Source organism: Chenopodium quinoa, unplaced genomic scaffold, assembly GCF_001683475.1.
Source record: "Chenopodium quinoa cultivar QQ74 unplaced genomic scaffold, ASM168347v1, whole genome shotgun sequence".
Lineage (NCBI taxonomy): Eukaryota > Viridiplantae > Streptophyta > Magnoliopsida > Caryophyllales > Amaranthaceae > Chenopodium > Chenopodium quinoa.
In genome coordinates this window covers 2,000,877-2,103,111 of record NW_018744041.1, presented here as the reverse complement: position 1 = coordinate 2,103,111, position 102,235 = coordinate 2,000,877, and the positions used below count along the sequence as shown (strand labels likewise).

The 102,235-nt window shown below is 33.8% G+C and overlaps 8 protein-coding genes across 12 annotated transcripts in view; 2 read left to right on the top strand and 6 right to left on the bottom strand.

The window, feature by feature from the left end:
- LOC110690527 (agamous-like MADS-box protein AGL9 homolog) overlaps positions 1–68 on the bottom strand; it is an 11,488-nt gene extending 11,420 nt beyond the window's left edge. Inside the window, exon 1 of the mRNA XM_021867385.1 lies at positions 1–68. This exon is cut by the window's left edge and continues 373 nt beyond it. The gene's annotated coding sequence lies outside the window, so the exon portion shown is untranslated.
- Positions 69–13,443: 13,375 nt separating this feature from the next.
- Positions 13,444–17,559, bottom strand: LOC110690526 (squamosa promoter-binding-like protein 13A). Of its 3 annotated transcripts, none has more exons than XM_021867383.1 (4): positions 17,090–17,559; positions 15,197–15,662; positions 14,435–14,571; positions 13,444–14,158 (listed from the first exon to the last, which is right to left on the bottom strand). In XM_021867383.1, the coding sequence occupies exons 2-4, from the start codon at positions 15,613–15,615 to the stop codon at positions 13,533–13,535; spliced, it is 1,182 nt and encodes a 393-aa protein (XP_021723075.1). In that variant the 5' UTR covers positions 15,616–15,662; positions 17,090–17,559; the 3' UTR covers positions 13,444–13,532. The 3 variants fall into 3 exon arrangements, with proteins under 3 accessions (XP_021723075.1, XP_021723074.1, XP_021723076.1); XM_021867382.1 differs by lacking the exon at positions 17,090–17,559 and adding an exon at positions 16,746–17,077; XM_021867384.1 differs by lacking the exon at positions 17,090–17,559 and adding an exon at positions 16,505–16,729.
- Positions 17,560–34,084: 16,525 nt separating this feature from the next.
- LOC110690525 (probable DNA primase large subunit) lies at positions 34,085–43,895 on the bottom strand. 3 transcript variants are annotated; one of them, XM_021867380.1, is made up of 21 exons: positions 43,275–43,895; positions 43,083–43,144; positions 42,829–42,932; positions 42,579–42,660; positions 42,425–42,484; positions 42,248–42,305; positions 42,029–42,048; positions 41,653–41,736; positions 41,492–41,556; positions 40,502–40,550; positions 40,382–40,429; positions 40,213–40,302; positions 40,018–40,077; positions 39,651–39,710; positions 39,444–39,518; positions 39,275–39,360; positions 38,796–38,889; positions 38,595–38,702; positions 37,648–37,724; positions 34,827–34,915; positions 34,085–34,557 (listed from the first exon to the last, which is right to left on the bottom strand). In XM_021867380.1, exons 1-19 carry the CDS (start codon positions 43,411–43,413, stop codon positions 37,707–37,709), a joined length of 1,362 nt encoding a protein of 453 aa, XP_021723072.1. In that variant the 5' UTR covers positions 43,414–43,895; the 3' UTR covers positions 34,085–34,557; positions 34,827–34,915; positions 37,648–37,706. The 3 variants fall into 3 exon arrangements, with proteins under 3 accessions (XP_021723072.1, XP_021723073.1, XP_021723070.1); XM_021867381.1 differs by lacking the exon at positions 34,085–34,557 and having other exon boundaries at positions 34,576–34,898; XM_021867378.1 differs by lacking the exon at positions 34,085–34,557 and having other exon boundaries at positions 34,577–34,915.
- Positions 43,896–48,443: 4,548 nt separating this feature from the next.
- Positions 48,444–62,976, bottom strand: LOC110690524. The gene is made up of 14 exons (XM_021867377.1): positions 62,455–62,976; positions 58,391–58,464; positions 58,045–58,122; positions 56,631–56,706; positions 54,502–54,566; positions 53,195–53,296; positions 52,205–52,294; positions 51,081–51,155; positions 50,933–50,965; positions 50,756–50,833; positions 50,346–50,405; positions 49,671–49,733; positions 49,015–49,059; positions 48,444–48,936 (listed from the first exon to the last, which is right to left on the bottom strand). Exons 1-14 carry the CDS (start codon positions 62,486–62,488, stop codon positions 48,751–48,753), a joined length of 1,059 nt encoding a protein of 352 aa, XP_021723069.1. The 5' UTR covers positions 62,489–62,976; the 3' UTR covers positions 48,444–48,750.
- Positions 62,977–65,685: 2,709 nt separating this feature from the next.
- On the bottom strand, positions 65,686–67,675 carry LOC110690523 (probable WRKY transcription factor 12). Its single transcript, XM_021867376.1, has 2 exons — positions 67,146–67,675; positions 65,686–66,103 (listed from the first exon to the last, which is right to left on the bottom strand). The coding sequence occupies exons 1-2, from the start codon at positions 67,673–67,675 to the stop codon at positions 65,926–65,928; spliced, it is 708 nt and encodes a 235-aa protein (XP_021723068.1). The 3' UTR covers positions 65,686–65,925.
- A 4,973-nt stretch (positions 67,676–72,648) lies between these two features.
- On the top strand, positions 72,649–74,260 carry LOC110690581 (protein MAINTENANCE OF MERISTEMS-like). Its single transcript, XM_021867442.1, has 2 exons — positions 72,649–73,572; positions 74,078–74,260. Exons 1-2 carry the CDS (start codon positions 72,649–72,651, stop codon positions 74,258–74,260), a joined length of 1,107 nt encoding a protein of 368 aa, XP_021723134.1.
- Positions 74,261–85,115: 10,855 nt separating this feature from the next.
- On the top strand, positions 85,116–93,413 carry LOC110690522 (sphingosine-1-phosphate lyase-like). Its single transcript, XM_021867375.1, has 15 exons — positions 85,116–85,523; positions 85,626–85,671; positions 88,753–88,904; positions 89,095–89,154; positions 90,000–90,224; positions 90,337–90,478; positions 90,650–90,700; positions 90,784–90,875; positions 91,278–91,404; positions 91,776–91,791; positions 91,896–92,003; positions 92,102–92,156; positions 92,242–92,388; positions 92,658–92,736; positions 92,818–93,413. Exons 1-15 carry the CDS (start codon positions 85,330–85,332, stop codon positions 92,938–92,940), a joined length of 1,617 nt encoding a protein of 538 aa, XP_021723067.1. The 5' UTR covers positions 85,116–85,329; the 3' UTR covers positions 92,941–93,413.
- A 3,757-nt stretch (positions 93,414–97,170) lies between these two features.
- Positions 97,171–100,945, bottom strand: LOC110690521 (protein LAZY 1-like). The gene is made up of 5 exons (XM_021867374.1): positions 100,360–100,945; positions 100,207–100,273; positions 98,959–99,731; positions 97,859–98,144; positions 97,171–97,476 (listed from the first exon to the last, which is right to left on the bottom strand). Exons 1-5 carry the CDS (start codon positions 100,363–100,365, stop codon positions 97,457–97,459), a joined length of 1,152 nt encoding a protein of 383 aa, XP_021723066.1. The 5' UTR covers positions 100,366–100,945; the 3' UTR covers positions 97,171–97,456.
- Between the last annotated feature and the right edge of the window lie 1,290 nt (positions 100,946–102,235).

The window sequence follows — 102,235 nt, the reverse complement described above, 5'->3', positions numbered from 1 at the left end:
TTTTAGGTAAATAAAAGGGAAAAGAAAAAATGAAATAATTGTGGGCCAATGATACCATGTACTAGTTGAGATTTTTTTGATGGAACTTGTCCTAGATTCCTAGCTACTTAAGATTATTGGAGGTATAAATTAAATTGGGGTGAAATTACTTTGGATGTAAAAAGTTATACAGGGTATTTTTTTGAAGGGTGGTTATAAATCTTAAAATGTTTCGTTTTAGTGTTTACGGGTACTTGCAATAACACAAAAAATTTTACACACTTTTTTGGTCATATATTTTAAAGAGAATATTTGTGCGAGTTTGTGAAGCGCTCTTTACACTTAACCTATATGAATAGAACTTACTCAATAAAAAATTTAATTGGACCTAATTAATCCTGATTTCATCTTATCTTTACTCCCGATTGGACATGGTTAACCATGAATAGACCTGATTTACCTTGAAACTTATTAGTTATTATGGAGTATGTTTTTCAAAGTGAATAAAATTCACAAGCACTAAAGGCAAAAATAGCCTTTTTAACTCAATTTTTTTTATTTGAGCAATTTTTAACCCACTTCTAAAGTATTGTTTCCAAACATCATGTACATATTATCTCCATACACATCTAATAATTTACACCAATTCAATCACGCAGCTCTCATGTTCTATCCACTTTTTTTTCTTTCTTTTTTTTTTCCTTAAACCTACCTCTACCTTTTTATTCTATTTTTCTTACTCGCATTTTCATACTTACCTAAAAACAAATATGCTCGGTAAAAACTTTTCCCATATTGCTCTACTAAAATATCATATACAAATTAAACATTATATTTGTATAACATTTATAGATACATCTTAGGGTCTGTTAGCATTTACTGAACTGAGCTGAATTGAACTAAACTGAGTTGAATTGAACTGAACTGAACTGAACTGATTGGAGTTGAACTGAACTGATTGGAGCTGAATTGAATATTTTATCAGACAGGGAAATCAGGAGCTGAACTGAACTGAATTGAACTGATTGGAGCTGAACTGAAATTAAGTAAATGTGAAAAAACCCTTAATATTAATAGTCTAATATAGTAATATGTGTGATGACAAGTGTGAAAGTCATATGTGTTAGTTGCAACTAAAAGCCAAAGGAGGTATATATATGATATCTACAAAAGGTAAGACTTTCAACTAAAATTGAAATTTTACTAGGTTTTTTTTTTTAATTTTATTTTATTTAAAATAAATAAAGAGATGTTATCTAAGAGAACTTACACAAAAACTTATCTAAGAGAATTAGGCAAGTAATTCATCACTTTTTATAGAAAGAAGTATAAATTAACAAATTAATCAATTAGTTTAAAGCTCTCTAATTTAAAAGATGTTGGAAGTATTAATTATGAAGTCCTTTATTATCATATTATTGGCTAAGGGAAGGACAAGAGTAGATGTCTTGATATGTACTCAATTGATTCAGTAAGAGTGAGAATTTTCAAAGATGAACATATTTCATATTCTTGTGTTTATTTTTACGCAAAATGGAAATAACTTATATTATATTGGACGGGAGTTAATCCCCAAATAATAAATTCTTGTGTTTAGGTTATAAGGAAAAATTGCCTCTCCATACCATTACATCTTGTTTTTTTTTTTTTTTTTTTTTTTTTTTAAGCAAATAAGTCACTTAATTTAAATCTCACTACTATTGTTTTGTAAGCCTTTATTTTGAATCAACATACATACACATAAAATGACTATTGTACTGAACTTTAATTGCTATTAAGTACTTCAAGTTATATATATTGTACACCTTAATTGGCCGCTTTAGAATTCTAAATAATTAATGATGTTATTTTGATCAAATCATATACCCGTATTACTGTCACATCAAAATTACATAGGTACGTACATCTCAACTGTAACTCTAATAATGTATGATTGTAAGAGCCATTAAATAGATTCAACAATCTTTTATACTGTACTCAATTATACATGCAGCTCATTATTGCATACCCATTTCATTTTGAAATCTTATTATACCTTATTTGGCATTACAATATGAATAAATGATAACAGTAGAGTAACAGTTGGACTCGTAAAAATACCTATTTTACAGCAATTTTCTTAATCAATTTATTGTGTGTACTGAAGTTGATTGATTGGACGTTGGTGGTTCGAGGAGAGAGAAAATGTGTTTAAAAAAAACCTTAAAATAACCGAGGGATTTTGGACACGTGTCGACATTTAAAGGGTTCAAGTCACTGGAAAAAGCCACTGCAAATTTTGCGGGTCGGGTAATCATGTGACCTAACCTTAAACAACTAACATGAAAATCAATCTCGTACATCATATTTTTACTTTAATATAATATTATCAAATTATTATTTATAATTTTTTTGACGAATATACCCCTATTTTCAGTGAAAGATGCATAAAATCTATATGGTTTTATGATGTAGGAAAGCATAAGCAAAAGGGGCTTTAAAGTTATTAGATTATCACGTCACTATATATATATGTACCATAACAATTAACCATAGGGCAATTTGTTGAACTTACACTTTCAATCAACATACGTAGTATAACAATTTGACTATATATATGTACCCACGTTTATGGATTGTCTTAGATAGACATGAAGTACTATGTATCGACTATCTATTGTGACGTTGTGAGTCGTCCCACATCAAAGAAGATAGGAGAATTACGGTTGATGAATACGGAGTAATTTTTGTAGGCCAAAAATCCTATTTTCTCTGTTCTTTTTTACTTGACTTGTTTCTTTTATCACGTTTGTAATTGCAAAACTTTAACGATCAATAACTTTAATTCTTCATAAGTAAAAATATAAAAGTTATATATTATGATAATACTTATTATAAGACAAATTTAAAATGATCATGAATGTGTTTTCATTACATATTATTCATGAAAGACGGTCAAAGGAGGAGTACGGCGGTGAATAATATAAAAGTCAAAGTGAGTCAAGTAAAAAAGAACGGAGGAAGTATATGAGTTTGTTGGTTGACCATATCTCCTCCATCCTTACTAAGATTTGGCAATTTCTATCGTGTGTAGTCAATTAACACTACGTCATACTCAACCTATCGATCTATATTCTATACCTTCCCTGACCTTCTCTTTGATTTAATTTAAAGATGAACTACGAAAATCAAAATTTGAGCTCATCTTAAGGTCTACTCATCAACTATTATGTACACCATTAACGAATAACTCATTCGTTCGTAATTCTCTTCTTTCTTCACAACTCGAGTTCTAATTTTGAATTATTGCTAAGATACGAGTATACTCCGTTTTTATATGCACGTCTTCCAATAATTTCGATACTATCAATCATCAAAATGGTGAAAAATGCTACATCATCCATCTAATGGATCGAGATAAATAACGTTTTTTCCAAGTATGAGTATGACAGGAAAATTTTCATAGATTTGCTCTTTAGTACTAGCTACCTTGTTCTTAGTGTGAAGATATATATACTTGAAACATTTGTCACCAAACTTTGGCACTTAAATTCGATAGTGAAGTACTCAAATGACATCATTTTGCAATTTTACATGTATTACTACGTACTTGTTAGCTCACTATTTCTTTATATGCTCCAAGATTTCAATTAGGACATAATCTTATTGCATGCTACTATTCTATGCTACTCCGTATATGTAGCACATAAATTGATAGGACAAATTTTGCCATTTTTTTGGGAAAAACAAGGGTACTTTTTATGTTGTAATAAGTTTCATAATACTCACTCCGTTTTTAAATACTTGCTTCACTTTCCCTTTTCGGCCGTTTTTAAATACTTGCTCCATTTCCTTATTTAAAAAGTTTTTACAATATTTAACTAATTTCTTTCACCTAGTGGACCCACCACATATTTTCTCTCCCCCAATCCTCTCCACTACTTTTGCCTTTTACATTTTTTTTTTTCTTCCACTTGCCCCACTATCTCCATATATTATTATTTTCTTCAATTTCTCCTAAAACTCCGCGCATGGAGAAATGAAGCAAGTATTTAAAAACGGAGGGAGTACTTGTATATGATATTCTCTCGGTTTTTTTTTTTTACTTGCAACCGTTTGAGTTTTACACTATTTATATATCTCATTTTGGCTAGCTTTAATAATTTATAGGTTAGAAAAATATAGTCATGTGAGATTTTATTAGATTCATATTGATATACGTACACGTTCTCAAAATCAATAATTATTTTATTTTATTTTATTTTATTTATGATTTTTACACACTGGTAATTGAAGAAATTAATGATTAAAATAGTGCATTGACAAGTGGAAAAAGAAAAGTGTTGCAAGTATTAAAAAAAATAAAGAAGCATCTACAGCTAGTTATTGGGTGATTGAGGCAATTAATCAAAGGCATGTAATTTTCACAAGCAAGAGCTTTAATGGATCATTATTAGCACATAGGTACTTATGAAGCAGGTACATGATCACCTCTTTGTATGATACTATAGGACCGTATGTAGGATTTCTAGTATTCAATCCAATCCATCTCATTTTACTTGACTCAATCAATCACGACGTTTATTTTAAATTGGTTTCAACAAAGAGGGAGGTGTATCGATCATTCGATCGTACGTCTATACACATGTTATGGAGTTCATGTTAATCATGTGATGACACCAATGAGACTAGTGAGGGAAGTACCACAAATAAATAAAAAGGAGTAAGGAATAAGCTTGTAATTACCTATACGTTACATACCTTTAAACTTTATTCCGAGTAACAAAAAATAGTGTTGTAATTTAAAAATAATACTTGAGTATAGTGTTAATCAAGGTACTGTTGATTTTTTTTTTCTTGAGATTAGGGTAATTAATGGTCGGTCTACTTCATATCAAATATCATCCAAGCTCAATGACAGTTCACTACTACTTGGATAATTATTCATCAACAAGCAATGACAAGAAAGTAGGAACTAGGAACTTCATAAGAGTGTGAAAGAGAGCGACAAGGATTGACGACTCAATTAATCCTATCTTTTTGTCTTCTCTCTCTACTTCATCATCTTGACAATGACAGGCAATGAGGTGTGATTGAGGTCTACTAGCACACAAAGTGCATATATATATATGGTAGAGCAGGCAAGGGCCGGTCTGGGCCAGCACATCATAGCCCGGTACAACATGAGTGACGTGATAAGCCGATATTCACAGGTTATAGGTTGTGGGTCATGTATGAACAACATTTTTTACACATATATAATATTGATCGATGAGCAAAATATAAAATTTATATTTAGTAATTAATAAGATCGATCGAGTGTCCGTTGGCATAACATGATGCATATATAGGTCGAATTTAACTATTTCAATTTTTGTCTAGAAATCAGATTAATCAAATTAGCTTAAGATAAAGTATATAACTACAAATTTTGAATCCTCTTTTTGTTATATATACAAGTACTTGGAGAAAGTTAATACAACCAAGAAAGTCACCAACCAGGGCAGTGGTACCGTACTATGTAATCGGACCACATCAAAGTATTTATATCTTTCATTAAGTCTGAAATAAACTTCACTTAAAATGTATGTGACCACCAACAAATTAGCTTCACAAATGATCCATCATAAAATATAGGTCCCCTCATTTCATCACTAGTCTATTATTGCAAAGTACCCTTTCACACACTTGCATTCTTTTTTGGCCTAACATACTGAAAACAACTCTTCACATAATTATATTCTCTTCATCAGCATTAGGAATTTCCCTCGTAAAATTAATTTCTTAATACTTCATACTATTTCTTTATTGTTTTACCTTGAAAAATATAAGTATCTCTAATAGTATGGGTCAGTTTCGCACAAAAATGGCCCGATTCGTTAGGCAAGAGCCATTCATGAACATCATTTTTAAATTTAATATTTTACGACATAATTGATACGTAATGATATGTGCTTATCGAAGTCCATCCAACTATGCATGAGATTCGTTTATGAATAATCAACATAACTACTTTTTACTCGTTCTAGGCACAACCCCCTGTTACAACACCTGAGGGTTGCACGGTCCGATCCATGCCCATCTCTAGCAGGCCCGCTAATCGGCTTTTAATATATTTGCTTGTGTTAGTTATATGATAGCAAGCATGTACTGCATAACATTGAATCTCAGCCCTATTATTTGAAAGTAGTAAAGAAGAAATTTAGTAAGACTCCAAGTAAAGAAACAAGAGATACTTGATTGCATGTGGGCCCTTTATCACATGTTCTTGTTCAACAATTAATCAATAGAACTATCTCTAGGAGGCTTCAATCTTATTTACTCCAACTTCCTCTCTCCCTTTTGTTTTCTCTTTTGCAGTTTTGTGTACTTTAATTTATGTATGATTGAATTGCATGATGAAAAGTAAAGAACCGAAAATGTACGGAATAAAGATAATAATTGTGAAAATAAAAGCCCTAAAATTCTAACGACTAATGTTAATATAGTGTATATTGCTTAGATCGTGTTGATAAGAAAGAAAAAAAAAACCAATCAAATACTCATACAAAATTATATATTGTTGCATTGCATATTTGCATGCAATAGTAAATGATAGATTTATCCGACAAATTCACAACATGCGTTCCTCTTTGTCATGCTTACATGTAAAGGACCAACTTCACAAAAAACTTATAGTAAATGAATAGATGAAGCGGCCTAAAATTGATTTATATACTCTATCAGTAAATTAAAGATATTACTAAATTTGATCAAAATACTTTTAAGCATTTATAAGGTTGCTACATTTTCATGAATTATGTATATCTACAGTGAACCGTACGTAATCTTTTTATGCAATGTATTATGTGCAGCAACTTAAATAATGATATCATGAGACATTTCTTTTTTTTTTTATATGATGGTAAAGCTAGGTTATCTTGATGAGAAATTGGACTATTCTTCAATTCCCACGTACTCTCCAAAACTTTTAATCTAATAAGATCGACTAGATATTCCCTAAATTAGATTAGCCATGAGCCCATAACAACGTATGACTAAGGGCCTGTCCTGATACGATTATTTTCAGTTCAGTTCAGCTCAAACAATTAAGTTCAGTTCTGCTCAAACAAGTTCAGTTCTGCCTAATAAGTTCAGTTCAGCTCAGTTCAATCAATCAGATTAGGCCTTCATACTCGTCGTATTGATTTGAAAGTGAGGAATAGCTCAAGTACTTAAAGCTTCCCTTCTGATTTCAAGAGTTCTTCAGATCGATTCTCATCATCCGCCCTTCTGATTCTCTAAACACCAAAAAAAAGGTAGTTCTTCGTAGTTGTATCGATTTGGCTGCACTCGTCACACAAATCACTTAAACATCAAGGTTCCTTAATTAACTAATGAGGAAGCTATGACATCAAAGTGCATTTGGACTAAAATAGACCATGGACTTGTTGTAATTCAATAATTAGGCAATTTGCTAAACCTCAAAACTTATGCTTCTTGGCCTAATATGTTTTATGCCGAAAATTTTGACCAAATCAACAAATTGTTTCCTTTTTAAGATTTTATTTATTCAATTTGTATGCTTATAAAACCTACAATATCAAATATTATTGAGCAATCAACATCAAATATTTAGCTTCTTTTGATAAGTATATTGTACAAATTTTACCTACATAATTGAACAAATAATTCGGGCTTTTAAAGGCCAAACAAAACACATCAACATGCATGAACATGCATGAAGAATGACTTGATCTGATTTTATCAAAATTAAATAAACGTGGAGTTAATTGAGATGTCAGTGTCGTTCATGTGCCATTTTATGCTCTAATTTTTTGGGAATTGTTAGCAAGGCCTTTTTTTTCTTTTCTTTTTTTTTTATAATTTTTTTATTTTCATGAATCAGTTAAAAGATAATTTTGAATAAAGATATACTTCCTCCAAACTATTTTTATTGGACGAAACACTAATTACATAGTTTCGTCGATGTATAGCCCATAGTTTCAAACTTATTTTTTTAGTTATTAATAAGTCAAATTTTGTCTTTGAGGAAGTATTAATTTAATTAAATTACAAAAGAAAGATTAATAATTTGAAAATGTAATGAAGATTTAAACAAAATATTTCACAATCATATTTTCCATAAAAAGAAAGATATAATACTCCATATGTGAATAATGTCAAAATTAAAGGGTTTATTCAGTGTAATTTACTCTCTCCGTGTCTAAATTACATTCCTATTTTTAGCATTTATTCCTTTAATTTAATTTAATTTAATTTTAATAGATTTAATTTTACAATAGTCCCTTTAAGGTCATAATGAAGATTCCATTACTCTGGCGCTTTGGTTCTAAGGGATTAGCATGTCTAGATGGCTTGGATTAACTTGTGTTATTTTCCGGACTAATAGGGTTTTTCTCTTGACTAATAAAAACAAATTTTCTTTGAAGTATATAATTTTTACAAAAAGATTACAATACTCAACATAACTATCCCACTTACCTATTATTTTATTTAAATTAATTAAATTGTCTAAATTATATATCGGTTAAAGTATAATATTTATTAAAATATGAAGGGAGTAACACAAAACATTACTGTCTCATATTTTTGGAAACGTGTGTGAACGGACTCATACAGATGAGGATTACCTCTGCGCCACCTTTTAAATGCTTCAGTCCAAAGCCCAATTAGCAAATATTTTGGGCCCAAGCCAACTATGAAAGTGATGAATACACCCGAAGCAAATGTTGGGCCTCTTAATTATGAATTGATGTATTATCGTTTTATATTTGAATTGATACAAAATTTACATAAGGATCCTAGGTTCAACTTCCTATTATAGGTATGTTTGATGAGCCTCTTAATTATGAATTGATGTATGTATGATGCGAGTTCACCTTTGGGGGTCAATGTATGGTGGTGTTGGTGATGATGTCGGTGTCAAATAGGGCCGTAGGGGTATAGCGGATAGGATATGGACATGGCGGTGTTAGACTGTGCTAGACATATGAGATATCGGAAAATATATGTGTAATATATTTTCCGTAGATATCATTAAGAGAATAATATTTTTTTTTCGATATCTCATATGTCTAACATACTATTAGTGATGATGGAAGGTGGGTGTCAGATATGGACATGGTGGTGTTTTTTTTTTTTATCTACACACTTTAACTTATTCCGTTCTCTTAAGTTTTGGAATTTTTATACATAAAATTATATAAAATTGATACTCTAAAAGTATATATGGGGAAGATTTTTGACAAGATTCAATATTGTGTTTTATATTTGTAGTAGTGAGAATTTATGATTGTTCCATGATTTTTTAGTAGTGAGAGTTTATGATTGATTGATTGTCCCATACTACTTCCATGCTAATTGTAATAGTAAAAACATTAATTTTTTATTTTATTTTATTTTATTTTTGAAACAAGTGAAAACAATTTAGGAGCAGTCAAAAAAGAATACTATGTTTTGTAAGACTTAAAAGTTTAAACTCAAACTAGTGTGTAACCCGGTTTTTACTCAGGTGTCACACTGTTACTTTGGTTTTATTTATTTATTTATTTATTTTATCTATCTATCTTAAAAAACTTAAAAGACTTGTTAATCTTTTTACAAAAAGACTTGCGTGGACCTGGTCCACAATAATGTTATTGTGGACCCGAGGTTTATACACACTCAACTGACATTATATTGAACATAGTAACCTTTAATTTTTACATAGTAACCCTATTTTTAACATAGTAACCTTTTATTAAAACTAGTATAACGTTTAATATTATTGTGAATTTAAAGTATAACGTAATGACCCTAATTTTAACATAGTGACTTTTATTATTCATATTAACCGGTATATAAAATATTTTATTAAAAATATTAACCTTTTATAGCCTATATATTACCAAAATGACTTTTATGTCAACATAGAGACCTTTTTTCTATTATAGTGACTCTTTTTTTAACTAATAAAACAACCATAATTTTCTGATGTTAGTGGTCCACAATGAATTAGTGTGAACCAGTTCCATTTAAGAATTTGTAATCTTTTTATTTGTCAATAAATCATAAAAAATACCATGACAACAATAAATTACTTTGATATATTCTAATATATACAATTTATTTAAAGATAAGATGGTAATAACTAACAAATATTGTCTTAATGTACTGTACTCCGTATTAAACTACTTTGCAATTAATAGTTAGATTTTTTTTTTATAAAAAAAAAAACTTAAAACGAAAAAAAAAAGTTTAGGTGGAAAAAAAATGAATGAAAAGCTAACACGTGTACAATTTGAAAAAAAGGAATGATGTTAGCGGTTGTTATTTTAGTACTCCCTCCGTTTTTAAATACTTGCTACATTTCTCCATGCGCGGAGTTTTAGGAGAAATTGGAGAAAGTTATAAAATATGGAGGTAGTGGGGTAGTTGAGAAAATAAAAAAAAATTATAAAAAGCAAAATTAGTGGAAGAATAGGAGGAGAGAGAGTATTATGCTGGGTCTACTAAGGTCATGTTCTTTTCACCTTAAAAAAATAATATTAAATAAAAATAATTTCAGTTAAGTAAAAATAATTTAAGTTCAGTAAAATTAATTTCAGTTAAGTAAAAATAATTTAAGTTCAGTAAAAAAAGTTCAGTTCAGTAAATTTCAGTTTTCTTAAAGAAGAATTATAATAGAAAATCTATAAAAATAATTTAAGTTCAGTAAAAATAATTTAAGTTCAGTAAAATTAAGTTCAGTTCAGTAAAAATAAGTTCAGTTCAGTAAAAATAATTTCAGTTCAGCAAAATTAAGGTGAATCAAACAGGGCCTAAGTGTGAGAAATGAATTAAATATTGTAAAAGTTTTTTATAAAAGAAAATGAAACAAGTATTTAAAAACGGCCGAAAAAGAAAAGTGGAGTAAGTATTTAAAAATGGAGGGAGTAATATTTATAGAAGTAAAGATGAGACATGTAGTTCCCTTCATCTCATGGCGCCAATAGCTAATATGTTAATCTTGTTTAAAAACAAATTTGAAGCGACAATTGTGACCTATAAAGTATTTATAATTATTCCAAACCGAAAAATAAATAAAATAAATGGTATCAATATAAAGCACCCAAAAAAGAAAGTTGACTGGTTTTTGAAGAAGCCAATTTCTTTGAGTAAACACGAACATGTCCTCGTCCTTGTAACCTCCTTTTGTTTTTAAAATCCTCCTCGAACCTCGATCACTCTAAAGATTGCTATTTGTACCATACACTCAGTTTAATATTAGTTGTAGAATGTAGATATTTAACGACCATGTGACTTTTTTCCATTGTTTTGTTTATCTATATTTTGTCTACATCAATAATACCACCTCTCATTCTTATTACTCGTAACAAAGTAATATTTTATGTCTAACAAATAATACTCATTTGTTGCAAGTAATAGGAACCGGAGGTAGTATAAATATACGGACTACGAAGTATTTGTGAGTACTATTTTTATATGGAGATTTTAACTTCTGAAAAATTATTGGATTAATCTTAATATGAGTAATGTTATTTTAACATTATGTTTTTATTTTATTTTAATAACTTTTATGAGTAGAAAATAAAATTTTGATCATTGTCAAACTTGCAACATTTGTGTGAAAATAAAATTTTAATTATAGTCAAACTTGTAACATTTGATTGTGTGAAAGTTATAATAAGTAAGAAAATGCTTCACTTTAATTTGTACTTAACTAACAAATAACTCGGATGATGCTGCCAGAAGTCTTGCATGCACGTTAATCAATAAACACAAAACATAATTAAGAATACCATTTTTTTAAAAAAAAAAAAAAACACAGTGAAGTTCAAGATATTTAATTATGCAGATATCATTAGTTATAAAATATCTACGGAATACTCCATATTTGTTTACTATAGTATATAAACAATAATATGTCACCAGCTTACCACTCACCACATCTTATATGAAAGACATTATTTTGAGAGACTCGAAACCTTTTACAATTTGGGGTATTATGTTTAGCAAAAGTACGAGTCCACTAATAAAGTAATTGTACAAAATTTTACCCAGAATGGTATATTCACATGTCTATTAATTGGCCATCACTACTTCCAAATTACAATTTTACTGATAATATTATTCACTCTATTACTTTTTGTGTACGTACAAGTTTTATTGTTTTTTACTATTCATATTAGCAATAGTTTGATAAAGGATTTAAATATTTTAAGGTATGTTGATTAGCAAGAATTAGTTCAATTAATTACATAGTATTAAAAAAAAAAAAATTATCATCCTGAAGAAAATATTATGATCAATAAAATTAAATTTCGTTTCAATTAGTAGAAAATCAATATTGATAAGTAAAAACCAATTCAATTCCAGGTTTTAAGTTCATGACTTTAAGTCTTTAATATCGAATAAATGTTGAACTAGTTGTTATTACTCTTATGCTAGTTGTCAATTATCAAAGTAATTAAAAAAAATCACTGAAAGCTACTCCTCTCATTTCAGAATGATGTTTATGTTTATGTAAACCATGTAAATTTTGCAAATATCTTTAATCCCACACTAGCAAAAAATATATAGATATTAATGACGTACTTACCAAGATGAGTCAAATTAGACTTCGTAGTATTTGTTCTCATAGATTGAGAGAATTTAGAAGATTCTCTCTTATTTTTAAATTAAAAGTCAAACGATTTCAAGTAGGAATATTATTGTAGAAGGAAGAGGGTAATAATTTAAACTGAACTTCAAATACTAGCATTTGCAAAACTTTAACATAGACTAAATCTAGTGATCGATACTATTATACCAAACTCCGTATTTCATACTCCGTACAATCTTAGGGATCTAAAGACACCTGCCTGGCTAACTATCCTCTCAAATTAACCACCATTCTGGCATTCTTAACCTTTTAACATTGAAATAAACTGTACATCTGAATACATTCTTCAGCAATTACTAACAGTAAAATAGTGAGTATTGTTTTTTTATTTTTTTTTATTTTTTTTTTTTTACAATCAAGAAAACATTGAGTATTGTATTGAAAACTCTAATTTTCATATAATACAAGCTGAAACAGTTCTTTTTTTTTTTTAAAAAAAAAAAAAAGAAAAAAAATTAATGAGAAAACAAACCTGTAGTTTAGATTTTAGACATGTAGCACCTTGTATTTCTCGTCTATGTAACATATTCCTAGAGAAGTTGCATAAATAATACAAGTACATAATCCCAGTAAAAATAATATCTTTAGAAAGAGTGATTTTTGAGAAATTACCCTTGAGAACTGTAAACAGAAACGGCCAAATTAAAGAGCTACAGTATGCAGACAACTGAGGTTCAACAAAGTAAGGGAAGTTTGGAATTATTGTAGGTTAAAAATGCAAAGTGAGACATCTCTTTTGGGACTGTAGTATCCCAGAACACACAAATTGTCAAGCATTTAAGAGGCAACCAAATTCAAGGAAAAGCCAACAAATTTAAGACTTGGAAATAAAGATAAAGTTAACGTACAACAAAGTATTTTTTTTATTAAGGATTAATTAGGATTAGGAAAGAGATTAGACAAGCGAACAAATGGCAACAGCAACTAATTACTCCCAAGAGAAGGAAAGTGTTTGATGACCTCCACTAGTAGAAGATGCACCAGTATCATTCTGGAAAACATCCTGGCAGAGGCTGTTACTGCTCCGTAAGTCCGAGAACAGTCCAGAACCTGTAGGATGTCCTTCCATACCATGGCCTTGGGAGGAGCCTGAGTACTGAGAAGGAACGCTGTTGAAGTGCAGGCTTGAAAGCATTGGCCGAGTAGGGTTTATAGGGCTCGGATGATGGAAGGTACGACCCAAACCCATCTCGGGAGTCTCAGCATTTGATGACAGAAGAGAGAGAGCACGATCCGAGTCAATCACTTGGTTCAGGCTATTGCAGAAAAGTATTTTCTGGTTGTTAGTGTTGTGGTTGTTGTTGCTGCTGCTTCCGCCACCATTATTGGGATCGTGATGAACTGTTTGACCAGCTGAAGAAACTCCAGTAAGTGGGGATTCAGGAACTTGTAAGAATGGGAACTGTCTGCCTCTGTAGGCCGGAGAGTATGAACTAGGTGTCGCGCTGTTGTAGAGTGTTGGGCTGCTCTCAGATTTAACAGTAGACCAAGCAGTTGACATTACTGATGTAGCTGGAATTATTGGTTGGTTGCTGAATGCCAAAAATCTACTACCTAAGAAAAAAAGCCGCCATTTTCAGTATCATCAAAAGGTTCACCAAATTAACCACTTTTTTTTTCCAAAATTCAAATGCTTTCCAGCTTACAAAGGTTTCAGTTCAACAATCAAGGGAAGTTGAGGGTCAGGTAAAGACAATTCTGCTTGTGCTTGCTTCTCTAGCTATAAATGGGAGCACAAAATCTATCTCATAACTAAAAGAAAATGCAATACATTCTCATAGATTTTAAGGATAATCATGTCATGCATATGTTTTGAAGGATAATCCAAACCTTGGCTAGCAGAAAAGAAATTTCCATGATTCACAGGTAGGGGTTCAGGCTGAGGCTTCCTTCTACGACGATTATGTCCTTCAAGACGTTTCCTACAACTCCGCTTCCCCTCATCGAATTCCCCTAGTGAGTGAAACCTACAAATACAAATCAAAGATGTTGAAGGAAATGGCCAGAGTAGTCACTATTAGGACTAATTTAGGTGTGTAAATAAAGTATGCACTATTGGGGTAAAAAATCACACCCAAAATACCTTAATTAACTTAAACTTTCTTTGCATCGTAATTGACCAGAATTTAAGACAAACTCTTCCATCTATAGTCATTCATGGTATCAGTCCACAGTTCAACTGTTCAAGTAAGTACTAACAATACAGTTAACACTACCTAATGCTGCTATTCCATAAGGAGTAGCACTATAAAAATCCAAACCATTTATATATTAATCTATATTAGTACAAATATTATTGGCCAACAAGGGTATACTAGTAGTATCAGTAGTCACTTACAACAACAAATCGAATCTGAAGCTACTGAGAAAAACTCGAACAAATTAAACAAATTTGATCCGGTATATAATTTGAAGTGATAGACTTTGGATATACTTAGGCATATAACCCATTATAGACCCAAAACCAAACCTGAAAACTCTTTTACCCGAATTGCCAGTTCTTACCTAAATGAGCTTGAAAGCAACATAAGCACATAATCAGAATTCAAAAAAGTACAATTTTCAAAGAAATTCCATAAGTTGATAAATTACCTGCTACATTGCTGACAAAAGCGTTGTTCATTACCCCCAATTGTAACTCTTGGGGTCTTGGAGTGCATCTCACAAACTTTATGGCGTCGGTGGTAGTCCCTGCATTTACTAAGGTCGGCCTTGCATCCGTCCACTAAGCACGAAACCACTTGGGTACTGGTACCTGGTGTTCGGGGCCTTTTTGATGATCCAGCTGTTGGTGAAAATGGGTCCATAATAGAATGTGAATGACCCTTGAAGTTGTTCACTAATCCTTTTCCAATGTCACCTAACCTACCAAGTTTCAAATCCACAAGCCTCTCTCCTATTGCCTTCTCTGTATCAAAGCTAGAGGACCCAAAAATGGCTGAAATAGTAGCAATTCCTCCCTTCTTCAACTCAGCCAAGTCACAGTAATTTTTTGTAAGTTTATAGCCCATATAATAGCCTTCTCCCTCCCAAATTTTGTCCACCCTACTTTTTCTTCCTGTAATTAAAATGTAACACCAATAAATTAATATGATATGAGGAAAAATAACCTTATACTTAGCAGAAATTCTTCAACATTGTTCTGTCTCAAAAAAGCCGATACAAGAATAGTTCACAGACATATATTGGTAGTCTTTACTAATCCAAGATTCTTAGACTAGATTTGGTGAATACCTAATCTTTGTAATGATTAGGATATATAGGCTCCACTGAGGTAGTACCAACATAAAAAACAACAAAGATAAGTAAAAGTCAGTCATTTTCAAAATTGATTAATTAATCTTAAGAAACCAATTAAGATTAAGACAAAGTGAGGGAGAGACAGAAAGAGGCCCAAAAAGCCCTCCTCCAGTCATAAGTGAAGTGCAAGTAATATTATAAACGTGGTCATTTAGTTGAACATAGAAGTAAATCTATAAATACATAAAATCAAGTTACTTAATTCTACCAGTACACATGATCTTTTCACCCAAGATATCAAACCACATGAAATTTGTAAGAACTACAACTAATTAACCAGAAAGCAATTTATGCTGGATACTGGACAGCTAAGAATGGGTATGGCTTCAATAGGCAATATTGGAGAGTGACTTCTATGATTGCTATTAACTTAATTCCAAATTCCAGTCATATTTCTGAATCCCCAAAAACCCAATTACAAAAAAAATACTGTACAAAAAGGTTTTTTTGGAGAGAAAATGGAATCAAAATAGGCAAATTTCAGGAGAGACATAAAAAAGAAGAATAACAGCAGGTATCAGAGTAGTAAGCATACTAATTTAAGGATATAAAAGAGAAGAAGATTGAAGAAAAAGCTGTTAAATTTACAAAAATAGATACCTGAGAAATAAAAAAAAACTTCTCAGAAACCAAGCAGATTGTATAACAAACTTCTAGACTACTGTCAACATTGGGGCAGAAATAATCCAAGAAAGTTGGAAGGATAGAGAAGGCCCAAACAATTGGAAATAAAAAGAGGAAAGCAGGGGATGTAATGTAAAACTAGTATAACAGCTAATAATGCCTATTTTATTTTATAATTTTTCAAAAACCAAAAAAGAAAAAAAAAAAAAAAACTCACAAAAAAGAGTTGCAGAACAAGGACACTGATCTGGGCTTCCCAACCATTCATTCTCTGACAGTGATTCCATTACAAACCAATAATATGACAACAGTGTGGATCAGGAAGAGAGAGACAGAGATAGAGAAGAAAGCAAAGCAAGAGCTGTGCTTAATAGTATAGCCTTTCTTTTTTAGCAGGACAAGAGAAAAGAAAAGCTAAGCCTATATTTAACGTAGAAGCAGAAAAATTATTGAGACTACTACACTTACTAATTAGAGAGAGAAAAGAGTTTAAAGTAAGCAAGTAAGAGAGAGAAAATAGTTGAAGTTAAGGAAGGCAAAAAAGAAAAGAGTTAGGCTTACTTTGTTCAGAGTATACAAGTAGAAAGTTGAAACAAAATTAAAAGGAAAATATGAGTAGAAAGTAGAGAGTGATGTGTAAAATAATGTTCACAAATATGGGAGTTAGGACTTCCTATTTAAGGGTTTGTAGCCTTGCAGTAAGTAGAAAAATGTAAGTTAGTAAAATAATGAATAAATGGGATTTTGAAAGGAAAAAAAATAATATTTTAAAAAATTATTAAAAAAATGAGTGGAGGGGAGAGGGACAGGGTGTTGTTGCTTTCAACTTTTTTGAGTGAAAAAAATTGAAAAGTACAAAGAAAGGGAAGGAAAGAAAAGGGGGGTATGGGTATTGAGTACTTTCTTGTGTTTAGTGTGTCTCACATTGGATGATGTCTCACTCTTTGGGTTTTTTTTTCTTCTTTCATCTTTCCCTACATCTTGTTTTAGTTTTATTTAGATGTCCAACTTATTAATAATAATAATAAATAATTATACTTCTACTATGGAAATTGGAAGGTTTGCAAGAATACAAAACCCCCTTTAGAGTTTAGAATCAGAGCTCATCTCCAATGGGGTATGCATTGTGACTAAACTATGTGTTCGTACAAGAGGAAATCAGTGACTTGGCTTCCTAAAATGTTTCTAATGGTTTGTCACAAAAATCTTTACTTCCCTTTCAATTCAAAATACAAGTACTTCTCTTTTGTCTTTAGCCTTTCCAATAAATTAAGCTTTTAACTCCATTTATTAGAGCTAGGTTGACAATGAACACTGATGATTATCACCAAAATAAATGGTCAACTAATACTTGTAATTTTCACAAACATCCAATATCTAATTATCTATCTAAAATTGATTTACGTAAAACATTATTGATGATAGACTAACTACATCATATTATCATGCACCCAAACATATGCGTTTAAAACTTTTAGTCTATACTTATTAAATTATACTTTTTCTGATCCCCTAATATTACAACATTTTCCTAGTAATATATGTTTTCATTCTTTTTTTTTCCTCCTCATCACATGGGTCTCTATCTATATTCCTCTCTACTTCTTTCCTCTTTTTAAAATCCGTGTCCAATCCATATCTTACAATATTAAGGAATGGAGTAATACATACGTGTAAGATTTGAAGCACCCATAAAACACTTGGTTTTAGAGGGCACTTGTATAAGACACTTCATCTACACATATTTAAGGACATATAATGTATAAATTTAAGAGAGCATAACGCACCAGCATAATTCAGGGCCTCATGAACACATGTATAGAAACATAGGAAGTATGTGCATATTTAAGAATTATTAATCTATTATACAATGTACCCATTTAAGAGAGTAATAAATTTGAATGCCATCATATATCAAGTGGAAGAGAGTGGTAGGCTCCCACACTTTCTTCTTTCATTCACATAGTTATGGACAACACAACAACACTATATTGTGCACAACAAAGGATCCTTTCCTTTCTCCTCATCAATCATTAATGACTTTAAATAGGGGAGATAAAACTGAATTTTAAGGGTATCTTCATTTCTCAATCAACCGTGTGAAGCTCCAAAGTCTCTTATGATTACTACAAATTTTGTTTTCTCCATCAATCCATCATCCACGCGAGAAATATGATATCATAAAGCTTACATATTTTTAACAGAATATTACTCAAAGCAAGAAAAAGACAGGCAACTAACCATTGACATTAAAAATAAAATAAAATAAGGGACCACTTATATTAAACATTCCAAAGAACTAGTTTAGTGAGGGAAACAACCTTCATTGTGTTGCATGATTATAGAGAATTTGTGATACAACGTACGTACGTGTAAAAGTAAAACAAAATGCATTAATTAACTCATAAAATGATGATTTAGATTTTGGTCATCTAGCATGACACTATGCCATTCATTTGGAATTGGTACTGAATACACTCAATACAGTAGTTAACAATTTGTCAAGCAATTCTCAAAGTAGTGTGTCAATTTGGTATGGCTACCCGAGTGAAACGAGAAATAGGGTAAATTATGATACCACTATCATAATCAATCCAATAAATTAGGCTTTGTTTGGTTCAATATTAGTAAAGGAAAGAAGGAGAAAGGAAGGGAAGGGAAAAGAAAGGAAGAGAAGCTAGGGAAAAGGAAAAAACTAGATCATCTAATGTTTGGTCTTTAGTAAAGGAAGGTTAAAGAGGGAAGTCTATTGTTTGGTATGACATTAGTAAAGGAAAGAAAAGGAAAAGGAAAAGGAAAAGGAAAATTAATTTTAAACTTGATAGATTTAATTTCTTTCTTTCCTCTCAAATTTCTCCAATTTTAAGAGGAAAGGAAAGGGAAGATTTTGTGGAGGGAGCTTTCCTTCCATTTCCTATCAAAATCCATCTAATTTTTAGAACAAAATTAAACATAGGAAGACATATTTTTCCTTTCCTTTCTTTTTCTCTCATTTACTCCCAACCAAAAAGGGCCTTAAAATTTAAACCTCTACAACTTATTTGCTTAGAAATATAAGAGAAGAGTGACATGGAGATAAGAGAAGGGATTTGAGAATCCCTTTGTTTGTTTATAGGGATAGGAATAATAAGGGAAATGAGGATATGAATAAAAACTAAGTTAACAATTCCTCCAAAATAAAAGAAAATTCATGTATCTCAACTTGAGATACATTGGCACTATGGTCTTTTTGCAAGTTCATAGTAGGGCTAATGTTGTAATTTTGTCTAAAAAAACCTTTATTTTCAAACAAAATCAGAAGTTTTCAATGTAGAAGATAAGAAACTTCAATGGGTAAATAAAACATGGCAACAGTTTTAATAGAGAAAGACACCACTCTTTCTTTAGGGGTTAAGCATATCCTTCTATTCTCCCTTTTCTATTGAAAGCATGAAGAAGATGGAGAATGGTCAATGGAGATGGAGGAAAGCATGAAGAAGATAGAGAGGATGGAGAAGATGAGCATGAAGAAGAAGAAAAGGACAATAAAAAAGTACAAAAAAATATTAAAAAATTCATACTTTTCTTTTTATTTACAGTAGTGTCATTTTGAGATACAAAAAACGTATCTCTATTTGAAAATGTATCTCTATTTGAGAAGTAGGGCTCCCTCCCAAAATAATACCTAAGGGTGGGTGTATGAGATGAGGATAATAATGCAAGAGTAAAACACATTTTGATCCTTAATGAATGAAAATGAGCAAAGAGGAAAAGTATACATAAAGGCAATTAGGTAATTTTCTTACTCATTCCTATCAAAGCATGTATTCACACCGGCTTAAATAATATTCAGTAAAAATCAATAATTTCAAAATATTTTTTTTAACCAACTTCGAAGAAGAAATATATAACAGAGAGTAGTAAAATTAATTTTAATTAAGTAAAAATAGTTTAAGTTCAACAATAATAATTTCAGTTTAATAATTTAATAAATATAATTTCGCTTCAACAAAAATAAGGTAAAGTGAACAAGGCTTAATTCTCCACAAATATAATGGTGGAGGCAAATGTTGAACATCAAGTTTTACTTCAAAAAACATGAAAAATACCTTCTAATGAACATAAACTCCAATGAAAATTGGAGGTATAACTAAGATATCTCATGTTCATTGGACTTATTAATCTTCATATTTTCTTAAAGTTAGACTTAGAGCATGTCCTGATTGCCTGAACTGAATTGAACTTATTGGAGTTGAACTGAATATTTTATGAGAGAAAAAATTAAGAACTAAATTGAACTTATTAAAACTAAACTGAAAATAAACTAAAGAGAACATGCCTTTAATGTTCAACATATGCACGACAAGCATTGTACTTATGCCTCTACCATTCAATTTTTACTAGTTATTTATCTATATCAAACAAGGGTTAACATCATTTTAAATTCTTATCCTATCTAATTATCCAACTTAGGGCCTGTTCTCATTAACTGAACTCAGCTGAACTGAATTGAAATGAATATTTTATAAGAGAAGGAATTTAGGAGCTGAACTGAACAGAAATGAAATGAATATTTTATAAGAGAAGGAATTTAGGAACTGAACTGAATTGAATTGAATTGAATTTCAACGTATGAGAACAGGCCCTTAGAGTCATTCCTAATGCTTAAGGGCCTACTAGGGTATAGAGCATCACCATTCTTTAAATGAATAATTTATCCAACTTATCGCCATTCTTCACTTCTATTTAGAGAATTCTCTCCAAGTTTAGCTTATAAATTAATTCTACATCTCACAACAAGATTGGTAGTAAAATTTACATAAAAGAAAAGACAAGAAATCAAGCAAGTTATTCCCAGTTCACTCTCATCTATCTATTCCTGGGTCCCTCAACCAATGAATTCCAGTTGCTTAGATCAAATAAATTGAATTCCTAAGGAGAAATAGCACTAAAAATAAATGTCTTTTGTTGTATAAATGAATTACTGATGTTTTTCATCAGCAAATAAATGAAATGAGAGATGCATTAGAAATGGGGCCCTCTTAGAAATGAAGGAAGCTTGTTTCCCTGTGGGTCGCATTGTGCTTGCCTTTTCTCGCCAACTGTATACATCCTAAGAGGGCAGGGGTTCTTAACTACTGAGGTTATAATTAAAGCGTCATTGGCAGCTCTTGCTGTCCACCATTTATATTAGGAGTCCCACCTTATTATATCAACACTAGCTGTTCAATCATTCAAACTGTAAAACAATACTTAAAAAAAAAAAAAGGAGTAAATTACTTCTTTGTTGTTCATAATTAACCTTGACCTTAATTGTTTGGGATAGTTACTAGTTGGTGGTTACATTATCCTTTGTATCAAACTATCAATTACACCCTCGGCCCCAATTTATTTGTTCTGATATTCTATTTAAGGTATTCCTATTTACTTGTCTCGTCTCTATTAATATATATTTTTTCCCTTTTTAAATTTTTTTTGAATGGCGTGTCAATTATTGTCTTCTATTTTTTTCAATTGTACAAAATCTTATAGTACAAATAGTATAGAAAAAGTATAATAGAACGAAAAAGCATTTATAAGCCAAATACAATTACTTGTCAACAAAGGTTAAGAGGGTACTAACTATTACGGAGTATTACCAAGTATATAGAGGAAAAATGTGTTTCTCGTTTTATTACTAAACTCCTAATTTTGCCACTCTTGTAAGTAGAGGAAATCAGGAAAATATGCTCACGTTGGGGGAATTGGGTCAGGAGAGGGTGTCAAATCAGTTTTTTGAAAGTAAATATCAATTTCTATTTGATTGGGTCTAATTTGTTCGATAATATTCAACCTAAACAACCCATAATCTACCCAAAAGTTGTGACATTAGTTGGTACAAACATGTTGTACCTAAAACGGAAATAACTTACCGAATGATAATAGGAAAGATTAATATAAATGACTTCAACTTTCACGTATTACCTTCGTTTTTAAATACTTGCTCCACTTTTTTTTTCCGACCGTTTTTAAATACCTGTTTCATTTTCTTATTTGGAAATCTTTTATAATACTACATTCGTTTCATATTATTTGCAACGACATAAAGTAGAAAAAAAAATGTTTAATCGTTGCAAATAATATGAAATGAAGGTAGTATTTAATTCAATTTTCTCACTTAGTGAACCCAACATAAATCATATTTTATAAATTTCATACTCTCTTCTCCGGATATTGATTTTGGCACACTCTTAACCCTTGTGTGAGAAGAGCATAGAAAATTGTACTCTCACATAGAAGTGTGCCAAAATCATTTTCCCTCTCCTCCTATTCTCTCAACTACTTTAGCTTTTTACAATTTTTTTATTCTTCCCCCTATCCCACTACTTCCATATTTTATTACATTCTTCAAATTTTCCTAAAACTCCATGCATAGAAAAATGAAGCAGATATTTAAAAACGAATGGAGTATTTAAAAATTCTAAAATGGCTAAGGAGTGAGGGGATGGTTGGTCCCTCCATCCCCCCATGTGATGGGGGTTCGACTCCTCACAGCCCCACTCCTGAGATAGGATGGGGCCCCTCCCCGTAGTTTACCGGTCAAAAAAAAAAATTCGAAAATGGCTAGAGAATTAACTAGTTTTGGATTTTATTTTTTTTAGAAAATAATACAAACTTGAAGGCGTTTTTGCCTTAATTGTAACATTTAAAGTAATAATCGGAGATCATAAAGTATTATACTTGCGCCATGTCAGGATACAAAAAAAATATTACATACCTAAATAATACAGAGTAGTATTTAAAAAATTCATATACACTCGAGTAACCGACTATATACTACCTCCGTTAATTTTTATGTGCAACTTTGGAATATTTTACATCTCACAAATAATACCCCAAAGTTGCACATAAAAATTAACAGAGGTAGTATATAAGATGTTGCAATAGAATAGTAAACTCTTTTTAATAGAATAGGGTATATTTCTCTCAAAGATTCAAATAATTATGAATGTAAATTGTAAAAACTATAGTAAATAAGGGCATGTTCTGTTCAGATTCAATCAGTTCAATTTTCAATTTTTCTTCTTTTATACACAATTTATTTTAATTTAGTCAGTTGTTTTCTGTAAATCAGAACAAGCCCTAACTATTGTTTTTTGAATAAAAATTTAAAATTACTTGAATATTCGAATAGCAAAGTACGTTTTAATTTGCACACCTACTCTTTTGCACACCTACTAACAAGTACTCCGTAGCAACTACTCTAATAGTACTGTATTTCAAGAGTAGTACTCTATGCGTTTTTAAATACTTCTATTTCTTCATGCGATGAGTTTTAGGAGAAATTGGAGAAAATAATAAAATATGAAGATAATGAGGTTGGTGGAAAAATAAAAAATTGTAGAAAGCAAAAGTAGTGGAGAGACTTGGAGGAGAAATGATATATGTTGGGTTCACTAGATGAGAGAAATTACTTAAATATTATAAAAACTTTCTAAATAAGGAAATATAACAAGTATTTAAAAACGATTACAAATAAAAAGTGAAACAAGTATTAAAAAACGGATGGAGTAAAAACTACATTGTTCCTAACTTCATGAGTCTCATTAATCCCATGCCTGGCTTATAGTAGAGAATTAACATTGAATTGACAGGTGCACTTAAGTACCCTTCCATGTTTGGCAACCGAGATCAATAATTGTTTAGTTGAAGTGTCCATATGTTGAGAAGGAAACAATTTAAACAAAATTGAATGTTGAAGGTTGAAAATCTAAGAATAACTTCCAATCAAAAAAATAGAGTTTCAAAATTTGTCATTGCATTTTACATAAATTTTTTACACAAGCAATAACCAAGGTTTAAAGTGATAACTAGTGTGTGACCCATGTTTTGCCCCGAGCGATACTTTGAATAATTTCATTTTTACATTAGAAATTTTAAAAGACTTATTAATTTATTTAACATGGGTAAATTAGAATACAATGACAATGATAATTTATTTTGGATTTTTTTGGTTTTTATTCTACATTTATATAAATTCGGATTAATAAAGCATGAATTGATTCTAGCTAAGATGGTAATGCATTTGGTTTCCATTCAACGAGGTTTGAGGTTCAAATCTCCACAATTTTATGAACGCCTTTTAATATATTCAGAGTTATTAATTATTATTATTTTAATACCAGTATTTAATTATTATAATTTTTACTTATCGATATTAAAGATATTAAAATTTTGCATCAGTATATGTAAATAGGAGAAATGTTTTTTCACTTAAAAAAAATTATAATGTACCTTAAATTGTTATCAAGGCCCAAAAATCTTCGACATTTATGTAGACTTTTTCAACGTTTCTGCATTTCATGACATAATACGTGATTAAGTAGATTTAAAATATGCATAATCCTCAAAATCCTTCATCATGCACTACCATTACTCTCAGTAGCAGAATGAAAATTAAACACTCTAGATCATCTACACGGTTGCTTCCATTAAAAGCTTTCAATACTATTCATGGAGTTTGTGAAGTCTTTTTCCATGTTAGATAATGAAAAATGTCTTAAACGAGTAATGTTTATCTTAAGAACAAATGAATATGAACAACCCAACAAATTATTACTTCGTATAAATCACACACGTAAGTAACCCAAATCACATAAAAGCCAATTCCATAACACATACCACCTTCGGTTCATATTATTTGCAACAATTTAACATTTTCAACTCAAATTTTATGTCAATTCGTTGTAAATAATATAAAACGGAGATAGTATATATTTTTACTGAACTATATATACAATACAACATACTATATTGCATAGAATAACTGACGAATTTTATTGACGAATACTTGTCAGATTTTTTATATCTCACAATTACTACGTTGAAGAAGAAAAAAATCTCTCAAATATCTCTATATGTAAGTGTTCTACATTAGTTGAATAAAAGAGAATTAATCACTTTATAAGACTAAAGGGCTAGTCTTTCTATTGTCATATGGTTTTTGGGATGCAATCTCATTTGGTCTCGTAAAATGAACTCTCTATCTTGATTTGCGGATGCGGCCTAGACTTGTACTCATATTTAACATGATATTAAAGCTAAATCCACGATATGAGGACCCTAAAATTAAAAGGGACCTTGCATCTAAGGGGGTGTTTGAACAAAACGTAAAATTTCTTTGAAGATCGATGAGGATCGCTACTTAGTATTTTGAAATGGAATTTGCAACTCATAATATTAAATGGGTCCCAACACCATTGTATTTCTGGCTGGCCTTACCTCACTCAAAAGTGTGAGCTCAATGAATTGAAATAATTGAATGCCCTGTCTTTTCAATTGTTACTATCTTCACGCTTTTATGTTTCCTCGTTATCAACTTATCATCTTTAGGCCACTCATCATTCAAATCCTCACAATTTGCCTTGCCCAATGACTGGCTGCATGAATTGGGATCTAAAGAGTAGCAATTTTATTGTGCTTTAATCGTAAAAAACCTAGAAATTCTCTATGTTGTTCGGCTTGTTCTCGTGGATTTTCGTAGACCATTCGTTTGTTGTTGATAAGTATATTAGGTGACTCGTACTTCGTAGCTTTGTCCGCCCGATCGGGCGGACATTGCCCGGTCTGACCGGGCGGAAGAAGAAGAGGTGCCTGGCAAATTCGTTGAAGAAGCTGCTCTCGCGCCCGACCGGGCGAGCCTTCGCCCGACCGGGCGAGCCTTCGCCCGATCGGGCAGACCTTGCCCGGTCTGACCGGGCGGTGGGGGTTGGATACGTTGAAGCATTCGTATGGAGTTTTCTTCTCGCGCCCGATCGGGCAGACCTTGCCCGGTCTGACCGGGCGGAGAAGGAAAAATACGGAACGCGGATTTTGCGGTTTTAGGTTATCTTATTTTATTATCTTTTTGCCCAAGTATCTTTTAATTAGGGATTAATATAAAACCTCCCTAATATCAGTATTAGGGTTAAGAGAGACAGAGTGAAAGCCGTTCTTGAGAAATACAAGAATCATCTTTGTAATCTTTGCAGTTTATAGTGAAATCATTCGATCTCGGTGCCCGTGGACGTAGCTATCACATCGATAGTGAACCACGTAAATTCTTGGTGTTGTTCTTATTGTTTGCATTGAATTTCTTTATTGTTTTCTTGTTTGTTTACGACCTTTGCTTCCGCTGTCGCACAACAATTGGTATCAGAGCTCAGGTTCAATCCTTGGAGAGTTTCTTGAAGATAACAATGGCAGGAGATTCAACAATAAGAATTGAGAAGTTTACCGGGAAAAATAGTTTCGGGCTATGGCAAATTAAGATGAAGGCTCTGTTAAAACAACAGCAGATATGGCGTCCGTTGGCTCCAAAGAGTACTACTTCGGAGTCAGGAGACGGACCGACTGACTCGCAGTTAGAAGTTATGGAAGAGAAGGCACACTCTACCATATTACTTAGTCTTGATGATCAAATCATCACGGAGGTTGCTGATCAGGAAACGGCGGCTGGATTGTGGCTGAAGCTGGAGTCATTGTATATGACTAAGTCGTTGACCAACAAATTATTACTGAAACAGCGGTTGTTTAGCCTCCGGATGCAGTCAGGTACTTCCTTACGGGAACATCTAGAAAAACTTAACTCTATTTTGCTTGATTTACGTAATTTAGATGTTAAAATTGATGATGAGGATGCTGCGTTGATTTTACTTGTATCTCTACCGTCTAGCTTTGAGAATTTTGTAGAGTCTTTTGTTGTTGGTAAGGATTCTATAACCTTAGAAGAAGTGAAGGCAGCACTTCATACTAGGGAACTCAGAATGAAAGCTACGAGTGATAATGGGGATAATGGTAGTGGGTTATTTGTTAAGTCCGGAAAGTCTAAAAAGAATAAGGGGTTTAACAAGGGGAACAATGCTGGGTCGGGTGCTGGAAACGGCAAGGATGGATCTAGTAAAACTACTACTAAAACATGTTATTACTGTAAAGAACCGGGTCACTTTAGGAATAATTGTCCGGTGAGGAAAAACAAGTCCCAGGCTGCTGTAGTTGAAGAGAAACCGAATGAGAGCTATAATTCAGAGGAAGATTTAGCATTAGTCAGTTCTGCTAGGTCTGATGATTTATCTGATAACTGGGTTCTAGATTCGGGGTGTTCGTTCCATATGTGTCCACGTCGAGATTGGTTTGATACATATGAACCTCGCAATGGGGGTATGGTTATAGTCGGTAACAATGCTCCATGTAAGGTCACAGGTATTGGTTCCATGAGGTTGAGGACTGTTGATGGGCGGAGGTTAACTTTGACTAATGTACGGCATGTTCCTGCTTTAGGAAAGAATCTGATTTCATTGGGTACCCTGGATGAATTGGGGTACAATGGTGTGTTTTCAGATGGGGAGTTGTGTATTTTCAGAGGTTCTGAGTTGGTACTTAAGGGTATCAAAAGGAACACCCTCTATGTTTTTGAGGGTGTTACACTGCCTAGTTCTGCGGTTTGCGCATCTGTATCTCACCAGGAGATGACTAAGATTTGGCACATGAGGCTTGGTCATATGGGGGAGAAGGGGATGCAGCTATTGTCCAAGAGGGGTCTTCTATCCGGGGTCAAGGTTGCCAACCTTGAATTTTGTGAGCATTGTGTGTTTGGTAAGAAACACAGGTCAAAGTTCAGCAAGGGTGCTCACATTACTGATGCAGTGCTCGATTACATCCATTCAGATTGCTGGGGTCCATCTAGAGTTGAAGGTATGGGAGGTTACCACTATTTTGTGTCATTTGTTGATGACAAGTCCCGATACACATGGCTTAGGTTGCTTAAGTCAAAGGATGAGGCCTTCAAAGTTTTCAAGCAATGGAAAGCTTTGGTGGAAAATCGACAAGGAAGGAAGATCAAGAAGCTACGAACGGACAATGGGCTAGAGTTTTGCAAAGACGAGTTTAATCAGTTCTGTGCAGATGAGGGTATAGGTCGGCATCATACTGTCAGGAAGACACCACAGCAGAACGGTGTAGCAGAACGGGTTAATCAGACACTGCTAGAGAGAGTCCGATGCATGCTCTCTAATGCAGGGCTTGGGAGGAGGTACTGGAGTGAAGCTGTGTTAACAGCTTGTTATGTCATTAATAGGGGTCCTCATTCTGGAATTGATTCCAAGATTCCGTTTGAGATCTGGAGTGGTAAGTTGCCTAATTTTTCGAATTTGAAGATTTTTGGTTGTGTTGCTTATTATCATGTTATTGAGGGTAAGCTGGATCCACGAGCCAAGAAGGGGTGTTTTGTTGGGTACGGGGATGGTGTGAAGGGGTTTAGAATTTTTTCACCTTCGGAGGGTCGGGTCATTCTTAGTAGGGATGTTACTTTCGATGAAAACACCATGTATTCAATTAAAAATGCAGAGATTTCAGATTTGAGAAGGGAAGGAGACAATTTATTACAGACAGATGGGGTACTTGAGGTACATCAGTCTACCATTGCTGATTTACCTCGGGTACAATATATTGATGATGATGCTGATGTTCCAGTGCCGGGTACTCCTGAACCTGAGATTACTCCTACTCATTCTAACTCTGGGGATGAGGTGGAGCAATCTAATCAGGGGTCATCTAGTCAACCTGACACCATTCTTGAGATGCCTAAACGAGTTATCAAGAAGCCTGTTAGATTGATTGAAGAGATGGAGGGAAGAAATTGCTGTGTTGATGCGATGACAGGTTATGCATTGAGTGTAGCTGATGATGTAGAGTCATTTGAACCTGCCACATATAAACAAGCAATTAGTTGTAGTGAGTCTGCGCAATGGCTTGCCGCAATGGGTGAAGAGATGCAGTCCCTTTACAAGAACAGAGTGTGGGAACTGGTAAAGGTACCGGAAGGGAGGAAGCTTGTGGGTTGTAAATGGATTTACAAGAAGAAAGAAGGGTTGTCGGAAACTGAGCAAATACGTTTTAAGGCTAGGCTAGTTGCTAAGGGGTTCAGTCAGGTAGAAGGGGTTGACTTTGTTGAGATATTCTCACCTGTGGTTCGACATACTTCTATCCGTGTGTTATTGTCAATTGTAGCACATTTTGATCTTGAGCTGGAGCAGTTGGATGTTAAAACGGCCTTCCTTCATGGCGATTTGGAGGAGGAGATTCTGATGAAGCAGCCCGAAGGATTCGAAGCTCCTGGAAAGGAACACTATGCCTGCAGATTGCTAAAGTCATTGTATGGACTTAAGCAATCCCCCCGACAGTGGTACAAAAGGTTTGATTCTTTTATGGTTTCACAAGGTTTTGACAGGAATTCATATGATTGCTGTGTGTATCATAGTAAGCTGGATAATGGTTCCATGATTTATCTTTTGTTATATGTTGATGACATGTTGGTTGCCACAAAGAATAAATCTGATATTGCTAGATTAAAGGAGATGTTTAACTCGGAGTTTGACATGAAAGACTTGGGTGCAGCTAGGAAGATTTTGGGTATGGAGATCTACAGGGATCGGGCTAGAGGTAAGCTTTTCTTGACTCAGAAAAGCTACATTGAAAAGATTCTGTCTCGTTTTGGGATGGAAAAATCGAAGCCTATAAGTACGCCAACTACTGTTAGTTGTAAGTTGTCTTTGTCTATGTCACCTCAATCAGAGGAGGAGTTGTCTTATATGTCTAGAGTTCCATATGCAAACGCGGTTGGTTGTTTGATGTATGCTATGGTCTGTACTAGGCCGGATATTGCGCATGCTGTTAGTGTTGTAAGCAGGTTTATGGCTCGACCTGGGAGGGAACACTGGCAAGGGGTGAAAAGGATTTTTCGCTACCTGAGAGGGACAGCTGATATTGGTCTTGTGTACGGGAATGGTAAGGAATGCTTGGTCACTGGGTACAGTGATTCTGATTATGCAGCTGATGTGGATACCAGGAGGTCTGTGACTGGTTATGTGTTCACTTTGGGTGGTTCTGTGGTTAGTTGGAAGTCTACATTGCAGTCATCAGTTACGTTGTCAACTACTGAAGCTGAGTATATGGCTCTAACTTCTGCAGCTAAGGAGTCTATTTGGCTCAAAGGCCTAGTAGGTGAACTGGGTATTGCACAGGATTTTGCTACAGTGTATTGTGATAGTCTAAGTGCGATTTGCTTAGCTAAAGATCAAGTACACCATGATCGGACGAAGCACATTGATGTCAGGTATCATTTCTTGCGTACTGACAAGAGGATTAAGGTGAAGAAGATTGGGACTGCTGACAACCCGGCTGATTTCTTCACTAAGCCTGTTCCGTTTAGCAAGTTTAAACATTGCTTAGACTTGCTAAATATTGATTACTACGTGATGTAGTAGGCCCTGAGGGGCGAAGTTGGGGAGCTCCTGGTGTAGGTGTGTTGGCCTTAAGGTGGAGCTTGCCCGGGGCTTGTGATGCAGGTGGAGCATTATGAGTTGTTATACTTGGAGACGAGTATGTGATGGGTCTTGGTTGAAGACTTATCGGGATGTATGGCTTATGCATGAGTCTTGCATCGGGTTTGGCTTGAGATGTTTTTTCACTATGTCTTGATGGGGTCGTTTGCTGACTACGAGTTCTCGTCAAGGTGGAGATTGTTGATAAGTATATTAGGTGACTCGTACTTCGTAGCTTTGTCCGCCCGATCGGGCGGACATTGCCCGGTCTGACCGGGCGGAAGAAGAAGAGGTGCCTGGCAAATTCGTTGAAGAAGCTGCTCTCGCGCCCGACCGGGCGAGCCTTCGCCCGACCGGGCGAGCCTTCGCCCGACCGGGCGAGCCTTCGCCCGATCGGGCAGACCTTGCCCGGTCTGACCGGGCGGTGGGGGTTGGATACGTTGAAGCATTCGTATGGAGTTTTCTTCTCGCGCCCGATCGGGCAGACCTTGCCCGGTCTGACCGGGCGGAGAAGGAAAAATACGGAACGCGGATTTTGCGGTTTTAGGTTATCTTATTTTATTATCTTTTTGCCCAAGTATCTTTTAATTAGGGATTAATATAAAACCTCCCTAATATCAGTATTAGGGTTAAGAGAGACAGAGTGAAAGCCGTTCTTGAGAAATACAAGAATCATCTTTGTAATCTTTGCAGTTTATAGTGAAATCATTCGATCTCGGTGCCCGTGGACGTAGCTATCACATCGATAGTGAACCACGTAAATTCTTGGTGTTGTTCTTATTGTTTGCATTGAATTTCTTTATTGTTTTCTTGTTTGTTTACGACCTTTGCTTCCGCTGTCGCACAACATTTGTCATCGATTGTCATACAAATCAAAACCAAACATGATTGAAAAACAACGAAAACTACTTGCGTTGCATCACTGTCATTCTCGTAAGTTTGGAACAAGCTCCAAGTATGACCCAAAAAATAATCACATAATAAACTTATGCTTTTGGAAGGATGTCTTCGTAAACACTTTATATCATTAAAAAACAAATATTATATATTTGTATATACAGTATATGATAAAAACAATCATACGAAGTACTATACACATTTTTTTTTTTTGAAAGAAATTACTATATAAATGTTTTTACCAAAGTAATTTTCTCCGAACTGTTGGATTAAAAAGATTTCTAATAAAACCAATAAAATACCTCAAAATACATATTTATATTGGTACTCCGTATATTTAATTAAAAAAAAGGATAAATAAATGGGATACATTTTTGAAGAAGAAAAAAAACATTATTATACACAAAGTATTAATATTTAAACTGCTTAAAAAAAAAAAAAAAAAAAACAAGAGAGCACATGTTTTAGATCATCCACCTAAAGCAGTAAAGCCATAGCCATCTTCTAAACCAACCACACATTATTTAGGCACATTATGGAGACCAAATACCTAAATTAGTAAGCCTTGATAAGATTAGGACGGTTGGACTTTGAATGAAAATCCATTTTCTTAAACTTGTCGGATTTTATCACCTCATTATTTAGGCGCGATGGTGAAAACTACCAAGAGTCAAGCATCTTGTCAACATCCTTATAATGGTACATACATTGTATGAATCAATACTTTTATGCTTTCACACCAACCCACAAACCCCTCTTCTTTTCCCCTCACATTGAACCCAAAGCAAAACGGCAAATAAACCAGCCAAACAAGGAAAACTTGGACGGTCAAATATCAACGCATATTCATTTATTCAAATTTTCTTTATGTAACTATACAAGATAAAAGTTGTTTTAACGTAAAGAAAGTAAGAAACTATTAAGGACTAAGAGCCTAAGACTAAGTATCTCAAATGAATGGAAGAGAATAAACAAGTTATAATGTTGTATATTTATTTATGAAAACCATTATACTCTGTAATAGGCTAATAGCCAACTTTTTTAAGATGTCACTCACTTATACAGTTGTTTGTATATTTATTAAACTATTATGCTCATTTTAATTTGCACCAAAAATATTATGCTCATTTTAATAGCCAACTTTTATACAGTCTTGTTAGAGTACTCTATTTACTTTCATTTCTTTATTTTGAAGAAAGAAATTTCTGATTGTCACATAAAAATTTAGTGTCCCGCGTTGAGAATTAATTTAATGACTAGTTTATTTATAAAGGTAATGCTAGGTTACAAATATAAATATTAAATATACTTATGTATAGCATTTTCCCATTTATGACCTAATGAGTAGAATATGGGTCTATTATCTAATGTTGAAATTCAGTTCAGTTCAGTTCAGCTCCTAATTTCCTTCTCTTATAAAATATTCATTTCAATTCAATTCGGTTTTAATGGTGTTAAGGGTAGTTTATGAACTCACATTTGAAGAGAAGATACAAATTTAAATTTAGTTTAAGTCCACAAAGAACAAACGGTGAAGACATGATTTATTCCATGATCACGGATTTTTTTTTTTTTTTAATTTCTTTTTACAAGAATCTTGATTAAACTCCAAATCCTTGTGATTTTTTTAATCCAATATTTGCGGGCCAGTCACTCAAGAGTAGAGAGAAGGGTAGAAAATCCCTACCTCAAAACACCCTCACTTTTTAGAATTCAAACTTTGAGATCTAAGGTAAGAAACTTACCAAATAAGCCACATTTTATAAGTATTCATGATCATGGATATAGCTTCAATACTTAAACTAAATAATCTATCTTCACATTTTACATTTAATTTCAATGTGACATTTTCCAAATACTCTCTCCATCTCTAATAAAAGTATCATTTGTCTTTAGCACACAATATTAAAAAGCGATTATGAAAAGAAAAATATGGAATTTGAAAGATAGAAGGGTAATTATATTTGAAATAAGTAGTATACTTTTTATAGAGAAAATATAAGTCTCCATGATTTGTAGCAAAATTGTAAATAAATCAACTTTTTAGATTGACGAATATGCCATGCTGACTACAAATACTAAATACTTTCCCCGTTTCAAATTCGATAACACATTTTAACTTTTGATACTATTCATCAACTTTGCTTTGACTAAAAAAAATAAAATAAAATAAAAACAAATAAAAAAAATCATATGAGATCTTATTAGATTCATTTTAATTTGTAGTTAATTAAAATTCAATTTTAAGTTTTTTTTTTTTTTTTTTTTACAATAATATATTTAAAAATATATTCAATTGAACTTTTGCATTACTTATACTAACACTAACAAATAAGAATAAACCACCTCTAGTAAAATTTCCAGTTATTCCTGCTGTCCTGCCCTTGTTCAGCTCAGAACTATACTACGGAGTACTAATAAATGTATAGTGTGTTCAATTCACAGTTGAAAGTCACAAAATGCATTCAGCTCAGAATTTTACTTCTGAAGCCGTCCTTTAAATTTCATAAGAGGCAACTTTATATTAAATAATTACCAAACTTTTTGCCCGCATGCAATTCATGGTTAAAAAAATGAAACTGAGAAGGCCATATCACATAATGTATTCCACATTAAGTCTCAAAATAAAGGTTCGCAGAGTAATACGAAATACTGAGCTGCAGCAGCTTAAATGCAGAAGCATACAGAAAAGGAATTACTTGTATATAAAAACAGCATTAGTTAGACAGAAGCGAATCAACAACTTACATGTTGACGAAGGGACAATGCAGCACAGTTTGCATCCTTCCGTAGTGGTGTTTGTAGGGCATGGAACTAATTATATAAAAATGAAAAAACAAAGACAAAAATATTCCTACAGTCTTAGGGGAACTTTCAAAATTCACATAAAACAAATGGAAAAGATGATTATGGACATTAAAGTTAGTATATAATTATAACTGATACTAATATTTTACATCCTAAAGGCACTGATTAAGTGCCGTCATTCTCATTGCCTTTTGCATATTATAATCCTTCGACAAACTTCATAAAGTACATAACTCAGCGAAGGCATTTCCCTTGCTTTGCACACGTAAACTTACCAATAAAACAAGACAGAAGATGTCGTCAGGACCACGTAGAAAAGCATGATTCCAGCATACCAATATGCTCACCTGAAAAGGCGATTTAACTGTTCAAAGTTATGAAAACAATAATTAGTATAAAGCTTAATCTATAAAACTAGTACTTTCAATTCAACTATATCATCCACGATTTTATCCATACATTCTTTCAATAAACTAGTACTTTCAACAGCTCAAAGTTATTAAAGCAGTAATTAGAATAAAGCTTAATCTGTAAAACTAGTACTTTCAGTGCAACTATATCATCCACGATTTTATCCATACATTCTTTCTAACCCCCCACCCCACACACACCCCTTTATTCCAACTCAAGTTTTAATATTCGAAAGGCATCAGGGTTTTATAACAATCAGTTCTACAATTTCAGAGAGGTAGTTGAGTAAACACATGGAGCAGAAGGTTTCACGAGGCTGTAAGAAATACAAAGTATACACACAAAAACATGTGATTTGATTTGTTTTATACAAATTTTGAATGAATAATATTATATATCTGAACCCTGATCCAACCTTAGGTACTGGTAATCATGAGTCACGACTGTAGTATTATAAAACTAAAATAGATTAAACCTCTACCCTCAGTGTGTATTGAATGTACAAATTCTTCACCATCCAAACAGTGCCCTAAATTAACGCCAAAAGCCACATAATAGCACGGACATAAGAAAACAAGAGAGGGAAGGAAGGAAGAGCAAACAGGCCGTACCAAAAACAAGTGAATATAAAGGAATTAGTATATCACTTAAAAAGTTAAAAATTCCTGTTTCTATGAAAACAACCTATGGATCAGGACTTCTGAGGAGCCAAAAATAAAGGAACTAATACTAAATATAGGAACTGATCCTCTAGAGCAAAATACGTCAAAAAAATAAAGCATAGAAAATACTTTTGAAAATTTAATTTAGATCGTAAAACCAAAATTTTTTAGCTACATTGGAACCTAGCCAACTACACCCATGTGCTCCATTACTCCTAATAAGTAATAAACATGCTTGGAGAATAGTTCTGTACAAAGCCTATGAATACTTTCTTAGGGCATTGAGAAATTAAAAGTGGCCATGAAAAAGACTTAAGACAATAAGACATTCTCTCTTCCAATGCAAACGGAGAACTATCTTGACTGAGAGCCAGTAGTTGTATTCTATTTGGAAGTGCTACTATTACTACAATACTACCAACGGTAAGGATTTGCCCATCATGCATGAGGCTCCAAAAAACTTTTTCTTTTGCTCACATTACGCCATAAGATCTGCCACATGTTGGACAAAAGGAAGAAAACTAAGGCATTTCTATGGCCCAACCTTGTGACAGAGACATTGGTTTTATGAGTACAATGGGCTTGATAATGCCATAGAACGTCAGGGATATGTGATTCTATATCATCAGGAAACACCCAACATGTTCTCATCAAACTCCGGCACACATAGAACATCACCTTGTGCCATGCAAGATTTAATGACAAGGGGGCCTACAATACCTAATTTAACATAAACACCATTGCCCATCTTTATAGGCCTTCTCAGTTCTCACTGATGCATGAAGATTTTGTGATGTGATTACTGCATCTACTATGAACTAACCACCCATCATTTTTGGAGATCTCCGTAGCACTGTTAGTAAAGTGTGCCTAGCTGCTTCCCAAGTGCAACTGTGCAAGCATGGATAAAGCATTTTCATTAAAGTGCCCTGTGGGCACTAAGAGGCACATTACATCTCATACATGAACTTTGCACCTAGGCTCTAGCCCTCCTTTTGTCTTACTCCTCACCAAATTCTAGTGGCTTAAAAATACTCCCAAGGACTCCTTTACAGACTCTATCTTCTAACATACTAAATACATCAACCATCTCTATAAATTCCATGGATCTTAACAGCACTATCAACAGCATACATTCAAATTTTTGGATGCTTCTTTGTTAGCTTCTCTATAGACCTTAATCTGGCTTGCTAATTTTGTCACCCAAAATTAGTTGTTTAGCCTCTCAATAGGTCCAAGTGTCCAACTGTCCAACTCTCAATTCAAAAGATATTCTCATATTTGAAAGTTTTATGATGTATACATCTAAACCCCAAAGTGTTCCATGCCTGTTGCTGTATTCACAGAGAATATCCATGTGCAAGATTTGCAATGCAGTTTGATCTTATCTTAGATAATCAATTTTAAATACGAACTGACATGATCAGGCTACCAAGGAGATGTTGCCTCAAGATAAGGTTATCCAGCCCATATTTGAAAACTCCTATATTTACCCTTAAAACTTCGTTTCTAGATTCCCCTAATATCCATTATCTATTTATCTATATTGGTATCCAGGACTTGACCCTTATTTGTTAAGAATTCTGAGATTTAATTGCCTGGAAGGACAATAATCAGAATAAAAATTAATATATAAATAAATAAAGTAATTCTCTCTTGAGCCTCAGCTCATTCACTAGATGGTGATAGCTGACTTGCTATTTAAAAAATAAAAATAAAAATGTGACTCCACAGATTGAAACAGACGCACTGTAAATTTTACAGTTACCAAAAATAGAACAATTTGCAGGTTTTAACTTTTAACCAATTGACCAACTTATAATATCCTCAGTTCCTCACTGACATAACACAACATGATATTGCCACAGGAACAAAAGAAACCTGTAACTTATAAGTATAGTTTCAGTCTACTAGGTTAAAATACTTCCAAAGTAATCTGCATTTTCACGATTTTTAAATTTAAATGTTCATTGGAAACTATTAGGTCAAAACCCCACACAACACAATGCAGTCATACTCATACCTGAAGACAAAAGCAATAACAAAGGTCCATCTTGACGCCCACCCCTAATATAAGGATCTTCAAACAGAAGAATTGTTCTGCATAAAAAGAAATGCAAAATCATCTATAATCAATCATCAATGCTGAAAAAGCCAACGAAGACAGAAATTTTGTTTCCATGGGATCTGAACATACTCAATTATTCAACCGTTTTCCAAAAAGAATTTATAATAACAAGGACAAAAAAACAAAAAAGCAACTAACCAACCTTCAAAACCTTAATGATAAAGGTATAAGTGGATTGACTGGATTCAAACCACACCACAAGAAACTTCACTTCAATTCATGAATAAAAGACACTGAATACATTCTATATTTTAGATGAAAATTGAGTCTCAAGCCATGCTATAGGAAGTGAGATGCTAAATTGCTAACATGTAAGTCTTTACTTCTCATTACATAGCACGCCAAATTCTCTCCCTATTTCTATTTCCTGTTAAGCAATATTGCAATCTTGTACGGATACATTGCACCAAGTATTACAACTAGGATTAAACTTCAATGATAGCTAAATATAATTGCCAAGTTCTCACACCAAGCTAACTTGACCTAGTAATAAAGGGTTGGCCTCATGAGGTATATTTGGCTGTACACATGTTCTCTAAGCTCTTTTCTTTTATTTGCTTTATTATTATCAACATAGATAAGAAATTATTTTGCATATATATTTAACAATTTACATAATTTACTGAACTTCATAAAAATAAAAATTCAGGCATAAAAACTAGCTGCATTTGGGGATTTCAACCCAATATCAGCTATGGCCAGATATGGATCAACATCAGTCATTATTCATGTATGAGATTTGAAATTCCCAGAAATCATTTATAGGCTTATATCGGAAGCAAATAATATGATAAGGTTTTCAAATTTGCAAAATAAAATGATCAGAAAAAATAATGGCATACCTTCAACTGCAAAATCTTCTGGCTTTCACTGAAGTACTGGTTTGGATGGTTGATTCCAGCATCACAGGACGAACCGTGAATAGCTTCAAATGTTAAGGTGCAAGCTATCTGTGCACGCATTACCATTTCTAAATGATTAACAACCCAAGGTGCCTGATGGAATTAACAGTGCACATTTAACCATAATGCACTATCCCTTACCTGGTAGTGTTTGTTTCGGACTTTGTCCATAACATCAGTCATTGCCCGACTATTCACTCCCATTTTACTAAGTGCGGCTCTAAGGTTGTCCTCGCTGCCAAAGTATATAACACATCATATAAAGGATAAATTACATGTTAAAAGCAAAGCCTCTGCCACATGATATGGTAACCCTACTGTAATTATCACAAACCTTGCATTAATGTTTACAACTGCAAGAAACAAGTTCCTACTGCAGAATACAGACTTTTAAACTAAAGATAGAACATTTAGATGAATTAAGAAATGGTGAATACCAGCTTTCAAATCTTATAAATTTGATGATTAAAAAAAAAAAATCAAAATATCTTCCCATAAGTAATGATTAAGATTTCCGTGACTAACCGACTAGAAACCTAAGTGATGAGTCTAATCTGTATAAAAGGTGACTGTTCAGAATTAACTAAGTCAATCAAAATTTTATTACCGAGTGACCTTACCTGAAATGTCGATAAGGACAACCATGGTGATCTCCAACACCAGGAGTGCTTGAGATGACCTTCTGACAAGAGTAGGGTGTATAATCCTGAAAGCACAAAATCCAATGATGATGAAATTGTAAATGAGAGTCATTCCTCTCTTTAGGGAAAAGGTGCATAGATAGCTTACCACTCTCTTGCCTTCTTTTCCATAGCTGTGGCGAATGCTGTAAGCATACTCTTTGTCAAATCTCTCAGCACCAACCTAGCAAAGACAGATCAAACAGCAACAATTATCATACAGAAATGCAACCTACTCAAAAAGATTCATAGCACAGCAATACTACATCTGCTACCCAAAGTTTCAGGTATCAGTTGTTGATATTGAAGCTATTACCTTCTTGGAGAACTCAGATTTCCAAAAGGCAAGAGCATCATCCAACGTTAATCCTACACCCTGCAGCACAGAAAATAAGTACTTGATGTATCTCACCACAATCACATTTTAAACGGAAAAATTCCAAACAAATTTGTTAATACATTAAGTGCCAAGTAAAAAAAAAAAAAAAAAAAAAAAAAAAAAAAAAAAAAAAAAAAAAAAAAAAACCTTTGTCGACTATAGGACAAGACCTATAGGACAGAATTCTTTATGCAAAAAACTAAAATTAATTGTAGGGTTCTGAGAGAATGACATTTAATTTCATTATCTTCAACAAGAAAAGGTTAAGAAATTGTAAAAGAGGTTTATTTCAGAAAATGCATACCTTGAGAAATAGACCTAATTGCATCCTGCCTCCATACTTAAGATGATGATCTTCCCTTAGCTGCCCAAAACACAAGTGAATATTGTCAAACAAGAGAGCAATGTAATATCTGATGAAAATGCAAATACAAGTACAATTAGAGAATAAATTTGTACAACATAAGAAACTAGCTGATAAGACAATATATTTTTCGACCTTTTCAAATAGGTGGCGCATGCAGAGGGGAAATAAACTATTTGCTACTTGATCGATGTCTTTCAGTGATATCTCTGCAAATTCCTTTGCCTGCACAGGCAGCAAGACACTCTCAAATTTTGTTTTCAAGAAGCTACAGGAGTACAACTTTAGTAAAAAGAGATTATACCTCAGAATAGTCAGGACCGAGGTAGCTTGTGCTGAGAGATTCAACAATCTGCCAAGACAATAAGCACAAAGATCATAACTGACAAACTCAAGATTCTTAAACACGTGCTCTGCTACTTACCGGAGTCAATCTATTCTTCTCCTTTTCGCTAATCATAGAGGTCCATTTTCTGAAGTAAAAACGCAGGAATTAAGGAGCAAAATCAGTGTTGCAACTCTTTTCTTATTGAGATCAGTTTCTGAGAAAATACTGATACTTCCCAAAAGAAAATAAGAAAAAAAAAAAAAAAAAAAAACCTAAAAACATGAAGAGAGACAAAACTCATAAGGATGTCTAAGTTTCCAGTCTAGAAAAACAATTTCCTAAATACATAATTGCAGAACAAACACATGATTTTCATTTCCTAAAATAAATGAGCCTGAAACCTAAGACGTGCACTAATTGTAGAGTTTTAGATGTACAGATTGTGGCTGGTCTCAATTCCAGAAGATCAATCTCTATCCACTCTAAACTTGTAGTGAGTTCACTTTGACTCGTCATGTTCTTGTGGACACAGTATGTATACAACCTTACGAGTCCTAAATACATGAGTTCAATGCAGGAGTGTTGAATCCCATAATGCCCAAGAAAACGTGAATCACCTGCAGATAGATATGCTTTATTTAATTCTGCTTTACACAATGTTGTGCCAAGGACGCTGCCAACTAGAAAAATGTCTTGTTCCACTTTAAACATAAATTAAGGGTAGACTTAAACAGTACCAATGGACATTTTTCCCAAGCATGAAGGACATTGTTAAAGGTTCCTTTTAGTTTTTACCATTAAAATTTTCCGATCAATCAGCAGGTAAATGACTTGAAGACTTCCTTGATTGAAATCCAACATTTGGGGTTTCAAGATTAGATCACCAAGTACGCAAGTAAAACAAGTTACAGCTAAAATTTATGTGCTATATATTATATCAACAAACCATAAAATTCAGACTGAAACAAGAAAAGTATAGCAAGAAAGTTTAAAATTTTCCCTCCTAAATTTGGTTATTTTACTAGAGAAACTAGCTATTAGAACAAAGTAAAAGAAGAGTTCAAAGACAAGAATCAACCAACTAACCTATTTGTAAGTATAAGATCTTTTGATAGGTTGCTGCGAAATTGTGTGACAACAAGAGAAACAACCTAAAAGACAGATACGGATCAGCTCAACTATAGTACATGAATTAAGACCATTAAAAACTAATACATAAATAAACCAGCTAATCACTACTATCTCACCTGATTCATAGCAACATATGCATACCCTTTATGAATGTACACTCTGCGTCCAGCCACAAGCTCAGGAACTTCTTCAAATGGTACCTTGATTTAGAATATGTAATTAGCAAAAAAAAAAAAAATAAGGGAATGCTACTAAGAACAGAACTTAGTATTATGAACATCAGTCAATTTCTCGTGTTTGACAAGCAACAGAAAAAAGTCAAAAAGACGAATGTAGCACAACCAGGAAAGAAATGTTCTGAGCTGTATTTCTTTCAACCCATGCCAATATTACATCTCCATTAGTAGAAAAGGTATATAGAAATGATTATTTGCTGGAAAAACTTGCTTTTAGGAGAAGGAAGATAATACAATACAAGAGCATTGAGCTTACCTTGTAAAATACGGTATCAGCTGCAAAACAAACGAAGTAACAACAATAAGATTGCATTGGAGCAAAAACATGCAACTATAAAATAGAATCAAATGGAGAAAAAAAGAATAACATCGTCTCATAAAAAACTTTCATAAAACACACTTTAATACATACGAGTACTTAATAGATTCAATCATTTAAAAGACTTTCAAAAAATAACATCAAAATTGCTCATACCGCTGGTCAAAGGCTGCCCAAGGGATCGTGCAACTTGTGTTAGCTTCTCCTTCACACTCTAGTATTACATTACAGTTAAAAAAAAAAATCAGCACTAATATCTTACAATAATCACTCATGTATAGTTAAAGGTTACACAACCGATTTCAAAATATGACCAAAATAAACATTAATCACCTCAAATTCTGCATTGCTAACTGCTTTGTAGGGAAGATCAAACTCCGCTAATATTGCTTTCTACATACAAATGAATTTGAAATTATATTGCCGTGAAGCTGATATTAATTGAATATGGTTAAGAGCTTAAACTAAAAGATACTATCATATATACCTGATCATCGTAGCTCGCAAGCTTATATCGGTAACGAAAGAGAGTTGTTTCCATTGATAAGAACCATTTTCTTAACTCCTCCCTAGAATTAACCAATTGTTTGGAGAAAAATCATTAGCTAAAGCAAAATTACACAGCAAATGACAATAATACAAAATTAAACAATAGGAATTAGTAAAAAAAAAAAAAAAGGCAAATAATAGAGTATATACAAGTATGAAAAATTTATTGAGATGTAAGGAATTATTACGATCTGCAATAAACTAGGCGGAGAACAAAGTGAGAGATTAAGTCCTTGTTAATTGTCTCAGAAGCCTGTGGATGTCCCATGTGAGTTTTCAACAAATTCTTCACCTAATTTGGCAAATTAATTAATCAAATCAGCCTGAAATTAAACCTAAAACAGATATAGCAGTAATAATCAAAGGAAATTTAAGAACTATGCAACAAAATTAATAAGAATTCAATTACATTGACTAACTATTTTAATTAACAAATGATTACCAATTTTTCGATTTCATCAGGCTTTTTTCCGCGAGAAAGTCCGTCGGAAATTCCTTTGAGCACTATCATTTCACCAAAGAAATTAAAAATCAATCGATAAACAGCACATTGTGGAAACCCTAATTTTCCGAAATTATAGTAAAATTGAAGTTCGAAAACGAAGAATCCACAGAAAAATTAGAAGAGAGAAACCTCGGAGACGATCAATGGCGAAGAGTTCGAAATCTTCAAGGCGAACTTCGAGAACAGGAGGAGTGCGGTAGAGAGGGATGGTGGAAACGACGGCGACGTCGTCGGAGGAAGATTTCTTCTGAGATCTCATGATTTCCATGGTTTTCTTCTCTTTCTCTCTCTACTGGTGTGTACTGCGTAGTGTGGTGGAGAAGAAAATAGGAAATGGGAGTTTGGCGCCAAGAGTCGTCTCAAGAGATTGGAAAAGGGTGAAAATAGCGGGAAAGTTTTGGTGTCTGCTTTATAGGGATGAGGGTTGAGGAAAAACCATGGGATCCGAACCGGATTTGGGTATATCATATGACTAATACGAGTATGGATATATCGATTAGTCGATACGGTTCGAGTACCGGGTACCCATTAGCCTGTTACTAATCCTTTAATTTATTTATTTTTTTATTTTTTATTTTTTTAAAAATAGAAAAGTGAACAAGAATTAAGGATAATCTACTTTCAAGACTATACCCTAATTTATCAGAATAAATAAATAAATAAAATTATTATTTATAAACGGATCGATATCTTGGTGAGCATGCATAAAATGGCCCAATGAAGCAACATAGTTTACTGTTCTATTACCCTCTTTATAAATGTGCCGCGAATCAACATAGGTGAAATTTCGAATTAGCTCCTTAACGTCCTCCAATAATAGCTGAATTTTCCATGGGCACTAAGTCTTTCCCTGCAAAATATTAATAATAAGCAAATCATCCCCTTCAATAAATACTTTTGAAATATTATGAGTCTATGCCGAAAGAAGACCATTACGAAGGGTCGTAGCTTCTGCAATAAGAGAAATACTCATACTAATATTAAAAGAACGACTACAAACATTATTTCTTGAATGATATCTTAGAACAATTCCTACAACCCCTGAACCATCTCGAACAAAACCATCAAAAAATAATTTAATAACACCAAGGGGAGGGGGCGCCCAAGAGATACGAATACTCCTTGGGGTAGGATGAGAAGGAAGAGCGAGAGCAGGGGTATCCAAAAGAGTCGAGACAAGAACGAAAATGCCATTCATGATTAATTTTTTGGGCACAAGAAAAAATAGTCATATGAGAAAAAAGCAATTTCATCAAAAATAAGCACTAAATTCCTAGTTTTCCAAATACTCCATAAAGAAGTTATAACCTTTTTTTAGAGACATAGAGAAATTACCCTTTAAAACTTTAAAAATCAAATTAATACCAGTAGTTAAGGGACCCGACCAATCCACCGAACAGTAGCATCAGCATGCCAAAATTGAGAAGTGTAGGAACAGGATAGAAAAGATGATCTTAAGTTTCATCATGACAATTACAAAGGGGGCACATAGAAGGATTATCCAACTGACGATGAGCAAGATTAGCCCTAGTAGGTAGAGCATTATGAAGAAGTTGCCAAACAAAAAATTTCAGTTTTGGAGATATATCAAGTTTTCAAATCCAAGAAAACTCTCATTTAGTATGAGAAGTTATTATGAGCAAGCCAAGTAGCTGATTTGACAGTAAAATCACCTAGAGAAACCCTAGCAAGGCTCATCTTGAATAACTGAAGAGGGAAATGGGATTCCTTTTAATAAGATGGACAATATTAGACGTGACATAATTACATAAAGACACAGAGTAGAAACATCCCATTCATTATTCTCCATAATGAAATGATAAACATTAAGATCTAGGTTTTGGATATTCGAAATATCTAAATTAACATAGTAATTACATTTTCAGAAGAGCACCAATTATCAAGCCAAAATAGAACATTAGTACCATTACCAATTTTCCATCGAATGCCACTAAGTAGGAGGAGGCGGATTTGAAGAATCTTTTTCCAAATCCAAGAGTCCTTTGGTTGAGGACTATATTAAAAAAAAAGGATTTGTGAGCTAGATATTTAGCAGTGATACAAACGAACCCAAAGATTATTTGGGTTAGAGATTATTTTCCAACCTAGTTTAGCTAAAAAGGCGGAGTTAACTGCCTCGGTTTTACGGAGGCCTAAGGCCTAAGCCACCATAATCTTTAGGTTGACATATTTGATCCCATAAGATCATAGGTATAGCTTATTTGTTTGGCGATTGGTTCCAAAAAAACTTTCTATTGATTTGATCAAGAGAATTAGTTATAAGTTTCGGTAAGCGAGTTGTGGACATAGCAAAAGAAGGTAGCGCCTCCAAATTACTCTAGATAAGGACGGTCTTACCAGCTTTATACATTGTGTTTGAAGATCAACTGTTCAATTTTTGTTCAGCTTTGATTACCAAATGTTGAAAATTATGTTTTTAAAAAGATCGAGAGTTAATAAAACTCCCAAATATTTGCCTAAGAAAGACTTAGGAGTCATACTAAAATAACCAGCTAAATTCCTCTTTTTAGAAGAAGGAACCATTTTTTAGAAGACAATATAAGACTTGTGAAAATTTATCAAATGACCCGAGATGGCAGAAAATTCCCCTAAAATATTTTGAATATGGGTACAGGCGGTGCCGGAGTAGCTTTACAAAATAGCAAATTATCATCGGCAAAGAGAAGGCAAGGAATAATTGGAGCAGATGGAGCTAATTATTCCTATACCATTCTTTCTATTCATGGAATCCAAAAGAATTTTCTTTGAAAGAACTTCCATACAAATTACAAATAAAACTGAGGATAAAGGATCACCTTGACGAAAGTCCTCTAGAAGGAATAATCATATTAGACGAATTTCGATTGACCACTGGAGAATAAGATATGGTGGTAACACGAGCTTTAATCTAGCTAACCCACATGTCATTAAAACCAAAAGCAGAAAGAGTTGCCCATAAAAAATCTCATTCAACTCTGTCATAAGCTTTTTCATATATCTAACTTCAGAGCTAACTGTCCTGATTTGTTTTTCGATTCATCAAAGATGTTCAACACTTCTTGAACCAAAAGGATGTTATATCTTGGATAGAAGTATCAGGGGCAAAATGAGTTAGAGATTTCTAACTAACAAATTAGGCTAGGCAAAAAATTGTAATAAATGACCCATCATTGTTTTCAAAATTGTTTAATGAACATATACTAATTCATATAAATTAAATAAATTCAATAAAAAATAAAATTGCTACGAGCAGTGAAAAAAAAAACCTAAGCATTAGTGACACCAATTTATTTATATTTATAATAGGTATCTATATTTATACCGACCATTATAAAAAAGTTCATTATGTTAACATACGTAGTAAAAGTTTGATTGATTGTTGATTCAAATTAAGTGGTATATAACATTTTAATTGAAACATTTTTTTTTTTTTTGAAGAAATCATTTTAATTGAAACTTTTGCATGAATGTTAGTTTAAGCTAAATGAATTCTGTACATGAATGTTTTTGATCCAATTTTTTATGAATGTTTTTTATCCAATTTTTTATGAATATTTTTTATCCAAATTTTATACTTCGTACATGAATGTTATTTTAAGCTAATTCATTAAAAATGTTAAATGTAGAAGGCTTCACATAGAAAGTTAAAACTAGGCATTACACCGTCTTTTCATAAAATAAAATAAAAAATACGTAGTACGAAAATACAAAAATTACCTATACGTGATTAAGTAATTAGTTATACCGTTATTTTATAAATATAATAAATACAAAATTACAGTGACCAATCCATAATATAATTAATATCTAAATTCATGCCGTTAAAGAAACTATTACCCAAATATATTCATTGTTTTCATTTAATGTTTGATTGTTGGATTAAACTATTGGGTTTAAGGGTCCGTTCTCATTTACGAAGCTGAGCTGAACTGAAATGAATATTTTATGAGAGAAAAAAATTAGAAACTAAATTGAACTGAACTGAAATTAAGCTGAAGAGAACAGACCCTAAAACAAGTTATATATATATATATAATACAGTCACGCCTCACGCCTCACGCCTAGAGAACAATATATACTTACTCCGTTACGCATTATGTGCAACATTTGTCAAAAGGGAAACTACACATTATGTACAACAAACTTTTTCTTTCCTTTTTTGGTAAATTTTTTTGAATGAAATTACTATAATACCCCTTGTTTAAGAACTAATAGCACTATTTTAGTTCCTAATTTAAATTAATTAGATTACTTAATATTAATTATTAAAAACCCCTTAAAAAAAACCCTTCTCTCCCCTACCACCATCATCACCGACCACCACCATCATCACAGACCACCCATGAGAACCACCAACACCACGAACATCTTTGACACCAAACCACTAACACCAAGGCCACCATAAACACCTCCGACACCGAACCATTACAACCACCAACATCATCTTGTTCATCTTCGTTCTTTATCGCAGCCGCTACCAGGCCACCACCAAGGATCTCATATTGAATGAAATTTGAAACGAAAGAGAAAGAGAACTGGGTGTGCGATTTTGTCGGTGGATTTCAAATCTAGGGATTTCAATGGTGATTTCGATGGTACGAATTTGCGTCGTGGATTTTGCGAGGTGGCTTTCGTTGGTACGGTTTTTGAGTTTCAATGGTGGATTACCCTTGCGGATTTTAATGGTGGATTTTGCTGGTACGGATGTACGTTTTTGCGTTTCCGTGGTGGATTTCGCAGGTAGTGGGGGTTTCAGGATTTTGCCGGTGGTTTCGCGTTGTGGTGTTAGTGGTCAGGGTTTCGGGATTTCATTGGTGTATTTCGGAGTTTCTGGTGGTGGTCGTCGTTTCTGGTTGTCAATGTTTTAGGGTTTTAGAGTTTCGCTGGTGGTGGTCATTTCTGGTGGTGGTGGATTTGTGGAGTTTTTGGCGGTGGCCTGTGTTTTGGGATTTTGCTGGTGGAGTTTTTTGGTGGTGGTCGTGGGAGAGTTTCTGGTTGTGGTGCTGGTGGTGAGGTTTTAGGTGGTGGAGGGGTGTTAGTTGGTGGTGATGTGGTAGATTATTAGTCATTCCACAGTTGAAGTACACATTAAAACAAAGAGTCTTATAAGACAGTACAAGCAGAAGAAAAAAGGTATCCTCAAATTCCCTGCAGAAAAAAGGTATCATCAAATTCCCTGCAGAAATACTACTCCGCAGTAGATATGGCGCAGCAGCAGGGCAGCTGCCGGCGAGAGGTTTCAAATCAAAATCCCTCACACAAAGACAAAAATTGCTCAACTCCAAGGGAGGGGTGAAATACATGAGAGAAATACTCAAGTCTTTATTATGATATAGTTCCCTCGAGGACTTGAGGTCTCCAAACATTCAATAATGCACTTGTACATGAACAAGAATGATCCTATATCTAAACTCGTCTGCTTCTCTACAAAATTTAGCAACCAGAAAGACCTTCATATATCTTACCGGCCATTCCTTGCCAATAAGGAATTTGGCCATTGATATGATGTTAACTTCAAAAAACCTTTCTTGACAGCTTACAAAGGGAGCTATATCTTGTATAACCTTTTGGTACTTAAATTAAGCAAAGTGTTAAGTGTACCAAACTACATGAATCTGAAATTTCTTGTAGCACTAATTGTTCTAGAAAGCAAGCCAGCACTTTTGACATTGGGCTGTGTCGCAGGCAACTCAGGACTGGGAGGCTTTTCTGTGATTTCTGTTACATTGCACCTGGGGGAAACCCTAGGATTGGCATTGTTCTTTACTGCTCCTGAATTCTTTTGAAACTCCTGAAAGGTTGGCTATGTTGGTTGTGGTTGAAAGCATGAAAAAAAAAATGGAAGTGAAAATGAAAACGTATAGCTTACCGTCAAGCCTGAGGTTGAGGAGGCATTACTTGGGTCTCCATTAGCCTGGAATAGAGAAGATGTATCAGCAAAAAAACATACCACGTATTATTCAATAGACGTGTAAAATCTCACTAGCAAACACCTTTGTGCTTGGCATGTTATTCCCAAAAATTGTAGCCAATATAATCTTAAGAAAAGACATCACTGGATGTTAACCCATTGGGTCCTATATGCTGCGGTCTTACAATCCATTGGAAACAAGGAAGAAAAAACAGCACTGGAAGCTTTTTTTTTTTTTTTTACCCTCTATTCAATTTAAACGTTTGTTGTTAATGTACATAGCATTGGTTGCACTCACAAGTGCCACTGAACTAACTAGATCAAATAAAGACTAATGGCCCTGATGACTATTGATTTTGAAGAGCCTTGTAAAAATGACTCTAAATTCACAAAGTATTAAATTAAAAAGCCAGCATGCGATGAGCACAAATTACAAACCTTACGGGATCCATTAGCAGTATGAAATTTACTAAGATCAACTTTAGTGTGACAAACAACCAATACATTTACAAACACAGACATAACAAGCACCAAAGTAATAAATCAACAACGGAAAGGCAAAAATTTTGGGAAGTTGTGTATCCATCAGAATTAAGTAGGAGATAAAAGCACACCTCATTAGATCCACGAGAAGTTGAAGGAGAGGAAGGCTCCAAGGTAAGAGGCAGGGACACAGACTGCAAGATTACAGCAGTCAACAAGAAATTGAGAGTATACCACAGAACTTACACAGCAGTAACTAAGGATCAAATAATGGATTGCCCCATTCTATTTTTTCAATTCAGCATTGTATAAACGAATTCAGTAAACATGCTTCAAAATTTTAAACACTGGAAACCAAAATTTCAATGAAAGACCGCCATGGTTCAACATCTTCCAAAATCCTAACCCAGAAACACCTAATAACATCACAATTCAAACATGAAAACTAGGGAGCTGTTTCAATATAGTAGTAGAATAGAAGTCTGAACTCGTTAACAGAGATGATCTTGTCAACCAAAATAAACTTCCAGAGTAGATGGCAGATGTTTTTTAAAAATAAAAAATACCGAAGAATTCTCAAGAACCTCATTAACAGCAGTCACTGAACATATAAACCCAACTATATTCCTCACCCATCTGGCAGTGACCATGCATCCTTAATTAATATGATCAATGACAACTTGAATGCCAAATTGCCCTTTTAACAGAAAAAAAAACATGCATAAAAAATGCTTCATTATCCAGGCTTTGCAAAGTAGCATAGCTATCATGTGGTTGTAGTTCACAGCATAAAGCATAACATTTACCCTTGAAGGTGTTGCAACTTGATGTTCAATAGCAGGCCTAGAAGCAGCTGAAGGAGAATCCTACACATTTGGAAACAGTTCAATCCACAAAAAAATTACCAAAATGGAAATCAAGAGAGTTCTTCATGCATCAAAATTAAGAGAGAGGGAGAGAGAGACATAATGTAACATGCTCAAAATGGAGGAAAAGTGATAGAACACATGAGCTAAAGTTTAGAGAGCAGAAATAATATACAACAAGAAAAGACTACTGACTTATATAATATCAATTATGAACATTCAGATATAAAGCCCAAGACTGCCTGATAGACAACATATAAACATAAGCACAAACTTTGAGAATGTAAATAATGATTTTGCAAATATGACAATTATTTAATAAACATCGGAAGCAGACAACCAAAATATACCTGTATAAGATCTGTAAACATATTTTCCATTTCAAGTGTAGAAAGTAACAATTTTGCCACTCCATCTTTCGTCTCATCCTGAAAGTAGTTTGGCAACAGTTATAGCATGAGATAATGTTTTCATTTTGTACTGTAATATTATTCTGCATAGATATTCAAAACGGTAAAAAATTGGACCTGTTTTCCTTGAATCCTGCCCATTCTTGTCTCCTAAATTCAAAAAGAAAAAAAAAGGTCAGATAATGTATTACCCCCCTAGCCAGGGAAAAGATTTGGTAAGTTAATGATCATCAACAACAAACATAACTAGGTAAACATGTGTTACCAGAGTTCGAATTGTATCATTGACTTCTTGAAGATCCGCAGCAAAGTTTGAAACCTCTCCACTTACTGCAGCTACCTGAAAAGATCAATGAGAACTCGGAATCTCAAAAAAATTGACATGAAAGCAAAATTTGCTGCCAATACTAAGAGAGCAGAATGGCAATGCCACACATATTTTGTTCATTTACCAACATTATCTGCATTAATCTAAATATCACACCAACATCTCACAAATCACATAGAGGACATCTTACTACCTGCCATGCAACTTTAATAATAGCATGCACATGATGAGAACAGCAGACACAAAGATAGGTATTAAATTGCTAAATATCTTAGGCCTTGAATTCTAACCTGTTAAAACTCTACCTTTTCTCATATTGCTAGTTATAAGCCACTAATAGAATGCTTATAATTAAACATGTTGGGTATGCTGGACCGCTGGACGAGAGAAGCATCGTATTCAACTCAAAAAAATAGCATAATACGCATGGGGGGAAAAAATTACAAAAGAAGCATATTACTTAATTGTGATGGGCTAGCATGCAGAGAGAGCTGGGAATAATGAAGTAATGGAATTTGAGTTAAAAGCTGAGAAGCATACAAGATAATATCAAGGAAACAGAAACTTGTAAAGGAAGCTGCAAGGTAAGAAAATTATTATTAGCCTTTTTTTTTTGGTGGGGTGGGGGGGGGGGGTGGCGCTTATCTTACAGAAAGAAATCAGGTATCAAAGCCCCCCCCCCCCCCCAAAAAAAAAAAAAATAATAATAATAAATGGATGTGAGTCACAAATAGAGGTGGTTATCGGAGAGGGTAGTCCAATGGTAAAAGGGTTATTATTGGGCTTTATGTTAAAGGATCATTGTAGAGTTTCTATTGGCAGCCCAATGACCTTTAATATATAATGCTCCATATCATCTAAGTTATATTCACTTGAATATATAAAGTCCCCATCAAAATGATTATAATACTGAAACAGCATCGGCACCCAATAGTCTAATGTTGTCCATCAAAAGAAATGTGTAGTTACTGGTTCCCAAGCTTTGTGGACCAATTCAACGGTTCTCAAACTCCTCAAAAGACAAGCAAAAATATCACTGTGTGAGGGATTCGAAACCATACCTCCTCCTTCGTAGAGTTACTACATGCAATAATTTCTTCAAATTTATTACTTGATTGGTCAAGTTTGGAAGCTATCTCATTTCTGGTAGTCTGCATCAATGGAGAATGAATGTCAGATCTAAACACAAATAATATACTTAAACCTGTAGTTTTACAAAAATGAATTGAGATAAAATCCTAATTTCTTTAACTCTCAACTAAATATATATAAATCCAATCATTATTTCATATTTATGAAAAAAGACATGGAAGAAGAAAAAAAAGCCTGTCCTAATTTAGCAAAGAGAATAGTTTCCATATGTTATATTTTATAAATTTAATATTCTAAGATCAACTTGACTACTATAATACCCACAAAAAGACCAACAGATATAGTATATATTCCAAACTATACACATACAATTATATTCTAAATCAAAGAATCAATACAAATTATCTTCCATTTTGTTTTTCCTTGACCTGTTGACCCCTTTGAACAATTAGTATCAATTAGCTATCACTTCAACATAATATTGATAGCAGTCACTTTTAACAATTAGTATCAATTAGCTATCACTTCAACATAATATTGATAGCAGTATCTCTCTCACATTTTTTTGAACTTCCCGATTGAAACTTCTAACAGAGCATGCTCAAAGAATGTAGCAGTGAAATCTATTCACGACAGATGGCTATGAAATGTAGTTTGTTGAAATAATATTTATACTGGTAAAATTATTGTTTAACTTTGTAACAATGCACCACATAACGCAAGTGACCAATTACTCCCTCCCTCCCCAATTAAAATCCCATAGCATTAAAAAAATCCTGTCCCTAAAAAAGACATTTTGTGTGTGTGTGTGTGTGTTGGGGGGGGGGGGAGGTTCTGGTCTTTAAAGACAGTCACAAACTCGTAACATGAAACTAAATGGCCAAATAAAATATAAAAATAGATAACAAAAAAGAAAACACCCAATACATTAGGTGAGCTGCTGGAAGTGAGAAACTTGCCCTTAGTGAAAGAAAAACTTCATCAAGCTGCTTCGCAACAGCATTGCAGGCATCTGATAAGCCACGTTTGGTCGCAAACATGAAGTCAGGAATTTTCCAACCCTATCAATGTGCAATAACAAAATAACATTGAGTGAGTAACTTCTTCATTGTTAACAGAATCAGCAATTAAACATTTGGACTAGCACAATAGCATATAGGGTGACACATATAATCAAATTATAAAGGCTGAACAGAAGCAATTAAAAATTTTCACAAAATCATATTAGTCCCTCAAACAAGTATACCTTCATCTACTTGACAAATACATATTTTGTCGATCAATCATCAACCACCACAGACAGTGGAATACCATGTTTAGCATAGATAAGAGAACATATATGTGGATAAAATCTTTCTACGTAGACAGACATCATTTGGATAAAAAAGAAAAAAAAAAAAGAGGGCCCAAATACTGCCAACAATAACACTAAATAAGTAAATAGAAAGATGTGCCTGCATATGGTTTATTACCACAAAACAATGGCTGTAGTACGTTAGCAAATCTAGATTGCTTAGAGAAAGGACTTTGGAAAGTGGCGTAGATGAAATGGCCATAAGATTAGGATTTTTTTGCAAAACAACCATCATAACCTTTGGAAGCACAAGGAACGTGCTAAGCAATGTTCCCAATGTGGTTAGAGCACTTGACTTTATTTATTAATTTATTTATTTATTAAATGATGTCTCATTTTACAACATTGAGAATTGACAAGTGTTGAAAGAATTCCTGAGATAAGCTTGTTCACCAACAACCAATAATCAAGAACAAAGCCAACAAAAGACAAAGTTTGAAATTTTAGTGGGCTCTTCACCCCCACAAAAAAAAAAAAAAAAAATAAAAAAATAAAAAAATAAAAAAATTGCTCAAGTAAATAAACCATAGATTATTAATACAGAGAATCGTGCAAGGTGTTAAAGCCAAGAACAAGATAGAATATTAATAACTTGCTTCTGCAAAGTAACACATAGCTTTTGCAATATACTTATTATAATAATTTACTTTCTGAACAAATTAGCCCAACCTTTCTCTGCATATGCAAGGGGCAATAATATAGAGCATTTGTAAATATTTAGACAGTAGATCAATGGCATAACACGTTTCATACAAGCGAAAGACAGATAGCGTTGTCGCTAGAGATGCTCAAGTACTGTGATCATGGCTTTGTTGCAACTAGCTACTGTTAGGGAGGGAACTCGATCAAGCTATGAAATGTTAAACGTAGGGCAAACTAATAAACTTAGGCATCTTAACATTAAAACTTTACCTTCCACCACACATATCCATAGCCAACAGCAACAATCACAATTATTACACCATATTTACGGCCACCTATATAAAATAAAAGAATAATATCCCATCAGCTGATACGAAACAAGTACATGTGGAAATAAGGCAGCATTTGCTAAATATCCATAGCTTAAAAGGGGAAAGGAGACATGTCAAATGTTTGATAAAGCAACCAGACATCAATAAACTGAATCTGGGAAAATTCTTTTTTTTTTTTTAAAATAAAAAAATAAAATAAAATAAAGTGCTCCATCCAATAGAAAAAAGATGTCCGAAAATACTACTTTATCATTTCCAACAGGAAGAAGTGAACATTAAACAGAAAATAAATTTCACTAGAAGTCCAACATCAGTTCCACCACAAGCAACAGAGGTCGGTCCACCTCCTAATCCACCTGGGGCCAAGCCCTCACCGCCAATAAAACCACTAGAAAAATCACCATTCCATCCTACCACCATCGAGGGAGAAGAGTAGATCATACCAGCGAAACCACCACAGCCAACACTGCTTCTGTCACTCACCACCTTTTTCTCTGGCAGACCAGCCACCCAGACCACCACCAGACCTACCCTTTACGAAGCCACCTCCTATGTTCAGACCGCAGTGGTCTTACAACTACGCTCACATTTTCCGGCAAGGAATCCAGGACCCCTGCCAGATCCACTACCACTGGGCACTGGCACTGCCCCTCTCGAAAATTTCTCCTAACCCACCACCATTGAATATACCAGTCACCCTCCCACGTGCGGTACAGAGAACACCCCTAAGTTTACAAGCCCCGTCACCAGACTCATCGCGACTCCAGCTTGTCTTGCACCAAAACCAGCTCTCTGTGCAGCGACTGACTCGAAGAAAACTCCAGTTGGTTTATCTGTAAAATCACCAGAGAAGTAACTTTTGAAAGTTCTCACCCCAACGCCAAATCCACACCCCACAGGATCTAACACCACTCGACTTTTCTGATGTACAACCTCGCTGCTGGACAGGGGACCACATCAAGGATCATATTGTGATGCCGTCGAATGAAAATGATGCACCACCTGAACCTTCAATTCCTCCCACCTGAAGAATTGGTATTACCGACTTTCCAATTCAAACCATGGCCGTGCATTGCCAACCAGTCCAGGGTGGCAGCCTTTAACTTCTTTTCATTCAACTGGAAAAATTGAAGAAATTACTCCATCGAAATGATCCAATCAGTTGAGTTTCTTCCATTTAACTCATATATTTGAAGCTCTTGTCGGCATTTCTGCTCCTCCTTGAGATCCGAAATTCCTCGCTCCTGTGGTGCGAAATGTGTTCGAAATTTTCTTGAATCCATTTCCTCTGCTGCATCTATCCTAGCCAATTACATTTTAATTTTTTTATATTCGGAGGTGGTGGTTGCCGGCACCGAAGATCCCAGAACCACTGCGCTCATACCAAGTTGTAATAAACTGATTTTCAGACCAAGTATTTCTGATTTAACAAGGCACATGAATAAAAATGAAAGCTTGTTGTTTGATTGTTAACGACAAAAGAGGTTACAAATGATAGGTTAATATCATAGGCTATTACTCTCTTTGATAACTTTAAGGTATCACACTCAGAGTAATTTGAGGTTACCATTCTCTTTCATTCCACAATACAACTCTCATGCCTATCTAGTGCTATGCTAATTCCCTTTTATAATCAAGCAAAACTACAAAAATAACCTAAATAATGTTTGTCCACTGCTCAAGAGTATCAGAATTCAGTCCTATAAAGCCACACTCCCTAGTGCTTCCTTAATTAATTTTGTCTCCTAGTGCTGCTCCTTGTACCGGATCCATTACATTGCCATTGCTGCAACCATTTTCAATAAGAATTTTTCCTGGTTCCCAAACTGTTATCTCATCCACACCAAACAACCAGGTTATATTTGTTCAGGAAGTTAAGATATTTCACTGAGAGTCCACAGAGGCAATTGAAATCAGAAATTCGAGATTTATTCCTTTCGTTTTCAGTTTCTCACCCCATACAATTAGTTCTAGCAAGGTATACGATACAACAGTCATTTACTATAATTTAGCTATGCAGGCAATAACAACTTGTTTTGTCTGAACAACTAGGTAAAGAAAAGCTACCTGTTGCATTAGAAGTCACAATTGTCGTCGATCCACTTGATGCAATGAGCTGCAGCTGTTGCCTTAAAGTATTGACCTGAAAAAGTCAGACCAGAATTCCAATCAATTAAAACCAAATATTTCTGTTGAAAGCCATAAGATCATTAATTGTATCGAAAGAGAAATAAAACACCGCCTAACATTAAAAATAGCATTATGGTTTAATATATATATTCAAGCATTATAAAAATTAAAAAAAAAAAAAAAGAAAGAAAGATCATGGATTAAAATGATGTATTAAGGGAAGAAGAAGGATAATAGTGAAGATCAAGCTAGATATGACTATATTACTGCCAATTACCCATCTTTCGAGAGGACTGGCACTTTACCAAAGCAACAAACTAATCAGTCATCACAATATTCAACATGACTCCACTCTATCATTAGCTCTATGTATAGAGCTCTCTTTCTAGCTAAATAGCTTATAATTTATGACAATAACTCATGATATAACTACTAAAAATGCCTCCACCCTTATCAGCAATTCATAGCATTAAAATGCCATCTTTGGCTCCCCTATTACTAATTCATAGCAAATGGTCAGGAGGGAAAGAAGGAGATAAGATGCTATATAACGAAAACAAAAAAGGAATGTGTGGGATCATTTAAAACATAGCAAGGAAGCACGACAGAAAAAGAAAATAAAACATCAATACCACTCAGAATAATCTGAATTGAAGGAACCACGATATGAAAATTTTAAAACGCATTACAAATTTTCCTTTGAAACATAACCTCTGATTGTTATTATGAGAAAAGTAACATGCAACAGTTGGTTGCTCAGTTAAGTTGATTTCATGTTTACAGCTAAATTCTATTGTGTAGACTCTACAGTGAAATACACCCCAGAAAACAAGGCAGGACAATCATGTGAAAAATCAGACAAAGTATTAATTAATAAGTGAACAAAATGAGCAGATGAGAGGTCAAAGAGATAGAACACGTTGAAGAGACCAAAGTTCTACAAATCAAACAAGACTTTCTAGTTTTTCCAAGTAGCATTTAAGATACAAAAATATCTGGCAAAGAAGGCAGTGTATCTCAAATACATAGCCAATAGATTCTTTCCAACAGGCGAGTTTTCAATAATTTAATTTTTTATAATGGAAAGATCAGAAGGCAAATGGTTAGTAAGTTAGAAGCTCTTCAAAAAAAATTACAAAAAAAAAAAAAAAAAAAAGAGCATGCCTTACCAACAACTTCTTGCCTAGATTCTATATAACCTACTTATTATCAGATTAGTTTTTGCCACTTTGAACAAAATTAAGTTCTATATTTATACACTATGAGGAAACTATATTCTTATAGTTATTAGGAAAAAATAAACATTAATAAAAGAAATGAGCAAATTAACTACTTTATTGTAAGTAAATACCTCAGCCACCAATGCATCATTTCTTGGTTTGGATGTTGTGGAAGCAGAATTGCTTTGCTTTAATGGCTTTGAAGCAACCTGTGATACAAGTCACAGAACAGAACATGTATAATTCAAAAATGCTATGGAAAGGTGAGGTGGACCATTCTGAACAGCTTATAACTTTAAAGCAGGAACAGAAAAACTACACATAAACATAACACAATAACATAAAATAAAGAAGAAATACAGAAGTGGCTAACCAGCTATTTGGGCATATGCAGAGTACTGGAATTTTTAAAAATTAAAAAAAAAAAAAAAAAAAAAAAAAAAAAAAAAAAAAAAAAGCCTGAATAAAGATAGACACCTTCCAGGCACCTGAGATGACATCAGAAAAGCTGGGCATGCGCCCCTCTTTGGCTAAAATTGAACCCAAGATGCCTGCAAAACAAAAGGTAAAATTGTAAATAATGAGCAGTTTTGCAAATAATGAGCAGTTCAACTTCCAACATATTTCAGAAGGGCAGAGACCAAAATGTGCAACCATTTTGAGCTAAAAAAAAAAGTTACAAAATGCCATTAAGCCCATGTAATTTCTCACAAAATATGTGATATGACACAGGAATTACAGTATTTGCAATGAGCACTGACTTATGTGATATGACACAGGAATTACAGTATTTGCAATGAGCACTGACTTACCATTTACAATTTCTTGATAATACAAGTATGTACAAAAATAATTGGTTTGACTTTGAGCCAGATGTACAAATATTTCCTTAACAATACCAGTACATACCAAAAAATGGTATGACTTTGAGCCAGATGAATGAGAAGTATTCAGTATAGAGAAGAGGCATGCAACTTGTTTCACAAAAGAGGAACTTGGAAATATCATATAACAAAGTGAACGTTTAAACAAACACACCACAAGGACACAAATGTTTTATAATGCAGATATGGTGTGCGTCCCTATTTAACTGACAAGGTTTGACTGGCACGGAGTATTAGGCATACGGATTGACTAGTATTTTATTATGTGAAATTTGGTAGAGGGTAATCATTTTAATGTGTTAAGGGGATTTTGAGAACCATTACTTTTGTTGATGGGAGAGGAAGTTGATTTTAAAATGTTTTTATAGAAGTAGGGGAAAGAAAAATGGGGCCCATAACATGTGAGAAAAATAATATACTACATAAAATTGATGAGACCATTCCTTTTTAGGAAAAAAATAGAATTGTGTCAACTGAATAGGGATGGCTCTAAAAAATAATAAGTCGACTAAATAGGGACATAAGAAGTATGTATTATATTGTAGAAACACAATAAGCTCCCATGATCTAATGAAGTTACCAAGTACAACACCCCTAATTAATAGAGTGTCCGCTCTCATCAGCCAAGTTATAACCTTATTTTTCACCAAATACCACCGAGTTAATGCGTAATTCACCATATACCACACAAAATTTTCTAATTCACCATATACCACTGAGTTAATGTATATTAACACAGAATGCCCTTTTTGTTAACTGTCGTTAGTCTGCCGTTAATGCCGTTAGTAATTAAGGTTAATTATGCCACGTGGCTGTCACATATTGGCTCTTATTAATATTATCTAATTAATTAGTTAAATAAAGAATTAAAAAAAAAAAACAGCCTCCTCACTCCACCAACCCCGACACCCCCTTCCCCCACCAGCCCAGCTCCCCCTCCCTGCCGGCGGCCTTGCCCAGCCTCCTCCCTCGCCGGCGGCCTTGCCTAGCCTCCTCCCTCGCCGGCCTTCCAGAGCTCCCCCTACCCCTGCCATCTCCCCTTCCCGTCCTCCTCCCAAACCACCAACGTCTCCCAGCCAACCACCACCCTATCCTAACATCCCCTGCTTGCACGAAATATGACTAGAACCCCCAGCCACCACCCTATCCCGCCCCCACCCACGCCGGCGCCCAGCCTTTCTCTCGCCAGCGCGTCGGCCTCCCTCTCCCCCTGAACCGACAACACTCAAAATCTGCAACCATACAACAACATCAATTCGACTTATCAGCATTTTTTTCGAACAAATTCGCTTCTAATTCGACCTTCTCTCTCTTCGTCAAGATTTGATGGGTGGTTTCTTTGCCGTCGATATTCCAATTGGGATTTGCAAGAGGGAAATTGAGGATTTTTTTAGGGTTAGAGAGATCGGGAATCGGGGAAGGGGAGTCCGGCGAGGAAATCGGGAATTGGGTTACAAGTGGGGGATGATTTTCGGGGAAGGGGAGTAGGAGTGGGATGGTCGCCGGTGTAGGGGGAAGGGGTCGAGAATGTCGCCGGCGGGGGGAAGGGGCCAGGGGAGGGCAGTCGCCGGCCATCTGGGAAGTGGCTGGGATCGCAATTGTTGCCGCCAGGGGTGGCGGTGGCTTGTATTGGTGGTGTTTAATTTTTATTTATTTTTTAAAATATTTTATCTAAATTTAATTAATTAAATAAATAATATTAATTAGAACCAATTACAAGCTGCCACGTGGTACAATTAACGTTAATGACTAACTGAGTTAACGGAAATGGCATGTTGTGACATTTATGTTAAACTCAGTGTTATATGGTGAATTAGAAAATTTTGTGTGGTATATGGTGAATTAAGCATTAACCCAGTGGTATTTGGTGAAAAATTCGTAATATGTACAAGAACACCTCAACCATTTATCATCCTAACAACAAAACTAAAACCTACGTGTCTACAAAACTATAATCTTGACCTTAATACACTAAATAAGACAACACAAAGTTAAAATTATCTGCTAAAGCCCTGAAGGACTTCTACTGAAGTACTGACTGCATACTCAAACTGCTCTCTTCACTCACAGGAAATCAAAATCAAAGCTAGGTACCAGGTATGGATTCCCAAAAATTCTTTAATTAGAGGATAATCATGGAACAGAAGCCAACAAATTTTCATGAAGCCTTACATTACGGCTGTCTATGACTGTATGCAGTCATGAGTGAAATTCTCACAGCAAATGTTACACACAATTCCACTAAATCCATTCTGTTTGTTTTGATTAAGTCTTTTGAAGCAAACAACAAAGATAATATGTAGTAACATTTAACAAACGATATCCATGACAATAGAGACTCATATGTCATATCTCAGCAATCAGTGCGCAAAAGAGCGGAAATTTTCAATTAGTGGATTTAACCTACACTAAGAGGTTTCGTCAGCTAGAAAAAAAAAATCAGGGATATTCAAAACTCCAAATTTCTGGTGTAATTCCTAGCCAAATACATCATTATGCTGTCACTCACCACGCCACACCCTAAGCCATGAAGTAAAGGTTGGAAACTGAGGAGTAGAAAATTTTGCCAATTGTTTACTACTTTGGACTACAACACTTAGAATGTACCATTATGGAAGGCACCCAAATCTGAGGCACAATTCCTTTCAATACCACACTTTCAGCCTCTATATCATGTGCATACCTAAGTAGTAAACACTAAACAGAACAAAGAATCTGAATAACTTAATGTAGTAAGCGGTTGCCACGATGAAGAAGGTTATGTACTGGATACAAACACAGAACCTCCCTGTCTAATATCCTTAATTACTCACCAGCCGAAACAAAAGAGAAACATATTGTACCATCAGCAAGCACTCCATCCAGCAACATTCTGGTTCTCAGTAGTCAACAAAGCTACTCCTTGAGGAAAATTCCATAGAACAAAAATACGCGGGTTGATCTGATCCTTAAAAACCCTATTATCAACATTCTGGGTTTCAGTAGCAGAACCGAAAACTAGCAACCTTATGTTCCACACTGCTACCAAGTTCGGATATCATGAACAACCATCAGCTCAAACATATCCTTAATAACTTAACTATTATTGAATGATTCAAGCATAAAATTACCCTTACCATCAGCAAGCACTCCATCCAGCAACATTCTGGTTCTCAGTAGTCAACAAAGCTACTCCTTACTATAAGGAAAATTCCATAGAATAAGGATACTCGGGTTGAACTGATTAACAACATTCTAGTTCTCATTACTCAACATCCAGAGCTGAAAACTAGCACCCTTATGTTCAACACTACAACCGAGTTCCGATATCATGATCAACCATTAGCTCAAACAAAATCCTTAATAACTTGAGAACTACTATTGAATGATTCAAGCATAAAATAACCCTTAGGAAAAAAAAAAAATTTGAATTTTGGGCAAAAACAACAATGTCCACAAGGTATTCCACAAAAAATCTGATGACCCAATTCACTACCCCATTATAAATTCAATCTATACCCATTTCACAAAATTTCATCAAATTGCAAATATAACAAAAATCAAACAAACCTCCCTAATCATCAACTAAATTCAACCTAAAATAAGAGAAACAATAACATTAATAAAAACAGTAGCACATTGAAATTTGAGAAAGGAGAGGAGAGAGAAAAGCCAAACCTGCACCAACGAGGATAGTGAGCTTCCCAGCCATTGATGGAGAAAACCCCACCAAAAACCCCTAAAACCAAATTTAATTCCCAATACAAAAAGGGACCTTTTTTCAACACTTGGATCGATCTTCCTCCAAAATCCAAACCCCAACAAATCGGTCTCTCTTTCCCTTAATAATGAAGCTCGAAGTCAAGCTCGAACTCCCTGATTCCGCCGCACACCAATCTCTCTCCTGCGCCCTTCCGCCGTTTCTCCGGCGAACCCACTTCCAAAACAACGTCTTCTTCGACGACACCAACTTCGAGGTGTTCTTCGATTGGGGTGTTCAACAAATTACTGGGTAGAAAATATAGAGAAGATGAGCAGTGACTTGGAGAAGGGGGCGCGTTTTCTCTCTCCTCTTTGTGTTGAGGTTGGGGTTGGGTGCCCAATTTCGATTGTGTGGGGGAAGAGAGAGAAAATTGAAGAAGGTAAATTCGAATTTGGTGGGGAATCTCTGATATCCGATTTTGCAGGTTAGCCTAGATTATGTGGCTAGGGTTACGGTAGGAAAAAAAATTGTGATTAAGAGGCCTATATGTTTTTATCATGTAGCCCAAATATAATAAGGTACTAAAAATTTCAATGGGTTGAACATTGGAACTGGATTATAGGAGGTCAATTATAATACTTCTTCCGTTTTTTTTATTTGACCCGACTTTTACACTATTGACTATTCACCACCTGTTGAACGTATTTTGTGAATTATTTGTAAGAAAAACGTATCATGTGGGATGTTGTTGAAATTGTCATAATCATATTATATAACTTTTATAATTTTTATTTATGGAGAATCAAAGTTATTAATGGCTAAAATTTTACATTGACAAGCGTGATAAATGAAACTGGTTAAGTAAAAAGGAACGAATGAAGTATTATAATAAGGTACCAAAACTTTCAATAGGTGGAACTGGATCTGACTTCATATGGATACATCAATAGAATCTGTTACACTTTGATCGGCATAAACTTTCAGGTAAACTAATTTACTTTTTACTATAAAAAGATATAGGTGAGGTAATAAGAGTATTAAATAAATAATGGTGTTAGTATTTTACTGAAAAGTAAAAAAATTTAGGAGGAAAAGAAATAATAAAAATTGACAGTGGATATGAATGGATACCATGAGAAATGAGTGATATCATAATATTAAAATGAGGTAGTTTTTGCCTAGAATGAAAATGTAACACTTACAAAAATGGTAGTATTTGGTAAGTGTATCACTTAAGAAAAACGATGAGATAAGCAGTGTAGCACTATATCTAAAAATGACAATAGGTTGAGCAAGTTCGTGGCATGGACAACATATCACAATATTTGCTAGCGCCTATATGGTTAGCAAAAGCTGACCTAACCCAGTAATTTGCCCCGATTTAAAATTACGTGTTTGGGATGAGCTTTTCTACCTAATTAACTAAATGGGTTGTCACAAACCTGATTTGAAATTAAATGGATTGTGAAGGTTGTGAATTATAGCCTTAGAATGACTTAGCTTGGGTAACGTGAGATTTAATTAGTTTATGTTGCACACTAGTGCAGATTTAATAATTGGATCACACCCGATAAAATGAACATTTAATAAAAATTATATGAACACGTTAAAAAATGAAAAATTATTTATAGCAAATGAGCAAGTCAAAAAATGAATACTTCTTAATAATAAATGAACACGTAAAAAAAAATAACATCTATATCTATCTATATATATATTAAAACCCAAGGCAAGAATTGCAATCATGCCACGTGTCATCATTTTTGCCGTGTGTCATCATTTTTAATTTGTCACATGTTGTCATGAATTGATAAATGTTGTGGGGTCATGTGATTCATGTCATATTAAAACTAATCATCAATTTTTCCTCACAAAAAATTAATGTTCATAAATTCTATTTTTTTTTTTAATCCTCATTCTTTCATCTTCTCATTCATTTAACAAATAAAACAAATTAATATGATAATGAATTTTGTTAATGTTCAATAAAATTAAAAAAAAAAAATCAATTATAAAACCATCAATAGATTTCACTTTATTATTAAAGTTATTTTTAAAACAATTTACTATAGTTTTTTATATACAAAAAAATTACCCGGGGTATCGCCCGGGCCTCAAATTAGTTTAATATTATAATCTATATTTTATATCTATACTTATGTATTAAACAACGTTCCTAAAACTGAATATGTGTCACGGTACGTGGCCCACGTGGCACCCTTCATATCTATTAAATTTATGTCAGATCACTTTTCATATGTATTGTATATCATATAATCCATTGTACTATAAGGTCTATGTATAACATATTTTAATGACAATAAAAATGCTTATTACAAGATTTGGATGCAAGACCAACAAGAAATGAGTTGACATTGTTACCATCTTTGCTATCTTTTAATTATGTTTCATATTCAATTATAATACAACTAAATAATTTATATTAAACATCAAGTTGAGAGCACTTATTTAGTTTCATAGTTAATAGTTATTATTGTTCACTTCAATTTTAATTATATAGTTTTTATTTTATAGGTCAAATAATATTTGTTGATATTTAAAGTAAAACCCGGTGCATTGCCCGGGCCATACACTAGTTATACAATTATAAAAAGGAACATAAAAATTCAAATTAATATAGAAAAAATTAGTCAAAACAATTAACTTTAGGTCATTTTTTTAGATAATTTCAACTGTACATTATTTTTAACTAATCCAAATTTTAGTAGGCATACACTGTAAACAAACCCAAGTGACTAATAATATAGGAGTAAACTCAAATTGTGAACATTTTCACTTGTATCCTACTTACAATAACCATGACATATTAACCAATTTACTTTCTAGGTCAACATATATGAAGAAATTGTTGACACAAGATATTCGAGGATGATGATACGAAGTTAAATACTAAATTAGGCAGTAATGTACGCTTCACCATCATCCTTTTTTGAGGGGACACAATCAATTTGAATTGGTGTCTACAGACTACAAGTACAGAGTGGGTACTATATATGTATGGATTTATATAAAAAAAATAAAAAATTAAACTAGCTATAATATGCACGCGATGTATGTTTCATCAAATTACATGTGATTTCAAAATATGATCAATCGTGCTCGTTGCTTGTAGTGATTTAATACGAAGTAGTATTTAACCTATCCAATCCTATTCTTGTTGATTAAAAAAAAAAAAAAAACTAATATGTAAAAATACTTGTAATTGTTTATAAATAAAAAAATCCAAGGCATGCATGCTTTGCTTAGCTTAGCTTAGCTTAGCTTGTACAATTTACATACATAGTATATTATTACGAAGTATTAAAAAAAAAACAAGTAACATTAGGTTTTTCCCCTCCTTTTTCCCCTCGATCTAAAACTCATCACCTTTTTTTTTTTTTTTTTTTTTTGGTTTGAAGATATTAATAAAAAAAAAACCAAGTAATTTAAAAGGAAGTGTAAATTTGCATTTGAGTCAAAATATGCTCAAAATTATCTGTTGATCTTTCAATAGAGTGAGAATGAATTCCTTCATAAGTAGTGACAACTACTCCTTCATCGTTGGAAAGGCGTTGAACTTGTTTCTTCACATTGCATCCTTGATACGTACACCTGTAGTAGCTCCTGCATATTTTCAATACAAATGAGATAATAAATATTTGCTATCTTAGAATAATTATTGAATTTTTAATGATAATTAATAAGATGATTAAACTATAATCAATTCAAATGAAGTTGACTGATGATGAGAACAGGTTTTTTCTTTTATCTTCTTTAATATTCTTTTATACGCATGCGTTCATCTACATGTTCATGACTTTTGTAAGGAAAAAAATTATTAATTCAAGCAATTACTATAAATGTAATTTTATACTCCATGTAAAATAAAATCAATTACTTTGTATATATTATACAAAGAATCTTAATTATATTATTTGGTTTTTATTACGATAAGGGTCTGTTCTCATACGTTTATTTTCAGTTCAGTTAAGTTCAGTTCAGTTCAGCTCCTAATTTCCTTCTCTTATAAAATATTCATTTCAATTCAGTTCAATTCAGTTCAGTTCAGTTGAGTTCACTGTACGAGAACAGACCCTAAGTATACTGAAGCTAAAATTCACTTACAGAGTAGATATTTTCATACGAAGTATATGTATAGATGTATTTAGCCGAGAAATATAATAATCTTGAATTTAGGATGTTGCACATTAATTAAAGGACCTACACTTACTTCTAATTAAGCTAGTTACCCATGTCTACACTAGAATTTACAAAGTATATAGTAGTATTATTTCCACAAAACAAAAAAAATGAAGAAAAGAATTTGTGTTGTTGAGTATTCTAATTGAATTTTTATCTTTATTACTTCATTTTGATATAGAATATTAGAGTGTATTGAGTGTCGTAATTGAATTGTTATCTTTATTACAACATTTTGACATGAATAGCATCTTTTTATATTACTATAGAGCGGTTGTTTGAATTGAACCAAAAAATTTCACCGAGTATATTAGCTGATTACTGTAAATTAAAGATCATCCCTATGATAGAAGACATTTGACGAAATTAAAAAAATCAATGAGATAATTAAGTAATTAACTATGTGATACTAATTTGTTTTAGTACAAAAATACATCTATACACATACACAAGAATATAAACACACCTTGGAAACTTGTTATTCTTGACGGCCTTTTGACCATATTTTCGCCATCTATAGCCATCATCAAGTATATCAACTTGGCTTCTTGTTTGAAAAGCATACCTATGCTTCTTTGCCTTCTTTTCCGACGAACCCTTTTTTTTATTATTATTATCATTATTATTATTAATTAACTTATTATTATTATCATTAGTCATATTATTAAACCTCTTAATTTGATCACCATCATTGTTAGTATCTTGATGATTTTGAGGAATAATAATATCATGATAATTATCTAGTAATTGAGATTGAACAACCATGGATGATGGAAACTGCTGCGGCGGCTCACCCATCATCATTAACTCCGTGATCAACGGTCCAGATTGGCTCCCTACACCGTGATGATCGTGATTATATTGATCTATAGCATGATCAAAGCTATTATTGGAAGAACTAGAAACTTGGCTTAATGAAAAAGGAAAGTTACTATTATTAGTTGGTGAAGAATTTGATGAGTTTGTAGAAGAAGAAAATATAGAGTAGCCTTCCATTTTTATCTAGAGAGAGAAAGAGGAGAGAGAAAGAGGGTTTATTATTGTATGTTTGGTGTAAATAAGATGATCATAAAAAGGGTTATATTATGAAAGTAGATGTAGATTTATAATAGTATGTGTGTAGTGTTGTGTGAATTAAGGGGTAGAAGTAGAAGAAATATGGCGGCTTGATTGATGGCGGCCTATCTTTTTTTTGTAAAAAAATGCGCATGTGTTTTAGACTAGCAATAGTTAAAGCTTGGTTATTGGTCAATAGATAATTGGTTACCGCGATTGCATCGAATATTTTTGATTCATTGATGTTGAATCTTTTGTATTTGTACATTATTTCAATTCAATTTGAGTCATTATCTGTATTTAAAGTAAATAATTTTTTATTTTATTAAATTTAAAAAGATTCTACAAATGACTGTGATTTGAAAAATTTATCCGAAACTAGATGAAAATTTATTGAACATCATATACAATTTCATTTGAATGCGTTTAACAATTGCAAAATGTAAAATGATGAGACAATAAAGTAAACAATTTTAATACAAAAGACATTTAATTTGTGCAGTTAAAAAAAAAAATCCAAAATCCTCCAATATGACTATAATTAATATAAAAATGAAATTGGAAATATTGAGCTAATTAGATCAACAGGGAATGTTTTATTTGAGACTGCATGTAATACAAACCTACATTATTACATTTATAAAAAAGAGACGTAAGCGGCACGTAATAAAAAAATGGTAGACAGTAAATATAACTAAAGTACTAGTGTACTACTGTACTGCTTAATTTTCATATTTAATTTAGAAATTTTGGATGGATTAGGGGATTACTAGTTTGAATTTGGGGTTAATTAGTTACTTTTGCAATTAAGTAGCAAATGACTTAAGGAGCACTACGATAAGGTTGAAATTAAGGCAGCTTAATGATTAGGGTATAGAATAATTAAATTATATACAGACTTTTCTTTTCAAAATATATTTGATTTTAAATATTTAAATTCCAGTTGAATTCATATGATGATGAACAAAGGCTAGTTTGAAGTTGAAAAATCAACTCTTTGAAAAAGAGTTGAACTCAAATTTAATTTGTGATTTCATAATCTAATCCTTGTAATAAGTTGTAACCCCGTATGAGGAAGTCTATCTTACTTTAGACCTTTCTATATTTTGAAGTTTTGAACTAGTAATGTACGTATGTGATGACATTTTAGAAAATAAACAAAATTATAAGTGAAGACTATCTAGCCAATCTAGGTGCTTCTTTTATTACTATTACTATTACTATTATTTATTTATTTTTTCTGAAACATCTAGGTGCCTATTTTGTTCATCTTATTATGTTTATTTCAGCAAATTACAAGTATATATAAATTCTGATAAAATAAATTAAAAAAAAAGGTCTTAACACATTCTGATAAGGAGTGTCTTATATTAGTTTAGTTTAATACATACTAATAAAAATCTAAAATAACCTTTAATACGATATATATTAAATTAACTGTTATATGACATACTCTAAATTAATATATCACTTAATAGATCAAAGTACATAAATAAATGGTCTAATAAAAAAAACTCTAGAATGTAATTAAGAAATACTTTTTTTATTTTTAAATTGAAAGATAGTTGATTCAATAGTAGCGGCCGTGAAAGTTGTTAAATCCTACTTAAGTAACTGTTCTATTAATCCAAAATCCAAAGTAATGTAAAAAGTTTCACTCTAGGAGTATAATTACTATGAATTCGGTCAGATAATTGGAAACATGCATGGATAATAGTGACCAGCTGATTTGAAGGTGATTATAATTAAGGGGGGAAGAATCAAATGATAATCACAGTAGTATGTTCGTTCTTGGACTTTTCCTTGGTCACATTTTTAGCATCATTTGAGCTTTTATAATTTAAGGATAATTGTATCAACTAATTAAATTGTTGAAAGGTATTTTGTTTTGAGTGCATGAATTGAACTTTCAACCAACACTTTCGCCTTTTAAGAAGGGAACTTCCTCGTGTTTCTCTTGGTTTATCAATATTTTCCCTACCATCTTTTTTACTTCTTTGAATTAATGTACATAGTATTAATTACTCGATCTATAGTGTATTACGTAGTACAAACTAAGCCAAGAGCCTGAAAACAAACCCTGGCCTTTGAATATTATTATACTTTATACGCGTACTGGTCTTTGGCACGCATTGGGTTTAAAAGGGCATGCAGGCGACATGAACTCATCAATTATTGCAAAGACATGGACAAGGCATGCATGGCAAACGATTGATTGCGACGCAAGCTTGCACCGTGCAATTGATCATATATATACAGTTAAAGGACCAACTCGACCAAAAACTTAAGCTGATGGTTGAGTTGCGGGAATATGTTTTATACTCTATCACGCCCCCTCACGCGAGAGCTCATTTAGGCTAGCTTAGAAGTGTGGATGCAACATGACCCCCCCCTCATACCCAACGCTTAATATTCTAAATGAAAGTGAGGGTAGATGAGATTCGAACTCGTGATCTTGTGTCACGCTGGCTCTGATACCATGTTAAAAGACCAAATCAATCAAAAGTTTAAGTAGATAGTTGAGACCCAGAAATATGTTTTGTACTCTATCATATACGAATTAATTAATATATACTCCATCTGTTTCAATATGATAATCTCATAAGGAATCAATCACATAAAATAAGAAAAAGAGAATATTTGGAATAATCCAACATTAAAGTAAAAAACAATTTATAATAGTTTTGTCTTATTTAACTTTTTTGATTTTTTTTTATTTAAGGAAAGCATTAGCCAATAATTGCATAAATCAATAGAGTAATTTCTTTATTTAGAGTCATGTCATTAATTCACAATCAATTAATCTAGCCAATCAGAATTTAATATAGGAAATAAAAACTAAGTTAAAAGTGGAATACATTCAATATGGGTAGATCTTTTTGAAACGCCAAAGTAGTACTCCGTATATGAGAGTAATGTGACTAACAAATTGAAACGAAAAGTGTAATAAAATTAGAGAAAAAGTTCAAGGTGATGACACAAACTTGTGTTAACTTAGGTGATACTCTTAGCTCAAGAGTTGTGTTGGCTACGGAGTAACAAAGTATGGCACAATCAACATGAAATCACCGTACCAACTGACCCTTTTAAATGGGTGTTGTTATTTTTCGCTCCCATTTTACCGGGTAACGCTCCCTTTTTGACTTGAAATTCCAATTTTACCCCTAACATATAAATACGGTTTTTTCCACTTCCCGACCAACATTTCTCACTTTCTTACTTCTCTCTCTAACTCTCTAAAACACTCTAAAAATTTGAAAAAAAAAATTTCCAAATTTTTTTCTTCATTTTTAAAAAAAAACAACAATCATAAAAAACACAAAAAAATGGGTGATTCGAGGCGGATTAGGCTGAAATTCGGAGGGAGGAGCTTTGGCGGCGGTGGAGGCGGCGGCGATGACGGAGGCGACGAGATAATTTTTTTTTTTAATTACGGATCCAGGAACTTTCGCCCAAAAAATCCAGAAGTTCCATGGAGGATCCGCCTGGAATTTCCGGATCCTCCATGGAACATCCGGATTTTTTGGGTGAAAGTTCCATTTTTTTTTCCGTTAATAATATGGTATTGTTATTTTTAATTGTTAATTTTAATTTTTTTTTTTTTTTGGATTTTGTTATTTTTGTTGTTATTTTGAAGTGTTATTATTATTATTATTATTATTATTATTGTTATTATTATTGTTGATATTATTATTATTGTTGTTATTATTATGGTTAGTATATTTTGTAGTGTTATTATTTTTAAAAATATGATAATTTTTATTATTTTGTTGATATTAGGGTTTTTATTATATTATTGTTATTATGGTTATTGTTGTTGTTGTTAATTTTTTATTTATTTTTTTTGGATTTTGTTATTTTTGTTGTTATTTTGAAGTGTTATGGTTAGTATTATTATTATTATTGTTATTATTATTTTTGATATTATTATTATTATTATTATTGTTATTATTATGGTTAGCATATTTTGTAGTGTTATTATTTTAAAAAATATGATTAGTATTATTATTAAACTAAGTTGATATTAGGGTTTTTATGATTGTTGTTGTTGTTTAATTTTTTTTTTTTGTTGTTGTTGTTATAATAATATTATTATTATTTTTATTAGTAGTACTATTATTAATATTTTTAATTATGATTAGTATTGTTGTTGTTGATATTAGTGTTATTTTTATTGTTATTATGGTTATTGTTGTTGTTGTTAATTTGTAATTGTTGTTGTTGTTGTTGTTATTATTATTATTATGGTTATTGTTGTTGTTAATTTTATTTGTTGTTGTTGTTATTATTCTTGGCCTTCTATGGTTATTGTTGTTGTTGTTAATTTTAATTTTTTTTTGTTGTTGTTATTACGATTATGATTGTTGGTGTTGTTGTTTTGATTATTGTTTATTATTATTATTATTATTATTATTATTATTATTATTATTATTATTATTATTATTATTATTATTATTATTATTATTATTATTATTATTATTATTATTTATTATTATTATTATTATTATTATTATTATTATTATTACTAAAATCGGATTATTTTCTTATTTTATGTAGATCGAGGGTTCTGGTGCTCGACATGCAATATCACGACGTCTTAATGCGTCTGTTAGGAGATAGATATCTCGTTCAGTATCGCTTCAGCCCGAGCAGCAGCAATACGGGTCTACTAGTGGTTGGTCGGGAGACCAACAGTCTGATCTGGTAGTAGTCGGCCCTTGTACTTTGCAAGTGGAGCACCCATATCTGACGAGGAAGACGAATGTTCGGCTAGTCATGCTGGTGACCGGGATGAAGAACAGGACCCTCAGGAGTACCATATGGTATATAGGGGTCAGTTTGGGAGATTTGTTGGTAGTGGATCGAGTCAGCCTACTTCCAGCTCTGCAGAGGCATGGTTAGTGTAGGAACCGATGTTGGGTGCGCCTGAGGATGGGTCTATTATCCCTAGTTTTGGCGGTCACGTGGCACGGTATATCTGGATGGAGCAGGAGCGTAGTGTTTTGCGCTGTTTAAGTAGGATAAAGTTATGTTCTGACTTGTTCACTTGGCGAGGTCGTCAATCTGTGGAGGACCTCGCGCCGATTGATGCTAGTTGGTTGTCTCACTTGCCCGGCCTGATGTTTAAAAGACTTGATTGGCCGTTGATTTCTGTTTTTGTTGAGAGGTGGCAGCCAGATACGAACACCTTTCACATGCCATTTGGGGAGATTACGATCTTGTTGCACGACGTATACAACATCCTTGGGTTACGGGTTGCAGGCAATATGGTCACCACTACTCCTAGCACGGACGTGTTACGGGACGCGTGCTCGATCACCATGGATATGACTCCAGATGATCTGTCTGAAATTTGCGGCACAAAGACCATTTTGCAGGGTAGTGGGGTATTGACTAATAAGATTTTTGAGTCGACATTGGCGGTTGACCGGGAGTTTAGTGACCAGCTTGATGGATACTTGTGGTTAGTGCTTGGAGGTACACTGTTTGTAGAAAAGAGTGGTAACCGTACGCATCCTTTCTTCCTCCACGAGCTATGTTACATGGATGTCCCTATTAACGAGTATGCTTGGGGAACAGCTGCACTGGCCTACTTGTATCGGCAACTGGGCACGGCATCACGGAAAGGTGCTGATTCGATTGCTGGTTGTCTCACGCTTCTGCAAGTGTGGATTTACGAGTACTTTCCGTGCTTTCGGCCACAGCAGGGTACCTTGACCCGGGACCTTCAAATGCCTCGTGTGTCTGCTTGGGATGTTGGAGCGGGATGTCCTAGCAAGAACCTGGAGCGCCTGTTAGCTTTTCGTACTATAATTGATGCGCTTACTGACCGTGAGGTGAACTGGCTACCGTACGGAGCTGATCCTGCATTACAAGTGCCCCCCACTTTATTCATTGGCTGCATCTAGTACCGTAACATCATTGAGCCGTACATGCCTGATAGAGTGGTGCGCCAGCTTGGTTTCATGCAAGGCATTCCCCGCGAGATCATTAGGCCAGAGAAGGCCAAGAGGCCGACTAACTTGAAGATGTATCGGGTAGACTTCCCGACCGAGATGACAGATGTGATGTGGAAGAGGTTGTCCCTGGGGTATCTCAGAGTGTAGTTTTAGGTGCCCTCACCAGGCTTAGTGCTGCATCTCCTTCGGTTGCGCCTGGTTACATGAAGTGGTTGTACAGGTTTTATCACCCGCGGCCCGCGGGTATCTCCAGGTGCAGGAGTTACAAGCAACCTGCCTGAGCGGACTAACACTGATTATGTAAGTATTTATGCTTATTATTATATTAACAATGACTTCTATGAATTTTTGTGTTTATAATATGTTATTGTTTGATTTGCAGTGGATGGGTCGGTCCATGGAGATTCACCAAAGAGCACTAGCTGAGTATCCTGAAATGTCGAGTGAGACTCGAACAATGACTGTTCTGGGTCACCACCACGTTGAGTGTGTTGACAGTTCACATACTCGAAATAGCTACGATCACGCCTGGTGTAATTTTTCTTCGGTCGACCACGAGTGTTGAGGTTGAGATGTGGTTCTTCAAGGTGTGAATGATCTGGATGTAGCTCCTCTTCAATGATTCGCGTTACATTTCGACGTACGGCCGGGTCACTTTCCATGACTTCATCAATTAGGGGACCGAAAATGTGCAACCTCCTCGGTCGAATCATTAACCACTTCAGGAATGTTAACACCATCACCAATAACCAGTGTCTTCCAGAAAGAATGAATTTGGATGTTATACAATCCTGTCTGTGCAACTATCGAATCATGTATCTGGAAAGCACATGGAAGACCATGGGTCACACGCATAGCACATCCACACCGTTCATGGACCTGGTAACTCAAATCCCGCATCCTTTTCGTCTCGTTATCCAGTACTTTCAAGCAATGTTGAGACACTTTGCCATTTATACGTGACAGTGGCAACTGTCTGTACATCTGACCAATTTTAGACCTTGATGCCTCCAAGTCATTATGAATTTGTATGATACGATTACCGATATGACAATGGACTCGGGCCCATACGGTATCCAAAGCACCTGCCAATGATTCTAATTAGTAAATACATTTTAATTTTTTTATTATAATTATAATTACGTAACAACGAAAATAACTAATAAAATAATACAACTAACCTGTGGATGATTCAAACTAAGTTTTCACTGCTGAATGTTGGCTCTCAACTCTGCAGTTGGTGGTGTTACCAAAGTGAAGAACCTGGTTCGTCCAAAATTTCACAGATTTCTCCTTATGACAAAGCCATGTTCTCTGAACATACTGAATCACTGCCGGATATTTTCCCCACCTCACTTGCATGGCAGCTAGAGCATGATCATACTCCGCCTGTGTTGTTGCATTCACGATTTTGAACCATCTCCCAGCTCTAAAACTGACACCAACCTTCTTGTTTCCGAACATCTTCGTCACCTTAGCCTCCACATCTCCGTTGATGTGCCATAGACAGAGTAAATGTGACGTCCCTGGAAAGACTTCTCTCAAAGCCGCACATAGCCCAAGATCACGGTCTGAAATAAATACAGATGGCTCTTTATCAAACCCAATCAACTCCCTTAATCTCTGCAACACCCACCGATAGCTAGCCGTGCACTCGTCGCGCATGAAAACATATCCAACTAGAAAATTCTGGTTTGTCGGTGTCACACCTACTATCTCAAAGAAAGGCATGTTATATCGATTGGTCTTGTAAGTAGAATCCATACCTATGAAATGTGGGTATGTGCGGAGTATGTTGACCATGATCGGGTGCACCATAAATGCATGTTTCAAAACGTTGTGATCATCGTTCGTGACCCAGTAAATGTATTTACTCTCTCTTGCCAGATGAAGAAATTGCTGAACAACTCCTCTTCCTTCGGACATCTCCATCCTGAAGTCATTTCGGCAATTGTAAATGTGTCGGATGTTTGGATGATCATCAGGAAATTGCTCGGCAATAGTGGACATGATGTTACGGGGAGCAACCTTGGACTTTGTCATGTTCCGCACAACCTGTTTTATTTGCACCCGGACTCAATCCGCTCACTTTACGGTGACCCTCTGGGTACACAATCATTGGGTGGTTATGTGTCCCGGTGTGATCATTTTTCGCAATGATCTTCCAACTGTCGGTGCTGACTTCATAATATATCTTGATGTAGAATGGACAACCATTAGCTTTGGTTTTGGTGTCCTTCCGTATCGCGTTCTCCAAATCTCTCGGCTTGCTCCTTCGTGACCGATCACATCGCAAATACCGATACGGCCGACCATCTCTGGTTTTGTTATAAGACGATTTCACCAATATAAATCCCAATTTTTATGGAAACACCATCAGCCCATGTAACTGCATCGTCAAATGTAGGAAAAAACGTATATGTGACAAAATTTCCACTATAATTCACACCGTCACCGCCTTCCTCAGATTCCATATCCTATACAAATTAAATAAAACATGGTTTATGTCAAAATAATAATAATAAAAACAACAACAACAACAACAACAACAACAACAACAACAACAACAACAACAACAACAACAACAACAACAACAACAATAATAATAATAATAATAACAATACTAATACTAATAATAATAATAACAATACTAATAATGATAATAATAATAACAAATACAAAACAATAACAATATTAATAATAATATTAAAAATAATAATAAACAATTATAACAACAAATACAAAACAATAATACCATAACATTAATTACTAAATAATAATAATAATAATAATAATATTATTATTATTAGTATTATTATTATTAAAATTATATTTCTACTAATTAACAACAACAATATCAACAACAACAACAACAACAACAATAATAACAACAACAACAACAACAATAATAATAATTTAACAACAACAACAACAATAATAATATCAACTACAACAACAACAATAATATCAACAACAACAAAAACAACAACAACAACTACGATAATAATAATAATAATAATAATGATAATAATAATAATAATAATATTTTCAATAATAATAATAATAATATAAATAATAATAATAATAATGTAACAAAAAATAATCATATTACTAATAATCATATTTGTACAAAAAAAATTACATTAATTATCAAATACTAAATCACAACAATAATCACAAGGCCACGAAAAAAAAACATAAAAAAAAAAACTTAATTAACATTAAAAAAAAACGTACTTAACATTTTAAAAAAAAATTATATAAACAAGGACATCCGCCTAAAATATCCGGATGTCCCTAGGTACATCCGCCTAAAATTTCCGGATGTACCATGGAAGATCCGGATTTTTCAGGCGGATCCCTACTTCTGCTTGAAATTTCCGGATGTTCCATGGTACATCCGGAAATTTTAGGTTGATGTCCTATTTGCCGAAAATAAAAAAAAAACAAAAAAACTTACAGAATGTTCCGACGCATTCTCCGGCGTACAAATGTTCCACTCGCCGTCCATGACCCAAGACCCGTCGGAAAATTTCACGATTAATTATTTTTTTTTAAAAATAAAATTTAAGGTGGTCGTGGGGACCGATTTGGTTTTAAGGTCGTGGGGACCGATTTTGGGAGGCTCGGGATAGCAAGGTCGTAAGGTGAGGGGACCGTTTCATGTAATGTGTCCAAATGGGGAACAAAGTCCTTTTTATAACACAAATTGCATAAAGGGCATAGTTGTCCATTCAAGTCAAAAAGGGAGCGTTACCCGGTAAAATGGGAGCGACGAATAGCAGTTGAGTTTTAAATTATTCTTCATAGTTGTAATTTTTTGTACCACGCACATCTAATTTTTTTATTTTTTCAGATTTATAAAAATATATATTGAGACTAATAATCTAATAATTAAAAATATATATTGAGACTAATCCTATAATAGTTCTAGCCTGCTATGTATTTTGGTATTTATTTATAATCTCACCATATATGCATGCATGATTGCATGCACAACAAATAATATTGGAATGAAGCTAATACCCTAATAGATCTTTATGGCTTCATGCATGTGTATCCCTTAAAATCAGGCATGCATAATACGAGTACTTGTTATTAGATAGTCAAATAAAGATAGCAATGTCTGTTGTACGTTGTGTATATAAGACTTTGTGTATATATATAGATTATAGAAAGATAGATATATCACCATCAGATTATATACATATTGATCGACTATCTATAATAATAAAAATTAATGGTATGAGCATAGTTTGAGTTTTAATTTCAAGTGAACAACATTATCTTCTCACTGATCCCCGCATTACTACAGTAGTCAATAGCACATGCATGTAAGCAAAAACACGAGGTTGGACGTTAGAGTAGTACCACTTTACTGATTGAGGTCATGTGCTACGTACTCTTTATATTCAGTACTTGTGTGACACCCACCGTGGTTTAAGGCGCATCCGTTATTTAGAGAGAGCCCACTTCACGAGTCTATGATTATTTTTATTACAGTTAAAAAATTAAATCATATAACAATAAGATGAACAAATAATCCTTTAGCTTATAAAATATTTAACTCTATTTATTTTATTATATGGAACGCAAACCCTTACATGCGTTATATGAGAATATCGGTACTCTATAATGTGGGTATATACTATAGGACATAGGCACAGGCAGACATGCATTATTTTGATCAGTGAGGCAATGCCTATTGCCTACAACCCTACAATACCAATTAGGCAATTATTAACAGTGTGAACATCTAAATATAGAAATTAAAGGTAGGTGATGAGCAATGTAAGGTTTAAGTCTAAATTCAACATAAAGTTTTTTCTCAAAAACTTATTCAAATATCTTAGAGCCTTATCCTTGAATAATTAAGATGTAATAAGATGATATCATAATCTAGTGACGCCTTCCTTTTAATTTATTGTACACAAAATTCTTGATTTAGAATACCTTAGATGGAGTGTGTTTGACTGTCAAAGATACACCTACCACTAAATTTTAGTTGGTTCCTCTTTGACCATATACTTTTCAAACTTCAACAGACTAATGCTTATACGAGTATTATTTATGTGTGTTCGTGTTTATCAATTTTACTTTTTTAATTTTAAATTTGAGGGTATATATTATATTATTTATATTTATAATAATTGTTGCATTCACTGGCTGTGAAATTTTAATATTTAATTACATGGTCATCGTGATGAATATGGAGCAATTTATACAATATTTACTCCGGATGTCTTATTCTACACTTCTTTTATTTTAGGGTTAGTTGGTGTTGGACTTATTACGATACTTTAATACTAGATTACTAGCTACTTTGTATAGTATATGATAGATTTTATTACCCACTCACATAAATCTTCTTTTAAAAGGTGAAAGTTTAATTTTATTTATTATTTTTTTCAAAAGGGAATGAGAAAGAAATAAAGTTTTTCATTGGCTTAAAACTCTACAAATAAATTTAAATAACGTCAGTAACTAGAGTGATTTGAAATACAAAAGTATAATACTTAATTATTGTGATAGAAAAAAATACTTATGAGGTTAGAAAGGGACCGAGCATAAGTTCCTACTAGCTCAAAAAAAAAAAAAAAAAAAAAAAAAAAAAAAAAAAAAAAAACATACGCAATTGATGTGTGTTTTTTTTTTTTGAAAACCGTAATTGATGTCGTTTGATTATGCATTACTGATTTTTTTTACGGAGTATTAATAGTATTAGTTGGAAAGGTTGATCTTGGTCACATTATATTCGATATGGTATAAACTATACGTTTATGATTTTGTAACGTACTTAATTTTAAACTTTGTATAGTCAGTGTCCTCATCACTCTTCACTTAGTGAGTTAGATTAATTGTTTCGTAACAATTTCTTAAACTCTGTATTATTTTGAGATAAGAGACATTACTAAACTTCTTGACTTGCTAATCACTTAATACTTGCTAGCTAATTAATTGCTTAGCTTCAAATTGAACGCATTTGTTTTCAATTCGTGGAATAACGACTTCGATCGCTTGCTATAGTTGCTATACACAGGGTAGTATCACTAGTATGTACACCAACAAAATTGCTTTATTTAATTGCCACATGAGAAATGCATAATTTTTAGTTTATATATATGGTGATAGTGCGTGAGAGATGCAATGGAATAATTAATGAGGATCCAGCAAGCAAGCATGTCATGTGTAGAAAAGTGGAAATAATAATAGGAATAAAATACCATTGTAAATACTTGTATGCGTTGTAGTATGTCAAAATAAAATATGTTAGAAACTAAAAGAAAACAGATGAAGTATATATACGGAGTGTTACTAAGGGATAGAATATATAATTTTTGGTAAAAATAAAAATGGGTAAATATTGGCGGCTTATAAGTTACTCCGTATAACTTATTAACTTGAAGGATCAAATCACGTGAATTGACAATTCTAATATTCGGTTTTTTTTTTTTTTTTTTTGAAATTGACAATTCTAATGTAAATGTCAAGGTATAATTACACTACTACATGTATATTAAATTCTTTGAATTTTTGGAAATCTTAGTTAGCTTACCACTTTTCCATCTGCTTAACCCAATCAGTAATTTCTGTGGCTGCGGCAGTGTAGCTAGAGGACGTTGAAAAAAAAAAATGAACCAATTAATAATGCTGCTCATCTTGCACGGCCGACTAGTCATTTAGTCATATAAGGACCCAGTACTCGAAATACATTATTGATAATCACAAACTCATGTTTTGTATTTTACTAGCTTTTGCATGTTTTACTCAACAAAGTATGCATGGTATTTATTTATTTATTTTTTAATTTTTTTTTTTTTTGACAAGAACAAGCTATAAGTATTGCAATTGTGTGGTGGTGTTGCATGCTTGCATCGGATTACATGCATGCACCAACGCGAATCGAGTGAGCTCATTTGCTTTGGTCTGGATGGTGGATTATTAGTCGTAGGCGTAATGTTATATGTAGCCTTAAGGGCTAAAAATAAACATTTAATTTATTTTTCAATTTGGTATTAATTTATGGTGCATGATAAAATCACGCACAAATCAACATAATTATTATTTTTTTTATTTTTATTTGTTCTTTTCATTTTTTAGTTTCTTATTATAGCTTAATAACTATACATAACATGTTCCTAATTATAAATTAAAGGATAAAAATGAAATTCGATTATGGACAAGCTAGATATGACTAAACAAGTCTAAATTATCACATTATTATAGCATCGATATTCAAAAGGGATCAATGAGTTGTCCTTCCATCTCTTCCCCAAATGACAGGAGTTCGATTCAGTTTATTGAAAACAAGGCAAATGACACTATTAGCTCGTCAAATCAATTAAAAGTTATTATCGCTCTAAATTAATCGATAGTTGAGACCTTTTAAAGATGACCGACCATAAATAGGACTGTTGGCGTCAATTTCTCCTTTTTTTTTTTTTTTTTTTTTTAATGCTCCAAGCTAGATCTGCCACAAGATGAAAACGTTAAAATTGTTGTATAGTCTCCATGTTTGAATTTGTTTAAAAGTCATGTTAATGCACCGTTGGCATATTGTCCTTTATTGTAAGCACGAGAAAATTTAAGATCACAAATTCACAATATGAACAACTTAAGAAATAAATTAAAGGGTAAGGTAGTGGTCTATTCGATTTCGACTTCTTATATAAATAATTATCATTTTCATACTTTATTCAAAACGTTCTTATGATATTCTATATTGAGATGACATATTGTTGTTTTTTTTTTTTTTTTTTTTTTGTTTGACACAATTATTGGTCTTTGTTGAGCGGTGCTCTTATGTCACTATAGTGGAAAGAAGGAATAATCGGACACTGTCGGTAATATAGACCCAAAATAAAGCCCTTTGAAACTACCATAAATATATGGCGGTTGAATTTGAATTGTCTGTCTGGGAGTCGAGTAATATTAATTTTATGTTACAATAGTCAAGAAAATACATTTTGGAAAATTATTGGAGGTACTAAGATAGAGACTATTGAGTCTATAGTAGTTGTTAGTTAGACTAAACATAATACAAGATGATACTATAGAGATACAATTCTAAACATAATGAAATGGCATTTGAGTTTGATATCAACTTGAATATTATTATAGTTCATGCGGACACAAATATTATTCGAAGTCATATTATGATTTAGGTGTCACATTATCCATCGATATTATTGTATATATATGACTCCAAAATCAAACTATTAAAAGTAAATTCCCGATCCCTTTACCTCGTAATCTAGTATGGAGGTATACCAATATTGATTGTTGTCTAGGTGCATCGGTCTATACCCATATAGTTTTCTCAACATAATTACTAAAATAATATTTGTTAATAAAAATATTTAGTGAGCCTAATCATAATTAAGTATGAAGAAGTATATTGAAGAATTTTAAATGTACACAGTGTTAGGCCTTGTTCACTTCATTTTAAAATATAATATTCAGTAAAATTAATTTTAGTTCATAAATTTTTTTTTGAGGAAATAGTAAAAATCATTATAATTCAATATAAAATAATTTCAATTTAGCAAAATTAATTTTTATTCAATAACAATAATCTCAATTCATTAATAAAGTTTCAGAAAAATTTTATTTGCTTCAATATCTCATGTATTTGTTAACGTCGTATCTCTATTATAAATATCGTACGACTTTTAATTAATTAAATATGAGAAGGTTTTGCGTAGAACGGACTCACGTGAGTTCCGTTTATAACCTTCAAACACACCACCTCCATTTTCTCTCTACTCCATTTTTACAATCCTTCATTCATCACCATTTTTTCACATTTTCTCTCTCCTCCTCATTCGGATCCTTACCTCATTCTCTAATCAAAACCAGAACCCTCCAGGAGGCTCACCAACGGGAGGATGATGAAAACTTGCGTTATCGCCAAACAGGGGGTAATTGTCGAGGAGGGCTTTCGAACCCACAATGAGTACCAGCGAAGCCGCCGCCGCCAAGGTAATTCCCAAGACTACGGTTGTGTTCCACCGGAGGACCATCCAAAAATCGAGAAGGCCAGCGTTGTTGGTGACTTGGTGGTGCAAATTGTGGTCTTGCCATTTTTATGGTGGAGAGATAAAATATGAGTTGCAAAAAAAGAGGAGAGAGATTGTGGGTTGTTGAGGAGAGAGAAAGAGAGGAAGAATGAAGGGGTTTTAATACCTGACCATTATAATCTAGAACCCGTGCGATGCACGTTTTATATAATTTTTTTTACCGAAATTTCACCATATACCACTGAGTTTAAGCATAATTCACCGTACCACCAAAAACTTTCTAATACACCATATACCACTCAGTTATTGTATATTAACACAAAATGCCCTTTTTGCTAACTGCCGTTAGTCTGCCGTTTGGGGGACTTTACCATTATGCCCTTATACATCTAACTGGCGCCATTGATAGGGTTGACTCCATTGACCCCCCATTTCCCCCTTTCCATTGAAGCTTCTCTCTGTTCTTCTCCATTAAAATCGAACCCCAAAATCAATCAAAAAGCTTCAAACTTTCATCGATCCCCCTGGCGGCAACAATTGCGATCCCAGCCACTTCCCAGATGGCCGGCGACTGCCCTCCCCTGGCCCCTTCCCCCCGCCGGCGACATTCTCGACCCCTTCCCCCTACACCGGCGACCATCCCACTCCTACTCCCCTTCCCCGAAAATCATCCCCCACTTGTAACCCAATTCCCGATTTCCTCGTCGGACTCCCCTTCCCCGATTCCCGATCTCTCTAACCCTAAAAAAATCCTCAATTTCCCTCTTGCAAATCCCAATTGGAATATCGACGGCAAAGAAACCACCCATCAAATCTTGACGAAGAGAGAGAAGGTCGAATTAGAAGCGAATTTGTTCGAAAAAAATGCTGATAAGTCGAATTGATGTTGTTGTATGGTTGCAGATTTTGAGTGTTGTCGGTTCAGGGGGAGAGGGAGGCCGACGCGCTGGCGAGAGAAAGGCTGGGCGCCGGCGTGGGTGGGGGCGGGATAGGGTGGTGGCTGGGGGTTCTAGTCATATTTCGTGCAAGCAGGGGATGTTAGGATAGGGTGGTGGTTGGCTGGGAGACGTTGGTGGTTTGGGAGGAGGACGGGAAGGGGAGATGGCAGGGGTAGGGGGAGCTCTGGAAGGCCGGCGAGGGAGGAGGCTAGGCAAGGCCGCCGGCGAGGGAGGAGGCTGGGCAAGGCCGCCGGCGAGGGAGGAGGCTGGGCAAGGCCGCCGGCAGGGAGGGGGAGCTGGGCTGGTGGGGGAAGGGGGTGTCGGGGTTGGTGGAGTGAGGAGGTGGTGGCTGTTTTTTTTTTAAATTCTTTATTTAACTAATTAATTAGATAATATTAATAAGAGCCAATATGTGACAGCCACGTGGCATAATTAACCTTAATTACTAACGGCGTTAACGGCAGACTAACGACAGTGAACAAAAAGGGCATTCTGTGTTAATATACAATAACTGAGTGGTATATGGTGTATTAGAAAGTTTTTGGTGGTATACGGTGAATTATGCTTAAACTCAGTGGTATATGGTGAAATTTCCGTTTTTTTATATAATTTGTACATTTTTTTAAAAAATAATGGATAAATATAAATAAGAATATGCATCTTGTACAAAATATATGTATTTTGAAAATTTTAGATTTTTATCAAAATTATGATATAATACCTGTTCAACTTTGCCTAATACATATTTTAATGTAGGAGTTTATTTATCAGTGTAAAACTTAAAATTATTTTATTTTTTAAGGATAAATTGATAGGTTGTATTTGTAATATAGAAGCTTTTGTTATTCAAATTTCAAAATCTATTAAATATAAAAAAAAAATGATGACATCATCATGCATTTAGGCAGGAAATTTTTTATTATGAGAGTGACATATGAACAGTGATGACATTAACAAAGTTTTGTTTTAGTAATAGTTAATAGATTTCTGATATATTTAACCTATTTTTTTTTTTTTATAATTAACTTATTTTCTGATATATTTAACCTATTTTCTGACAGTTATAATATAATATCTGATATTTATAATCTAATATTTGACCATTATAATCTAATATCTTACTACTATTATCTAATTTCTGATTATTAAGATTTTTTTTTTTTCTGTTTGTATGACCGGACTCACGTGAGTCCGTCCTACACAAAACTTTTACATAAAGTATTTTTGCTATTAAAAAAAAATAGTTTCAGAAGACAGATTGAATCGGGCTTTATTGTAAATCAAAACAAGACTCTTTCCAATGGATCAATACTATTAGGTTTGATTTATTATTAAGTGGGCCTATGCAAATTATTCCATTTTTCATATGTATTACAGTAATACTAGTACAATTATCAATCTTCAGTTAACTGGCTCACCACGCAATTTGCCGGCCATCACGAGTAACACACTTAACACACAAACACATTAACACTTACGTCTACGCTACCAATCAGATCAACGACAAACAACAAAACATGAAAATTAAATCCAATTACGTATTTAACAATCAATTGAAAATGATACTCCTTATAATAGAAAATTAAAATTAATTCAAGTAATTATTTAAGGGGAAGAAGACAAAGAGAAAGTTAGTCGTCGTCTTCAACAATTCTGAGAAGCTTTGCTAATCTCAAATGGCGATTTTCTCTCTCCTAACCCAATTCCGAGAATCTGCCAACACTTTCTTGTCTCAATTCGAGCCTCTTACTTTAGTTATTGCTCCAATTTTATCTCTCTTAATTGCTGGATTTCTTCAATCTCTTATTTCTACTGTTCATGAAAATGGGCTCAAATCTTGTCTTATTGCTTCCTTCATGTATTTGATCAAGTAATTTTTCGATTTTGAAATCTGGGTATTATTTATTTATTCATTTATTTATGATTTTTATTATGAATTATTTACCTTCGTTTTGTAATCTGAATTCTGTAGGTTGGTTCCTGGTGTTAAGAGCTACGTGGATGCTGAAAAACAGAAGGTACCCATGTTTTAATTTGTGTATTTTTGATAAATTATGATGAAAAGTTTGTACTATGATGATAATTTATCATTGATTTTGCTTGTACTATGATGATGTTGGGAAGTAAGAATATAGATGTACCAGGCCCCATAAGAATGAATATATTAGTAGAATATTATTATTATGTATTTATGTGTCTATATAATGTAAATATGACTGAATTTTAGTTTGCATTTATGTCAATGGAATTTATTGCATTATTGCTAGTATTGGTGCCACTGATTTTGTTAGTACTATGACTGTATGACATGAGTTGTATTGTTATGGACTTATGGAGTAGTTGTCTCTCCAAGTCTCCATCCACATTGGACCTTGTGAAGTGAAAAAAAATAAAATGAAGTATATCGGTATTGTTTGGCTATCAACTGTTGGCCGATGGCTGGTTTACTAGCCAATATCTACCGTAAGTGGTTGCATTAACGGTTTGTATTAAGTGTTTAGGCTATGTTCTCACAGCTTATTTAAATATGTTTCAGCCAAAATGAGCTTTCTTTTCAACAAAATAAGTAAAGTTCAGCCAAAATGAGTCTAGTTAAGCAAGAGTTTGGCAATACATAGTTAAGTTACATGTATAAGTTGAGAAAACAAAACTGTAGTCAGCATTTGGTATTTGCGCAGTACAGTGCTTTAATATATGAGAAAAACCATTGGCTATAAAAGTTGCTCCAACTAAGTTTAGATTGGTTGGTAATAAGTGAAATTAGCTGTTAGAAGCAAAAAGTCTACCTTATCATTTGCTAAACAACCAGCCCATCTAATCTGCATTACTTCTAGTTAAGATTCTACTATTTGAACTTTATTGTAGTTGTGAATTGAAATTGAGTATCCCATATCAGCATTGAAGTTTTATTAGCCTTAGACTTATCTGGACTTGCCACAAACTTAACTTATTTCAAGCTATTTTTCCATAAATAAGTAAAAAAGGTGAGAAGTACACAATCTTTTAATGTAAGAAGAATTCTTATTAAAAATTGTACTACCTCCGTCAACTATTATTTGCAACAAAGGAATATTTTATATCTCACAAATAATACCCCTTTGTTGCAAATAATAGTTAACGGAGGTAGTATAAGCTTGTGGAGTAATTAATTGTCAATAGTACTTGAATAGTGTTTGAGAACATAATAAACTTTGAAGTTAATGTATGCTATATTTGGTGATAAAGGTTGTATAGGTCAATTTTCGTCACATAATAGTCTTACTAAAGGCCCTGCTGTTCACCTTATTGCCTCTAATTCAGGGGGAAAAAATGCAAATTAGTTCACATAAAGGTTTATAAATTCATATAAGATGAATTTAAGAAAATTAATTCAGATAGAGTTAATAAGGGTTTCTTAAGTTCAATTTTCAACTTAAATAAGTTCTAATAAGTTCAGAAGTTTAGATATGATTTCTGTTTAGTAAAAATTAGGTGAATATAATGCACCCTAATTAGTTTTATCTTGCATTTAGTGGTCAAATTTTGTGGGAATCACATCTATTGTTCTTAGAGGACACTAGTTTTGGGCCAAATCAAGGCTTTGATATCCTCATTTGAAATAAAATGTCCTTGTCTATAATTTTCCAGACCTAGGTCAGTTTAATTTCCTGGTATAAATTAAAGTTTGTTTTAAGTTTCACAATCAACACCAGGCTAGTAAGATTATTTCTGGTGAAAGTAATAAGTTCACCAGAGCCTAAAAGAGACTTGAAATGGTTTGTGACACATTCACCAAAACCTCCTTTAAGGTCCCTGTATGCAAAACACGCTAGCAAGGGTAATTTCACCTTTTAGCAACCTATTTAGTCTTTTGACTACAATAATTAAGCTGTTAAGCCTATGGCATGTGCCATGGTGTCCGGATTCGGTCAGAGGAATGTAATAAATAGATTTATCCTAAAAGTGTGATTGCAATTCTGTTAGTGTTGGGGAAACCCAGCCTCTCAGATGGGAAGTTGTTGCACTAAGTTTATGATCAATACAATCATCTTCAACTTTTCCCCATCTTCTTTTTCATCTTCTTACTTCTCTGCAGATTTTCTTCTCTCCTCATCCATATAATCTCTGCCGCTATTAGCAACTTAATCCAGTTTATGACATGGTTAAATGTGGACCAAAAAGAGTATTAGCTTAATCTAACGTTGTTAAAGATGATGGTTAATTGGTTATGAATTGATTTTTTTCATGATCAAATGTTAACTGTTGATCATTTTTCAAAGTATATCACTAAAATGTTTATAATATTTTTATAATTTGAACTGTAAGACATTATATTTCTATTAAATTTGTAAATGTTTTCCAAGAGAAAGTAATGTCAAAGAATGCTTTTGCAGCGTGTATACTTGGGTATAATCACTGATTCCCGCTGAATTGATTCAGGGCTATTGCAGCATTTACAAGATGTAAATTTAAGAACTGTCACACTAGTGTCATATCATATCTAGATATTTTGAGGTTTGAACTGGGTGCTTTGGATTGTCTAATTTGTCCCAGTAAGCTTTCTACTAGATGCTCAATTGATACATATTCAACACAACCCTCTAGCTAATCATGGCTTCTTCAATCAGAGGGTTGGATATGGGGGTATAGGTATTGATATGATCATATGATGTAAATTAGAGATAGAATTAATCCATACCCTTGATGCTATTTTCCTGCTTGAATTCTGTGTCGTTCTGCTCTCTCAGCTGAAAATTGTTCTGTAGTTCTTATTGCTGACAAATTTTTATAATTAAGGTGTTTACTACTTTAACAATTTATTCTATGGTAGATATGGAATATTGAAGCTTTGAGCTCAGTGAATCAACATCAGGACATTATAACCTTAGATTTCCTGCCAGTACTCTTAGAGTCTTAGTAATATCAGATTTTATCACACTGAGATTCTGTAATTTGTAACAAACCTTTGTGGTCAATTTATATGCTGTGCCTTTTCTTTTATATGCTCTACTTTTTTATGATCATTAGTTTGTGTCTAATGTGTGCCCTTGAAAGCATGCTAAATAAACCGGTGATCACATTTTTTAGGGAGTTTAATTGTTCCTTTTCTTTGCTCTCAGGTTGTAGATAAGATGCAAGCAGGTAATAAATCTAAAAGAGATAATTGGAGAACTGAATTACCAGCTACTGGCTTTGGAAGTAGAGTGATTGAAATGATGAAAGAGGAAAAGCGAAAGGATGCTGCTTGGCAAGGCAAATGTTCGGGTACAGTGTATGTTTGTATCTTTAATTTGTGATGCACATATAATTTTAGTAATAGAAAGAGGAGATAAAGTTTTAACAAAACTAATGGTTTTGATATCATGGAGTTGGGGTGGATTTATTATTTTTTACTTGTCCAATATAGACTGTAATGGTATTAATCTTACACCCTAATGAACTTCTAATGATATTTTTTGCAGATACATTGGAGGAACAGAGGCTGATGATCATTTTTCCTTGATAAATGAGGCATGCTCAATGTAAGTAGTGAGCTGAAACTATTTAATTTATCTTATTATTCTCATGGAAACACCCGTGTATTGCACTTCTAAGAGTTATTTTGGTTCATCTTCAAATTTGAGTGTTGTCCTTGTTGATTTGTTCCTCTACACATTTAATGGTTTCATTTGTTGGTCTTCTCCATTTTTTCATCTTTGAGATTAATTGCCAGCCATTGTTTGTGGAGCTGAGCCAGGGGAGAGAGAAAGAAAGAGCCATTGGGTTAATCTTTCTGATGAACTTTCTTGTATGTGTTCATTAGTTTCAAGAATGTTTTAAATTTTTCTTTGAACATTATGACTTTGAAACAGACATTTTAGATTTGCAAATTAAGTATTCCCTAAAGAATATAATCCTTAATGTCTTCTTTAGGGAATACTTAATTTGAAAATTTTGGTGAAAAAACCACAAAGTTTGGCAAAACATTTCGTGAATTTGAAACATTTCGTGGGTATTTGGTGAATTAAGTTAAAACTCAGGGGTAATTGGTGAAAAACCGTATCATGAATGGTGTCCAAATGTTTAACATCTGTTAAATTACATCAAATCTAGTAAGCTAAAATCTTGAGAGTTGTTAACATTGAATCTATGTGAGTAGACTCTATTGTTTGATCCTAGTAATGCTTACTTGTGTAATAGGAAAAAGGCTTTGCTGTGTCAAATTAGAAGTTTCTTTTAGAATTGAGGTATGCTTCTGAATTTCTGATAGCTTTACATCAGTCATAATGTGACACAATTGCCTACCTCTATCATAAGCTGCAAAAGATTTTCAGTCTAGGGTTCTATTAAGCGTTCTTTTGGTGCTAATACTGTCATTCTCTGCCAGGTTTTCACATACCAACCCATTGCATTTGGATGTTTTTCAAAGTGTTGTGCATTATGAGGCAGAAGTAGTTGCGATGACAGCTGCAATGCTTGGCAGTAAAGATAAGGCTTCTGGAGGACAAATATGTGGAAATATGACTTCAGGAGGCACTGAGAGTATACTATTGGCTGTCAAATCTTCACGTGACTATATGAGAACTAAGAAGGGAATAAAAAAACCAGAAATGTATGTGTTTGTGGCATTTCTTCTAAATTCTAATTTGAACAGAATTTGCCAGGCCATTCATAATAAATAATAAATATTGACAGAAAGTTCCCTACTTTTCTGCTAAGTGTAGGATTATCCCTGTATCAGCCCACTCAGCATATGATAAAGCTGCCCAATATTTCAACATTAAACTTTGGCGTGTTCCTGTGAACAATGAATATCAGGCAGATGTGAAAGCAATTCGACGTTACATCAATAAAAATACCATCTTGGTAAGGGTCAATTTGTATAAATTGTTTCTTTTAGGCTTTAGCAACTATAATATTCTAGTTCTGCTGAAGATTTGTAACTCTGCTGGTTGCCTTGCTGTTACTTAGTTGCATCTGAAAATTTTAATACGCTGTTTGTCTGCTAACTTGCAAGTTCACTTCATTGCCTTCTAGATTGTTGGATCTGCACCTGGGTTCCCACATGGCATTATTGATCCCATCGAAGTAAGTATATAGGCTGTTTTTAAACCCTCAAAATTCAAGCCTTTAGGTAGGCATATACTTGATCTTAGATTTTCTTTTGGTAGGAGCTTGGCAAATTAGCGATGAGCTTTGGGGTCTGTTTCCATGTTGATCTTTGTCTTGGTGGATTTGTTCTGCCTTTTGCACGTAAACTTGGGTATGGATTGTTACTTTCCTATCCTCTATAGTGTCTATTTTAATTTGAAATCTTCTTTTTTCTATCATTTGTTGAACTACTTGGCTATTTATGCTAGAGGCTCTGGCATTTGATACTTCTCTTCGTAATCTAAACCTGGTTGGATCTCTGTCCAACTGTGCCCTTTAGTTTTGAGCTTATGAGGTGTACTAACTGATAACTGCTATAAATGTCACTAGTGGAAAGGTTGGCATAGAATTTAATACGGTTCAATTTGATTTGAAGGTGTTAATTAGTAATCTCTGTCTTTTAGATCATCTTTAAGCAGTTACTGGAACTCATTGGCGACAATTAGGCATCACTTGTTTGTCGATGGTTATATTTGGCAGCTCACAAATTTACAAATGTCTAATGCTGTTTCAGTTATCCAATTCCACCTTTTGATTTCTCTGTCCAAGGAGTTACCTCAATATCTATTGATGTACACAAATATGGCTTAGCTCCCAAAGGAACCAGTACAGTACTCTACCGTAACCATGAAATCAGGAAGGTAATATTGATTGTCTGCTTCTGTTGTCATCCTGATTTCCTTTTTTCCTTGTTATTTTAGGTATCTATTTTATTTGAATGAACCTATTATGTTTTGTTCCTGATATTGTGGAATTTATTCTCTTATCTGAGTAACTTTCCATTTCAAAGTGTCGTTTCCCACACAATTTTATATTAAAAAAATTATTTTAGCTGAAGAGTTCATTTTAAAAAAAGAAATTGTTCTGTCTGGAGTGTTGACAGACTGCAAAGGTGGTAATTGTCTAGCTGTGTAATACAGAAAAAGTTTGCTTTCTCTTGTGTTTTTTTAATGGAGGAATACTAACTATGTGTGATTTTATGCCTTCATACCTTGTGGCGTACCTCCAACAGCATCAATTTGTTGCTGGTAAGTCTATATTTTAAATTATGTCAATGTTCTTAATCTGTGTTAAATGTTTGGAAGATTTACATCATTTGGAACTTCTGATCACATGCTTGTTGATATGGCAGTAACCGAGTGGTCTGGTGGCCTTTATGTATCTCCAACAATTGCGGGGAGCAGACCTGGGGGTCTGATTGCTGGTGCATGGGCAGCAATGATGTCTTTGGGAGAGGAAGGTAAGTAAACAAGACTACTTTCTTATTTTGAGCTCCCAATTTCTTCCGAAATCTGATTTCTTTACAATGCAATATACCATTTTCTTTGTATATTACAGGGTACTTGGAGAATACAAGACAGATAATGGATGTATCAAAGAAGATTCAGGAAGGGTTTGTGCTCTTTTAATTAACTTCCCGGTTTCAGTATTATGCTATATATCAGCACCATTAACTGACTCGAAATTCCTCTCATCAGAATAAAGAGTATTCCAGAGTTATATGTTGTTGGAAGGCCTGACATGACTATAGTGGCATTTGCGTCCAATGTCGTTGATATATTTGAAGTTAACGACCAAATGTCATCTAAAGGTTGGCATTTAAATGCCCTGCAGAGACCCAACAGGTAGGTCTTTTAAGAGTTATCTTGTCCACTCTCCGGAATTGGATAATATAATGGTTATTTTTATTCCAAAATAATCACCTAGTCAGGAAAATCCCAATATCCCCCTCAAGATACCCAAAATATCAGCAAAAATGTCAGAGGGGGATATTGGGATTAATCCTAGTTGCATCATGAGGCACAATATAGATTCACAATAGCTTAATTATACAGAGATGTGGTTACAATTTAATAAACCAACCTTTTCTTCTCAAATCATTCACATGTACCAGCCTGCATATCTGTTTAACCCTTCAGCATGTATCGGTGGCTGATGACTTCTTAAAGGTTCTGCAGGACTCTGTGCGAACTGTAAGTTCTTATAAACTGTATTTGACAACCTTAGTCAGCTTAGTGATTATATATTTAACATAACGACTGTTGAGCTTTCAGGTTAAAGAAAACCCAGGTCCAATTAGTGGAGGACTTGCTCCAATATATGGTGCTGCTGGAAGAATGCCAGACAGAGGAATGGTACAGGAATTGCTGGTTAATTTCATGGACAGCTCTTGTTGATATGTCCTTTGTTAGGCTTCAGTTGCCATCATTCGATATTCAGATTTTAAGTTTAATTATTTCGCCTTGAATAGTATGAAAGGGTGGATTGAATGTTTTTGGGATACAAAGAAGTTTCCATAAACTTTGTGCACCATCGCCGTATAGATTTGAACTCAAGAACTTTGTGAAGGACAAGGGTTCAAGACTTTCATGGAGAGGATGGAATGATTATCATACTAACTCTTTATCAACCACAATAAAGATCTTTTAACACTGTATAGTTAACAATTATTCCCTTGGAGAATCTTCAATGTTTTACACAAAGCTGAAATAATTGTTGCATGAAGCTTGAAGACTCTAGATTGTAGAAAGTTGTGTGATTTGAATGAATAATTTTTATTACAAATGAACAATTTTTAAATATAAATATTGATTAAAATCCGTTTACCATGTATTTCAAATTAAATGTACAATAATTTGTTACTCCGTTTAATTGGTGATCTCTAGTTTAGAGAGATAACTAAGGTGCAAAAAAGTGTGTTGTATTTCAAATTTACTCCATGTTTTTTTTGAAAAGCTCGTGCTTCATCTTATCGGGTTATTTAAAAATAATTTAAAATTTCAAAAACTGAGCCTAATAATGAAAATTATGTTATCTTTTTTTATTTTATTTTTATTTTTTAAGTGCAAGTTGGAAAATTGTCAATTTTAGAGTAACAAAGTTAGGGAGGTTTATTTCGTAAAAAAAAAAAAAAAAGGGTTAGGAAGGCTTATCCTCCAAAATTACATCAGCAATGTAGGCAAGAGGGTGATTCAAATGTAAAAATATTAAAGTTTTGAGATACATTTCTCGTACATTCCCTAGCTATTTAGGTAATTAATTATCAGCTAGTTCAATGGATTCTCTCCATAAGATCTTTTCAATTTTGTATGATCAAAAGATTAACATCTTTCACACGCTCAATATGAGTAATCAAGTTTACTGCTTGACTTGAGTTTGATCTTATCACAATGTTTGTCTGGCCTTTATTTGCTACAATTTGCATACACCTTATAAAATAAGTCACTTATGTGTTATTTACTTATGACTTGTACATTAATAAATTACCCGAGTGTATGATACCCACTTTGTGAACCTGTGAACCTAAGTGTAAATTATCCCTACAAGATTATCGACTCTAGAATCTAGATTGAGCAAACTCAAGTTCTGATTTTTAGTACATTTTGCAAAGTGAAACTTCTTCAATCTCAAATTCTCAAATCAAACTTTCAAATCTATTTTTTTTAAAAAAACTTAAACTTTCAAATGCTCACGCTTAGAAGCGTAAACAATTCTTCCCGCCAGAAATGTAATTATTTGAAAACACTTTGGAGGATTATCGAATTCTTCCTACCTCAATTAAATGGCGCAAATTTTCAATTCATAGAACTGCAACTTTCCCGATCAAACGAGGAGAGAGAAAGAGACGGAGATTACTTTAACTGTAACTCCATCAAAGCATTGAAGTTTTCCAAATTTCAGAAGAGATTGATAAATGGTAAGATACTAATATCAACACTTCATTGATTTACGTTGATTAATTTTGCCCTAGAAATTTAATTTTGTGATTTGTGTAATTTATTGCTATGAATCAATTTTGTGATTGTTATTCTGGATTTATTGAGCTTGCAAACATTATTTAGAACATTAATCAATATATTGCAGTATTGTATTAATTTTTTTGTGCAAGAATTTTATAATCACAATATTTGATTAGCTTGAGATCGATTACTTTTATAGAATTCCTCATTATTTTGCCCTAAAAAGTGTTCTATTTTCAGTTTAATGGGATTTTGAGGCTCATATTTGATGATTTTGAGCAATAGTACTTAGTAATAATTATATCTAAAATGATGACTTCACTAATGACCTCCGGAGTATATGGACTATGGAGCGAGTTGAAGCATGGTGATTTAGAGCCTTTATAGGGTGATTATTGCTTTCATGTATTGGTGGTGTGGTGTTTTATGTATTAAAGATAACGAGCAATCGGAATCAGTATGGATTCATGGAATTTTCGAAAATTTGAAGTGGCTTACAAGTTTTTTTTTTTTTGTTGTTAATTTTTTTTCCCCTTTTCAAATTAGGGTAGACGATTGAGGAAAAGAGAAAGGTAAAAGGAATGAGTGTCTTACTCCTAGTCTCCTTCCCTGCTTTTAAGTGATTGTTTGACTACCAGATCGTCCAGACTTTTTATGTATAGAATGATAATCTTGGAAAGTGGATTAAGAGCCATCCCTGCATATCTGGTATTTGACTATTAGACACTTAGTTTTAAAGGGCGCAAGGCGCAAAAAGTCCTTGGAGCCTAGGGGCAAGGCAAAGGCGCTCACCTTTTGTAGGTTAGGCGCACTTTATTCATTTAGAAAAGAAATAATAATTTCTATTAATTAAGTGTAAAAATGAAATTATGAGAAAAGGTGAAAGGGCCATGTGATCAATCAATCAATTAAAGCCTTAATCCCATAAGTGGGGTCAACTACATGAACCAAATTTGATTATTTGGTGTAATCATCAACAAAGATCCTTCTCCTCCATTCCTTACGATCCAATGCCTCATTCTCATGCAAATCCTAAAACTTTATATCGTTCCTGATTCCTTTCAACCAAGTTATTTTCGGTATCCCTCTCTCTCGTTTAACCCCTCCATGATCCCACCATTCCACTTTTGTACCGGTGTACCATCGGGTCTTCGTTTTACATGCCCAAACCAACGGAGACGATTTTCCCTTAGTTTGTCTACAATGTCTGCCACACCTACCTTCTTGCGAATAACCTCGTTTCCGATTCTATTTCTTAGAGTGTTCGCACACATCCACTTTAACATTCACATTTTCGTAACCTCCATCTTTTTAAACGTGTTCCTTCTTAGAGGCCCAATATTCTATGCCATAGAGCAACATTGGTCTTATGGCAATCCTGTAGAATTTTCTCTTCAACTGTAAGGGAATGCTTCGGTCACATAACACTCTTGTGGCTACTCTCCACTTAAGCCACCTCGACTTAATTATGTGGGCCACATCTTGATGACTGTCACCATTTACTGGATGATTGACCCAAGAAATTTAAACCACTCACTCATGATCAAGTCCTTTCCATCCAAACTCATCACCTCATTGCTTGTCCCTCTCTGACTACCAAAGTGGCATACCAAATATTCAGTTTTACTCCCACTTAGCTTAAACCCTCTAGATTCCAATCTTTGCCTCCATTTCTCCAACTTGGCATTAACCCCATCTTTAGTTTCATCCTCCAAAGCAATATCATCCGCAAACAGCATACACCACAAGACTTCATCATCTTGAATTGGTCTAGTTACTTCATCTACAACCATTGCAAAAAAGAAAGGGCTTAATGCACACCCTTGATGCGATCCAAATGTAATAGGAAAATCTTTTGGCAACTCTCCACATGTCCTCACATTTATTGACCCATCGCGATACATATCCTTAACCAAGTCCACGTACCTTCGTGGGATACCTTTCTTCAAGCCCACCAAAGCACCTCTCTTAGCACCTTGTCATATGCCTACTCTAAATCAATAAAGACCATATGCAGATCCTTTTTCTTTACCCTATAAAACTCCATCATCCGTCTTATCAAATGGATTGCTTCCATAGTAGATCTCCCGGGCATAAAACTAAATTGATTATCCGAAGTGCTTGTGCATGCCCTTAACATATATTCAATCACTCTTTCCCACAACTTCATATTGTGGCTCATAAGCTTGATCCCTCGATATTTAGAACAATCTTGAGCGTCTCCATTGTTTTATAAATCGGGACCAAGGTGCTCTTCCTCCAATCTTGTGGGATCCTTGTAGCTCTCCAAATCGAATTATAAGATATGGGATTTCTCTCTCCACTAGAATTGAAGAAAACCTGCCCATAACAAAGTCTTATGGTATACTTTAGGAAAAATAAACTTACATAATAGCTATTGATGCTTTAAAACATAAATTGCAAAATAAGGCGCAAGAAGCAGCCTAGAAAAAGCGCTAAGGTGTGCACCTTTTGTAGGTCTTTGAGCCTCAAAGAGCTAAGGCGCCAACTCTCGAGCCTCACGGTGCCTTGCACCTAGGCGCACCTTACGTGCACTTTTTAAAACTAAGATTGGAAATAAGAATCCACTATCCAAAATATGTCTATAATCCTTTCTTGATTCTAAAAGCCTCCCTCCTATAGTTTAAAAGACTTTTTATGTGTAGAATGACAATTTTATTGCTGTAAATGAAGATTGTTTGCTATAATTACAACCATAATGTAAAACACAAATTGCTAGGAAGTAATACAAACCGCAATATTATATTGACTGATGATAGATGATACAGAGTTTCACACCAGATTTTCTATTATTATTTTTTATCTAGCTTCAAACTCAACCACTCAACATACTCGTCAAATATACTAGGGATATTCATCTCATTAACATAGCATAAGATGTGTTGTAGTTCTTCATGATGGAATTGGCATAGCTGCATCCGTGCTTCTCCTTTTAGAGCTCCAAAACAAGGTCTGTAATACACACATCTCATTGTGTTAGAATGATGCAAGAGCCAATTTTAACAGTTATACACCACGCATTAGGGGTGGAAATTCTTCATTTCAATGCACATTACTTAGATTTGACTATGCCTATTATTGCTGGACTCTGATACATGAACCTGTATTAGACTTGATCATTTTCTCAACATTTTGTATTCAATTGGTATATGAAGTGATATGAACTCAAACCCATGTTCAAGTGTCAAGTACTGCGTATCTGACTTGGTACTTGAGGTGAACTACAGCGTCAAGACTACATAGGTTGACTCTAGTATTTGAGCTGTAGTCGCAAAGAAAAACCTACCACCAAGGAACTATGAAGAGAATGTGATATGTCATGAGAGATACTTACAATCTGCATCAGTTTTGATCCAGCACTCCCTGCTCCCATTTGAATCACTACCATCATCTGTGTATTGAGTTGGGTTAGAGATGCTCTTCCTGCTTAGCATGTAGCCATTTTGACCTGCTTTCTGGGAGAAAGCTGTGTTGCTCTCATCTGGAAATGTGTGCTCATCCTTGAAGTAGCCTGCATTGCTGGGCATCATGTCCTTGATCCCATTCTTATGCATTTTGTTTGACTTTTCTGTGGATATTAAGCATTCGGGATGCACTTTCTTGTGAAATTTCTGTAGGATCTGCATTGAAATTATTAGGTAGAGATGGAAGATACTTTGTCTAGATTTTCAACATGTTAATCATATACAAGTACTTCCTAAGAAGTTCATGTTTTTATTGTTGTACAATATCTCACTTTTCCTGAATGGACAATTGAGGTTTGATTAGTTAATTGACTGGTATATGTCAACTCTATGAGAATTAGAAAGGAAAGAACTTTAACAAAGCAAAGGAGTTCAAAATTTCATGTCCTTTGTTCTTAGGAACCAATTATTTCTATTATCTGCTTCAATTTTATCTCTTACTTATTTAAAGTGAGTTTGCAACTGCTTTTTCGCAACTTCTGAATTTTAAAGTCATGATTCTTCTTATAAAAAGGAGTAATTATATGATTGGTCAGTTGAAGGAGTTGCCAATTTTCCATATACGGCTTTGGTTATCTTATGGAGCTTGGTTTTCTTCCTTCCCTTTTTTGTGTCTTTATTTCTCCTAATATTCTCTCATGTTTGTCCGCTTTGTAATCTGTATTGCACAAGTGCATAACATACTGATTGACACAGTCAAACAGATGACAAAATGGGCAAACTTTAAGGAAAAAGGGATTATAAAGAATAATTCTAGTAGTGTCAAAAGACTCAAAACAAGACTGTATTTTTTTTTAGAAAAGATATTATTAATATAAAATGATTTTTGCGAAAATGGGAATCCAAAATACTTAAGGTGGTAGTATGGTACTCTAATCTTTGGTTGAAGATATTTTATATCAACTTTATGCATTTTCTGTTTGGCCAAATTGAAACTCAACTAGTTGAGTGCATTAAATAAGCCAAGTACCTTGCACAGCTTTGTCTCTGCCGAACCAGATTCAGCAGGTCCCCTAGTTGAGGCAGAAGAGTTCCTAGAAGCAGCATGCAGTGCATTTTTCTTCTTCGTCAGTATCTTTTTCATGAGATTCATAGAAGCCGTCTTATCTCCTTCTTTATCTTCCCTTTTCTCCCCGCGTTTGCACTTGACTTCCGAGGTTTCTTCTGCCTTGTGCCTCTCAAATAGCTCTCCCAATGATGTCCTATTCTCCTTTTTCGGCACTGTTGCCTTCTCTGGCACTTCTACTGCTGAGCCTAACAGATATTCTTGTAGTGGACAGTACATCAAATTACTTCCTGTGCCTCCTGTGCTTTCTGGAATTTCCAGTGGCTTCCCACTCAGAGTGATGGTGCTTGCATGACTGATTCTTCCATTGCTAACATGACTGTTTCTCCCTGAAGAATCGGTCCAACCATCATCTTTTGCTTCAGAAGCAAGCACCCTCTCTAACTCATCATTGATGAGCCTCAATTCATTTTCTGTCACTTCAGCCTCTCCTTCTGCAAGCTTATCAAATGATACCTCAAATGTTGGTGTCTCTGGCTCTGGAATGACTGCATCTGCTACCCCAAAAGTGCCGATTGCTAGAAATCCTTCGAAGTACTCAGGATACTCATCAGCCGACGATGATTTTCTTTCGTATTCAGCAAAATTTCTTGTCTCCACACTTGTAAATGATGCTCTTCTTTGTTTCCCTTGGTTTTGCTTCTGATAGAAATGAGGGTCATCCAGGAATTGCTGCCCTGAAAGATGCTCAAAATTACTTGTTCTACCTTGATGCTTAATCATATATATATTTCCATGTATATAGATTTGATTTGAATGTAGCAAATAACTATGATCTCGAAAAAGTTATGAAAGTGTCAGAAAACTCTAGGCTTGTTCACACCAAGGGGTATTTAAGTATTTTAATGACTTGGACTTATTGATTTTGGGGTTTTAGGCACAAGGGGTATTTTTGGCCTTTTGGGTAGTTTGGATTGTGGATGTGTGATATAGAATATTTGCATATATACATATTACATTTATAAACCAGAGTTTCTAATGTTTCTGATCTGTCTAGAAGATGACTGCTATACTTTTTTGGACACAGCACCTCAGGATTATGTTGATAGGAATTAATGCACATGATCAATCGCTGGAAGCACAATAATGAATGGAAGAAAGAAAAATATGGCAGAAGATCAAATTATTGTGTAGCAGAAGAAGAATATTTACCTAGGGGAAATTCCTTCAGTGTTTCGCCATTACCTTGCCGAAACTTGCGATGCATCCAAGTTAGTAACTGCACCAGACATAGAAGGAATTACAGAAACTGAGCACTCAGAAAATATATTATGTCGTTACAAATATAACTGAGATTGAGATTACCTTCATCTTTTTGGTCTTCAAGCTGATGTCTGATCAGTTTTTCGCTGCAGAGAATTCAGAAAGGAGTATGCTTTCTTTAAAGGTCACAGTTGTCTGAGCAAGATGCTTTACATAATAGACAATTAATATGGTAAAAAATATCCATGATTCTAGCTCTGACCTTTGAAGAAGAAGACAAGAAGAAGGACACGGAGAAGTTTACAACTTCCTGGTTGGGTCTCATTTGTCATTGGTGAATCATTTTGCTACCGGGAGAGTGGGCTTTGGGTCCCTCATAATGTTGTTCCTATGAGCTAGAGAACATGAAACTCATTGCCAAGGTTGATTGCTAATTTTTTACTGCATGGTCGGCAAGTAATTACCCACCTATGAGCTGAGATGCATGCAAAAACAGGATCATGTTCGATTTGCCTGTGGGCGGTGGCTACCGGTCACACGTGACACGTGTCAGACTCTGTGCTAGGTATGCAAATTACTTCTTGTAAATTTTTATTCTTAAATTAACATGGCATATGTTTTATATTACTTTGGAAGAATCAGCCAACATAATTTTTTTCCTGCCCTCATTCACCCCCCCCACCCCCAGAATTTCACTTTTAATATAGTTTTTTTTTTTTTTTTAATGCACTTTTACTATAGTTAGATAATTTGAGAGAGTTAGAAACTAGTATTTTAACAGGAAAATAAAAAATAAAAGAATCTGGTTACTTTCTGATGTAACTATTTTCAAGCACTGGTGGTTAGTGCATGAATTAGAGGAGAGACCGAGAGAACCATCATTCATCAAGAGACATGTTAGGTTCACAAGTTGCTTTCAGCTTTTCAGCATCACTAGATTTTAACATCCATGTCTATTTTTGTAGTGATTCAGTTGTCCAAGCAGTCCAACCATACTTTGAGCCTGTTCAGCAACGTGGCTGATTTGTCTTGATAATAATTAAGAAACATGCTTTTTTTTTTTTTTTTTTTTAAGATAAGAAACATGCTTTTTTGAATAGCTAACTTATTATCCTCCATACTAAACATCATGAGTCCTTCAAATTTGTAGTACCATAAAAACAGTGCACTATAAGAAGCTTGCCTTTTTTCAATTGTCCATTGCAAGTGAATATCTCTAGTGTGTCTTGTACTTGACAAAGAAGATTAACCTTTTCCATTCCTACCTGTATCTTACCGATTGAATTTCATCTTAAATAGATTGACCTAAACTGAATGACTCACCCCAACTGAACGTGATCCAACTAACTATGATTGTCATAAGTCTCCTCTTTAAAAATAATTGGTTGTCCACCATTTTTTTTAAATATAAAAGGGAGTCGATAGAAATGGCTATATCATTTTTTTTAATATATATATTTCTTGCCATAACCGAGAGACTCATGAATCAGGATCCTTGGTAGAGTGCTTGGTAGTCTTTGCACTCTTTACGAACCTTTTTCCCTTGTCGTGGACTGACCGAGAGTAGGGTCATAGGGAGAGAGAAGGTTGTTTATTTCTAGACTGAAGACAAGCCATTTTTATCAGAGTAAAAAAGAGTGGAGGCAGTCATGCTATGTCATTTCCTCCCCTTCTTACAAAGTGCTGTGTTGAATGATCCACCATGCATTAGTGTTGTAGAGGTCAAAACTTGCTTACTTAGACTATTAATCTCCTAGAATATTCTTGAATTATGAGTAGATTAATATGAAAAAGTTCTTTCTAATTATCTTTTACTTCGTATGACTTTTACTATATTGATAAACAGAAGTCAAAGTGGATATAATGTAACCATAAAAGTCAAATATGACTTGTTATTTTGACCAAAAGAGAGTATCACCTTGTAATTTCTCCTTTTCTATTCAATTTGTTAAAAAACCTGTGTGATCAATAAGTTCAG

What these genes read in the sequence shown, in the direction of transcription:
- LOC110690522 (XM_021867375.1), top strand. Translation starts at nt 85,330, where the DNA reads ATGGCGATTTTCTCTCTCCTAACCCAATTCCGAGAATCTGCCAACACT. An exon ending in CCTTTTGCACGTAAACTTGG is followed by an intron (nt 90,876 to 91,277) that starts GTATGGATTGTT and finishes ATGCTGTTTCAG; the next exon opens with TTATCCAATTCCACCTTTTG. An exon ending in GCCCTGCAGAGACCCAACAG is followed by an intron (nt 92,389 to 92,657) that starts GTAGGTCTTTTA and finishes CACATGTACCAG; the next exon opens with CCTGCATATCTGTTTAACCC.
- LOC110690524 (XM_021867377.1), bottom strand. Translation starts at nt 62,488, where the DNA reads ATGGCTGGGAAGCTCACTATCCTCGTTGGTGCAG. An exon ending in TCATCTCAGGTGCCTGGAAG is followed by an intron (nt 58,123 to 58,390) that starts GTGTCTATCTTT and finishes CTTGTATCACAG; the next exon opens with GTTGCTTCAAAGCCATTAAA. An exon ending in AAGTTGCAACACCTTCAAGG is followed by an intron (nt 49,734 to 50,345) that starts GTAAATGTTATG and finishes GTAATCTTGCAG; the next exon opens with TCTGTGTCCCTGCCTCTTAC.
- LOC110690521 (XM_021867374.1), bottom strand. An exon ending in CAGAGACAAAGCTGTGCAAG is followed by an intron (nt 98,145 to 98,958) that starts GTACTTGGCTTA and finishes ATTTCAATGCAG; the next exon opens with ATCCTACAGAAATTTCACAA. An exon ending in GATCAAAACTGATGCAGATT is followed by an intron (nt 97,477 to 97,858) that starts GTAAGTATCTCT and finishes TGTGTATTACAG; the next exon opens with ACCTTGTTTTGGAGCTCTAA.
- LOC110690581 (XM_021867442.1), top strand. Translation starts at nt 72,649, where the DNA reads ATGTTGGGTGCGCCTGAGGATGGGTCTATTATCCCTAGTTTTGGCGGT. An exon ending in ATGCGCTTACTGACCGTGAG is followed by an intron (nt 73,573 to 74,077) that starts GTGAACTGGCTA and finishes TTTGATTTGCAG; the next exon opens with TGGATGGGTCGGTCCATGGA.
- LOC110690523 (XM_021867376.1), bottom strand. Translation starts at nt 67,675, where the DNA reads ATGGAAGGCTACTCTATATTTTCTTCTTCTACAAACTCATCAAATTCT. An exon ending in AAGAATAACAAGTTTCCAAG is followed by an intron (nt 66,104 to 67,145) that starts GTGTGTTTATAT and finishes GAAAATATGCAG; the next exon opens with GAGCTACTACAGGTGTACGT.
- LOC110690525 (XM_021867380.1), bottom strand. Translation starts at nt 43,413, where the DNA reads ATGGAAATCATGAGATCTCAGAAGAAATCTTCCTCCGACGACGTCGCC. An exon ending in TGCGCCACCTATTTGAAAAG is followed by an intron (nt 40,078 to 40,212) that starts GTCGAAAAATAT and finishes TGTTTTGGGCAG; the next exon opens with CTAAGGGAAGATCATCATCT. An exon ending in AATCTGAGTTCTCCAAGAAG is followed by an intron (nt 39,519 to 39,650) that starts GTAATAGCTTCA and finishes TGTCTTTGCTAG; the next exon opens with GTTGGTGCTGAGAGATTTGA.
- LOC110690526 (XM_021867383.1), bottom strand. Translation starts at nt 15,615, where the DNA reads ATGGGCTATAAACTTACAAAAAATTACTGTGACTTGGCTGAGTTGAAG. An exon ending in TTTTGTCAGCAATGTAGCAG is followed by an intron (nt 14,572 to 15,196) that starts GTAATTTATCAA and finishes TTGTATTTGTAG; the next exon opens with GTTTCACTCACTAGGGGAAT. An exon ending in TTTCTTTTCTGCTAGCCAAG is followed by an intron (nt 14,159 to 14,434) that starts GTTTGGATTATC and finishes TTTTTTTCTTAG; the next exon opens with GTAGTAGATTTTTGGCATTC.